Raw genomic sequence first — 144,179 nt, 5'->3', positions numbered from 1 at the left:
GCTCGGGTGGTGGTGAGGCGGCAGAATGGTTATTGCAGGCTGTAAGCATTCCTGAAGAGATGGGTTTTCAGGTCCTGTCTGAAGGATCTGAGGGTGATGGATAATCGGACGTGTTGAGTCACAGAATTTCAGTTAGAACAGAGGAAGAGGAGTACATGGGATTCCGGAGTGCAGTGGGTAATCTGGATTAAGAGCAAGCTCAGACGTACCTGTGGATCAGGACATGACAGCGTGAAGGAGAATATACCATGGGTTACCATTCTAGTATATTTCTGATGTTATACTTTAACCCCTTCACCCCCAAGGATGGTTTGCACGTTCATGACCGGGCCAATTTTTACAATTCTGACCACTGTACCTTTATGAGGTCATAACTCTGGAACGCTTCCATGGATCCCGGTGATTCTGACATTGTTTTCTTATGACATATTGTACTTCATGTTAGTGGTAAAATTTCATTCAAATAACTTGCGTTTATTTGTGAGAAAAATGGAAATTTGGCAAATTTTGAAAATTTCGCAATTTTCCAACTTTGAATTTTTATGCCCTTAAATCACAGAGATACGGCACACAAAAAACTTGATAACTAACATTTCCCACATGTTTACTTTACATCAGCACAATTTTGGAACCAAAATTTTTTTTCGTTAGGAAGTTATAAGGGTTAAAAGTTGACCAGCGATTTCTCATTTTTACAACACCATTTTATTTTTAGGACCACATCACATTTGAAACCACTTTGAGGGGTCTATATGATAGAAAATACCCAAAAGTGACACCATTCTAAAAACTGCACCCCTTAAGGTGCTCAAAACCACATTCAAGAAGTTTATTAACCATTTAGGTGCGTCACAGGAATTTTTTTGAATATTTAAAAAAAAAAAATGAACTAACTTTTTTCACAAAAAAAATACTTCAGGTACAATTTTTTTTATTTTACCAAGGGTAACAGGAGAAATTGGACTGCAAAAGTTATTGTGCAATTTGTCCTGAGTACGCTGATATGTGATATGCAGGGAGGAACGACTGTTTCGGCGCATGGCAGAGCTCAGAATGGAAGGAGCGCTGTTTGACTTTTTCAATGCAAAATTGTCTGGAATTCAGATCGGACGCCATGTCACATTTGGAGAGGTCCTGATGTACCTAAACAGTGGAAACCCCCTACAAGTGACCCCATTTTGGAAACTAGACCCCCCCAAGGAACTTATCTAGATGTGTGGTGAGAACTTTGAACCCCCAAGGGCTTCAGAGAAGTTTATAACATAAAGCCGTACAATTAAAAAATCATATTTTTTCCAAAAAAATGATCTTTTCACCCTCAATTCTTATTTTTCCAAGGGTAACCGGACCCTAAAAGTTATTGTGCAATTTGTCCTGAGTACGCTGATACCCCACATGTGGGGGTAAACCACTATTTGGGCGCATGGCAGAGCTCGGAAGGGAAGCAGCGCCATTTGATGTTTTTGGCTGGAATTGAGATCGGACACCATGTCGCGATTGGGAAAACCCCTGATGTACCAAAACAGTGGAAACCCCCCTCAAATGACACCATTTTGTAAACTAGACCCCCCAAGGAACTTATCTAGATGTGTGGTGAGCACTTTGAACCCCCCAGTGCTTCACAGAAGTTTATAACGCCCGGGCGTGAAAATAAAAAATTCGTATTTTTTCCACAAACATGATCAATTAGTCCCCAATTTTTTTTATTTTCCCAAAGGTAACAGGAGAAATTGGACCCCAAAAGTTGTTGACCAATTTGTCCTGAGTACGCTGACACCCCATATGTGGGAGAAAACTACTGTATGGACACACGTCGGGGCTCGGAAGGGAAGTAGTGACGTTTTGGAATGCAGACTTTGATGGAATGGTCTGCGGGTGTCATGTGCGTTTGGAGAGCCCCTGATGTACCTAAACTATTGAAACTCCCCACAAGTGACCCCATTTTGGACACTAGACCCCCCACGGAACTTATCTAGATGTGTGGTGAGCACTTTGAACCCCCAAGTGCTTCACAGAAGTTTATAACGCTTGGACGTGAAAATAAAAAAATCATTTTTTTCCACAAAAATGATATTTTTGCCCCCAATTTTTTATTTTCCTAAGGGTAACAGGAGAAATTGGACCCCAAAAATTGTTTTGCAATTTGTCCTGAGTAGGCTGTTACCCTACATGTGGGGGTAAAACACTGTTTGGGCGCATGGTAGAGCTTGGAAGGGAAGGAGCACCATTTGACTTTTTCAACTCAGAATTGGATGGAATTGAGATCAGACACCATGTTGCCCAAACAGTGGAAACCCCCAATTCTAACTCCAACCTGAACCCCGACACACCCCTAACCCTAACCCTAATGGAAAAATGGAAATAAATACATTTTTTTTTTTTTTTATTTTATTATTTTTCCCTAACTAAGGGGGTGCTAACGGGGGGTTTGATTTACTATTTATGGCGGTTTTTATGTTTGGCGGCTGTCGCACGCTAAAAGACGCTTTTTATTGTAAAAATAGTTTTTTGCATCACCACATATTGAGAGCTATAATTTTTCCGTATTTTGACCCACCGAGTCATGTGAGGTCTTATTTTTTGTGGGACGAGTTGACGTTTTTATTGGTACCGTTTTCGGGCATGTGACATTTTTTGATCGCTTTTTATTCTGATTTTTTGGGACGCAGAATGAACAAAAACCAGTGTTTCATGAATTTCTTTTGGGGGGTGCGTTTACACCGTTCCGCGTGAGGTAAAATTGATAAAGCGGTTTTATTCTTCGGGTCAGAATGGTTACAGCGATATCTCATTTAGGTCGTTTTTTTATGTTTTGTCGGTTTTATGCAATGAAAACTATTTTATATAAAAAATAATAATTTTTGCATCGCTTTATTCTGCGAGCTATAACTTTTTTATTTTTTCGCTGATGCTGTATGGCGGCTCGTTTTTTGCGGGACAAGATGACGTTTTCAGCGGTACCATGGATATTTATATGCGTCTTTTTGATCGCGCGTTATTACACTTTTTGTTTGGCGGTATGATAATAAATCATTATTTTTTGCTTCGTTTTTTATTTTTTAAGGGGTTCACTAAAGGGGTTAACTAATGGGACAGTTTTATAGGGCGGGTCGTTACGGATGCGGCGATACCTAATATGTGTACTTTTATTATTTTGGGGTTTTTTATTTCCAAAAAATGGATTTATTTGGGGGAATTTTTTTTTTTATTTTCTTTTTTAAATTATTTTAACACTTTTTTTTATTTTTTTATTTAACTTTATTAAATAGTCCCAGGTGGGACATCACTGTCCTGTGACAGATCGCTGATCTGTCACATCACAGATCACTGTGACAGATCAGCGATCTGTCACAGGCACTACTGCAGACTTCCTCATGCCTGCGCTCTGCGGGCAGTGAGGAAGCCAGCTCCCAGCAGGCCCCCCGAAGGCCCCCGTCGCCATCTTGGATCCGGGGGCCTGCAGGAAAGGAGCCCCCCGCAGCAGCGCTGCACGTTGCGCTGCCGTGGGGGGCTCAGGGAGGCACGGAGGGAGCCCCCTCCTTGCCGATGCTTCCCTTTAACCCCTGGTACACCGCGATCATGTTTGATCGCTGTGTGCAAGGGGTTAACGTGTCGGCCCCTGACTTTGTGCCGGGTGTCAGCTGTGATAATCAGCTGACACCCGGCCGCAATCAGCGGCGCTCACCATGTGGGCGCCGCTGATCGCGGTAGACGTACTATCCCGTCCATGGGCATAGGGGCCCGGGGCCCATGGACGGGATAGTACGTCGGATGTCAGGAAGGGGTTAAAGATGTCACACTTCAAATGATGTCACATCTGACCAGCTCCATTCAACTTATACCATTCAAGATTGTGAACCCCAATGGGGACAGTGATGATGTCCGTATAGTGCTGTGTAATTAATGGTGCTACATAATTGCTTTGTATATAATTATTGAAAAACAAAATATGTATTTTTCACCTTTTAATATTGGAGTAAATTTTATATGGATTTATGACTATGCGCCATCCAGAAAAGCTGCGTAAGTGACTCTAATCCTCGTGTGGCTTGGCTCCGTCTGCCTTGGTTTTCAGCTGGAAATCCCATTGTAAATTGCACAAGAGGAACAAGGTTGGTCATACCTGAAGCTTTACCTACAGTGGGCTTTAAATAGTTTTTGGCCCAAACAAAATCCATTTTAATTAACTGATCCTAGATTAACAGGCAGGTTCCACATTGTGATGAGATCTTATAAACATGCCGCTGCTGTGTACTGTGTAATGGCTGTGTCTGACCGTACAGGAACATGGTCTGATCATACCACAGCTCCTGGGCAGGGGAGAAAGCAAAAGAGTATACAGACAGCAAAAGCTTTACCTAACAGAAAGAATCAGCTGTGATCCCATACTGTAAGTCTGTATACTTTGTTTCCTCCCCTGCCAAGAGATGTGGTATGTTCAGACCATGTTCTTCCATCATCCAAGAGGTAACGTCTCTCCTCATGGAGAGTGACATGCCAGTGTAAGGAGGCTTATAAGCCATGGAATGGTTCTCTGGGAAATTAAATATGCAACTACCTCTTCAAAGCGTAAGAGGACCAGAACTCTTAACGCCACATATTGGAAGAAGCAATCCTGAGCCCAAACCAGACCTCTGACTGACATCTAAGGGGTAATGGCACTGATGTTGGTGATGTCTGGGCTCACAATATCTGCTCTAGTTCATCCCAAAGGTGTTGGATGGGGTGAGGTCCGGGCTCTGTGCAGCCGCTCATGTTCTTCCTCCATATCTGTATGGACCTGGTGCACTGGGCACAGTCATGGGGAACAGAAAAGGGCGAACCCCCCCAAACCGGAAGCTACAATTGTCCACAATGTCTTGAGCGTAAAGCATTAAGGTTTCCCTTCACTGGAGCTAAGAGCCCGAGGCCACCCCCTGGTAACGGCTCATAGTGTTATCATCCTCCACCATCTGTGCAGCGGGCACAATGGGATCAGGGGGTAACGTTCTCCTGGAATCACCAAACCCAAGCTCTTCCGTTAGATGACCGATAGAGAAGTGCGATGCATCACTGCACAAAACATAATAATTTTATTTCTATAGCGCCAACATATTCTGCAGCACTTTACATTTTAGAAGGGCCTTGTACAGACAATAAAAGACATTACAGCATAATAATAACCACAAAAATCAACAGATACCAAGCAAGCTTACAATCCAGGTCTCCTCCAGAGTCCAGTGGTGGTGGCTTTACACCACTCCATCCAACACTCAGCATTGTGCTTGGTGATGTAATCTCTTCCTCAATCCTCCCCATCCATCTCACCACCTCCTCAGAGCTGCTCCTCAGCATACAATCCTCTGCTTCCAAACACAGACAGCCCTCTCCTGCTCCCACCCGCTAACACTTTCTCTGCTCCTCCTCACTGCTGGTGATATTGCTCCAAATCCTGGTCCTCTTCACCACATCCCCACAGTCATTTCTACCTCCCATCCATGCTCTATCACACTTTCCGTAACCTCTCTAACTTTATACCCATTCACCCGGCCCCCACTTCCCCAGTCCCACCAACAGGAGCTCTATGCAACGCTCAATCTGTCTGCAACAAACTTTCCTACATCCATGATCTTTTCATTACTAACTTTCCATTCTCGCCATCAACAAAATCTGGCTCACCCCCTCTGACACAGCCTCTCCTGCTGCACTTTCATATGATGGATTCCAGCTTTCCCACACCCCCCGCCCCAGCAGCAAGCATGGCGGAGGTGTTGGTTTTCTCCTGACAGATAACTGCTCCTTCACCAAAATCCCAATGCCACCCTCTGTTTCCCTCCCTTCCTTTGAGGTACATTCTGTGCGCATCTACTCCCCCACCAACTAGCTGTCATTTACCGTCCCCCAGGGCCAGCCACCACCTGGCTACTTCATTTCCTCTTCGCTGACATCCCCACTATCATCTTAGGCGACTTCAACATCCCCATTGACACTTCCCTCTCAGCTGCCACTAAGCTTCTATCTCACTTCCTCCTTCGGCCTCACTCAATGGTCTTCTGCAGCCACTCACAAAGATGGCCACACACTGGACCTCCTCTTCACCTGCTTCTGCTCTCTAACTCATCGCTCCCTCTTTCTGACCACAACCTACTAACATTCTCTTCCCTCTCTTCTCCAGGTCCACACTCCCCACCCCACAAACTTGCCCACCCTTGCAGATATCTTAAACACCTCGATCTACACTCACTGTCTGAATACCTTCTCCCTCTTACAGACATAAGTTCCCTACACAATGCGGATGCCGCTCTATATAACACCGCAATAGTTGCAGCTTTGGAATCGGTTGCCCCTCTCAAACATACTAAAGCTCGCAAAATCAACAGACATCCCTGGCACACCAGCCTGACCAAAGAACTGAGACGGGCTTCCAAAGTTGCTGAGCGGAGATGGAAAAGATCCCACTACAACGAGGACTTCATCGCATTCAAACAGTCCCTCACTACTTTCAAAACCACGCTCGCCACAGCTAAACAAACTTACTTCTCATCTCATATCCTCCCTGTCTCACAACCCTAAACAGCTATTCAACACCTTCAATTCTCTCCTCTGTCCCCCAGCACCTACTCATTCTCCACTTATCTCAGCTCAAGACTTTGCCTCATTCTTCAAACAGAAGATTGATAACATCAGGGACAGTTTTGGTCGACAACACCCAGAGCCCTTCCTCTTAACCGCCCAGCCCTCATCCTCAAACCAACTTCTCTATCATTAAAGAATATCAACTCTCCACTCTACTCTCAAGATCACATCTCACCACCTGTGCACTTGACCCGATCCCATCCCACTTCATCCCAAACCTCACCACAGTCTTCATCCTAACCCATCTCTTCAAGCTATCACTAACAATTGGTGTTTTCCCCTCAAGCTTCAAACATGCCTCAATCACACCTATTCCCAAAAAGCCCTCTCTTGTCCCATCCCCTGTATCTGGCTATCGCCCTATATCCCTTCTCCCCTGTACCTCAAAACTACTGGAACAACACGTCCATCATGAACTGTCCGCCCACCTCTCTTCCTGCTCCCTCTTCGACCGCTTACAATCTGGTTTCCGGGCGCACCACTCCACTGAAACTGCACTAAGATCACCAATGACCTATTAACTGCCAAGACCAAGCGACACTACTCTGTCCTCCTCCTCCTGGACCTGTCCTCTGCCTTTGACACAGTGGACCATTCCCTATTGCTACAAACTCTCCTATCTCTTGGCATCACAGACTTGGCCCTATCTTGGATCTCATCATATCTAACAGACCGGACATTCAGCGTCTCCCACTCGCACACCACTTCCTCACCTCACCCCCAATCTGTCGGAGTCCCACAAGGTTCAGTCCTAGGACCCCTGCTCTTCTCCATTTACACCTTTGGCCTCTGACAGCTCATAGAATCTCACGGCTTTCAGTGTCACCTCTATGCTGATGACACACAGATCTACATCTCTGGACGAGATATCACCTCCCTACTAACCAGAATCCCTCAATGTCTGATGTTTCATCCTTCTTCTCCGCTAGATTTCTAAAACTTAATATGGACAAAACAGAATTAATCATCTTTCCCACATCTCACTCGACTCACCCAACGGATCTATCCATTAAAGTAAATGGCTGCCCACTCTCCCCAATCTGCTAACATAGAAAAAATTCAAAAAAACTCACACAACAAGATATGGCTTTACCAAAACCCTGTCCGATGACAGATGCACATAAAGCAGGATGCAGCGGGCCTCCACTAATAGAGGCAAGGGGGCAGCTCAGGTGCAAACTACTGATAAAAACAACCACCCCACATCTAACAAACCATGGTGGGGGTTGGCTGCCTAGTAGGATAAATGCACATAGATAAGGCTTGCATAGGACGCCAGTCACACATATGTAAGTGTGATGCAAAGTGTCTGGTTTGCAACCTATTAATGACGCCCATAGTATTTTCAGGCGGGCTGCTACAGCACTATAATATGCAACACTCAGTGGCAGACACCCCATTAGACCAAGCCAACAAAAAGAGGCCCAACTGCATCCCGCAAAAAATGATATAAGTGCACAAAATTAATGCATATGATGAATACATTAAATGAGGTATTGGTTAATATTTTGCCCAAAATAGATAAAGCCTGCAAGCCAACGTCAAGGCTTCTCATGATATTGCAAGTCCCTACTATGGGCGTCATTAATAGGTTGCAAACCAGACACTTTGCATCACACTTACATATGTGTGACTGGCGTCCGATGCAAGCCTTATCAATGTGCATTTATCCTACTAGGCAGCCAACCCCACCATGGTTTGTTAGATGTGGGGTGGTTGTTTTTATCAGTAGTTTGCACCTGAGTTGCCCCTTGCCTCTATTAGTGGAGGCCAGCTGCATCCTGCTATATGTGCATCTGTCATCGGACAGGGTTTTGGTAAAGCCATATCTTGTTGTGTGAGTTTTTTTTTCACTCTCCCCAGTCCCACAAGCTCTCTGCTGCCTCGGGGTGATCCTTGACACTGATTTTCTCTCTCTCTCTCTCTCTCTCTCTCTCTCTCTCTCTCTCTCTCTCTCTCTCTCTCTCTCTCTCTCTCTCTCTCTCATCACATATCCAAGCTCTTCCTACTGACTTCAACTCAAAAATATTTCATGGATCCATACATTCCTCAACCAAGAATCTGCAAAAACCCTAGTCCATGCCCTCATCATCTGCCACCTTGACTACTGCAACCTCCTGCTCTGTGGCCTCCTTTCTAACACTCGCACCTCTCCAATCTATTTTAAACTCTGCTGCCCAACTAATCCACCTGTCCCCCCGCTATTCCCCGGGCTCTCCCCTCTGTCAGTCCCTACACTGGCTCCCCATTACCCAAAGACTCCAGTTCAAAACCCTAACCATGACATACAAAGCCATCCACAACCTGTGTCCTCCATTCATCTCGTCTCCCAGTACTTACCTGCACGCAACCTCCGATCCTCACAAGATCTCCTTCTTTACTCCCCTCTTATCTCCTCTTCCCACAATCGTATACAAGATTTCTCCTGCACACCCCCTCCTACTCTGGAACTCTCTACCACAACATATCACTCTCGCCTACCATGGAAACCTTCAAAAAGAGCCTGAAGACCCACCTCTTCCGACAAGCCTATAACCTGCAGTAACCACCGATCCACCAAACCGCTGCACGACCAGCTCTACCCTCGCCTACTGTATTCTCACCCATCCCTTGTAGATTGTGAGCCCTCGCGGGCAGGGTCCTCTCTCCTCCTGTACCCATCGTGACTTGTACTGTATTGCTTAAGATTACTGTACTTGTTTTTATTATGTACACCCCTCCTCAGATGTAAAGCGCAATGGAATAAATGGCGCTATAATAATAAATAATTGTCAGCAGTGTTACGCTGCCCCCTAGTGCTGATTAATAAGAGTACCATCCTTAAATGGCTTTAGATCTTATGATCATATCAATTATGTAAACCATTTGTTAAACGTCTTTAAAAGGGGTTGTCCTTTTTTAAAAAAAAAGTTTTTTTAAAAAAGTCTGTCTCTGCTCCCAATGTCTGTCTGCAGCATTACCAGTATGTTAAGAGCTGCAAACAATAAGTGAGTTCAGCACATCTTCCAATGTAGTCGGCTTGGAGCCTCTGAGCTCGCTTATTGGCTATCGGATCTGTTAACATGTCAGCGCTCCAGTGGCAGAGACTCTGCACTGGACCTGGGGAGGGTAACTAAAGTCCAATTTGACATGACTTTCTCTGAAATACCCCTAAAACTGTCTATTGATTATCATCAGGCATGTTATGATTCATGTAAATTAAAAACTTAGAATAACTAAAACAAATTCATAATATGCTGTTGTAAAGTTATGAATCTTTGTAAAATACTCCATTACTTATTTTGCTTACTTTCCTCTTCAACATTATATAAAAAAATGATATTTTAACTGCCTAGTTAATGCCCTTTTTAGAAGCTGTTTTGACCTGCTGCTCTAGCAAGAATTCATTCTCTGACACTATACACACCCTGTGCGAGTATAGGGGCAGAGAAGGTTCACACAGGGAAGGGTAAGTGTTCAGAACTAGTGTCTGACTACGGATTCTTGCTGGAGCGGCAGTTCAAAGCGGCTTTTATAAGAGCAGAAAATTGGTAGTTATAGCAATAGCTGAAGAGCCCGGCGCTGCCAGATATACCCCGCCCACTCTCCATAGCCACATTCATTATAATATCCCACATCATCCTTTCAGCCAGAGCCACCGGACTACTACCCCTAATATCCCACATCATCCCGTCAGCCAGAGCTACCGGACTACTACCCCTAATATCCCACATCATCCCGTCAGCCAGAGCCACCGGACTAGTACCCCTAATATCCCACATCATCCCGTCGGCCAGAGCCACCGGACTAGTACCCCTAATATCCCACATCATCCCGTCAGCCAGAGCCACCGGACTACTACCCCTAATATCCCACATCATCCCGTCAGCCAGAGCCACCGGACTACTACCCCTAATATCCCACATCATCCCGTCAGCCAGAGCCACCGGACTACTACCCCTAATATCCCACATCATCCCGTCAGCCAGAGCCACCGGACTACTACCCCTAATATCCCACATCATCCCGTCAGCCAGAGCCACCGGACTACTCCCCCTAATATCCCACATCATCCCGTCAGCCAGAGCCACCGGACTACTCCCCCTAATATCCCACATCATCCCGTCAGCCAGAGCCACCGGACTACTCCCCCTAATATCCCACATCATCCCGTCAGCCAGAGCCACCGGACTACTACCCCTAATATCCCACATTAGCCAGAGCCACCGGACTACTACCCCTAATATCCCAACTACTACCCCTAATATCCCACATCATCCCGTCAGCCAGAGCCACCGGACTACTACCCCTAATATCCCACATCATCCCGTCAGCCAGAGCCACCGGACTACTCCCCCTAATATCCCACATCATCCCGTCAGCCAGAGCCACCGGACTACTCCCCCTAATATCCCACATCATCCCGTCAGCCAGAGCCACCGGACTACTACCCCTAATATCCCACATCAGCCAGAGCCACCGGACTACTACCCCTAATATCCCAACTACTACCCCTAATATCCCACATCATCCCGTCAGCCAGAGCCACCGGACTACTACCCCTAATATCCCACATCATCCCGTCAGCCAGAGCCACCGGACTAGTACCCCTAATATCCCACATCATCCCGTCGGCCAGAGCCACCGGACTACTACCCCTAATATCCCACATCATCCCGTCAGCCAGAGCCACCGGACTACTACCCCTAATATCCCACATCATCCCGTCAGCCAGAGCCACCGGACTACTACCCCTAATATCCCACATCATCCCGTCAGCCAGAGCCACCGGACTACTCCCCCTAATATCCCACATCATCCCGTCAGCCAGAGCCACCGGACTACTCCCCCTAATATCCCACATCATCCCGTCAGCCAGAGCCACCGGACTACTCCCCCTAATATCCCACATCATCCCGTCAGCCAGAGCCACCGGACTACTACCCCTAATATCCCACATCAGCCAGAGCCACCGGACTACTACCCCTAATATCCCAACTACTACCCCTAATATCCCACATCATCCCGTCAGCCAGAGCCACCGGACTACTACCCCTAATATCCCACATCATCCCGTCAGCCAGAGCCACCGGACTACTACCCTTAATCCCCAAGGGTGGTTTGCACGTTAATGACCAGGCCAATTTTTACAATTCTGACCACTGTCCCTTTATGAGGTAATAACTCTGGAATGCTTCCATGGATCCTGGTGATTCTGACACTGTTTTCTCGTGACATATTGTACTTCATGTTAGTGGTAAAATTTCATTCAAATAACTTGCGTTTGTGAAAAAAACGGAAATTTGGCGAAAATTTTGAAAATTTCGCAATTTTCCAACTTTGAATTTTTATGCCCTTAAATCACAGAGATATAGCACACAAAAAACTGAATAAGTAACATTTCCCACATGTTTACTTTACATCAGCACAATTTTGAAACCAAAATTTTTTTTTGTTAGGAAGTTATAAGGGTTAAAAGTTGACCAGCGATTTCTCATTTTTGCAACACCATTTTATTTTTACGGACCACATCACATTTGAAGCCACTTTGAGGGGTCTATATGATAGAAAATACCCAAAAGTGACACCATTCTAAAAACTGCACCCCTTAAGGTGCTCAAAACCACATTCAAGAAGTTTATTAACCCTTTAGGTGCGTCACAGGAATTTTTTGAATATTTAAAAAAAAAATGAACATTTCACTTTTTTTTTTCACTAAAAAAATACTTCAGGTTCAATTTTTTTTAATTTACCAAGGGTAACAGGAGAAATTGGACTGCAAAAGTTATTGTGCAATTTGTCCTGAGTACGCCGATACCTGATATGTGGGGGGGAACCACTGTTTCGGCGCATGGCAGACCTCAGCAGGGAAAGAGCGCCATTTGACTTTTTCAATGCAAAATTGGCTGGAATTCAGATCGGACGCCATGTCGTGTTTGGAGAGCCCCTGATGTACCTAAACAGTGGAAACCCCCCCCAAGTGACCACATTTTGGAAACTAGACCCCCCAAGGAACTTATCTAGATATGTGGTGAGAACTTTGAACCCACAAGGGCTTCACAGAAGTTTATAACGTACAGCAGTACAATTAAAAAATATTTTTTCCACAAAAATGATCTTTTCACCCTCAATTCTTATTTTTCCAAGGGTAACAGGACCCTAAAAGATATTGTGCAATTTGTCCTGAGTGCGCTGATACCCCACATGTGGGGGTAAACCACTATTTGGGCGCATGGCAGAGCTCGGAAGGGAAGCAGCGCCATTTGACGTTTTTGGCTGGAATTGAGATCGGACACCATGTCGCGTTTGGAAAGCCCCTGATGTACCAAAACAGTAGAAACCGCCCATAAATGACACCATTTAGGAAACTAGACCCCCCAAGGAACTTATCTTGATGTGTGGTGAGCACTTTGAACCTCCCAGTGCTTCACAGAACTTTATAACGCCAGTGCATGAAAATACAAAAATCGTATTTTTTTCCACAAACATGGTGACTAAAAGATCAATTTTTTTCATTTTCCCAAGGGTACAAGGAGAAATTGGACCCCAAAAGTTGTTGTCCAATTTGTCCTGAGTACGCTGATACCTCATATGTGGGAGAAAACTACTGTATGGGCACACGTCGGGGATCGGAAGGGAAGTAGTGACGTTTTGGAATGCAGACTTTGATGGATTGGTCTGCGGGTGTCATGTGCGTTTGGAGAGCCCCTGATGTACCTAAACTATTGAAACTCCCCACAAGTGACCCCATTTTGGAAACTAGACCCCCAACCTAACTTATCTAGATGTGTGGTGAGCACTTTGAACCCCCAAGTGCTTCACAGAAGTTTATAACGCCTGGGCGTGAAAATAAAAAAATCATTTTTTTCCACAAAAATGATATTTTTGCCCCCAATTTTTTATTTTCCTAAGGGTAACAGGAGAAATTGGACCCCAAAAGTTGTTTTGCAATTTGTCCTGAGTATGCTGATACCCTATATGTGGGGGTAAAACACTGTTTGGGCGCATGGCAGAGCTTGGAAGGGAAGGAGCACCATTTGACTTTTTCAACGCAGAATTGGTTGGAATTGAGATCAGACACCATGTTGCATTTGGAGAGCACCTGATGTGCCCAAACAGTGGAAACCCCCCAATTATAACTCCAACCCTAACCCCAACACACCCCTAACCCTAATCTGAACCCTAGCCCTAACCCTAACGGGAAAATGGAAATAAATACTTTTTTTTAATTTTATTATTTTTCTCTAACTAAGGGGGTGATAACGGGGGGTTTGATTTACTATTTATGGCGGTTTTTATGTTTGGCGGCTGTCGCATGCTAAAAGACGCTTTTTATTGTAAAAATAGTTTTTGCATCACCACATATTGAGAGCTATAATTTTTCCGTATTTTGACCCACCGAGTCATGTGAGGTCTTATTTTTGCGGGACGAGTTGACGTTTTTATTGGTACCATTTTCGGGCACGTGACATTTTTTGATCGCTTTTTATTCCGATTTTTGGGACGCAGAGTGAACAAAAACCAGCGTTTCATGAATTTCTTTTGGGGGGGTGCGTTTACACCGTTCCGCGTGCGGTAAAATTGATAAAGCGCTTTTATTCTTTTCGGCGGTACGGTTACAGCGATAGCTCATTTAGGTCTCTTTTTATGTTTTGTCGGTTTTTTGCAATGAAAACAATTTTATATAAAAAATTATTTTTGCATCGCTTTATTCTGCGAGCTATAACTTTTTTATTTTTTTGCGGATGATGCTGTATGGCGGCTCGTTTTTTGCGGGACAAGATGACGTTTTCAGCGGTACCATGGATATTTATATGTGTCTTTTTGATCGCGCGTTATTGCACTTTTTGTTCGGTGGTATGATAATAAATCATTATTTTTTGCTTCGTTTTTTATTTTTATTTTTTAAGGGGTTCGCTAAAGGGGTTAACTAATGGGACAGTTTTATAGGGCGGGTCGCTACGGACGCGACGATACCAAATATGTGTACTTTTATTTTTTATTTTCAAAAAATGAATTTATTGGGGAATATTTTTTTTTTTTTTTTTTTTTTTTTTTTTACTAATTTAGCGATTTTATTTATTTATTTTTTTTACACTTTTTTTTAGTTTTTTTTTTTTTTTTTTTTTTAACTTTATTACATAGTCCCAGGTGGGACATCACTGTCCTGTGACAGATTGCTGATCTGTCACAGTGATCTGTGATGTGACAGATCAGCGATCTGTCACAGGCAGTTCTGCAGACTTCCTCATGCCTGCGCTTTGCAGGCAGTGAGGAAGTCAGCTCCCTACAGGCCCCCGAAGGCCCCCGTCGCCATCTTGGATCCGGGGGCCTGTAGGGAAAGAGTCCCCCGCAGCAGCGCTGCACATTGCGCTGCCGTGGGGGGCTCAGGGAAGCACGGAGGGAGCCCCCTCCCTGCCGAAGCTTCCCTTTAACTCCCGGTACACCGCGATCGTGTTTGATCGCGGTGTACAAGGGGTTAACGTGTCGGGGGCGGTCCGTGACCGCCCCTGACACATTGTGCCGGGTGTCAGCTGTGATAATCAGCTGACACCCGGCCGCGATCAGCGGCGCTCACCACGTGGGCGCCGCTGATCGCATTAGACATACTATCCCGTCCTTGGGAATTAAGTCCCAGGGCACATGGACGGGATAGTACGTCTAATGGCAGAAAGGGGTTAATATCCCACATCATCCCGTCAGCCAGAGCCACCGGACTACTACCTCTAATATCCCATATCATGCCGTCAGAGCCAACATTGTCAGGTTGGCGCTGTTACACTGATTAAAATGATACCTGGGTTGGAGAAATCCATCTTGTGTTTCTTTTTTTAATCTGTGTTTCAATTTTTAAGTTAATGAGGATGCTTCGTGCCAGACAAAGAGAAGTTCCTGATTCTGGGCTCCCACTGTGACCAGTCTGTGTCAGAGGGTGGTCTGTGTCGGCACAGTAATAAATTGTGTTATTTCCAGCTTTACAGAAGGACGATAACACCATAGAAATGATAAGAATAATAGGCCTCGGTTTGACCACAACAGGTAGACATATACAGCTCTGGCAAAAAATTAAGAAACCACTTTCATATGTTCAGATTGTCTGATTTTTCTCTTTATAGGTATATTTTTGAGTAAAATATAAATTGTTCTTTTAGTCTATAAACTTCTGACATGTCGCCAAATTTCCATGCAATACATTTTATTTTTTTTTTTCTGACAAAGTAGAATGGTCAAAATAATTTAAAAAAAAACAGTGCTTTCAGACCTCAAATAATGCAAATAAAACAAGTTCATAATCATTTAGTAACAACAATAGTAATGTTTTAACTCAGGAAGAGTTCAGAAATCAATATTTTGTGGAGTAACCGTGATTTTTAATCACAGGTTTCATGCGTCTTGGTATGCTTGCCCCCAGTCTTTCACACTGCTTCTGGCGCAAAAATTTAAGCAGTTCTTCTTTGTTTGATGGCTTGTGACTATCCATCATCCTCTTAATTACATTCCAGAGGTTTTCAATGGGGTTCATGTCTGGAGATTGGGCTGGCCATGACAGGGTTTTGATGTGATATGGGGCTCTGTGTGTGGAGTGGGCGTGGCTTGATAGAGACACACACACATACATACTACATACACTGATTTTCAACATGGTGTCTTGCAAGAGAAGGAAGCAAAATAACGTAATGGAATATGTTTCACAGATTCTTAACTTTTCAAAGGCTGATCAATAATATCATTGGTCAGATTTAAGTTTATAATTGGCGGCATGACCTCCAAAAGTGGAAATAAATACATTAGGCTGGTCTACAGAAAGGCTACATTTTACCAGCTAAATGGGGTTTTCAGTACTTTTATACAGTGGGTACGGAAAGTATTCAGACCCCTTTACATTTTTCACTCTTTGTTTCATTGCAGCCATTTGGTAAATTCAAAAAATTCTTTTTTTTTTTCTCATTAATCTACACTCTGCACCCCATGTTGATTGAAAAAAAAAAAACAGAAATGTAGAAATTTTTGAAAATTTATTAAAAAACAAATACTGAAATATCGCCTGGTCATAAGTATTCAGACCCTTTGCTCAGTATCGAGTAGAAGAACCCTTTTGAGCTAGTACAGCCATGAGTCTTCTTGGGAATGATGAAGTTTTTCACACCTCGATTGGGAATCCTCTTCCATTCTTCCTTGCAGATCCTCTCCATTTCCCTCAGGTTGGATGGTGAACTTTGGTGGACAGCCATTTTCAGGTCTCTACAGAAATGCTCAATTGGGTTTAGGTCAGGGCTCTGGCTGTGCCAGTCACGAATGGTCACAGAGTTCTGAAGCCACTCCTTTGTTATTTTAGCTGTGTACTTAGGGTCGTTGTCTTGTTGGAAGGTGAACCCTTGGCCAAGTCTGAGGTCCAGAGCACTCTGGAAGAGGTTTTCATCCTGGATATCACTGTACTTGGCCACATTCATGTTTCCTTCAATTGCAACCAGTCGTCCTGTCCCTGCAGCTGAAAAACACCCCCATAGCATGATGCTGCCACCACCATGTCTCACTGTTGGGATTGTATTGGGCAGGTGATGAGCAGTGACTGGTTTTCTCCACACATACCGCTTAGAATTATCACCAAAGAGCTCTATCTTCATCTCATCAGACCAGAGAATCTTATTTCTCATATTCTGGGAATCCTTCATGTGTTTTCTTTATAGCAAACTCTATGCGGGCTTTCACATGTCTTGCACTGAGGAGAGGCTTCCGTCAGGCTACTCTGCCATAAATACCTCACTAGTGGACGGCTGCAGTGATATTTTACTTTGTGGAACTTTCTCCCATCTCCCTACTGCATCTCTGGAGCTCAGCCAGTGTAATCTTCGGGTTGGTTCTCCTTTACCTCTCTCACCAATGCACTTCTCCCACGATTGCTCAGTTTGGCTGGACAGCCAGGTCTAGGAAGACTTCTGGTGGTCCCAAACTTCTTCCATTTAAGGGTTATGGAGGCCACTGTGCTCTTAGGATCTTGAGTACAGTAGAAATTCTTTTGTAACCTTGGCCAGATCTGTGCCTTGCCACAATTTTGTCTCTGAGCACCTTAGCCAGTTCCTTTGACCTCATGATTCTCATTTGGTCTGACATGCACTGTGAGCTGTGAGGTCTTATATAGACAGCTGTGCACCTTTACAAATCAAGTCCTATCAGTTTAATTAAACACAACTGGACTCCAAAGAAGATGTAGAACATCTCAAGGAGGATCACAAGGAAATGGACAGCATGTGACTTAAATATGAGTGTCTGAGCAAAGGGTCTGAATACTTATGACCATGTGATATTTCAGTTTTTCTTTTTTAATAAATTTGGAAAAATTTCTACATTTGTTTTTTTTCAGTAAAGATGGGGTACAGTGTTAATTAATGACTTTTTTCACCATCTATCCCCTATATAGAGTAGAATTACTCAATGTGATTTACTGACTTGTCTGCCTTACTCTGAGAAGCCTTTTCAGTGCCCCTCTCCTGGCTTCACATGCTATACAGCACTTATTAACTCTCTAGATTATTCCTTATTTTTTTGTACATTGATTTGCAAGCAATAGGTCAGGGTTTATTATAACCATACCCATTGACTGTTTTGTGCATTTATTGCAGTTCTAACTGATTTTTATATTCTTTTGTCACTGATCAATTGCAAAATTCGTTTTTAAATCTCAGTAGTATTTCACTTTGTGTAAGCATTTCTCGCTAATCATTTTACTTCTTACAAGCAGCCTGCTTACTTAACCCATGACATTGGAAAGCGTGGTGGGTTCCCTATCACTTAGTGATTCAATGGACATCATCTTTGACATAGCTAAGATGGACGAAGACCAATACAGGATCAACCAGTCATTGGTGACATTCCTTTCAGGATATGGGCTAATTTCTGCTCTACTGAGCATGTATCTGTTGTCAGTGCTGAAGTATGCTCAGTATGTGCTTCCTTGTGACTTTGCAATATCCTTTTCAATGCACTGTGACAGTGCGCTCCCTTGCCAGCTTGTTAAAATGTACAAATGTGTACGCAATCATACTATTCCTTTAATTTTGTACTTTGAAATAAAATTGTGTTATATCGCATGTATTGGCCTTCTTTATAGCCGTATATGAACCTTAGTGTTAAAAACTTGGCAATACAGCTTGTCACTTCTCATCAGAGTTTTCAAGGGAGCGCACTGCCACTATGCATTGAAAAGGATATTGCAAAATCACAAGGAAGCTGAGCGTACGTTGGAATTGACAATCAATGCATACTCAGTATAGCAGGGACTAGCCCAGCCCCCAGAACGGACGTCACTAGTGACGCTTCGCTTCAGGGTCCGGACAGAGGCTGCTTCAGTGACCACAACCTCACCCCTCAAACCGTCCACAATCCCACCGCCTTCTCTTGGAAAAACTTCACTTCTGCACTACATCCTCACCAATTACACATTAACAGTTGCCATTGAATACATAGCCATCAGCTTTTGTTTTGGCCAAAAAAAAATGTAAGTTGCCACTATGACAAGGTAGACTCTTTTGGCAGGGCCCAGCTCTAACCTATTAAACATTTCTTAAAATATCCAATACTCATTTTAGGTTTATTTTGATTTATTTTTCCTTGAGAGTCACATACATTTTTTTATTTAAATGAACAATAAGACCACATACAAGGGACAAATACTGTCACACCATGGGCCAACCACATATTACCACCCCATAGTGACCAAATAATAACACATACAGGGGACAAATACCATCACACCATGACCAGATCACATATCTCCACCACATAATGACTGAATACTACAATACTGATCATTAATAAAAAAAAATATTATTACCATAAGTGCTATTATACACAGGAGCTCTACATAATATACAGTGTACATGTGACAGGGACCACCAGTGACCTTATACACAGGAGCTTTATATACAACTCTGGCAACAAATTAAGAGACCACCACATCAAAACGCTGTCAAGGGGAACCCATTCTCCAGACCTGAACCCCATTGAAACCTCTGGAATGTAATCAAGAGGATGATGGATAGTCACAAGCCATCAAACAAAGAAGAACTGCTTAAATGTTTGTGCCAGAAGCAGTGAGAAAGACTGGTGGAAAGCATGCCAAGACGCAAGAAAGCTGTTTTTAAATATCATGGTTATTCCACAAAATTTTGATTTCAGAACTCTTCCTGAGTTAAAACATTAGTATTGTTGTTTCTAAATGATTATGAACTTGTTTTCTTTGTATTATTTCAGGTCTGAAAGCACTTTTTTTTTATTTTGACCATTTTTCTTTGTCAGAAAAAAAATACAAAATTTATGTTGTCAGAAGTTTATAGACTAAAAGAACGATTTACATTTTACTGAAAAATATACCTATAAAAAGAAAAATCAGAAACTGAAAATTCGAAAATGGTCTCTTAATTTTTGCCAGAGCTGTATAGTGTCAGTGTACAGGTAATACAGTAATCACCTTATACACATGAGCTCTGTATGTAGTGTCAGTGAAAAGGTAACAGTGATCATCAATGATATTATACACAGGAGCTCTGTACATAGTATATATTGTACAGATAATACAGTGATTTCCAGTGAAATTGCATACAGGAGGTCTGTATATAATATATTGTGTATAGGTAACACCTTGACTCACCGGTGAAGTCTGTAGTTGAAGTCCTTCATATTTGCTTATCTTCATCCAGCGCACACCACCATCACTTCTTCCAGCCACGACTCGTCTCAGCAAAAGATGTTATCTAGAGCACATTCCACAATTTTTCCCCAACTTCTACACTTCGCCAGATGAAGAAAAGCAACAATAACAGGACCCCCCACCCCACTGAAAACAGTATCCTCAAAAATAAAATGCATCACAGCAGCAATAACATCCCTTAATTAGTCCCTATACTAGTAATGTCACACATCCCGTTCCCATATGTACTCCATTCTGGACCCCGCATATCTCATTCCTGGCCCCTTGTGTTTTCCCATTCCTTCCCCCATGTCGTCTCCATTCTTCGCCCATGTTGTCTCCTTCCTTTCTCCCTGTCTCTCCATTCAGCCCCCTTGTGCAGCTTTACAACAAAAGTAAGAAAAAAGTTTCTCCTTGGTCGTGTTCCAGGGTCGTTCTCTTTCTGCATCCATCTTGGGCGCGGCACGCCAGCATATGACAGTGACTTAATACACCGGCGACATGCGTGGTGAGGTCAGCTGCCTCCCACATGGTGATTAGATTTTAACTGAACATGCGTCCAAGAACACCCATTTAGTCACTGAACCGGCAGGGGCCCGGTGAGCAGAAGAGGAGTGGCCTGGTACGGGCCCCTCTCTGCTCATCGGGCCCCATACGCCAGTAAGGGCAGTAATGCCCTGACTGACAGAGCAGAGTCAGTGTTCAGATCACAGCAGAGTGATTACACTGCTGTGCTCTGAACATTGCAGTGACAGCGGCAGACAGTGGTGATGAGCAGCCTGACATTGCACTACTAGTCAGGGGCTGCTGAACACCACTCACTCGCTATCGATACTCTCCTCATCCCAGACCTCTGCTCAGCCTAAGGGCCCCGTCACACATAGCGACTCACCAGCGATCCCGACAACAATATGAACTTGTCAGGATCGCTGGTGAGTCGCTACATGATCACTGGTCAGCTGCCAAACAGGCAGCTTCACCAGCGATCAGCACAAGCAATGACGAGCGCGCGCGTCGCTGTGTACCTTAGATACCAGCGCGCTGGTGCAGGGAGCTGGTAACCAATGTGAACAGCGGATTTCTAAGCGCCGCACGGCGCTTAGAAACACGCTAGTTACCTTGGTTACCAGCTCCCTGCATCAACGCGCTGGTAACTAAGGTACACAGAGGGTTTCTAAGCGCGGCGCTTAGCATCTCGCTGTTTACCTTGGTTACCAGCTCCCTGCATCAGCGCGCTGGTAACTAAGGTACACAGAGGGTTTCTAAGCGCCGTGCGGCGCTTAGTAACCCGCTGTTTACCTTGGTTACCAGCTCGCTGATCGCTGGTCTCCCGCCTATCACACACAGCGATGCGTGCTGGCCAGCGGGAGACCAGCGATCAAAAAAATGTCCAGGACTTTCCACAACGATCAGTGAAACCCGGCAGGGGAGCCGGTCGCTGATAGGTGTCACACACAGCGATCTCGCTGGTGAGATCGCTGTTGCGTCACAAAACTTGTGACGCAGCAGCGATCTCGCTAGCGAGATCGCTGTGTGTGACGGGGGCTTTAGCCGCGTTCCTGTGTTAAAAAAAAGTCATGATCGAGCTTCTGTCCAGTTACGCTCTGGCACTTTACAGGAAAACGGTGTCCCAATCTCCAGTCCATTACTCTCACTTGTAGACCACAAGACACCACTGTTTCCTGGCCTCATCCTCAGGAGCCGCCGCACACCATCCAGGGAACACAAAGTTCATTGCAACAGGCAAATGTTTACTGGTCTGTTCACGTTGATCAGGTTGTAACATGTGGGATTGGACACAATAAATCATATGTATAACTTCATTAGTACAATGCATCTTCAGCCCTACCAACTATTCATCCTGGACTATTCATGATTCCATCATCCTCAGGAATTTCCTGTCCAATTCATCAGTGCACCTGTGTTCCATTACCATCCATCTTCCCCTGTAAGCCAGAGGAGATGATGTGCCCGGTTGGACTTCAGAAAGGCAGATTTTAATGGATTCCAAAAGAGGGTAGGAAATGGGCAATGGCAGGATGTTCCAAAGGACTGAAGTGTCCAAGAAGGATGGCAGATTTTGCAAAATAAAAATTCTCAATGCACAATCAGAAACAATCCCGAAAAGGAAGAACTGGAAGCATTTAAAGAGAACAGGATGGATGAATACAGAACTTAATCACTTGTTAAAAAGGAAATAAGAAACGTTTCTAAAGAAAAATATAATGCTGTTTGCAGTAAATGCAGGGCAAGCGTTAGAAGAGCTAAAGCCAGTAATGAAGTGAAGCTTGCAAGGGAGACCAAAAGCAGTAAAAAAGGATTTTGAGGATATGTCAAAAGCAAAAGAAAAGTCAAAGATGCTTTAGGATTTGATCAGGATGAAAAGGGTGAAGTGGTCAAAAATGATGTTGAAGAAATGTTTAAATTCCTATTTTGCATCAGTGTTCTCTAAGAAAGCAAATGCAACATCAACTGATCTTCACTGTGCCAATTGAAGGAATAAAAGAATCCACCCAAACTATAAAAGGAGATGGCGAGGGAACACTTAGCTAATTTAAATGAATTTTAATCTTCTGGTCCAGATTAATTACATCCTATGGTACTGAAAGAGCAAAGAAAATTGCAGAACCACTAGCCAGAATCTTTGAAAAATCCTGGAGAACAAGAGATGTCCCAGAAGATTGGAGAAGGGCAAATGTTGTTCCCATCTTCAAAAAAGGAAAGAAGACAAAGCCAGGAAATTACAGGCCAGTGAGTGTTACTTCTACACAGGAAAGATCTTTGAACAAGTTATTAAACAGCATGTATGTAAGTACCTGGATAAGAATACAGTAATTAACCAGTGCCAGCATAGTTTTGTTGCATACAAATCATGACAGACAAATCCAGTTTCCTTCTATGATGGAATCACTGACTAGGTGGATCAGGGAAATATGGTAGATATAGTAGATCTCGACTTCATCAAAGCATTTGATAAAGTATCTCACACTATTCTTATTGAAAAAATGATCAAGTATGGGATTCACAAGGCTACGGTAAGGTGGATTCATAACTGGCTTAGTGATCGTACTCAGAGTGGTAATAAATGGTTGCACATCCAATTGGAAGAGTGTTTCAAGTTGGGTACCACAATGCTCTGCTCTGGCCCCAGTGTTGTCGCAACATTTTTGTAATCTAGATAAGGGAACTGAAGGTAAACTGATCAAATTTGCAGACGATGCAAAGCTAGGAGGGATAGCTAACAGAAGAAGACAGGATTCAGAAGGGTCAAGATAAGCTTGAATAATGGGCAGTGACTAATAGAATGGTATTTAACAGGGAGAAAAGCAAGATTCTACATCTGGGCAAGAAACAGAAAAATTACATCTATAGAATGGGAGGAATAGAACTAAGCAACAGCACGAATGAAAAAGACTTGGGTATATGAATAGATCACAGACTGCACAGGAGTCAACAGTGTGATGCAGCAGCAAAAAAGGCAAGGAAGTTCTAGGATGTATTGTGAGAAGCATAGAGTCTAGATCACATGAAGTAATTCTCCTCTACTCCTCCTTGTTCAGGCCTCATCTGGAACACTGTGTCCAGTTCTGGGCACCACATTTTAAAAAATACATTGAAAAACTGGAGAAAGATCAGAAAAGAGCTACCACAATCGTAAGCGGACTGCAAAGTATGTCCTACGAGGAACGGTTAAAGGATGTGGGAATGTTTAGCATGTAAAAAAGAAAGCTAAGAGGATACTTTATAGCTCTCTACAAATATCTGAAGGGATGTCACTGTGTAGAGGGATGATCTTTATTCTCATTTGCACATGGAAACATGAGAAGCAATGGAATGAAACTAAGGGAGAAGATACAGATTAGTTATTAGAAAACACTTTATGACAGTGAAGAGTGAAACAGGCTGCCACGAGAGGTGGTGAGTTCTCATTCAATGGAAGTCTTCAAACAGACTGGACAGACATACAGTATGAGATTGATTAGTGAATCCTACATAGATCCTACACTATGACCTTTTGAGGTCCCTTCCAACGCTAACATTCTATATGTAAAGCCGCATGGCGAGATTGTTGTCTTCAAGGGCAGGAACGCAGCAGAACACTCCACAACTCTAAAACCTGCACCTCGTGTCACCGCTTGCACTGTGGGTGATGGAATGGGAAAAGTGAAGTTCGGAACATAAAACTGACATGTAAAATTTTGGGTACCCCTGGTCAAAATGAGTGTTAATCTGAACAGCTAAACAAGTTGAAGATTAAATGATCTGTTAAAAGCCTAAAGTTAAAGAGAAAACCTTTCCTTTTTTGTATTTTTAAAATTTTCAGAATGGAAAATAGGCTGATGCAAAAGTTTGAGTACCCTTGAAGATTTGTCTTCTCAGATAAATTTGACCAAGACTCAGGACCTTAATTAGCCTGTTAGGGTTATGGCTTGTTAACTATCATCGTTATTAAAGGCCAGGTGATGCAAATTTCCCAGCTTTATAAAAACCAAGCCTCTTCTAACCTTGCACCAAAAAACAGCAGTCATGGGTTCTTGTAAGCAGCTGCCTAGTACTCTAAAAATGAAAATGGTGGAGGCCCACAAAGCAGGAGAAGCCTATAAGAAAATGGCATATAATTTTCAAGTTGACATTTCCTCAGTTCAAAATGTAATTAAGAAATGGCAGTTAACAGGAACAGTTGAGGTCAAGATAAGGTCTGGAAGACCAAGCAAAATTTCAGTGAGATCTGCTCGTAGGATTGCTAGTGTTTGTGTGTATTATTATTTTTTTTACCTAAAATAATCATGGGAAACCTATGCATCTTTAACTTTAGGCCTTTTATCTTCAACTTGCTTAACTATTAACAATAACAGTAATTTTGACCAGAGGCGCTCAAACTTTTACAAGGCACAGTAGCTGCAGATTAAAAAAAATATATATATATTTTTCTCCTGCGGGTGTGACCTCGACAGCATCGGGGGTGTACCTGGGTCACAGCTGGAGGCAGTCACAATGCAGGAGATTCGATGGGCCACTGACTAGTCACCTTTTGTACAGGGGCTTCCCTATTTGAGGTGTTGTGTTGTGCTCAGACACTTACACACCAGTAAACGAAAATAGCAACCCTCAGAAAAAAAATAATAAATCCAAAAATATTAAACTAGTAAATTTAATTTTATATTAAAAATTGATTATATAGTCAATAATTATTAATACAAAAATTAAAAATCACTGCAATTTCACTTTAAGAAATCTAATGAATTCCTGTCTTGGCTAAATACCTAAAAATCTATTCCAGACAGACCAACACTTCTCTTCCTTTACCCCTTAATTTTTTTTCCCACTTTTTTATTTCCTTCACTCACTCACTCACTCACTCTCTCTCTTTGGCCTTTTTGTTTCTTCTTTCTTGTTTTATAAATAACAGTTGTATTTTTAGATATTTCTGCCTGACTTGTTAGTTTTCTCACTGCAGAATATGTTTTGTTGATTCATTGTCATGTCTCACAATTCGGTTCATTCAAATAATCGCTAATGTTTCCTCCTATGTATAAGAGTAAAACTACCTATGTACGTGTACAGCTTTTTTTAAGTTTGATTTTCTTTACTTGTGAAAGAGACATTTATACTGCCTCCTTTTATGTACGAATATATCTTATATAATTCTTATACACATAGGCGATGAAATGAACTTGGACAGGTAAGGGAACTTTGACACCTGACTTGAATGGAATGCAGATTGTGCAGAAAGACAGTCTAGTCTATCCTGAATTTCAAGAGTGAGGAAGCATGCAAATATATTCTGAAGGCATGTGTCAAAACATTGGAATGAAGGAACTTAACTACCATAAGGCTATGTGCACATGTAGCAGAAAATTGCTGCTTAAAAACCGGACTCCCTTCTCAGAAACCACGCGTTTTTTTTCTGCGCGGTTTTTGCGCAAAAAACGCGCGTCTTTTTCCACACGGTTCCAGACCCATAGAAATGGCCAGAAATGCGGAAAAATCCGCGAAATTAATGAGCATGCTGCGTTTTTTACCGCCAAGCGTTTTTTTCGCGGTAAAAAACGCATCAATATGCACAAAAAGTGCAAAATGCATAGAAATGAATGGGAAGCTTATTTTTAGCGTTTTTATAGCGGATTTATTGGCAAATCCGCTAGAAAAAAATGTTAAAGCGCTGTGTGCACACAGCCTTAGAGTGCTATATCCCTGCTCCCAATGATAAAGAATATAACTACTATAATACTGCTCCTATGTACTAGAATATAACTACTATAATACTACCTCCTATGTACAAGAATATTACTATAATACTGCCTCCTATATACAAGAATATAACTACTATAATACTGCTCCTATGTACTAGAATATAACTACTATAATACTACCTCCTATGTACAAGAATATTACTATAATACTGCCTCCTATATACAAGAATATAACTACTATAATACTGCTCCTATGTATAAGAATATAACTACTATAATACTGCTCCTATGTATAAGAATATAACTACTCTAATACTGCTCCCTATGTACAAGAATATAACTACTATAATACTGCCCCCTATGTACAAGAATATAACTACTATAATACTGCCCCTATGTACAAGAATATAACTACTATAATACTGCCCCCATGTACAAGAATATAACTACTATAATACTGCCTCCTATGTACAAGAATATAATTACTATAATACTGCCTCCTATATACAAGAATATAACTACTATAATACTGCTCCTATGTATAAGAATATAGCTACTATAATACTGCTCCCTATGTACAAGAATATAACTTCTATAATACTGCTCCTATGTACAAGAATATAACTACTATAATACTGCTTCTATGTATAAGAATATAACTACTATAATACTGCCCCTATGTACAAGAATATAAAAACTATAATACTGCCTCCTATATACAAGAATATAACTACTATAATACTGCTCCCTATGTACAAGAATATAACTACTATAATACTGCACCTATGTACAAGAATATAACTACTATAATACTGCCGCCTATGTACAAGAATATAACTACTATAATACTGCCCTCTATGTACAAGAATATAACTACCATAATACTGCCTCCTATGTACAAGAATATAACTACTATAGTGCTGCTCCTATGTCCAAGAATATAACTACTATAATACTGCTCCTATGTACAAGAATATAACTACCATAATACTGCCTCCTAAGTACAAGAATATAACTACTATAATACTGCCCTCTATGTACAAGAATATAACTACCATAATACTGCCGCCTATGTACAAGAATATAACTACCATAATACTGCCTCCTATGTACAAGAATATAACTACTATAATACTGCCCTCTATGTACAAGAATATAACTACCATAATACTGCCGCCTATGTACAAGAATATAACTACCATAATACTGCCTCCTATGTACAAGAATATAACTACTATAATACTGCCCTCTATGTACCAGAATATAACTACTATAATACTGTTGCCATGTACAAGAATATAACTACTATAATACTGCCTCCTATGTACAAGGATATAACTATTATAATACTGCCCCATTGTACAAGACTATAACTACTATAATACTGCACCTATGTACAAGAATATAACTTCTATAATACTGCTCCTATGTACAAGAATATAACTACTATAATACTGCTTCTATGTATAAGAATATAACTACTATAATACTGCCCCTATGTACAAGAATATAAAAACTATAATACTGCCTCCTATATACAAGAATATAACTACTATAATACTGCTCCCTATGTACAAGAATATAACTACTATAATACTGCCCCTATGTACACGAATATAACTACTAAAATACTGCCCCCTATGTACAAGAATATAACTGCTATAATACTGCCCCCTATGTACAAGAATATAACTACTATAATACTGCTCCTATGTACAAGAATATAACTACTATAATACTGCCTCCTATGTACAAGAATATAACTACTATAATACTGCCCCTATGTACAAGAATATAACTACTAAAATACTGCCCCTATGTACACGAATATAACTACTATAATACTGCCCCCTATGTACAAGAATATAACTACTATAATACTGCCCCTATGTACAAGAATATAAAAACTATAATACTGCCTCCTATATACAAGAATATAACTACTATAATACTGCCGCCTATGTACAAGAATATAACTACTATAATACTGCCCCTATGTACACGAATATAACTACTATAATACTGCCCCCTATGTACAAGAATATAACTACTATAATACTGCTCCTATGTACAAGAATATAACTACTATAATACTGCCTCCTATGTACAAGAATATAACTACTATAATACTGCCCCTATGTACAAGAATATAACTACTAAAATACTGCCCCTATGTACACGAATATAACTACTATAATACTGCTCCTATGTACAAGAATATAACTACTATAATACTGCTCCTATGTACAAGAATATAACTACTATAATACTGCCCCCTATGTACAAGAATATAACTACTATAATACTGCCCCCTATGTACAAGAATATAACTACTATAATACTGCTCCCTATGTACAAGAATATAACTACTATAATACTGCCCCCTATGTACAAGAATATAACTACTATAATACTGCTCCTATGTACAAGAATATAACTACTATAATACTGCCCCCTCATATGCAAGGTTACTGTGGGTTTGGAGAATTATTTGGCTTCAGTTTCTCTTATTTGTTTGCTTTTCCAGGTGTAGCAGTTTCTTATGTATTTGGGGGTAAGCGTCTTATAATTCTCATTGCACTCCATGTATAACCTAGTAACACTTTTATTTATCAGCGGCCCGCGATTTCGGTTACAGACAGACACGATAAGGCGTTTATATATATATATATATATATATATATATATATATATATATATATATATAGATAGATAGATTTCCATCTATTATCCTGCAGATCAAGCAATTAAAATCATTACAGATGTATTTTCTGTAACTCTAGATGGGAGCTTTTTATGTACACGAGCCGGGAGCAAGGATTCAGTGCATGTACTGTATAACATTACTAACCCTAACCAGACAACAGTTGGCTCACAATAACCTCTAGACAGTTTTCTCTGGCAAGAGCTCGAATCCTGTGCACACATGGAGCCGGGCTGCACATAGTAACTGAGAACCAACCAGCTCTACTTTGCAGTGACTCGATTACCACTAGGGGGGCAATTCAATTTGAAAAAAAAAACAAAACATCACTGCATTAGTAACAGACCGATCAATTGATTGTTTTAACCATAAATTTAAATAGCAAAAAAAGTAGAAAAGTGAGAATAGTAACTTTTTTTTTTTCTTGTGACGCTGCACTAGATGCAAAGTCATATGTACGTCCAAATGGTCTTTAAAGAAAAAAAAAAGCCTGACACAACTCCATTAACGGAAAAGCAAAAAAAATGTCCGGACCCCCACACACCAGGACAGGGGGCGCTCACAGCGTAGGAGATGAGGCTGGTGTCCGTCCGCAGTCTCGTATCTCCCGTGGCTGCCATATTTGTGTGTGTAAATGTCAGCCCCCACTTAAGAATAATCGTTGTTTTTAATTTTTATTTCATAAAGCAATAATACACATGAAAATAAGACGCTTTCTAATATATCTTATCAGAAAGATGGGAATAAAAATTAAAACATCGGTTACTCTTTTTATTGATGGATTTAACTTAAAAAAAATCACTAATTTAATATGCAGTGTTACCAATATTTGATTATATAATAATCAGTTAAAAAAAGATCATGCATTACCTTTTTAAATAATTTTAGCTGTCCGCAGCCGCCATTTCACTCTAGTGAAACTCGCTGCTTAAAAACTGTAAATTTTAAAGATGTTTTCTGATTTTGGTGATGACGGCCTTGCAGGCAATAACGATATCGGGAGCAGCAGCAGAGGCTTAGCTCTGAGTCTGGAGAGGTTGAATAAAGCAGGGTGGTTTTGTTTTTTTTCGCTGTATGTGGTAGGTTTCCCCGAATATTAAATCAGCCAGGGTGGACAGCATTAAGACCATCCTATTTGGATTTCAGCACACCTGGTATACCCAGTATCAGATCAGATATACATAGTGGACAGCAGTGTGAGCAGTCTCTACTTACCGCATCACCCCTGGTATCTCCAGTATAAAATCAGATAGACAGGGTGGACAGCAGTGTGAGCAGCCTCTTCTTACCCCAGCACGTCTGCCTCCACATTTAGGGGCCAGAACTTCCTACTGCTCATGGACCCAGGCATCTCATCTGTTAATATTCCAGGGTATATAGTTCATTCAACTGCGGCATATATGCTACATGTCTCCTGTCATTTCAATTCCATTTCAGCAAGCATATGTAATGTTACAGTGGGGAAAAATAGTATTTAGACAGCCACCAATTGTGCAAGTTCTCCCACTTAAAAAGATGAGAGAGGCCTGTAATTGACATCATAGGTAGACCACAACTATGAGAGTCACAATGAGAAAACAAATCCATAAAATCACCTTGTCCGATTTGGCAAAATTTGTTTTGCAAATTATGGTGGAAAATAAGTATTTGGTCACCTAAAAACATGCAAGATTTCTGGCTCTCACAGACCTGTAACTTCTTCTTTAAGAGGCTCCTCTGTCCTCCGCTCATTACCTGTAGTAATGGCAGCTGTCTGAACTTGTTATCAGTGTAAAAGACACCTGTCCACAACCTCAAACAGTCACACTCCAAACTCCACTATGGTGAAGACCACAGAGCTGTATATACTTCATTCACTTACTGTGCTTGTCCAATAAGTTGTGACGTCACGTCACTTGCTTAAAGACATTTATGATCCATGTTAGCCTGCAAACTTGTTTATTTGTTTCTACATTTATTGTCTCCTGCTGTCTTAACTTAGTGGATTGCTAACGAGTCCAATTAGTGATACATCTAAGAGCAAACCTCATATATATTCAGACATAGCTTTAGGGATGCATTTATGTAGGGGGGGCATTTATGTACATTTTATTCTAAGTAAATGTATTCGAAGTACTGTACCTTGCAGTTAGACAGGGCAGGAGACAGGTAAAACATTTAAAGAAACCTACTCCCAGTACATTAGGATTGCAACAAATATTCACCATATACATTTGTATTTGTATCCTGGCTGCTGCATTCACACACATCCACGTCCTTGTACTAACACTTTACACCCCATCTTTATCAGTCCCGCTATCCTTTCTTCTCCTATGTACAGAACTCACGCTAGAACTCACATTACCAGATTTCACAGATCCATTCAGTCGCATCATTCGACACAAGAGACGCTCTCACTGTAAAAAAATGCGTATTCTTGTAAAATACTCAGGACTTGTTACCAGATAAAAACGTAGTGGTTTATTTGGATTCTTCCATCAAAGAAAATATTATTACAGAAAAACATAAAAATAGGTGCATGATTATAAAGAGATTGTCCATTTGTTCATAGTAAAACTTATATCCTTCTTTCTCTGGATCCCACATGGCAAATGGCGTCTGTCTCTCTGTTAAGAGCTTTTCTTGAAGTTACATACCAGCTGGGTCCGAGCAAGGATGACTCCTCAAGTGTGTCTCATGGTGGTGAAGGAAGGAGAGAGCAACCCCTAGAGTAAGCCCCCACCATATATATCCGTCTGTTAGAGCACGTGCTCTATATATATGGAGTTGACCTTTACCATAAGCTAATCCTACATATGTAGTGGAGTTGACATTTAACATGAGCTAAACATGCTAAAATAACACATGCAGTGTCAGCGGAAGGCACGGTTCAGTACAGAACTGAGTGTAATAAGAATACAACTCCATAACTAATATAAATCCATAACTAATAATATTTAACAATTCCCCCTTTTGAGGGAGACAGACATTAATTGGAACCCTCAAAATGAAATCTTCTTTTTTTTCTTCTTTGACAAAATAATTTAATCTCAATAATAATATCAGATTATTGTTATACGTACTCAATGATGTGAATTCATGTTATTATTATTATTATTTATTTATATAGCACCATTGGTTCCATGGTGCTGTACATGAGAAGGGGTTACTGTCATGTCATGTTATGGTAAGCCGTGAACAATATTCATATAAAATATGTATAATTAACTTCCCTAAGTCTAAATTGAAGCATCTCAGGTCCAGTCATCATCATCTGATGTCCTCTGGTCTTCATTTTGATGTCTTCTGTCTTCTTCTTGGTTCTTTTAAAAACACAGTTTTTCTATAGCATATAGATGTTGTAGGAATCGTGTGTCATGTGTCAAATCAAAGTCCATAAATTCAAATGTTGATAAGAAAACAAAGTCTATAGATGAAATGTAGCTTTAATATCTGTGCAGTGACACCTTTAAAAACCTGGACTTACATTGGCTCTCCTTGGATATTCTGGAATCCTCCATAGGTACTGGTCTTTAAACAGGTGTGATGTCTTTGGTCAGCAAAGCAAGGGTTAAAATGACTCTTCCTGGCTAAACATAGCACCATAACCAGTCCTTAGTCCTAATGCACAGGACACATGTTAGGGTTGAGGTTTTCCTGACAATTACCTTCATTGTTCACCAGCTTTTCATTGAAGCTTTTCAGGTGATAGGAAACCACTGGAACTTGATAAGAGCGTGATAACACAGTTCATCTCAGCATCACAGGATCATCGTCCTCTGGTTGTCAGGTTAGACACTTAATTGTGACTGTCAGTGGTGGACACTGCACTTGTGACTGTCAGTGGTGGACACTGCACTTGTGACTGTCAGTGGTGGATACTGCACTTGTGACTGTCAGTGGTGGATACTGCACTTGTGACTGTCAGTGGTGGATACTGCACTTGTGACTGTCAGTGGTGGATACTGCACTTGTGACTGTCAGTGGTGGATACTGCACTTGTGACTGTCAGTGGTGGATACTGCACTTGTGACTGTCAGTGGTGGATACTGCACTTGTGACTGTCAGTGGAGGATACTGCACTTGTGACTGTCAGTGGAGGATACTGCACTTGTGACTGTCAGTGGAGGATACTGCGCTTGTGACTGTCAGTGGTGGATACTGCGCTTGTGACTGTCAGTGGAGGATACTGCGCTTGTGACTGTCAGTGGAGGATACTGCGCTTGTGACTGTCAGTGGAGGATACTGCGCTTGTGACTGTCAGTGGTGGATACTGCGCTTGTGACTGTCAGTGGTGGATACTGCGCTTGTGACTGTCAGTGGTGGATACTGCGCTTGTGACTGTCAGTGGTGGATACTGCGCTTGTGACTGTCAGTGGTGGATACTGCGCTTGTGACTGTCAGTGGTGGATACTGCACTTGTGACTGTCAGTGGTGGATACTGCACTTGTGACTGTCAGTGGTGGATACTGCACTTGTGACTGTCAGTGGAGGATACTGCACTTGTGACTGTCAGTGGAGGATACTGCACTTGTGACTGTCAGTGGAGGATACTGCACTTGTGACTGTCAGTGGAGGATACTGCACTTGTGACTGTCAGTGGTGGATACTGCACTTGTAATTAACACAGTCTATTACTCAGAAATCATAGCTTTGTTACCTTCCGGGACTTCTGGATCGCGGCATTCTTCTTCTTGCAACTGGTAAGAATCAATTTAGAAATATGAAAAGTCTTTATTAACGTAATTTCAGTATCTTGCTTGAAGTCTTCATTCCCTATTCTATACCAAATCTGGCAATTTTCCTATCCTATAATATCACAGCGTACCATAGCAATCAGTAATATCCATATAATTATTATCAGAATTTGTACCATCTATAAATTTCAATGTTTGAAATAATAAAACAATAATAAGTGATAATGCATTATTAACCATATTCTTCATGTGATAGAACTTTTTTTATGCCATAGGTGTAATTACCTTTTTCAACCCATAGGTGTCACTGTGTTTTATGTAACAAGTGTTTTCATCTTTATTATTCAACTTTATTAGTAGAATATATTCATTATACCAATAATATGTAAGAATGTATAGCCATGAATCAAAATAAGAATATATGAGTGAGTGAATGAATGAAAGAATTGTTGCATATAACTCAGAATTGAAACATTTTCTTTTGTAATAGAACCATATCATCACTATATTTAATGAAGCAATATTCTTATAGTAGATATTACTTTATTAAATATTGATGGAAGAATTAAAAATAATGAAAAATAAGAATAAAATAAGAAATAAAAATAAGGCCTTTATGTAGATACCAAATGCAGAGTAGTTATGTCCTCAGTAACATATACCCTTAATATTTCCATGATCTGGATTATTTCAGAATTGTCATAAACTTGTGTTACTAAAATATTCAAATTATGCAACTTTGCATGTAATACTCTTCTTAGTGTAAAGAAATGACTCTTTATAATACTCAATGTTATTATACCCAATACTTATACCATTGTACCTTAATATTTTTCCTTTATTAAAATGTGTGAAGAGGTATTAATCAAATGTGATGATGTAGTCAGGATCAAAAACATATTTCCCCCTTAATACCGAAAAATATTGTTTCATGAAATAATTCATTTATCAAAACCAAAATTAAAAATAATTTATAAATTGTGTGAATTTATACTTTCTTTATACCATACTTGTCTGTAGATGTGTAACCATTAAAAATAAAATTGAATATCATAAAATTATCCTTTGGAAAAATTAATTTAAATGTAGATTTCCTTAAACCATTTTGATGTGCGATTGCACTTATCCACAATTAACTAAATCAAGAAATAATTACTAAAGAAATATAGAAATATATGTTGTGTAGATAATATTTCATTATATATCTTAATATTGTAATAATTTAACTAATCTGTATATTTCTCCTAAAGACAAAGTTTTGTTTGTTTTTTTTTCTTGCATACAGAATTCTCATACATCAAACGTATCACATCACTCGCTTAGCAGCTGCTCATACACTCACCTGTCATGTCACTTAGACTGTGTCACATATAAGTTTAAAACAAATTCCACATACGAAGGTGTGATGAATACATGTATTTTAACCCAAATTATTATCCTAATTATCAATGCGCATTTTTTCAACTATTAAATTTAGTATCTTAATATTTCTTTGAATATTCCCCAAATACACATAACATAAAAATATATGTTGAATTAGCTATACTCTTGAAACTTTAGGTCTGAAAAAAAATTCCTTTGATTTGCAAAAGATGAAACCCCTTAAAAATTCTTTTCACTAAGTCTACAGGGACATGGTATACTTATTATTAGAGCAAGGTTCAGATATCACCTGCTGTAGTTTGTCATGTCAAGCCATGCGGCACACAGAAATGTTGTGAGTTCATTTTCCCCTTCACCGTTGAGGTCTGATGAACTCCCTCTTCTGGTGAAGGAGGGTAGTGAGGCTGATTGCCATGCACCTGGGCAGGATGATGATGACTGGGTGACGAGAGTTACTGACTGGATATAAGGCAGTCGACGCCCTTCTGCCTTGCTGGTGAACTCTCTGAGGGATTCTAGGAGTCCAGTCTGATTCCTGCTCCTCAAAAGCTAAGTTTTCTGCTCTACTTTTTGCATTTGTATTTTGGTTTTGTTTTGTATTGTTTTCCTTGATTTCTGCCATTCCCTGCTGGGGTGAGCTGAATTCCTTTTTGCTCTGTCTTCAGAAAATACCTGAGTGCTGATATAGTCTTTTTGAGGCCTAGCGTCTTCAGGGCTTTTTTCCCTATCAGCTGTTGGCTCTTGTTTTGATAGGGTTTTGGCGGATTACAGACAGCAGCTTTTCTATCCTGTCCTATCTAGTTAGCTTGGGCCCCATCATTTGCTCAGCCTATCTTTCTATCTGTGTGAGTGTTTTTTGGGGATCAGTCTAAATTTTTGAATTTCAAAAATAATTGTAAATTATTTTTTGCCTTGAAGCCTAACTCGTCAGGGAGCTCCGCGCAGCAGGTTAAAATTGTCATCTCTCTGCTGCGTGGCAAGCCCCAGGATTGGGCGTTTTCTTTGAAACCAGATGATCCTATTCTGACTAATGTGAACGCATTTGAAGCAAGATGAAAAAACACTCACACAGATAGAAAGATAAAAGTCCCCCTCTTGCAAGTTGAAGGAAATCCGCAAAAGTACAAAAATTCAGATCTGGCTGGCTCTCCAATGTAAAAACAATGCGTATTCTTGTAAAATACTCAGGACTTGTTACCAGATAAAAATGTAGTGGTTTATTTGGATTCTTCCATCAAAGAAAAGATTATTACAGAAAAACATAAAAATAGGTGCAGGGGAAGAGTCTTGAGGAGATCATTTGCATATTCCCAGTTCCTTCTGGGATAAGTGAAGAGTCTCTGCGAGCTCAACGATCACTGGGTTTCGGGCGTTGCAGCTGAAAAGAGGAAATCGGAAAACCAGGGGAAGAGTCTTGAGGAGATCATTTGCATATTCCCAGTTCCTTCTGGGATAAGTGAAGAGTCTCTGCGAGCTCAACGATCACTGGGTTTTGGCCTTTTGGCCGTTGCAGCTGAAAAGAGGAAATCGGAAAACCAGGGGAAGAGAATTTTGGCTCATCGTTTTTAAGAAATCTCAATATGGAAGCCATTTGGTGAGCTGCATTTCTTGCTACATGTTCACAGACTTACCAGTGGAAAAGCCAAACTTCACATGCCACAAATGCAAGCTTGTGTCCCTGTTGGAGGAAAAGTTGCAAAATCTCGAAGAGAGGTTAGCTACGTTGAAGATCATTAAAGAAGGTGAAGAGTTCTTAGACAGAGCAGAATTATCTCTTCATGTTACAGAAAGAGAAGAAATTTGAAGAGCACCTGAAGAAACAGAGGAATGGAAATATGTGACCCAGAGAAGCAGGAGGATCAGGAGGCAGTCAGCACCCATACTGCTCAGGAACCAGTACCAGGCTCTCGCGCAGGAAAACGATGAAGAAATACATCAGGATAAGACTTTGCCAACAAATAGCAACCTTGTACGCCTTCAGAGTCCTCCTGGATGGAGAAAGAAAAATGTTGTGAAGAAGAAACGGAGAGTGGTGGTCATGGGGGATTCCCTGTTGAGAGGAACAGAGGCCACTATCTGCAGACCGGATATAACTTCAAGAGAAATGTGCTATCTTCCAGGTGCAAAAATTAAAGATGTCTGACAGGATATCAGGACTCTTCAGATCTACAGATGACTACCCGTTCCTGCTACTACATGTGGGGACAAATGACACAGCAAGAAATGACCTGGAAACCATCTGCAGAGACTTTGTAGACTTAGGCAAGAAAGTGAAAGAACTGGGAGCGCAGGTGGTCTTCTCTTCCATCCTCCCAGTGGATGGCCATGGAACAAGGAGGAGGAATAAGATGAAGATGCAGGTGAACAACTGGCTACGTCCATGGTGCCGTCAGCAACGATTTGGATTTATGGATCACGGAGTGAATTACCTTTACGATGGACTACTTGCTAGAGATGGGGTGCACCTTACGAAGACTGGAAAACATGTATTTGGAAGTCACCTTGCTACACTTGTAAGGAGAGCTTTAAACTAGAACAACATGGGAAGGGAAGCAAAAGACCAGAAAAAGCCATACACCTGACAAATGCTATTGAGAACTCTGCTATTAGAAGTGGAAAGGAAGAACAAAGACAAAAGAATCTAATTAATAAAAATATTGGAGAAAGAGAAACCAATCACAAACTAAAATGTTTCTATACTAATGCACAAAGCATGGGCAACAATCAAGGAGAATTGGAACTACTAACGCAGAAAAAGAAATATGATGTCATTGGAATCACTGAAACTTGGTGGGACAATACACATGATTGGAATACAAGACTAGAAGGATACAACTTATTTGCAAGAAACAGACTTGATAAACGAGGAGGAGGTGTTGCATTGTATGTTAGAAACGCGTATATCTGCACAGAGATTGAAGCTTCAGAGACTGGGAGTTCTGTGGAAACTGTTTGGGTAAGAATACAAGGACAGAACAATAGAAAGGACACCATTTTAGGCATTTACTACAGGCTGCCTGTGCAAGCTGAAGATATGGATGAACTCTTTATGCATCAAATGGCCAAGTTCTCCAAAAAAAATGACATAGTTGTCATGGGAGATTTCAACTATCCAGACATTTGTTGGGAATCTCTCTCAGGCAAAACTAACAGGTCAAGGAAATTCTTATCCTCTCTTGATGACAACTTTATCTTCCAAAAGGTAGGGGAGAAAACAAGGCGAACTGCTACCTTGGATCTAATCTTTATAAACAGGGAGGAAATGGTTGAGGAGGTAAAAGTGGCTGGGACCCTAGGAGGTAGCGACCATGCTATTTTAGAATTTTGGATAACTAGAGGAGGAAGACCTGTGAAGACTCAGACGTCAAGGTTAGATTTCAGAAAGGCAGATTTTAAGGGATTCAGAAAGAGAATTGGAGGGATCCAATGGCTGGATATCCTTAAAGACAAAAATGTCCAGGAAGGATGGGAAATCTTGAAAAATGAAATTCTCAAAGCACAATTGTTAACAATTCCGAAAAGAGGGAAGAATAGGAAGCATTTAAGGAAGCCAGGATGGATGAACACAGAACTTAAGCACATGCTAAAAAGGAAGAAAAAAATGTTTATAAAATGGAAAGAGGGAGGCATATCTAAAGAAGAATATAATGCTGTCTGCAGAACCTGCAGGGCACAAATCAGATTATCTAAAGCTGAAAATGAATTGAGGCTTGCAAGAGATGTCAAAAGCAATAATAAAGGATTTGGGGGATATGTCAAAAGTAAAAGAAAAGTCAAAGATGCTATAGGATTTTTACTGGATGAAAATGATGAAATGGTAAGACAGGATGTTGAGAAGGCCGAACTTTTAAATTCCTATTTTGCATCTGTTTTCTCTCAGAAAGGAAATGTAACATCAACTGTTATTCACTGTCCTATTAAGGGAATAGAAGAATCCAGGATATCTATAAACAGAAAGATAGTGAGGAAACACTTAACTAACCTAAATGAATTCAAGTCTCCAGGTCCAGATGAATTACACCCCAGAGTACTGAAGGAGATAGCAGAAGAAATTTTTGAACCCCTCTCCCCCTCTCCATAATCTTTGAAAATTCTTGGAGAACAGGAGAAGTCCTAGAAGACTGGAGAAGAGCAAATGTTGTTCCTATCTTCAAAAAGGGTAAGAAGGTGGACCCAGGCAACTATAGGCCGATGAGTCTGACTTCTATACCAGGAAAGATCTTTGAACAAATTATTAAACAACATGTATGTCAGTTCCTGGATAAGAATGAAGTGATTAAACAGAGTCAGCATGGGTTTGTAACTAATAAGTCATGTCAGACTAACTTAATTTCCTTCTATGACGGAATCACTGATTGGGTGGATCAAGGAAATGCTGTAGATATAGTATATCTTGACTTCAGCAAAGCATTTGACAAAGTATCTCATACAATCCTTATTGAAAAAATGACTAAGTATGGAATGGACAAGGCAACTGTTAGGTGGATTCATAACTGGCTTAGTGATCGGACCCAAAGAGTGGTCGTAAATGGCTGCACATCCAGTTGGAAGAATGTCTCAAGTGGGGTACCACAGGGCTCTGTCCTGGGCCCTGTATTGTTCAACATCTTTATCAATGATTTAGATGAAGGAATTGAGGGTAAACTGATTAAATTTGCTGATGACACAAAGCTAGGAGGGATAGCTAATACTAGAGAAGAGAGAGAGAGGATTCAAAAAGATATAAATAAACTGGAGAAGTGGGCAGCAACTAACAGAATGGTTTTTAATAGGGAAAAATGCAAAGTACTACATCTGGGCAATAAAAATGAAAAAAAGCATATACAGAATGGGAGGAATAGGGCTAAGCAACAGCACATGTGAAAAAGACTTGGGTATACTAATAGATCACAGACTGAATATGAGTCAACAGTGTGTTGCAGCAGCAAAAAAGACAAATGCAATTCTAGGATGTATTAACAGAAGCATACAGTCTAGATCACGTGAAGTCATTATTTCCCTCTACTCCTCTTTGGTCATACCTCATCTGGAATATTGTGTCCAGTTTTGGGCACCACATTTTAAAAAAGACATCAACAAACTGGAGCAAGTTCAGAAAAGAGCGACCAGAATGGTGACCGGAAAGGTTGCAGGATTTGGGAATGTTTAGTTTGCAAAAGAGAAGACTGAGAGGAGACTTAATAGCTGTCTACAAATATCTAAAGGGCTGTCACATTGTAGAAGGATCAACTTTATTCTCATTTGCACAAGGAAAGACTAGAAGCAATGGGATGAAACTGAATGGGAGGAGACACAGATTAGATATTAGAAAAAACTTTTTGACAGTTAGAGTGATCAATGAGTGGAACAAGCTGCCACAAGAAGTGGTGAGTTCTCCTTCAATGGAAGTCTTCAAACAGAGGCTGGACAGACATCTGACTGGGTTGATTTAGTGAATCCTGCTTTGAGCAGGGGGTTGGACCAGATGGCCCAGGAGGTCCCTTCCAACTCTACGATTCTATGATTATAAAGAGATTGTCCATTTGTTCATAGTAAAACTTATATCCTTCTTTCTCTGGATCCCACATGGCAAATGGCGTCTGTCTCTCTGTTAAGAGCTTTTCTTGAAGTTACATACCAGCTGTGTCCGAGCAAGTATGACTCCTCAAGTGTGTCTCATGGTGGTGAAGGAAGGAGAGAGCAACCCCTAGAGTAAGCCCCCACCATATACACTCACTGGCCACTTTATTAGGTACACCATGCTAGTAAGGGGTTGGACCCCCTTTTGCCTTCAGAACTGCCTCAATTCTTCGTGGCAGAGATTCAACAAGGTGCTGGAAGCATTCCTCAGAGATTTTGGACCATATTGACATGATGGCATCACACAGTTGGCGCAGATTTGTCGGCTGCACATCCCTGATGCGAATCTCCCGTTCCACCACATCCCAAAGATGCTCTATTGGATTGAGATCTGGTGACTGAGGAGGCCATTTGAGTACAGTAAACTCATTGTCATGTTCAAGAAACCAATCTGAGATGATTTGAGCTTTATGACATGGCGCATTATCCTGCTGAAAGTAGCCATCAGATGTTGGGTACATTGTGGTCATAAAGGGATGGACATGGTCAGCAACAATACTCAGGTAGGCTGTGGCGTTGCAACGATGCTCAATTGGTACCAAGGGGCCCAAAGAGTGCCCAGAAAAAATTCCCCACACCATGACACCACCACCACCAGCCTGAACCGTTGATACAAGGCAGGATGGATCCATGCTTTCATGTTGTTTACGCCAAATTCTGACCCTACCATCCGAATGTCGCAGCAGAAATCGAGACTCATCAGACCAGGCAACGTTTTTCCAATCTTCTACTGTCCAATTTCGATGAGCTTGTGCAAATTGTAGCCTCAGTTTCCTGTTCTTAGCTGAGAGGAGTGGTACCCAGTGTGGTCTTCTGATGCTGTAGCCCATCTGCCTCAAAGTTCGACGCACTGTGCGTTCAGAGATGCTCTTCTGCCTACCTTGGTTGTAACGGGTGGCAATTTGAGTCACTGTTGCCTTTCTATCAGCTCGAACCAGTCTGCCCATTCTCCTCTGACCTCTGGCATCAACATGGCATTTCCGGCCACAGAACTGCCGCTCACTGGATTTTTTTTCTTTTTCGGACCATTCTCTGTAAACCCTAGAGATGGTTGTGCGTGAAAATCCCAGTAGATCAGCAGTTTCTGAAATTCTCAGACCAGCCCTTCTGGCACCAACAATCATGCCACGTTCAAAGGCACTCAAATCACCTTTCTTCCCCATACTGATGCTCGGTTTGAACTGCAGGAGATTGTCTTGACCATGTCTACATGCCTAAATGCACTGAGTTGCCGCCATGTGATTGGCTGATTAGAAATTAAGTCTTAACACACAGTTGGACAGGTGTACCTAATAAAGTGGCCAGTGAGTGTATATCCATCTGTTAGAGCACGTGCTCTATATATATGGAGTTGACCTTTACCATAAGCTAATCCTACATACAGTATGTAGTGGAGTTGACATTTAACATGAGCTAAACATGCTAAAATAACACATGCAGTGTCAGCAGAAGGCACGGTTCAGTACAGAACTGAGTGTAATAAGAATACAACTCCATAACTAATATAAATCCATAACTAATAATATTTAACACTCATAAATCACTTAACCATCTGCTCACTCTTTCTATCCTCCTTCTCCTAGTCGCAGGAAATATCTCTCCCAACCCTGACCCCTCATGTTATAGTAAGTCGAACCCCTCAACTGCTACTCTCAGAAACCCCTCAAATCTCATTAATGTTCCCTGCATGCCTTAAGTCTCTTTTAATTGTGCCCTTTGGAATTCTCGCTCAGTGTGTAATAAACTCTTCTTCATCCATTACTTTTTCCTTTCTGATTCTCTTAACCTTCTGGCTCTTACTAAAACCTGGATCCAGCAGTCAGACACCACCGCTGCTGCTGCTCTTTCAGCACGGTGGCTCAGTGGTTATTGGGTCCTGGGTTCAAATCCGACCAAGGACAACATCTGCAAGGAGTTTGTATGTTCTCCCCGTGTTTGCGTGTGTTTTCTCCTGGCACTCTGGTTTCCTCCCACATTCCAAAGACATACTGATAGGGAATTTAGATTGTGAGGCTCATTGGGGACAGCGATGATCATGTGTGCAAACTGTAAAGCGCTGTGGAATATGTTAGCGCTATATAAAAATAAAGATTATAAAAATAAAGATTATTACCCCAAGATCGGACAACAGAGCAGGTGGAGGCGTTCTGCTCCTATCACCCAAATGTAAAACTGTTACACCAATGCCTCCACCTTGTGTCAGTCATTGCACTGGTTACCCATCCACTCCAGAATTGAATACAAACTTATTACTCTCACCCACAAAGAGCTCCACAGTTCAGCACCACCCTACATCTCCTCCCTCGTCTCAGCCTACCACCCTACCGGTACCCTCCGTTCTGCTAATGACCTGAGGTTAACATACTCAATAATCAGAACCTCCCACTCTTCAAGACTTCTCACGTGCTGCGTCTGTTTTTTGGAATTCACTACCCAGGATAATCGTGCCCTAGAAAACACATTTCTTCAGACTGGCCTACCGCCTCAACACATTAATCTAACTGTCCCTGTGTTGCCCATTCAATATTTTTACCATAACCAGGTTCCTCGTATCATGTTCTCACATGCTTTATGCATTTAATAGCCCTCTGTGTCTGTACTGTTACATATTCTGGCTGATAACCGGTTCAGGCAGCATTACATGAACACCCGATTCTTACATTATGGCAGGTCCATACAATCAGGGCAGTTGTTACCATCCACCTTTCGTGTCTCCCTTTTTTCCTCATAGACTGTAAGCTTGCGAGCAGGGCCCTCATTCCTTTTGGTCTCTGTTATAATCTATGTGATTATTGTTATGCTGTAATGTCTATTGTCTGTACAAATCCCCTCTGAAATGTAAAGTGCTGCGGAATATGTTGGTGCTATAGAAATAAAATTGTTATTACTATTATTATAGGGCCGGCCTATGTAGAACAATATAGCGGCTACAGTATCTTCATGTGTTATAGTTATTACCATCGTAGAAAAAACAAGTGCATTTACTTAAAGGCAGTTAGAAATTTATTTATAATGACCTTTTTTTTAATCTTTTTATCTATTCCCAGAATACCCCATCAATGGGGCTCTCCTTCTTATCCGTAGGATAGGCAACAGTATATAATCAGTGTGGGTTCGGTTCCAGACACCCACATCAATCAACTGATACAAAGAGCAGAAGTAGAAGAGCCGCCATCACAGAACTATACAGTAAGTTCGGTGATCACGGAAAGTTTTGCTTAAGTCTATTAAAGGCACAGAGTCCCTTTTGACAAAGAGGTCCTTCATACTTGGCGGTCGTCCATAAACCACTTCCTGGACAATCGAAGCCAGAAGATTGATGTGTCCACCAGCTTTATATTGGAAGTCCTACATCCTCAATATAAATAACTATCTAAAATGGAAACTGAAACTGCGGGGTCCTCATGTGCTACCAGGTATCAAAGCATCCAAAAGTGTAACCTAGAAGAAAGAAAAAGTAGACGGGGTCATACACTCATGCCAAAACATCAAGTGGACAGGTATATCCATCTTCTGAAATAACGAGATTGACTCCTATATCTGTGAAGATCTGATCTTTCTAGTCGTCCAAATCCCCTATATGGGGTATAATGATGAAATGTATAATGAATAGTTTTGTCTTCATGACCCACCAGTAGAGGGAGCTCTCTGCATGCTGTTCTATTTAGTTTAACCCCTCTCGACAATTTGTATATTTTTTTTTTTATATTTTTGGGAATTGTTTTTATAGCATACATAGTGTGGTTAAAATGACCTGGCAATGTGATTCTCCTCATCAGTACAATTACGGCAATACCAAACTTGTCGATTTTCAACATTTTTTTTTATTTTAGTGATGAAACTTTATTTAAAAAAAAAAAATTAAATTGTATTTTTTTTCCTGTAATGTTTTCAGTCAATGAGGCTGTGTGAAACCTCGTGTGTTTTGTTTTTTTTTTTTTCATATGGATGAGCTGACGTTTTTATTAATACCATCTTGGGATAGATATGACCTTTTGATCACGTTTCATTGTGTTTTTTTGCAACTGTAGCTAATAAAAAATAAAAATAATATACATGAATGATAGCCTTCGGCTGCACAGGAACTCTTCCCTGACTTCTCAGATGCCCCGGTATGCATGCTTATGGTCAGGAATAAGCAGCTGCTCATCTCCCGGTGGTCACCTCTATAATTTATACGGACTGGCTTATACCCTGACTTCTCTATTTGTAAAATATAGCGCACGAGATACTCACATCCACTGCTATTGATACAGATTAAAATCGCCCACCGTCGCATAGGCAGGATCATCTGCAGATAAGGAAGGAACACGGAAAATAATCTCTGCATTGTGGTCAGAGGCTGTTATATCCTATACACAGACTGAAATCGGGGGACAATCAATATGGCTGCCATTACATCACCAGGCTCATCACCCAGCTTTTCCACAACTCTGAACAACACATCCGCCTAGCTATGAGGGAATATGAGACTAAATAACTGGGTAGAGTCCCTTTAGCACCCTGGTATGTATGACCATGTGGCCGCAGTGCTCAGTTAGGCTAGTTTCACATTAGAGTTTTTTTGCGCAGCGCATCGGGCGCATAAAAAACGCAAAGAAAAACGCAAAACAAACGCGCGTTTTTTTAACGTCAAGCGCACGCTGATGTGTCAAAAAAACGCAGCGTTGTTTGAGTTTTACATGCGTTTTTGCATGCGTTTGTGTTTTTTATGCACATGCGTTTTTCGGTGTGACATTTTTTCCATTGTCTAGAGAACATTCTAGACTTGTTTAACTCAAAAACGCATGCGCAAAAAAACGCAAGCTTGCGCAAGACCATGCGCACGCATGCGTTCCCATAGACTTCAATGTGTTCTTTTTGCGCATTCTGTGCGCAAGCGTTTTTTTTGCCGAGACAGGGCGCACCAAAAAATGCAACATGTTGCGCCTGGCGCGCCTGGCGCGAAAGACAAAAAAACGCATGCGCACGAAAACGCAAGTGTGCGCAAGACCATGCGCACATCATGTCAAACATAGGTGCGCAGTGCGCATGCGCACGGGTGCGCACGATGCGCTGCGCACAAAAGCGCTAATGTGAAACCAGCCTTACTGAGGCTCACACCATTAATCCATATGATCACAGCCTAGAAGAATGGGGATACTTTGACACACAATGCAAATATATGATCTTTCGAGGTCTTACCTGGCGCTGTGCTGGGCGTCTGCAATGGACCTCGCCTGCAAAATATACCATCGAAAATGAGAACGTGTATAAGGAAGAGACGGTTATTGTAACAGATACATAGAACAGATACCCAATCATGTCTGTATCATAGCTGTGTGCCCGATGGAATGATGACAGATCGTTTATCTAGGTATTACAAGAAGGGGTACAGGGCAATGACACTGCGACTTGGGGTACAGGATAATGAAACTGACACTTGGGGTACAGAACAATGGCGCTGACACTTGGGGTAAAGGACAATGACACTGGGAGCACAGGACAATGACACTGGGAGCACAGGACAATGACACTGGGAGCACAGGACAATGACACTGACACTGGTAACACAGGACAATGACACTGACACTGGGAGCACAGGACAAAGACACTGACACTGGGAGCCCAGGACAATGAAATGCTGACACTTGGGGTACAGGACAATGACACTGACACTGGGAGCACAGGACAATGACACTGGGAGCACAGGACAATGACACTGGGAGCACAGGACAATGACACTGACACTGGTAACACAGGACAATGACACTGACACTGGGAGCACAGGACAAAGACACTGACACTGGGAGCCCAGGACAATGAAATGCTGACACTTGGGGTACAGGACAATGACACTGGGAGCACAGGACAATGACACTGACACTGGTAACACAGGACAATGACACTGACACTGGGAGCACAGGACAAAGACACTGACACTGGGAGCACAGGACAATGACACTGGGAGCACAGGACAAAGACACTGATACTGGGAACACAGGACAATGACACTGGGAGCACAGGACAATGACACTGGGAGCACAGGACAAAGACACTGACACTGGGAGCACAGGACAATGACACTGGGAGCACAGGACAATGACACTGACACTGGGAACACAGGACAATGACACTGGGAGCACAGGACAATGACACTGACACTGGGAGCACAGGACAATGACACTGGGAGCACAGGACAAAGACACTGACACTGGGAGCACAGGACACTGACACTGGGAGCACAGGACAATGACACTGGGAGCACAGGACAATGATACTGGGAGCACAGGACAAAGACACTGATACTGGGAACACAGGACAATGACACTGGGAGCACAGGACAATGACACTGACACTGGGAGCACAGGACAAAGACACTGATACTGGGAACACAGGACAATGACACTGGGAGCACAGGACAATGACACTGACACTGGGAGCACAGGACACTGACACTGGGAGCCCAGGACAATGAAATGCTGACACTTGGGGTACAGGACAATGACACTGACACTGGGAGCACAGGACAATGACACTGGGAGCACAGGACAAAGACACTGACACTGGGAGCCCAGGACAATGAAATGCTGACACTTGGGGTACAGGACAATGACACTGACACTGGGAGCACAGGACAATGACACTGGGAGCACAGGACAAAGACACTGATACTGGGAACACAGGACAATGACACTGGGAGCACAGGACACTGACACTGGGAGCACAGGACAAAGACACTGACACTGGGAGCCCAGGACAATGAAATGCTGACACTTGGGGTACAGGACAATGACACTGACACTGGGAGCACAGGACAATGACACTGACACTGGGAGCACAGGACAAAGACACTGATACTGGGAACACAGGACAATGACACTGGGAGCACAGGACAATGACACTGACACTGGGAACACAGGACAATGACACTGACACTGGGAACACAGGACAATGACACTGACACTGGGAGCACAGGACAAAGACACTGACACTGGGAGCCCAGGACAATGAAATGCTGACACTTGGGGTACAGGACAATGACACTGACACTGGGAGCACAGGACAATGACACTGGGAGCACAGGACATTGACACTGACACTGGGAGCACAGGACAATGACTCTGACACTGGGAGCACAGGACAATGACACTGACACTGGGAGCACAGGACAAAGACACTGACACTGGGAGCCCAGGACAATGAAATGCTGACACTTGGGGTACAGGACAATGACACTGACACTGGGAGCACAGGACAATGACACTGACACTGGGAGCACAGGACAAAGACACTGATACTGGGAACACAGGACAATGACACTGGGAGCACAGGACAATGACACTGGGAGCACAGGACACTGACACTGGGAGCACAGGACAATGAAATGCTGACACTTGGGGTACAGGACAATGACACTGACACTGGGAGCACAGGACAATGACACTAACACTGGGAGCACAGGACACTGACACTGGGAGCACAGGACAATGAAATGCTGACACTTGGGGTACAGGACAATGACACTGACACTGGGAGCACAGGACAATGACACTGATACTGGGAGCACAGGACAATGAAATGCTGACACTTGGGGTACAGGACAATGACACTGACACTGGGAGCACAGGACAATGACACTGACACTGGGAGCACAGGACAAAGACACTGATACTGGGAACACAGGACAATGACACTGGGAGCACAGGACACTGACACTGGGAGCACAGGACAATGACACTGGGAGCACAGGACACTGACACTGGGAGCACAGGACAATGAAATGCTGACACTTGGGGTACAGGACAATGACACTGACACTGGGAGCACAGGACAATGACACTAACACTGGGAGCACAGGACACTGACACTGGGAGCACAGGACAATGAAATGCTGACACTTGGGGTACAGGACAATGACACTGACACTGGGAGCACAGGACAATGACACTGATACTGGGAACCCAGGACAATGACACTGACAGTTGGGGTACAGGACAATGAAATGCTGACACTTGGGGTACAGGACAATGAAATGCTGACACTTGGGTACAGGACAATGAAATGCTGACATCTGGGATACAGGACACTTCACATTCAGTAACACACAAGATAATATCACACAGGGTGCAGCGTGGGGCTCACCTTATCACCGGTGTTGTGCTCCTGGGGCCATTATAGAAGTTCTCATACTGAATGGAAGCTAAAAAAAAAACAAAAGCATTTAAAGCTGTGCTGCTGGCTTGTACTTGTGGTTCGCTACTAATTCTGTGATAAATATAACCCAATTTAGGTCACCGTGACGTGGTGGGATGGTTTTTGCATTTTTTTTAATCAAAATTACGTTAACCAAGTAGCCTATATTATTTTCATGCACGATCTAGGGTTTTTTTTCCACGTGGCAACCCCTATAACGGCTCTTTAGAGACGCACCTGGAGGTTTATCTCCTGTTTTGTGGCCTTCTGTAAAGTGTTCTATATCTTTCTCAATGTTGCAGCCTTCCAGTGCTCTCCGGACTTCTTCACACATCTAGATGGAAAAGATCCGCATGTGAGGAGGTGAAGAAGAATTCGCATATCACCACAGTTACTTTCCTTCCCTCAGCCAATGCATTTGCTGTTTCGTGCATCTATAGAAGTTAATGTCTCTCTAGAGAAATCACGAGAGAGTAGCCTTGTAAATCGCATATCCACATTATAGACTTACCCCATCGGTGGTGACACACTCCTGAGACAGCTGATTGACGTGTGTCCACACTGCGTTCCTGTAATAGTTTATTCTTTCCCACTCCTGATTCTCAAAGAACTAGAAACCAAGATGGATAAATCACCATCACCATATGCAGAACACAACCATCAATACAAATCGAATATCTATCTAATGCCTTGTAAGAAAAATGGATCCTCCGACTGATAACGTTCACTAATGAGATCCCTATGCTGTGTTGTAAGCTGCTTACTAGTGATGGGCGAACGTGCTGGGATAAGGTGTTTTCTGAGCATACTTGTGTGATAACCGAGTGTGTTCTGCGTGCTCGAATAATATGTTCCAGTCCCCATGGCTGCATGTCTCGTGGCTGTTCGATACATGTAGGGATTTCCTGTTTGTTAGGAAATCCCTGCATGTGTTGCTGCTGATGAACAGCCATGAAGACATGCAGCTCTGGGGACTGGAACATATTATTTGAGCACACCGAAGACACTCTAATAGCACCCGAGCATGCTCAGATAACACCTTATCCCAGCATGTTCGCTCATTCCTCATTTAGTTCATTTTTATTTCCTCCCTCAACATGATTTCAGTTTATATTTTTTATGAATCTGTACAGATTATGGGTAACATAAAAGGTAGAAAAAGTTCTGAAATGATTCTTCTTGGTATGATTTTTTTTACATGAAAAAATGGCATCTTTATTAGGGTATGTATCTATCTAATCTACACTGCTCAAAAAAATAAAGGGAACACTTAAACAACAGACTATAACTCCAAGTAATTCAATCTTCTGTGAAATCAAACTGTCCACTTAGGAAGCAACACTGATTGACAATCAATTTCACACGCTGTTGTGCAAGTGGAATAGGCAACAGATGGAAATTATTGACAATTATCAAGACACCCTCAATAACGGAGTGGTTCTGCAGGTGAGGACCACAGACTACATCTCACTACCAATGCTTTCTGGCTGATGTTTTGGTCACTTTTGAATGTTGATTGTGCTTTCACACTCGTGGTAGCATGAGATGGACTCTACAACCCACACAAGTGGCTCAGGTAGTTCAGCTCATCCAGGATGGCACATCAATGCGAGCTGTGGCAAGAAGGTTTGCTGTGTCTGTCAGAGTAGTGTCCAGAGGCTGGAGGCGCTAACAGGAGATAGGCCAGTATACCAGGAGCTGTGGTGGGGGCTGTAGGAGACCAAAAACCCAGCAGCAGGACAGCTACCTCCGCCTTTGTGCAAGGAGCACTGATAGAGCCCTGCAAAATGACCTCCAGCAGGCCACAAATGTGCATGTGTCTGCACAAATGGTTAGAAACCGACTCCATGAGGATGGTCTGAGGGCCCGACGTCCACAGATGGGGGTTGTGCTCACAGCCCAACACCGTGAAGGACCCTTGGCTTTTTCCACAGAACACCAGGATTGGCAAACTCACCACTGACGCCATGTGCGCTTCACGGCAGGTTCACACTGAGCACATGTGATAGACGTGATAGAGTCTGGAGACGCCGTGGAGAGCGATCTGCTGCCTGCAACATCGTTCAGCATGTCCGGTTTGGCAGTGGGTCAGTAATGGTGTGGGGTGGCATTTCTTTGGAGGGCCGCACAGCCCTCCCATGTGCTCGCCAGAGGTAGCCTGACTGCCATAAGGTGCCGAGAAGAGATCCTCAGACCCCTTGTGAGACCATAATCTGGGGCGGTTGGCCCTGGGTTCCTCCTAATGCAGGACAATGCCAGACCTGATGTGGCTGGAGTATGTCAGCAGTTTCTGCAAGATGAAGGCATTGAAGCTATGAACTGGCCCGCCCGTTCCCCAGACCTGAATTCTATTGAGCACATCTGGGACATCATGTCTCGCTCCATCCACCGTCACGTTGTACCACAGACTGTCCAGGTATTGGCGGATGCTTTAGTCCAGGTCTGGGAGGAGATCCCTCAGGAGACCATCCACGGCCTCATCAGGAGCATGCCCAGACATTGTACAGTAGGGAGGTCATACAGACACGTGGAGGCCACACACACTACTGAGCATATTTTCCTTGTCATGAGGCATTTCTACTGAAGTTGGATCAGCCTGTAATTTGATTTTCCACTTTGATTTTGAGTATCATTCCAAATCCAGACCTCCATGGGATATTCATTTTGATTTACATTGATAATTGTTATGTTTTATTATTCTGAACACATTCCACTATGCAATGAATAAAAATTTGCAACTGGAATATTTCATTCAGAGATATCTAGGATGTGGTATTTTAGTGTTCCCTTTATTTTTTTGAGTAGTGTATTTTCACACAGTGACATAACATAAAAAATTTAGTGGCGATCAAAATTTTTTTTTTTACATTGTTTGGGGAGAATTTTTTTGTAATTGTGGTACGGTAACGGGACTTTTTTATCATTTGGAAGTTGGAATAAATTATTTTTTATTATTTATATATTTTTTTAATGCAAAGTCTTTTGAAAAAAGTGTACAAACGTTTTCTAGGAGTGCTAACAAATTGTCTGGTAGGTGTGGGTCCCAGCTCTGGGACAAGTATCTCTTGAAAAAGGGGTCTCCAGGAATGGAGCGGTGGTCACGCACGTGCAGTTTTCGCCATTCAATCTTATGGGAATACAAAAACCCAAACATTTGACAAGCACACTCCTATATAAGTGAATGAAGCAAGCTACGCATGCATAGCCACCTCTGAACAAGTCGTTCAGGGCAAGATACAACCTTTTTCTAAAGACAGGAGAAGGTCCCTATACCATAAATGTCTGAGATTGGACAAATGTTCCAAGGTTGTCATACACATTAGAGCCACATTTTCTTTGTCAATTTTGTCAAATCTCCTGTTACACCGTGGTACATTCACCTCCACACGTGGCGCACGCTGGATCCACCCGCAGCCCCACAGTTCATAGGAAGTAAGTACTTGTTCATGACTCATTCAGGTGTCACCACGGGATATAGTCAGCCAGCGCAGGTGTAATATAATTTGTTATAGATTTAAATATGCCCCATCCTTTGTACCTATGAAATATAAGCCTATGAGTCCATGGGTAAATTGGCTGCAAGTTCTCAAATTTGCACTGAGATTTGTTTCTGCAGAATATGCAACAAATTTCATAAGACCCCCATGTCATGCTCCTGGATTTGATCCCTTGAACTTGTGTTTTGTGGTCAGCTTCTTTCTGCCGAGACACACCTTTTCTCTGGGTGTTTGAGCTCTGTTTTCTAGCTGCAGTCTGTCTAGCTTATCACACGTGTTTTTATTTGTCCACCTATCACCTTTTGGGTGCAGCTTTATATTTTGTCCCCCAGAGGACATTTCCTGCTGGTGATAGATTGATTTAGATATTCTGACTGTCATGATCTGACAGTTTTAAATTGCACTGGGTGAACTTTTTTTACTTTGGAAAGTTCCAAGGTGTCTTGACTGTCCCCGGTGGTGGTTAGTGGTATTGCACTTTAGGTTTTTGTGCACGTAATTATGTATCAGGTGTGACACCCTATAAAGGTGTGGTAGGGGTGTGCAATCACTGCCTGTGATATTGTGAGATTGGTTTCACTCTGAGTTTGAGAGCCTGGTGGAAGGATGGAGCTGGAGAGGAGTCCTGTGCAGCTTAGCCAGGGGGGAAGAGTGTCAGCTATGGTGTCTGGACGAAGGGCTGGCATGGCGTGGTGGGGTCGCAGTGATGGTGTCAGCGGGAAGTGTCTGCATGGACTGGTGGAGTGGCGACTATGGAGAGTGGCACTCACCATGTGGGACTTGGCTGCTGAGCTGGACTCAAGCATGCTTGACTTCGTGTCAGAAGCTGAACTCATCCTTGGGACTCTGTTACTAAGCAGCTGTAACTGGTGGTGGACTCTGCTCCAAGGCTGCACTAAGGTGAAGGATCCTGTTATGGTGATGGATCCGGGTGGAGGAGAAGACGCACGCAGGTGGTGGGCTCTGTTGCTAGGAGCGCACGCAACAGAGCAAAGCTAAGTGGTGTTTCCCCTGTATTGTCTCTTTCCTCATGTGTGTTATTAGTGCAGTGGTGGGATTAGTCTCCGCACCGACCCATTCCCTAGTGAGGGTTTAGGGTCAGGGTGAGCAAGGGCGTTAAGGTACGCGTGCGGCGACAGGTGCGGAGCCTGTATAGGGAATGTAAGGAGTGCAGGGACACTGGCTCAGGGGAGCTTAGGAGGTCTCCACGTCCCCCATTCCCTATCGCAGGGCCCACCATTGTTAAAGTATCCCAGGTTCCCCCTTTATTATTTAAATTCGCCTTACTGGAGGCGGGGTTTCCAGAATTATTGTATAACTTGTAATACCTAAATTCGCCAGGTGGAGGCGGCGTATCTACCGGCACGTTTTATTATTTAAATGCGCCCCACTGGAGGCGGTGTATCCAGGGTCACGTGTGTCACATGGGTTCGCCTTGCGGAAACATCTGCGTCCAGACACACGTGACCATGACACTGACATTGTTTTGATGTTTAGAGCCAGTCTGTGAGCTTTGAGCTAAGGATTTTCACCTTGCTGTTTCTTTCCTATACTTTGCACCTCACTTTTGTTTATCTTTAGTAAGTAGGCAGTATATTTAGCAGTACTTGCTTTATTCTTTGTTTGGTATTTCATTATTTCCTTTACTCACTCTGGAATCTTTCCTTTGTTCAGCACACTTCTCCTCTTGTAGGTAATTCACACTCTGCTCTGCCCTCCGGTTCTTTAGGAGGTACATGAAGCAATTCAACAGCCTTTTTAGGTAGTTATGTCAGAGTTACCATCTCCTGTGACGAAGTCAGCTTACGCTGAGTCGTTTTCTTTAGAGTGGACCCTCTGGGTCGTGGCACCCACCCATCTAGGGCGAGCTAACCTTGTGAGGAACCACCCCCTATACAGGGAGTGTCAGGGGCAAGGCCAAGGGGGTGAGCCACCATGACTGCTGGAACCAGACGGCCGGCTCAGGTAGACACTAAGTACGAGTGTCTGACGACAAAGGACATGCAGGAAACAAGACATGACAAGACATGAATTCAAGGTATCTTCATTAAGGCAAACTCAGGGTTACATCAGGTGCAAGACGTGATAACAGGAAAGCACAGCAAGGTGCGTGCGAGGGCACGCCAAGGTCCATGGCATGGTACATGCCTGGTGGCATGCCTGGGTACAGGCAAGGGCTCAATGGCATCGGACTCCGGACAGCTGGCAACAATCGACAGGATCAGGGCATCAGGCTGCAGACATCAGCTCCGGACATCAGGCCGCAGTCATCAGGCTTACAATCTCTGGCAGCGATCGGCAGGTTCCGGGTATCCGGCAGGCAAACCAGGGTTCAGGCAAGGAGGCACGACAGATCTCCAGACATGGTGCGTATTAGGGAACACACCAAGGTCCAAGGCAAGGTTCCAGGCAGGGTGCGTGCTAGGGGCACACCAGGGTCCAGGGCAAGGTGCAAGGCAAGGTGCGTGTGTAGGGGACACGCCAGGTTCAAAGTACAAAACACGGTGCGTGTGTAGGGGACACGCCAGGGTTCAAAGTTCAAAGTACAAGACATGGTGCCTGTGTAGGGACACGCCAGGGTTCAAGATCCAAGGCAAGGTCCTGCGCGTGCCGAGGGACACGCCAGGGTCAGGGTTCAAGGCAAGGTCCTGCGCGTGCCGAGGGACTCGCCAGGGTTAGGGTTCGAGGCAAGGTCCTGCGCGTACCGAGGGACACGCCAGGGTCAGGTTCAAGTCAGGGTGTGTGCTAAGAGACACGCAAGGGTTCAGGCTAAGGCAAGGGCCTGCGCATGCTCGGAGGCACGCCAGGGTACAGGCTGGGGCCTGTGGTGCAAGAGAGCACGACAGGGTACAAGCTAGGGCCTGTGTGTGCAAGAGGGCATGACAGGGTATAGGCTAGGGCCTGTGCGTGCAAGAGGGCATGACAGGGTACATGGCAAGACCTGCGCGTACTTTTACAGAAGCATGGGGAGGTATGCCAAGGGGCAGGCTAGGGCCTGCGCGTGCTATTAGAGAAGCACGCAAAGCACAGTGCAGAGACAGCGTGTGTGCAAGGAAGCACAGAGAGCACAGCTGGGGCACTCGCTAGCTGGTCGGGCTGAGGCACAGACAGACGGGCAAGACTGAGGCGAACCCAGCTGAGGCATAACAGGTGACACAGCTGTCACTGGCCGACGAGCACGGCTGAGGCACAAGCAGGCGGGCACGGCTAGGGCGGGCACGGCTGAGGCACAGACAGGAGGCTAGGAAGGCCAAGCGCATGCAAAGGGCACACGAAGAAACAAGGCAAGGCAAGAAACAAGGCAAAGCTAGACAAGGTACGGAACAAGGAGCGGAACGTAGGCAGAAGCACAGAGCGGGGTCAGAGAGAGTAAAGGACTAGCAGCGGAGCGTAGGCCGAAGCCCAGAGCCGGGTCAAGGGAGAACCTTGAGACTAGCCATGAAATGTGTTAGAGAGCACGATAGGACAGAGTCTAGCAGCGGAGCGTAGGCCGAAGCCCAGAGCCGGGTAAAGGCAGAACCTGGAGACTAGACATGGAATGTGCAAGAGAGCACCATAAGACAGAGTACGGAAAACCAGGCAGAGACAGAGAACGTGGAAGTACTACAAGGCTCAGAATAGCAAAGGCCAGACATGGCGAAACAGGCAAGGCAGAGAACAAAGGAAGTACTACAAGGCAAAGCATAGCAAGGACAAGACATGGCGAAAACAGGCAAAGGCAGAAAACATAGGAAGTACTTCAAGTCAAAGCATGGCAAGGACAAGACATGGCGAAAACAGGCAAAGGCAGAGAACATAGAAAGTACAACAAGTCAAAGCATAACAAGGACAAAACACGGCACGAGAGACAACACAAGACATGGCATGGGACAAGAGGCAGAGTACAAGCACAGAGTGTGTGCAGAGACGCACTACAGGGCAGAGTGCAGGGGCACAGAATACAGAGAGCGACCAAGCAGACCAAGCAGCCATGCAGGGAAGCAACACGATACTCAGGCCCCGACCATAGGAAGGGGCGGTCTGATATAGGGCATTAGCACCTGCACTTCCGGGTCAGGACCCGGAGAGGACTTCCGGTTCAGATCCTCCAGGATCATAGAGAGCATTGCTAGATCAGACTGGGCTGGACCATAGAGAAGGTCACATGATAAGGGGCACCAGGAACACAGAGAGGATTGCTGCAGGCAGAGCAGAGACGGTTGGTCACACAGCAACGGCGTATAGCCATGAGGTAAAACACACATGCGCAGTGGCAGGCAGCCATGAGATGAGGCACGTGTGCACACTGCTCCAGGCATCTTGCAGCACAGAAGTCACTAAGTGCGTGTGCACACTGCTTCCAGGGATCTTGCAGCATAAGACATAACGGGCATGATAGTTCAGTGCACGTGCACACTGCTCCAGGAGTCATGTGGCATACCAGACATGGCGGGCATGATAGTTCGGTGCGCGTGCACACTGCTCCAGGGGTCATGCGGCATAACAGACATGGCGGGCATGACGTCTCCTAGTCAGTGGTTAGTGCTATCTCTGTACCCACAGGCACGCACAGCGGAGTCAGGATATCTAGTCTGTATAAGAACCGGCAGGGTCATTTGCATTTTTTTTTACGTGTATAACCTTTTATTCCTGAGTGACTTACTACACAGGCATAACACCCCATGTGTGAACATGTTCTTGCGGTGTGTACGTCAGAACTATCAATGAAAGTACATTACCATACAAGCCATAATGTGCTCCTTCTGCCAGTCTTCCCGTACTCTGTCCAGCTGAATAACATTTTGCTGGTATGTTTTATCTATAATAAATTAAGGTAAAGAGTCTTTATGATCAATCCCATGATTGGCTAAAAGGCCAGACAGACTTGCATACATGTAGAAAGTATAAGAATGAAAGCCTGGCTCTGCTGGGGTCAGGGTCATTATTATAGAGTGCAGCGGTATCACTGGCGCTGAGGCCTATGGAGGCTCAAAAGACCTTCTGCGCCAATAGAAACCAGTTCCATAAATGGCAGGTAGGGACCTAGGTACAGAATGTGCATTGGGCTCGAGAGAAGCGATCTCAATGTAACACCTAAAGGGCCCCTAAAGATCACTGTCTTCAATAGCATTAATCTTCTCATACGGGGCAAAGCCACCTTTGTGCCCCCTTTTGCTTCAGGACCTGTGTGCGACTGCAACCCCTGCACCCACTTGTAGCTCCCAAGCATCATATTTTGCATTGCAAACTGCAAACATTATTAAATATACTTTGGGCCTGATGAGACTGGTGTACTTAATTTCGAAATCCCTATCTGTATGTCTCCTTAATCCTGATATTAAGATGATAATTTTATAAGTCAAATTAAAGAGCAAAAGAGCTGACTGGTAGCTAATCAATTTCCACCCACTGAGCCTGACTGACCACTGCAGCTTGTTTTGTGCATTGTGAGATTTCTACAGCAGGGAGGAGGGACATTGAGAAGCTGTCAATAAGGCTAACTGGGTGGAGATTCGTCAGTAGGGAGGAGCTATTAATCAGACTAGATGGGCGTAGATTCAACAGCAGTAGGGAGGAGGGACACTGAGGAGTTGTAAATCAGACGATGTGGGTGAAGACTCGGCAGCAGGGAGGAGCAACACTGAGGAGCTGCCAATCAAGTCAGGTGGGAGGATATTAAGCAGCATGAAAGAGGAACATTAAGAAGATGTCAATAAGGCTACCTGGGTGGAGATTCATCAGTAGGGAGGAGCTATTAATCAGACTAGATGGGCGTAGATTCAACAGCAGTAGGGAGGAGGGACACTGAGGAGTTGTAAATCAGACGATGTGGGTGAAGACTCGGCAGCAGGGAGGAGCAACACTGTGGAGCTGCCAATCAAGTAAGGTGGGACGACATTAAGCAGCATGAAAGAGGAACATTAAGAAGCTGTCAATAAGGCTACCTGGGTGGAGATTCATCAGTAGGGAGGAGCTATAATTCAGACTAGGAGGAGAATCAGCAGCAGTAGGAAGGAGGGACACTGAAGCATTATTAATAGGACTAGGTGGGTGGAGATTTTGCGATAAGAAGGCAGACCACTGAGGAGCTGCCAAACAGGCTAGGTGCAATGAGAGATGTCAATCAAACCAGGTGGGAGGATATTAAGCAGCATGAAAAAAGAACACTGAGGAGCTGTCAATCAGGCTAGGTGAGAGAAGATTCAGCAGCATGGAGGAAGGACACTGAGCAGCCTATGGTTTTTCACAGTTAGTATACCAGCTACATCAGGTCTAAGAGAAAAATGTAATAATGTCTGCAGTTTGCAATGTCAAATCTGATGACTGTTCTGTTGTGAGGCCTACAGAACACTACAACTCCTCAGCGCGGCACATCTAGGTAAGGAGAGACTCCAAACACAACTATCGTATGCGTATAATAATGGCTTACCGGCATCTTCTGCTGTCACCTTTGAATGAGCCAGTTTTGCATAAATCTATATAAGATAACAAGAAACAAGTTTATAACACAGGTCTACAGGCAAATCCTAGAAATAAGAAGGGTCCTACTTTTTTTTCTTTTGCCACTGCAGATTTTAGTCTCTAAAAGCTGGATGACATTAACCCCTTGCTGCTCCAGGCTGGCTTCAGATGACACTACGATTTACACGATATATTGCAATACTGAAGCATTGACGTGTATGGTATAAGCTATCAATCCTGGGTTCATGTTCCCTTTGAAGACTAAAAAAATAGTGTAAAAAAAAATAAAAATAAAAAAAAATAATAGCAGGGGTATATCTACCAATAGCGAGATGTGTATTTTATAGCAGATTGGTACGGACCAGTTTAACTAAAACTTAACTTTTAATCAACCTTTAAAAACATATATCAACAAAAAGTGCCATACAAAGTGCTCGTGCTGAAGTGATTAAAAATTGTTCAATGCCGCCTGAAATCACCCATGTAGGACAATGGGGCACTCGTTATATCATTTTATACCTTATTTACAACAGCCTCTAAGTGTTGCGTACGTATCGGGCCTCAGTCCCTAAACCCAGATATAATGAAGAATAGCCTATAGCCCCACATATGAATTGTCCTTTTATGGTTATTGCTGTTTTCTAGGCTCTAATACAGTCCGTATAGGACATTAGTATACAAAAAAGTGAGCCACTGTACATATATCGAACACCCTCAGAAAGAAAATGTATAGAGTCTCCTTTAGATTACTGACCACAAATCTCCTTTCTAGTGTATGAATAGATCATGTACTTATCTCAGATATCGTTGCTTTCCATGGTGATACCCGAATACTGCTCACAGCTAGGGGGCTCCACATGTCAGCGAATCGCTGGGTAGCTCGATTCCCTCTGTATATCTTCCAACGCGTTTCATCTACCACAAATTCATCAGGGGAGTAGTGGCATTTAGTCCGGTGGCATTGCGCGCCATATCGCGCTCTCATTATCTTTTATATACATTCAGAAGTCCCGCGGTCTATCCCTATTTCCGGACGCCGGGGCTGGCACTTCCGGTTTTCATCTTACTCAGGCCCCTAGATTCCTCTCCTGCCCCACTTCCTGGGCATGTCTAAGGGACGAAAACGTCACATCCGGTGACGCGTATTGACCAGATCATGTGCCCCACTTCCTGGGTTCGTCTGAGTATCGGTAGCGTCACATCCGGTATAGACAGCGATGTAAACACATCGCGTTCATGTGACTCGCCCGTGCCCATAGCAACCAGACGCTGTTGTGCATATCTATATAGCGTTAGGCATCTCGTTCTATAGAGTGGGGCTCGGGCTGGAAAAATTATACATCTATTCCCATTTAGATATAACCAATATCGGTGGCTTAGAGACGTGTATAATTACAAAAAATCAGCAAAACCATTTTCTATTTTTTACTGATAAACCCAAACAAGGGACATTTTCAGTGCATTCCTGAATCCAAAAATTTTTTTACACCATATTCAAAATACAAAACGTATGATTAAACTTTCCAGAGGAAAAAATATCTACCAGATTATAATAGTAAATAGTCAATTGGTTAATAGGTGTTGCATGGTATATACTGGGCACCACGGACCTTTTTGGGAAGGATAGAGAAGGGTGCTCACTAGAACTTACCCTATTATACCCTCTCTATATGTCACCTACCTAACGCGGAGGTTGGCACCCTAATTCCTGCGCAAGTGGCGCCCCCACTCAACGGCGGCTCTCCCTATACTTTGATGGCCCTATTAAAGTACTCCCTACAAGAAGGAAGAATAGGTGAGAAGTTCATTAAGTCCCTTGGGATGTACTGTTCGTAGTGAGAAGATCCAGAAAGTTTCTCTCTGAAGGATTCGCTTATCCCAGTCTCCTCCCCTTTGATTTTTTGGGTCTTTTTCAATGCCTATGAAACTGACAGCCTTAACATCCCCGTTGTGGGCCTGGTTGATGTGATTCGCCACTGGTGTGTCTCGTTTGTTTATGATGTCCCTGTGGTGCTCTCCCACTCTCACTCTGAGCTCTCTCACTCTCACTCTGAGCTCTCTCTTGGTTTTACCAACATATTCTAAACTGCATCTACAGGTAATCTTATACACAACTCCAACCGATCTGCAATTGATAAACTGTTGTATAGGAAAAGTTCTTCTTGTGACACTACTACGAAAAATAGTGTCCTGTGTAATTGATGCACAATATTTGCAGTTGCCACACTTATAACACCCTTTGGGTTGGGTACCCAGCCAGGTAGGCCTAGTATTAGTGTTTAAGGAAAAATGGCTACGGACTAGTCTATCCTTGATGGAACGACCTTTTCTGAACGTAATTTGTGGGGTACCAGGTAAAATCCCTAGAAGGTCTTGATCCATGAGGAGAATTGGCCAATGCCGTTTCATAATTTCCCTCAAGTCATTGGATCCATTAGAGTATTTTGTTATAAATCTGATCGTTCCTTCGTCTGTGTTTTTCTGTTTTGGGATTAATAGCTCTTTTCTATCTCTGACTGCAGTGGTCTTAAATGCCTCCTTGAGGATATCATCCGGATATCCACGCTCCAAAAACCGAGATCTCAAATCATCGGCTTGTTCCCTGAAATCTCTGTGATTAGAGCAGTTCCTTTTCATTCGTAGGTACTGCCCCTTTGGGATGCCTCTTCTGAGTGGGGCTGGGTGACTAGAATCCCATCTCAGCAGAGAATTTGAGGAGGTGGGTTTTCTAAAGGTTTTAGTTATTAACCGGCCATTCTCTCCTCTTTCAATGCTGATGTCTAGAAATGATAATTTATGTCTATCAGCCTCAAAGGTGAATTGAAGGCCCAGATCATTCTTATTCAATCCTCTTACAAAATTACCAAACCCCTCCTTGTCTCCTTTCCAAATTATGAACACATCATCGATGTAGCGGAGCCAGAGCACAATACTGTCCTCCGCCACATCCATGTGCTCTCCAAATACGATGTTTTCCTCCCACCAACCCAGGAGCAAGTTTGCATACGATGGCGCACATGGGCTACCCATCGCAGTGCCCCTGAGCTGGTGGAAGTACTCTCCATTGAATAGGAAAAAGTTCCTGGTGAGACAAAATTCAAGGGCCTTGATGACAAACTGATTATGTTCAGAATACTGGATACCCCTAGTTTTTAGATAGTAGTCCGTAGCCATTAGACCTTTTGTGTGAGGGATGGATGAATATAAAGCCTCTACATCGATTGAACCCAGTATCATATTGGTGTCCAAGTCAATGTTGTCAAGTTTCACTAAAAGGTCCGTGGTGTCCCGGATGTATGAACTTAGGGAAATGACAAATGGTCTTAGGATTTGGTCTACGTATAATCCTAGATTTTGTGTTAGACTCCCGTATTGCATTGATAAAAATGAGAGAGAATTTTTGACACCAATGCATCCAGTTGTCGCAACCTTTTATGCTTTACCAAAAGTGCATAAGGGTCTGGTCCCTCTAAAGGGAAGACTCATCGTCTCTGGGATCGGGAGTCTAACACAAAATCTAGGATTATACGTAGACCAAATCCTAAGACCATTTGTCATTTCCCTAAGTTCATACATACGGGACACCACGGACCTTTTAGTGAAACTTGACAACATTGACTTGGACACCAATATGATACTGGGTTCAATCGATGTAGAGGCTTTATATTCATCCATCCCTCACACAAAAGGTCTAATGGCTGCGGACTACTATCTAAAAACTAGGGGTATCCAGTATTCTGAACATAATCAGTTTGTCATCAAGGCCCTTGAATCTTGTCTCACCAGGAACTTTTTCTTATTCAATGGAGAGTACTTCCACCAGCTCAGGGGCACTGCGATGGGTAGCCCATGTGCGCCATCGTATGCAAACTTGCTCCTGGGTTGGTGGGAGGAAAACATCGTATTTGGAGAGCACATGGATGTGGCGGAGGACAGTATTGTGCTCTGGCTCCGCTACATCGACAATGTGTTCATAATTTGGAAAGGAGACAAGGAGGGGTTTGGTAATTTTGTAAGAGGATTGAATAAGAATGATCTGGGCCTTCAATTCACCTTTGAGGCTGATAGACATAAATTATCATTTCTAGACATCAGCATTGAAAGAGGAGAGAATGGCCGGTTAATAACTAAAACCTTTAGAAAACCCACCTCCTCAAATTCTCTGCTGAGATGGGATTCTAGTCACCCAGCCCCACTCAGAAGAGGCATCCCAAAGGGGCAGTACCTACGAATGAAAAGGAACTGCTCTAATCACAGAGATTTCAGGGAACAAGCCGATGATTTGAGATCTCGGTTTTTGGAGCGTGGATATCCGGATGATATCCTCAAGGAGGCATTTAAGACCACTGCAGTCAGAGATAGAAAAGAGCTATTAATCCCAAAACAGAAAAACACAGACGAAGGAACGATCAGATTTATAACAAAATACTCTAATGGATCCAATGACTTGAGGGAAATTATGAAACGGCATTGGCCAATTCTCCTCATGGATCAAGACCTTCTAGGGATTTTACCTGGTACCCCACAAATTACGTTCAGAAAAGGTCGTTCCATCAAGGATAGACTAGTCCGTAGCCATTTTTCCTTAAACACTAATACTAGGCCTACCTGGCTGGGTACCCAACCCAAAGGGTGTTATAAGTGTGGCAACTGCAAATATTGTGCATCAATTACACAGGACACTATTTTTCGTAGTAGTGTCACAAGAAGAACTTTTCCTATACAACAGTTTATCAATTGCAGATCGGTTGGAGTTGTGTATAAGATTACCTGTAGATGCAGTTTAGAATATGTTGGTAAAACCAAGAGAGAGCTCAGAGTGAGAGTGAGAGAGCTCAGAGTGAGAGTGGGAGAGCACCACAGGGACATCATAAACAAACGAGACACACCAGTGGCGAATCACATCAACCAGGCCCACAACAGGGATGTTAAGGCTGTCAGTTTCATAGGCATTGAAAAAGACCCAAAAAATCAAAGAGGAGGAGACTGGGATAAGCGAATCCTTCAGAGAGAAACTTTCTGGATCTTCTCACTACGAACAGTACATCCCAAGGGACTTAATGAACTTCTCACCTATTCTTCCTTCTTGTAGGGAGTACTTTAATAGGGCCATCAAAGTATAGGGAGAGCCGCCGTTGAGTGGGGGCGCCACTTGCGCAGGAATTAGGGTGCCAACCTCCGCGTTAGGTAGGTGACATATAGAGAGGGTATAATAGGGTAAGTTCTAGTGAGCACCCTTCTCTATCCTTCCCAAAAAGGTCCGTGGTGCCCAGTATATACCATGCAACACCTATTAACCAATTGACTATTTACTATTATAATCTGGTAGATATTTTTTCCTCTGGAAAGTTTAATCATACGTTTTGTATTTTGAATATGGTGTAAAAAATTTTTTGGATTCAGGAATGCACTGAAAATGTCCCTTGTTTGGGTTTATCAGCAAAAAATAGAAAATGGTTTTGCTGATTTTTTGTAATTATACACGTCTCTAAGCCACCGATATTGGTTATATCTAAATGGGAATAGATGTATAATTTTTCCAGCCCGAGCCCCACTCTATAGAACGAGATGCCTAACGCTATATAGATATGCACAACAGCGTCTGGTTGCTATGGGCACGGGCGAGTCACATGAACGCGATGTGTTTACATCGCTGTCTATACCGGATGTGACGCTACCGATACTCAGACGAACCCAGGAAGTGGGGCACATGATCTGGTCAATACGCGTCACCGGATGTGACGTTTTCGTCCCTTAGACATGCCCAGGAAGTGGGGCAGGAGAGGAGTCTAGGGGCCTGAGTAAGATGAAAACCGGAAGTGCCAGCCCCGGCGTCCGGAAATAGGGATAGACCGCGGGACTTCTGAATGTATATAAAAGATAATGAGAGCGCGATATGGCGCGCAATGCCACCGGACTAAATGCCACTACTCCCCTGATGAATTTGTGGTAGATGAAACGCGTTGGAAGATATACAGAGGGAATCGAGCTACCCAGCGATTCGCTGACATGTGGAGCCCCCTAGCTGTGAGCAGTATTCGGGTATCGCCATGGAAAGCAACGATATCTGAGATAAGTACATGATCTATTCATACACTAGAAAGGAGATTTGTGGTCAGTAATCTAAAGGAGACTCTATACATTTTCTTTCTGAGGGTGTTCGATATATGTACAGTGGCTCACTTTTTTGTATACTAATGTCCTATACGGACTGTATTAGAGCCTAGAAAACAGCAATAACCATAAAAGGACAATTCATATGTGGGGCTATAGGCTATTCTTCATTATATCTGGGTTTAGGGACTGAGGCCCGATACGTACGCAACACTTAGAGGCTGTTGTAAATAAGGTATAAAATGATATAACGAGTGCCCCATTGTCCTACATGGGTGATTTCAGGCGGCATTGAACAATTTTTAATCACTTCAGCACGAGCACTTTGTATGGCACTTTTTGTTGATATATGTTTTTAAAGGTTGATTAAAAGTTAAGTTTTAGTTAAACTGGTCCGTACCAATCTGCTATAAAATACACATCTCGCTATTGGTAGATATACCCCTGCTATTATTTTTTTTTATTTTTTTTTTTTTTTACACTATTTTAAAATAAAAAAATAGTGTACAGTCAAGATAAAAAAGTTTCATTCGAAATATTTATTAAAAAAAACCCATAAAGATCCCAATTGCCTCCTTTTTGATATTTAAAAAATAAGAAACTAAAAAGGTAAACTTGGTATTTTCCTCGTCTATAAAAATCCAATCTATGAAAAACATGAAATTGCCATAGTTAAAATATAAGTTAACCCTTTACAGAAAAAAAATCGAAACCCCCACTGCCACAAAAAATGCAATAAAAAGCAAACAAAACTTCGTAAGTACCCCTAAATGGAACCGCTAAAAATTACAGCTCGGCACACGAAAAATAAGAATTTGCAAAGTTTCATCGACAAAAATTGAATGGGTCAAAAAATTAAGACCTAGACCAATTAGTTTTTTGCACTAAAATAATATTATTAATAATAATAATAATAATAATAAAAGAGCACTGTTCGGTATCTCCGTGATCATACTGACCCAGAGTGGAGAATCCTATTACCAGCTCGTTATTACCATTCAATGAATGATGTAAACAACATTTTTTTAAAAAAGCAGCCGCATTCCCACCACCTCCTTAAATAAAAGTGTGGGGCTTTTCCACCGCACCACCCTTTTTTTTTCTCTTTTTCAGTACGTTGTATGGCAAAATGAATGATGTCAGCATACAGCAAAAAAACAAGCCCTTGTACGGCCGCGCTGTCATTTATGGCCCTTCAAAGGCTTGGACAAAAATACTACAGTGCGTAAACGACAAAAATGCTCAACGATTCACGCACTATGGTTCCAACATTCGCCCGCGCCTCGGTGCGCCTTACAATACCTTGTCTTGTTGCTTTTGATTCATGTTGTTCTTGTTGCAGCGAGAGACGCTCATCTCCGCCTCGTCCTTCTCACGACACCTCTGCTCATAGGCCTTCTTACTCTGATGGGAAAAACACCGAAAGGGAGAGATCACTTTACATCTTCCACTGACACCGCTGGGGGGTGGGGATGAGGGGCTGAGGTTGATGGAACCTGGTGTAGAGGAAAAAGGTGGCACTGACCATAACGTACTCGTGCTCTAGACTGCTGCAAGGAGGAATATAGAATTTAAAGGGTAGGTTCATTGCATAAATATTCATACACTAATAATCGGTTCCTTGGGTAAATACTCTTATTCTAGGGTGCAAATTAGTATACAACAAGCATAATATTAGAGTACGAAAAAAAACAAAAAACAAATATCATATGAGCATGTGTGCAACAAATGAATATGGGGTTCATTGTGTACATACTCATGCCGTATTGTTAAGTACATTGTGCACATACTCGTACCCTAATGTTAGGTACATTGTGTATATACTGATACCCAGGGGTATAATTTGGTCTGACATGCACTGTGGGCTGTGAGGTCTTATATAGACAGGTGTGTGCCTTCCACAATTCTGTCTCTGAGCACCTTGGCCAGTTCCTTTGACCTCATGATTCTCATTTGGTCTGACATGCACTGTGGGCTGTGAGGTCTTATATAGACAGGTGTGTGCCTTCCACAATTCTGTCTCTGAGCACCTTGGCCAGTTCCTTTGACCTCATGATTCCCTTTTGGTCTGACATGCACTGTGAGCTGTGAGGTCTTATATAGACAGGTGTGCGCCTTTACAAATCAAGTCCTATCAGTTTAATTAAACACAACTGGACTCCAATGAAGAAGTAGAACCATCTCAAGGAGGATCACAAGGAAATGGACAGCATGTGCTTTAAATATGAGTGTCTGAGCAAAGGGTCAGAATACTTATGACCATGTGATAGAATCATAGAATCATAGAATCATAGAATCGTAGAGTTGGAAGGGACCTCCTGGGCCATCTGGTCCAACCCCCTGCTCAAAGCAGGATTCGCTAAATCATCCCAGTTAGATGTCTGTCCAGCCTCTGTTTGAAGACTTCCATTGAAGGAGAACTCACCACTTCTCGTGGCAGCCTGTTCCACTCATTGATCACTCTAACTGTCAAAAAGTTTTTTCTAATATCTAATCTGTGTCTCCTCCCATTCAGCTTCATCCCATTGCTTCTAGTCTTTCCTTGTGCAAATGAGAATAAAGTTGATCCTTCTACAATGTGACAGCCCTTTAGATATTTGTAGACAGCTATTAAGTCTCCTCTCAGTCTTCTCTTTTGCAAACTAAACATTCCCAAATCCTGCAACCTTTCCTCATAAGACAGGGTTTGCAGACCGGTCACCATTCTGGTCGCTCTTTTCTGAACTTGCTCCAGTTTGTTGATGTCTTTTTTAAAATGTGGTGCCCAAAATTGGACACAATATTCCAGATGAGGTCTGACCAAAGAGGAGTAGAGGGAAATAATTACTTCACGTGATCTAGACTGTATGCTTCTGTTAATACATCCTAGAATTGCATTTGCCTTTTTTGCTGCTGCATCACACTGTTGACTCATATTCAGTCTGTGATCTATTAGTATACCCAAGTCTTTTTCACATGTGCTGTCACTTAGCCCTATTCCTCCCATTCTATATATGCTTTTTTCATTTTTATTGCCCAGATGTAGTACTTTGCATTTCTCCCTGTTAAAAACCATTCTGTTAGTTGCTGCCCACTTCTCCAGTTTATTTATATCTTTTTGAATCCTCTCTCTCTTCTCTAGTATTAGCTATCCCTCCTAGCTTTGTGTCATCAGCAAATTTATTCAGTTTACCCTCAATTCCTTCATCTAAATCGTTGATAAAGATGTTGAACAATACAGGGCCCAGGACAGAGCCCTGTGGTACCCCACTTGAGACATTCTTCCAACTGGATGTGCAGCCATTTACGACCACTCTTTGGGTCCGATCACTAAGCCAGTTATGAATCCACCTAACAGTTGCCTTGTCCATTCCATACTTAGTCATTTTTTCAATAAGGATTGTATGAGAGACTTTGTCAAATGCTTTGCTGAAGTCAAGATATACTATATCTACAGCATTTCCTTGATCCACCCAATCAGTGATTCCGTCATAGAAGGAAATTAAATTAGTCTGACATGACTTATTAGTTACAAACCCATGCTGACTCTGTTTAATCACTTCATTCTTATCCAGGTATTGACATACATGTTGTTTAATAATTTGTTCAAAGATCTTTCCTGGTATAGAAGTCAGACTCACAGGCCTATAGTTGCCTGGGTCCACCTTCTTCCCCTTTTTGAAGATAGGAACAACATTTGCTCTTCTCCAGTCTTCTGGCACTTCTCCTGTTCTCCAAGAATTTTCAAAGATTATGGAGAGGGGTTCAAAAATTTCTTCTGCTATCTCCTTCGGTACTCTGGGGTGTAATTCATCTGGACCTGGAGACTTGAATTCATTTAGGTTAGCTAAGTGTTTCCTCACTATCTGTTTATAGATATCCTGGATTCTTCTATTCCCTTAATAGGACAGTGAATAACAGTTGATGTTACATTTCCTTTCTGAGAGAAAACAGATGCAAAATAGGAATTTAAAAGTTCAGCCTTCTCAACATCCTGTCTTACCATTTCATCATTTTCATCCTGTAAAAATCCTATAGCATCTTTGACTTTTCTTTTACTTTTGACATATCCCCAAAATCCTTTATTATTGCTTTTGACATCTCTTGCAAGCCTCAATTCATTTTCACCTTTAGATAATCTGATTTGTGCCCTGCAGGTTCTGCAGACAGCATTATATTCTTCTTTAGATATGCCTCCCTCTTTCCATTTTATAAACATTTTTTTCTTCCTTTTTAGCATGTGCTTAAGTTCTGTGTTCATCCATCCTGGTTTCCTTAAATGCTTCCTATTCTTCCCTCTTTTCAGAATTGTTAACAACTGTGCTTTGAGAATTTTATTTTTCAAGATTTCCCATCCTTCCTGGACATTTTTGTCTTTAAGGATATTTCAATTTTTCTTTTTTAATAAATGTGCAAAAATTTCTACATTTCTGTTTTTTTTCCTTCAAGATGGGGTGCAGAGTGTACATTAATGAGAAAAAAAACGGAACTTTTTTGAATTTACCAAATGGCTGCACTGAAACAAAGAGTGAAAAATTTAAAGGAGTCTGAATACTTTCTGTACCCACGGTATTAGAAGACCAATACTGTTAAAGACCCATGATAGTTAGGAGCACTGTTAGAAATTTTGCATTGCGGACTACGAGCCACAAACCACTGCTCCTACCCTAATATTTGGTACATGGCATACATACTGATACCTAATATTTGTGGTTCATTGCGTACATGCTTATTCCCTGCCTGCAGATCACACCTGCTAAACTGTCAGTAATATCAAACTCTCAGAAAAAGAGGAGACCCTCCTGGATTAGTAGTAACTTCTCCCACATTACTGGTGACATTACTGGTGACGTCATTGCCTCGTCGATGATGGCAGCAGGAACTGAAGTCTTTGTTGCCAATTGCAACCAATCATGGCACTGCCTTACTTTGAAAGAAATTAAAGCTGCAATTGCTTACTGTGGGCTATAAAATACATTTAGGCCAGAGGTGGGGAACCTCCAGCCCATGGGCCCCGTGATGATCTCTTCTCCAGTCCCTGGGAAGATTCCCAGAGACCGCAGTGCTCATGTTGGTGGCTGTATTATGACAGCTACCAGATCATCAATTTCTTCTTACTCTGCGAGCACGCAGCGTTCACTACTGAATGCAGCCCCAGCGTCTCCTGTGATATCTATTCCACAGCCCCATGTCTCCTGTGATGTGTAGGTCCCAGCTCCATATGTCCTGTGCCAATGTAAGGGGAGGCCAGGACTGTAGTCATGGCCAGAGACCCTGAATCATCTGTGTTCCGACCTTACCTCAAAGAAAAATGTATTTCACTTCTCAGCGTACCTGCATCTTCAGGTTCAGGTCCCCCTGGGCGCTTCCCAGGCGGCAACGGCCCTTCTTCTAGGCGACCCCCAGCAATAGAGACACAGTCCAGGATAACTTGAACATTCTCTTTACTTAGAACTTCACACGTTACATCCACAATTGGCTTCTTCATCTTTCCTTACTTTGCCGACGCTTCTGTGCAGCACACGTCCGGACCAGACAGTCTTAGACTGCTCCCCAGATCCTTCCTGGCCTAACCTCACCATGATGACAATTCCTTCTGCCTGTTTCGCCCCAGACACGAAATCATCAGCCACACGGTTTGGTTGCCTCTGGAAAAGCATCCGACCCGTCTGTACGGTTCCCTTCGAAGCTCCAACTTCCTTCAGCTCCTCATTCCAACCGACTCCCGCCGTAAAGGCGTCCACACAGACTATGAGTCCGCACATCTTCCTTCTCCTGTACTGGCCCACTGCGATGATGCCCAGTGGCCGTGGATAACGTGGGCTGCAGCTACCTAACATTGCGTGGCTGCCTAGCCGTCCGGGGCCTATAGCCCATGTGGACACTTCGGGCACACTGGCCCCGTCTGACTTAACTTCCTAAAACTCCTGACTTACCACCCGGAAGCCCCTCCTATTTTAACCCCCTACAAATTAGCTATAACCTATTCTAACCGTGCACACTAGAATGCCCCCATCTAGTGGCCCCCAAAGGAACTACACTTACCCTTAGCTATGAGAACTAGAACACTAAGGTGCCCCCTTCCAATGTCCGAAGGGTGCACTTTACTTTGCCCATCTTACACAGTATTACATTAAAGGAACATAATGCATATACAACATTATACATAAAATGGTACCACGGAAAAGAGTGTGGCAGTACCATTCACTTTGCGGGGTAATACATATTTTACATGTAGCAGTACTACCGAGTATTAACAACGACATTACTGTAACTAACATATGCAAACAGATACACATTAAGAACAAATAGGGGAGCAGAGCAAGGCGGTAATCCAATGTCACCTCCTTACACCATCTATTCCCCAGCCATATGTCTCCTGTGCTGTCTATGCCCCAGCCTCCTGTCTCCTGGGCGGTCTAGTCCCCAGCCTCATGTCTCCTGTGCCGCTTAAACACCAGCCCCATGTCTCCTGTGACATCTAGGCCCCAGCCCCATGTCTCCTGTGACATCTAGGCCCCAGCCCCATGTCTCCTGTGACATCTAGGCCCCATGTCTCCTGTGACATCTAGGCCCCAGCCCCATGTCTCCTGTGACATCTAGGCCCCAGCCCCATGTCTCCTGTGACATCTAGGCCCCAGCCCCATGTCTCCTGTGACATCTAGGCCTCAGCACCATGTCTCCTGTGATGTCTAAGCCCCATGTCTCCTTTGATGTTTAGGCCCCAGCCTCATGTCTCCTGTGATGTTTAGGCCCCAGCCTCATGTCTCCTGTGATGTCTAGGTCTCAGCCTTGTGTCTCCTATGATGTCTAGGCCCCAGCCTCATGTCTCCTGTGATGTCTAAACCCCAGCCTCTTGTCTCTTGTGATGTCTAGGCCCTAGCCCAGTGATGGCGAACATATGGCACGCGTACCAGAGAGGGCACACAGAGCCCTCTCAGCTGGCATGCGGCCTCGCCTCACTGATCCGGAGCTGCAGCTTCCTGCCTCTCACACATTGAACGGCGCAGCCACGGAGCTGAGTGATGATGTCATCTAGCCACGGCCGCGCCTCTCAATGTGTGAGAGGAAGTGAGAGCCGAGGAAGCTGCCGGCACGCGGAGAGGTGAGTATGGCCACTGGTGTGTTTGTGTGTGTGGTGAGTGTGGCCGCTGTGGTGTGTGTTTGTCAATGATGTGGAGAGGGCCAATGATGGGAGTGATGGGAAGATGGCCAGTGATGGGGAGAGGGCCAATGATGGGGAGAGGGCCAATGATGGCGGTGATGGGGAGAGGGCCAATGATAGGGGTGATGGGGAGAGGGCCGATGATGGGAGTGATGGGGAGAGGGCTGATGATGGGAGTGATGGGGAGAGGGACAATGATGGGGTGATGGGGAGGAGGAAATGATGGAGGTGGTGGAATGGGCAATTTCTACATGATGGCGATCATGATGGGGCATATTTCTGTATGAAGGGGATGATGGGGCATACGTGGCAAATTTTAGGCCACGCCCCTGACCACACCCATTTCACAGCCATGTCCACGCCCAACCGCACCCATTTAGCACTGCTGATCACACTGACTGGTACTGAGGGCACAGTGGCTGGCATTATGGGCACAGTGGCTGGTACTGTGGGCATACTGACTGGTACTGAGGAAAAGAAAGAAAGAAAACCAAGAGAGAAAAAAGAAAATAGAGAGAAAGAAAGGGGAGCAAGAGAGAAAGTAAGAACAGAGAGAGAAAGAAAGAACAGAGAGAGAAAGAAGAAAGAACACAGAGAGAGAAAAAAAGAGGGGAAAGAAAGAATGGAGAGAGAGAACAGAGAGAAAGAACAGAGAGAGAAAGAAAGAGGGGAAAGAAAAGAACAGAGAGAAAGAAAGAGGAGACAGAAAAAAAGAACAGAGAGAAAGAAAGAGAACAGAGAGAGAGAAAGAAGAAAGAACAGAGATATAAAGAAAGAGGGGAAAGAAAGAATAGAGAGAGTGAACAGATAGAAAGAACAGAGAGAGAGAAAGAAAGGGGAAAGAACAGAGGGAAAGAAAGAGGGGAAAGACAGAAAGAACAGAGAAAGAGAAAGAACAGATAGAGAGAAAGAAAGAACAGAGAGAGAAAGAAAGAGGGGAAGAAAGAACAGAGAGAGTAGATAGAAAGAACAGAGAAAGAAAGGGGAAAGAAATAACAGAGAGAAAGAAAAAAAAGAGAACAGAGAGAGAGAGAAAGAAAGAACAGAGAGAGAAAGAAAGAGGGGATAGAAAGAACATAGAGAGAGAAATAAAGAGGGGAAAGAAAAGAGAGAGAGAAAGAACCGAGAGAAAGAAAGAAAGAAAGAGGGGAAAGAAAAAAGAGAACAGAGAGAGAAATAAAGAACAGAGAGAGAAAGAAAGAGGGGAAAGAAAGAAGAGAGAGAAAGAAAGAACACAGAGAGAAAGAGAAAGAACAGAGAAAGAAAGAAGGGAAAGAAAGAGAGAAAGAAAGAAGGGAAAGAAAGAAAGGAAAGAGAAAGAACAGAGAGAGAGAGAAAAAAAGAAAGAACAGAGAGAGAGCAAGGAAGAACAGAGAGAAAGAAAGAGGGAAAGGAAAGAAAGAAAGAACAGAGAGAGAAAAAAGAGGGGACAGAAAAAAAGAACAAAGAGAGAAAGAAAGAACAGAGAGAACAGAGAGAAAGAAGAAAGAACAGAGAGAGAAAGTAAGAGGGGAAAGAAAGAACAGAGAGAGAGAACAGATAGAAAGAACAGAGAGAGAAAGAAAGAGGGGAAAGAAAGAACAGAGAGCGAAAGAAAGATCAAAGAGAGAAAAAACAGAGAGAGAAAAAGAAAGAACAGAGAGAAAGAAAGAGGGGAAAGAAATAACAGAGAGAGAAGGAAAGTAAGAACAGAGAGAGAAAGAAAGAGGGAAAGAAAGAAAGATTCTATAAAGATACTATAGCAGCCCGGCTCCCATTGTAGTGCCCAATTGAGCCTCCCGGTGCAGGACATATCATGATCCGCTCACATGGCCGGCATCCCCAATTCCAAGGCGATCCTACTGTCCGCATAGTCGGAGGAGGACATGGTGATGGATCTGAAGCATTCCCTGAAGTGCCTCCATGGATCCGTCACAATCTCCTCATGAAATTACCTCATATCCAGTCAGCTTCCAGCACATCACTTCCGGTGGACCGTCATATGCGAGTTTTAAAGTGCTCCTCTGGGCTCCGCCATGTACTCCTGTGTCCACGGGAAAAGTAAGCTCCCGACCGGGACATCAGGGAAGACTCTCAAAATCGGGACTGTCTCACTGGACGGTTAGGAGGTATGAATGCTCCCCACCATACACCTTGTACATGAACGGCTCCGCACACCTCATACACACACGGTTCCGCTTTGTATGCCTCGTACACACTTGGCTCCGCACATCCTGTACACACATGGCTCCGCTCCGCATACCCCGTACACACTTGGCTCCGCTCTGTACAAACCGTACACACGCGCACACATGCGCGGCTCCGCTCCGTACACCTCGTACACATGCGCGGCTCCGCTCCACACACCTCATACACACAAGGTTCGGCTTTGTATGCCTCGTACACACTTGGCTCCGCTCCGCATACCCCGTACACATGTGGCTCCGCTCTGTAAAAACCAAACACACGCGCGGCTCCGCTCCATACACCTCGTACACACGCGTGGCTCCACTCCGTACACCTCGTACACACGCGCGGCTCCGCTCCATACACCTCGTACACACGCGCAGCTCCGCTCCGTACACCTCGTACACACGCGTGGCTCCGCTCCGTACACCTCGTACACGCGCGCGGCTCCACCCTGTACACCCTGTAAACTCCTCCTGACCCCACACAGAAACTTCACCTCATCCAGCACCATGAGTCCTGCAGACACCGAGGCCCCTGATCATGAGACCCCTGACTCCTCCCCTCCTGTGACCTTATCACAGGTCCTGTGTGCACAGAACACACAGCCCAGCCACATCATTGCAGGCTGTGAGGGGCTGTGGTGGCTTTCTGAGAGGGTAAGGATGGGGTCGGTGCATGGGGGTGCGAGGATGGGGTCGGTGCAGTCCGGGCGGGACGCTGGTTGGGGGAGTCAAAAATGGGACAGTCTCACGAGAATCGGGATGGTTGGGAGGTATGCATCTGGGTTCGGTACGACTTATTGCTGCGAGTTCTTTAGAAAACTTCTCATCGCAAAGAGTTGCCAACGCAAAACTGTAAAAGCTGTTATGAATTGCAACATACTCCATACCTCCTAACATCACAGCTGCACCACAGAGAAGCAGTTCCAGACATCACATTAGGGCTGAGTTAATTAACTTTGTGACTAAATATAGATGGGTAATTTTATACGGCCCCCAATGGATGGTATAAATATCTAAATGACCCATGGCAGAAAAGAGGTTCTCCACCCCTGGTTTAGACAGTTTCATAACTTAGCACCTAAAGTGAGAGGACAAATAAGCACCCAGTCCTGCCCGCCCTGCCATACTTACGTCTACAGTCCTCTTGTATTGAAGCTGTCGCTGCTTGTGCATGTTGTCCATGGCAGCTTCTATCTGCAAAGAAAAGACTTAATAGAAGTATCCATGTCTGACAGTTAAGGTTCTCCTTTCATCATCTTTGTAGATTTTTGGTTAATTTACATTGTTTATTATCTATCATGTGCCATTGTTTGATTATGTCCTTGACTCTGAACTTTACACCAAGCAGCTCTCACTGCCTGGCGGTATCTGAGGGCTAATTTATGGAGGCACTGAGACCTTTTACCTACTGGGCCTCTGCTGAGATTCTACCTTCCCCTGTATGAGGTGTATACATTCGCATGTAAAAGTTTGTGAACAGTTAACCAATGTGAAGATAAAATTATCTCTAAAAGTGCTGAAGTTAAAGATGACACCTTTCCTTTGTATATTAGGCAAAAAAAAAAAAATTTTCTTATTTTGCATTTTAAAATTTACAAAAAGCAAAATGGGCCGATGCAAACGCTTGGGCACCATTGGGGATTTGCGTGCTCAGATAACTTTGACCAAGGTTTCAGACCTTAATTATCCTATATGATCACACAGCATTTAATCTTAATTATCCAGACGTCTTTTTTCAATAAACAAAAAAAAGTTGCGCTCTGTAATGCTAAAGCATGTCAATATGAAATATATTAAATAAGAATAGCAATATTGCTTCTGGATAACAGGAAAAAAACTGAGACGCTTAGCACATAATATGGCCAAGTCGTGCATGCCCATCAACCAACGACAAGGTGGTCTCAGAACTGTACTAAGCGTCTCAGTTTTTTCCTATTATCCAGAAGGAGTATTGATATTCATATTTCATATTGACATGCTTTAGCACTGTAGAGTGCAACGTTTTTTTGTTTATTGCACATGGAGATGGCTGCTCCTAGTATGCACCTGTTCACACTAGGTTGAAAGTGCCAGTCAGTCTTTTGCCATTTTGTTTATTGGCTCTCTGACCAAGCACTCCACCCTCCAGTATGTGGTGGTTTTTAATTGCAACCGGATCCTACCTACCCATAAACTCAGGCTTTAAAGAGAGGTATTCACATCAACCCAGAAATTTAGACTTCAGTCTTGGAGAGGTATTCACACTAGACATGTAGGTTCCCAGGAGTTCTATCAATAATAAAAAAAGAATTAACCCGATCACTAAATGGCGTAAGGAGAAAAAAATCAAAATGTCAGAATTATTTTTTTTTTTTTGTCGCAGGTGCATTGCAATAACGGGCGATCAAAAGATCGTATCTACACCAAAATGGTATCCATAAAAAACGTCAGCTCAGCAAAAAATAAGCCCTCACCGAGCCCAAGATCACGAAAAATGGAGACGCTTCAGTCTCAGAAAATGGCGCCTTTTTTTTTTTTTTTTTACCAGTTTGGAATTTTTTTCACCACTTAAATAAAAAAGAACCTAGACAAGTTTGGGGTCTATGAACTCGTAATGACCTGTAGAATCATAATGGCAGGTCAGTTTTAGCATTTAGTGAACCTAGCAAAAAAAGCCAATCAAAAAACAAGTGTGGGATTGCATTTTTTTTGCAATTTCGCCGCGCTTGGAATTTTTTTCCCATTTTCCAGTACACAAAATGTTAAAAACAACTTGTTCCACAAAAGAACAAGCCTTCACATGGCCGTATTGACAGAAAAATAAAAAAGTTATGGCTCTGGGAAGAAGGAGAGCAAAAAAAAATGAAAACGCAACAATTAAAATATCTCCGGTCATGAAGGGGTTAAGCATGGGGGTGAATCAATCAGGGGGCAGGGTGTCGGTCAATGGCGTGGGAAACAGTTCACGGGTAGAGGGAAGAATGGATTCAATGAAATTTCAACAATTTTTTGATGCAAGCATAACTCCATCTGTATAAAATGAAGTTGAAAAGAGGCTGGCTTCTACAAATGGATAATGTAATGATGACCCTAAACACAGGTCAAAATCCACAATAGACTATCTCAAAAGGTGCGAGCTGAAGGTTTTACAATGACCCTCACAGTCCGCTAATCAGAACATCATTGAAAATCTGTGGCTAGACCTCAAAATAGCAGAGGATGGAAGACGACCCAGGAATCTCACAGAACTGGAAGAATTTTCAAAGCAAGAATGGATGAAAATCCTCAAACAAGAACAGAAAGACTCTTGGTTGGCTACAAAAGGCAGTTACAAGCTGTGATACTTGCAAAAGGGAGTGCTACTAGGTATATACAGTGTATGTGTGTATATATATATATATATATATATATATATATATACACTGTATATATATAATATATAATGTATTATTTGTGGGGGGCTCTGCCTCAAATACAAAGGAAATGTGTTCTCTTTAACTTTAGGCCTTTTATGGATCATTTAATCTTCAACCTGTGTAACTGTTCACAATAACAGCAGTTTTGACTAGGGGTACCCAAACTTTTACATGCCACTGTAACACCCAGGCGGCTCTTAATCCATCTGTAGGCCTCTTTATTAGGGATACTATGAAGTGGATTTTCCTGCTCAGGACCAGGCTCTGGTGTCCAAAGTAGTGAGCTGCCACCAAGATCTGCTCGCCCTCTGAAAGACCTGACTCATCTGTCCGCTGTGCATAAAGTCAGATTATGCGTTAAATGAATATTCCTATCATTAGAAGGAAAATTAATTATACATACTGTACATTTCAAAATACGGTACCTTTTAAATAAGAAACAAAACTGCCTTTTTCTAGTGACGTAATCACTATAGAATTAAAATGGCAATCGTCTTGTTATACTGACGGAATCCTGTTAGGATTGATGCCTGTGAACATGTGCAGGAAGAAGAACTGCCTCTGCCTTTATGAGTAGGAAGTGTCAGGAGCCCCGCACTGCACTTGCTCACTGAGCCAGTGCGCGTGTCCTGAGTACAAAAACTATGCAAAAAGATACCTGTGGAGCGGGGTAGCAGTGGTGACGATGCATGCTCCAGGCTCACAGGACCTGAAGCATGTGACTGCTGAGGGCATGGTCTAAACTCCAGAGAGGTAGGAGCTGAAGAAAACTCCTAAAAGGGTAACTACAGGACAATGTTACCAAGGGGCATAGACAGAGACAGAAACCAGATCAAGCCAGGGTCAAAGCACGAGATCGCACAACAGTACCAAAGGGTTTGACAGAATGGATAGTCAGGACGTAGCAATAGATCAGAAAACCAGAACGTGCAATAGACGGTACAATACGGACAAACTGTAACGGAGTAACAATAGCCAAGCCAGGAGGTCAGAACCAGAGAAGACAATAGTACCAAAACGAGAGACGGAGTACAGAGAGAGAGGGGACAGACCGGGTCATAAACGGGAAGCAAACAAGCAACGCAGAATACACGCACACCAGGGGTCAGACACACCAGAACAACAGTATAGCTGACAGAGAACCTTGGTAAAGAGTGAGTATTAATACCCCTCCCAGATCCAGAAAGAGGCCACGTACACTTAACCCTGTGAGTGCAGGGCAAGAGCCCTGTTCAAACCATGACAGTACCCCCCTCTTAACGGGGGGCCACTGGACCCCCAGGCTTGTCTGGGTATCTGGCGTGGAAAGCCCGCACCAGACGATCGGCGTGCACCGAACTGGCCGGAACCCATGACCGATCCTCCAGCGAATACCCCTTCCAGTGTATCAGATACTGGAGTCTCCGGCGCACCCACCAGGAGTCAACAATGCGCCCTACTTCATACTCCAGCTGCCCCTCTACCAGCACTGGCGGAGCATTTGATGAGGGATCCTCTCTCACCGTCCCCACAGGCTTTAACAGGGACCTGTGGAAGACATCAGAAATTTTAACCCCTTCCTGACATCCGACGTACTATCCCGTCCACGGTACCCGGGCCCGTATGACCGTGGACGGGATAGTACGTCTACCGCGATCAGCGGCGCCCACGTGGTGAGCGCCGCTGATCGCGGCCGGGTGTCAGCTGATTATCACAGCTGACACCCGGCACTATGTGTCAGGGGCGGTCACGGACCGCCCCCGACACGTTAACCCCTTGCACACCGCGATCAAACATGATCGCGGTGTACCGGGAGTTAAAGGGAAGCATCGGCAGGGAGGGGGCTCCCTCCGTGCTTCCCTGAGCCCCCCACGGCAGCGCAATGTGCAGCGCTGCTGCGGGGGGGCTCCTATCCTCCAAGCCCCCGAATCCAAGATGGCGACGGGGGCCTTCGGGGACCTGAGGAAGCTGGCTTCCTCAGTGCCTGCAAAGCGCAGGCAAGAGGAAGTCTTCTTCAATGCCTGTGACAGATTGCTGATCTGTCACAGTGATCTGTGATGTGACAGATCAGCGATCTGTCACAGGACAGTGATGTCCCACCTGGGACTATGTAATAAAGTAAAAAAAAAATTTAAAAAAAATGTAAAAATAAATTTAAAAAAATCGCCAAATAAATTAGAAAAAAAAAAAATATTCCCTCAATAAATCCATTTTTTGGAAATAATAAAAAAAAAAAACAATAAAAGTACACATATTAGGTATCGCCGCGTCCGTAATGACCCGCCCTATAAAACTGTCCCATTAGTTAACCCTTTTAGCGAACCCCTTAAAAAATAAAAATAAAAAACGAAGCAAAAAATAATGATTTATACCGCCAAACAAAAAGTGTAATAACGCGCGATCAAAAAGACGCATATAAATATCCATGGTACCGCTGAAAACATCATCTTGTCCAGCAAAAAACGAGCCACCACACAGCATCATCAGTGAAAAAATAAAAAAGTTATAGCTCACAGAATAAAGCGATGCAAAAATAATTATTTTTTATATAAAATAGTTTTCATTGCATAAAACCGACAAAAACATAAAAAAACGACCTAAATGAGGTATCGCTGTAACCGTACTGACCCGAAGAATAAAACCGCTTTATCAATTTTACCGCACGTGGAACGGTGTAAACGCACCCCCCCAAAAGAAATTCATGAAACGCTGGTTTTTGTTCATTCTGCGTCCCAAAAATAGGAATAAAAAGCGATCAAAAAATGTCACGTGCCCGAAAATGGTACCAATAAAAACGTCAACTCGTCCCGCAAAAAATAAGACCTCACATGACTCAGTGGGTCAAAATACGGAAAAATTATAGCTCTCAAAATGTGGTGATGCAAAAACTATTTTACAATAAAAAGCGTCTTTTAGCGTGTGACAGCCGCCAAACATAAAAACCGCCATAAATAGTAAGTCAAACCCCCCGTTATCACCCCCTTAGTTAGGGAAAAATAATAAAACTAAAAAAAAAGTATTTATCTCCATTTTCCCGTTAGGGTAAGGCTGTGTGCACACGCTGCGGATTAGGTGCGGATTCATCCGCGCGGATTTTGTAAAATCCGCAGGTGAAACCGCAGGTCAAAAGACCTGCGGTTTTACCTGCGGATTGCTCTGCGGTTTTGTCCTGCGGTTTTTCATCTCCTCAATAGAGGAGATGGCAAACCGCAGGAGAATCCGCAGAAAGAATTGACATGTCAATTCTTTCTGCGGATTGAAAACCGCAGATAATCCGCGCGGAAAATTCCGCACCGTCTGCACTGCGGTTTTTGATTCCCATAGGGAATCATGGTACTGTACACCGCAGCAGAAACTGCTGCGAGTCCGCAGCAGCCAAAACCGCTGCGGAACCGCAGCAAAATCCGCAGCGTGTGCACACAGCCTTAGGGTTAGGGCTAGGGTTAGGACTAGGGTTAGGGCTAGGGTTAGGGCTAGGGTTAGGGTTAGGGCTAGGGTTAGGGCTAGGGTTAGGGCTAGGGTTAGGGCTCAGATTAGGGTTAGGGGTGTGTTGGGGTTAGGGTTGGAGTTATAATTGGGGGTTTCCACTGTTTGGGCACATCAGGGGCTCTCCAAATGCAACATGGCGTCTGATCTCAATTCCAGCCAATTCTGAGTTGAAAAAGTCAAATGTTGCTCCTTCCCTTCCAAGCTCTGCCATGCGCCCAAACAGTGTTTTACCCCCACATGTAGGGTATCAGCCTACTCAGGACAAATTGCAAAACAATTTTTGGGGTCCAATTTCTCCTGTTACCCTTAGGAAAATAAAAAATTGGGGGCAAAAATATCATTTTTGTGGAAAAAAGTGATTTTATTTTCACGTCCGAGTGTTATAAACTTCTGTGAAGCACTTGGGGGTTCAAAGTGCTCACCACACATCTAGATAAGTTCCGTGGGGGGTCTAGTGTCCAAAATGGGGTCACTTGTGGGGAGTTTCAATAGTTTAGGTACATCAGGGGCTCTCCAAACGCACATGACACCCGCAGACCATTCCATCAAAGTCTGCATTCCAAAACGTCACTGCTTCCCTTCCGAGCCCCGACGTGTGTCCATACAGTAGTTTTCTCCCACATATGGGGTGTCAGCGTACTCAGGCCAAATTGGACAACAACTTTTGGGGTCCAATTTCTCCTGTTACCCTTGGGAAAATGAAAAAATTGGGGACTAATTGATCATGTTTCTGGAAAAAATACGATTTTTTTATTTTCATGCCCTGGCATTATGAACTTCAGTGAAGCCCTTGGGGGTTCAAAGTGCTCACCTCACATCTAGATAAGTTCCTTAGTGGGTCTAGTTTTCAAAATGGGGTCATTTGTGGGGGGTTTCCACTGTTTAGGTACATTAGGGGCTCTCCAAAGGCAACATGACACCCGCAGACCATTCCATCAAAGTCTGCATTCCAAAACGTCACTACTTCCCTTTCGAGCCCCAACGTGTGCCCATACAGTAGTTTTCTCCCACATATGGGGTATCAGCATACTCAGGACAAATTGGACAACAACTTTTGGGGTCCAATTTCTCCTGGTACCCTTGGGAAAATAAAAAAATGGTGACTAAAAGATCATGTTTGTGGAAAAAATATGAATTATTTATTTTCACGCCCGGGCATTATAAACTTCTGTGAAGCACTGGGGGGGTCAAAGTGCTCACCACACATCTAGATAAGTTCCTTGGGGGTCTAGTTTCCAAAATGGTGTCATTTGTGGGGGGTTTCCACAGTTTTGGTACATCAGGAGTTTTCCAAACGCGACATGGTGTTCGATCTCAATTCCAGCCAAAAACGTCAAATGGCGCTGCTTCCCTTCCGAGCTCTGCCATGCGCCCAAATAGTGGTTTACCCCCACATGTGGGGTATCAGCGTACTCAGAACAAATTGCACAATAACTTTTACGGTCCTGTTACCCTTGGAAAAATAAGAATTGAGGTTGAAAAGATCATTTTTGTGGAAAAAATATGATTTTTTAATTGTATGGCTTTATGTTATAAACTTCTGTGAAGTCCATGGGGGTTCAAAGTTCTCACCACACATCTAGATAAGTTCCTTAGGGGGTCTAGTTTCCAAAATGGTGTCATTTGTGGGGGGTTTCCACTGTTTTGGTACATCAGGGGTTTTCCAAACGCGACATGGTGTCCGATCTCAAATCCAGCCAAAAACGTCAAATGGCACTGCTTCCCTTCCGAGCTCTGCCATGCGCCCAAATAGTGGTTTACCCCCACATGTGGGGTATCAGCGTACTCAGGACAAATTGCACAATAACTTTTAGGGTCCTGTTACCCTTGGGAAAATAAAAATTGGGGTGAAAAGATCATTTTTGTGGAAAAAATATGATTTTTTAATTGTACCGCTGTACGTTATAAACTTCTGTAAAGCCCTTGTGGGTTCAAAGTTCTCACCACATATCTAGATAAGTTCCTTGGGGGGTCTAGTTTCCAAAATGGGGTCACTTGTAGGGGGTTTCCACTGTTTAGGTACATCAGGGACTCTCCAAACGTGACATGGCGTCCGATCTGAATTCCAGCCAATTTTGCATTGAAAAAGTCAAACGGCGCTCCTTCCATTCTGAGCTCTGCCATGCGCCGAAACAGTCGTTCCCCCCCACAAATCAGGTATCAGCGTACTCAGGACAAATTGCACAATAACTTTTGCAGTCCAATTTCTCCTGTTACCCTTGGTAAAATAAAAAAAATTGAACCTGAAGTATTTTTTTTGTGAAAAAAAGTTAGATGTTCATTTCTTTTTAAATATTCAAAAAAATTCCTGTGACGCACCTAATGGGTTAATAAACTTCTTGAATGTGGTTTTGAGCACCTTAAGGGGTTCAATTTTTAGAATGGTGTCAATTTTGGGTATTTTCTATCATATAGACCCCTCAAAGTGGCTTCAAATGTGATGTGGTCCTAAAAATAAAATGGTGTTGTAAAAATGAGAAATCGCTGGTCAACTTTTAACCCTTATAACTGCCTAACAAAAAAAAATTTTGGTTCCAAAATTGTGCTGATGTAAAGTAAACATGTGGGAAATGTTACTTATCAAGTTTTTTGTGTGCCGTATCTCTGTGATTTAAGGGCATAAAAATTCAAAGTTGGAAAATTGCGAAATTTTCAAAATTTTTGCCAAATTTCCATTTTTTTCACAAATAAACGCAAGTTATTTGAATGAAATTTTACCACTAACATGAAGTACAATATGTCACGAGAAAACAATGTCAGAATCACCGGGATCAATGGAAGCGTTCCAGAGTTATGACCTCATAAAGGTACAGTGGTCAGAATTGTAAAAATTGGCCCGGTCATGAACGTGCAAACCACCCTTGGGGGTGAAGGGGTTAAAGGAGGTGGGCAGCTGCAGTCGGTAGGCTACTGGGTTAACAACCTCCACAACTTTGTATGGGCTAATAAACTTGGGGCCCAGCTTTATAGATGGTATCTTAAGCTTGATATTGCGGGTGGATAGCCACACCTTCTCCCCTACTGCAAATGCTGGACCTGGCCACCTCCTTCTGTCAGCAAACCGCTTATAGTTTTCCTGGGCCTTGGAAATATTCCTCTGAACCACCCTCCAAAGAATTCTAAGACGTTGTGTCACACCCTCAGCTCCACGACAACCTGAATCCATGCGGGAAAACTCTCCAAAATGTGGGTTAATCCCATAGTTGATCTGAAAGGGAGACTTCCCAGTAGATTGACTTACACGACCGTTGAACGCAAACTCTGCCATGGGCAATACCTCACACCAGTCCTCCTGCCTGGAAGAGGCCAAGCATCTCAAAATCTGCTCCAACGATTGGTTCGTGTGCTCTGTCTGTCCATTAGACTCTGGGTGGTAGGCAGAGGAGAAGGACAACGAAATCCCCAGCTTTTTGCAAAAAGCCCTCCAGAACCTGGCTACAAACTGTACCCCTCTGTCTGACACCACATTCATAGGCACTCCCTGCAACCAAATTATATGCTGAATAAATAAACGGGCCAGAGTTTCAGCAGATGGTAATGCGGGGAGAGGTACAAAGTGGGCTTGTTTTGAAAACCATGGACAAATGTGTTCATGGTCTATCCAGAATTGGCAAAGGCACCAACTCCCCGGCCGGCCGGACCTGAGAACTTTTAGAACGAGCGCACACCCCACATGCAGTAACAAACTTTTTAATATCTGTTACCATAGAGGGCCACCAGAAACCCCTCGCAATTGCCCCCCGGGTAGCTGCAATCCCAGGGTGAGCACTCAACATAGAATCGTGAAATTCCTGCATAAGTCCGAGACGGAAACGTTCCGGTGCAAACAATTTACCCGGGGGTTTACCACCCGGAGCCTGAGCCTGGGCCTCCAAAATCCCTCTCTGTAACTCTGATGAGATTTCGGCCACTACTACTCCTGGCTGAAGAATGGAGGAGGGAGGTTCTGGAGGGGACACTGAATCAAAGCTTCGGGATAAGGCATCAGCCTTGATGCTTTTAGATCCCGGGCGGAATGTGATGGTAAACTGAAATTGAGAAAAAAAAAGCGCCCACCGAGACTGTCTGGGGGTCAATCTCTTGGCAGACTCGATATAGGCCAAATTTTTGTGATCAGTGATGACTATAATGGGATGAATGGCCCCCTCCAGGAAATGCCTCCATTCTTGAAAAGCCAACTTTACCGCCAACAACTCTCTATTGCCGACATCGTAATTTCTCTCGGCAGAGGAAAATTTTTTAGAGAAGAAGGCGCAAGGCCTCAGATTAGTAAGGGTAGGAGGGCCCTGAGACAAAACTGCCCCCACCCCTACTTCCGAGGCGTCAACCTCTACGACAAAAGGTCTTGACGGGTCGGGTTGTACCAATACAGGGGCTGAAGAAAAGCACTTTTTTAATGTCATGAAATAATTTTTTGCAGCTACAGACCAATTTTTTACATCAGCTCCCTTGAGAGTGAGGTCCGTTAGAGGCTTTACCACCTGCAAGAAGCCCTTAATAAATTTCCTATAAAAGTTAGCAAAGCCCAAAAATCGCTGCAACCCTTTCAAGTCATGAGGCTGCACCCAATCTGTAACAGCCTGGACCTACTTAAGATCCATGCGGAACCCCTCCCCTGACACAATCAAACCCAGAAAGGATACTTCTTGCATGAAGTTTTTCCAACTTGGCATACAAATGATTCTCCCTCAGTCTCATGAGAACCATCCGCAAATGGTGCAAGTGAGATTGACTGTCACCGAGTACACCAAAATGTCATCCAAATAGATAACCACAAAACGACCAATTAAATCAGAGAAAATTGCATTAATAAAATTCTGAAAAACAGCAGGAGCGTTGGTGAGACCAAAGGGCATAACCAAGTTTTCGAAGAGCCCTTCAGTTGTCAGGAATGCTGTTTTCCATTCGTCCCCTTCCCGGACTCTTAAAAGGTTATATGCCCCACATAAATCCAATTTAAAGAACCACTTGGCCCCGGTGAGTTGGTTACATAGATCAGGAATTAGGGGGAGAGGGTATGTATTTTTCACAGTAATTTTGTTTAATTCTCGAAAGTCTAGGCACAGCCGCAAACCACCATCTTTTTTCTTAACAAAAAAAGAAGCCCGCCGCCACAGGTGAAACAGAAGGCCTAATATGCCCCTTGCGGATACTCTCGGTAATGTACTCCTTCATGGCTAGACGTTCGGGCCCGGACAAATTGAACAGGCGAGACTTGGGTAACTTGGCTCCAGGGACTAGATTAATGGCACAATCAAAGGGTCTATGTGGTGGTAGCGCCTCAGCCTCACTTTCGGAAAATATGTCTTCAAAATCTTTCAGGTACTCCGGAATACCTTCCAGATCGACAGACGACACTGACACAGATTTTACTAGGTTGACAAGAGTTGTCAAGTTACAACATAGACCGTTAGCCATACAACCCCACTGAATGATCTCCCCCGTGACCCAGTCAATAGTAGGATGGTGGCGTTGAAGCCAAGGCATGCCCAGTACCAGTCCAGCCGGCAGATTATTTAGAACAAAACACCTTAATTTTTCCACGTGAGTGGAACCCACTTTCAGAGAAAAGGTATCAGTCATGAAACAAATTCCCTCCCGGGTGATAGGAGAAAAATCAATTGCCACAATTTTAACAGGATCTTTTAACCTGACTGACCCTATCTTATGAAAAGTCACAACTTTGGCATTGATCAGATTAATAGAAGAACCACAGTCAACAATGGCGGTAGCCACAACCGGACTGCCTGCAAGTTCTAGTTCCACTGGAAGCAGAATTTTAGTAAGCGAGGAAAAAGGTACCTGGGAGTCTGGGCAACCTCCTTGATTGTTACCCAGACTCAGTCGTTTTCCTGACGGAAAAGAAGGCAGTTCCTTCTCCAATGTCCCCGCGGATCCACAGTAAAAGCACAATTGGTTATTTCTACGGCGTCTCCTCTCTTTTTCCTTCAATGACGTGGCACCAACCTCCATGGGCTCGGGACTAGATGCAGAGTCTCTCAGATTGGAGAATAAAGGGGTCTCCTGCAGCATGACCCCTCTCTCCCGCAGCCTACAGTCCATGCGGACAGCCTGGATCATAGCGTCCTCCAAAGAATCCGGTGGAGGGTGAGGGGCTAGGGCATCTTTCAAACGTTCAGACAGGCCTCTACCGAACAAACACCAGAGGGCAGCATCTTCCCAGGAGACCTCCGCTGCCCAGCGTCTGAACTCAGAGCAGAACCACTCAGCCGAGTGTTTCCCCTGGCACACACTCATCACCGTATCCTCGGCTAGACTCACACGATCGGGTTCATCGTAGATGTGCCCGAGGGCCTCGAAGAATGCATTCACTGACATTCCCTCAGGGGAGGTAGGGGGAAGGGAAAAAACCCAAGCCTGCGGGGAGCCCCTTAACAAAGACATAATGACCCCAACCCTCTGACTCTCATCCTCAGAGGAGCACGGCCTTAACGAAAAGAAGAGTTTGCACCCCTCCTTAAAAACCTTAAATGTTTTTTTATCTCCAGAGAAAAAGTCAGGCAATTTAACAGGTGATTCAGGAGAGATTAAGGAAACATCTGGGGTACCCTCACCCTGAGCCCCAGAAGGAAAAGAACCCTGCATGGCATCAGCAACCTCCCTCTGAACCTGTTGCTGCGACTGAGCCAGGGTTTGCTGCTCCACAGACAGGTTTTGCATCATTTGAGTGAGGCTATTCACTTGCTCAGAGAGAGCATACAGCAGATTCATGACTCACGAAAAAAAAAAAGTGCAAACCTCGTTTAAATGTTTTGGTCAGCTATAATGTCAGGAACACCGCACTGCACCTGCTCACTGAACCAGTGCGCGTGTCCTGAGTACAAAAACTATGCACAAAGATACCTGTGGAGCGGGGCAGCAGTGGTGACGATGCATGCTCCAGGCTCACAGGACCTGAAGCATGTGACTGCTGAGGGCGTGGTCTAAACTCCAGAGAGGTAGGAGCTGAAGAAAACTCCAAAAAGGGTAACTACAGGACAATGTTACCAAGGGGCATAGACAGAGACAGAAACCAGATCAAGCCAGGGTCAACGCACGAGATCGCACGACAGTACCAAAGGGTTAGACAGAATGGATAGTCAGGACGTAGCAATAGATCAGAAAACCAGAACGAGCAATAGACGGTACAATACGGACAAACTGTAATGGAGTAACGATAGCCAAGCCAGGAGGTCAGAACCAGAGAAGACAATAGTACCAAAACGAGAGACAGAGTACAGAGTGAGGGGACAGACTGGGTCATATACAGGAAGTAAACAAGCAACGCAGAATACACGCACACCAGGGGTCAGACACACCAGAGCAACAGTATAGCTGACAGAGAACCCTGGTAAAGAGTAAGTATAAATACCCCTCGAAGATCCAAAAAGAGGCCACGTACACTTAACCCTGTGAGTGCATTGCAAGAACCCTGTCAAACCATGACAGGAAGATGTTCTCCCATGGGGTATGCTGATGTAATACTCAGATACCAGGAGTGTTGTGATAAGAAGCTGTTCACTCTACTATCCACCCTGACTATCTATCTGATGTATTACTGGAGATATCAGGAGTGCTGAGGTAAGAAGAGAATGCTCACACTGCTGTCCACCTTGTCTATCTGATATAATACTGCAAATACCAGGAGTGCTGAGGTAAGAAGAGGCTGCTCACACAACTGTAAACCCTGTATATCTGGTCTAATACTGCAGATACCAGGAGTGCTGAGGTAAGAAGAGACTGCACACACTGCTGTCCACCCTGTCTAACTGATCAAATACTGCAGATACCAGGAGTGCTGTGATAAAAAGAGGCTGCTCACACTGCTGTCCACCCTGTCTATCTGATCTAATACTGCAGATACCAGGAGTGCTGAGGTAAGAAGAGACTACTCACACTGCTGTCAACCTTGTCTATCTGATCTAATACTGCAGATACCAGGAGTGGTAAGGTAAGAAGAGACTGCTCACACTGCTATCCACCCTGTCTATCTGATCTAATACTGCAGATACCAGGAGTGCTGAGGTAAGAAGAGACTGCTCACACTGCTATCCACCCTGTCAATCTGATCTAATACTGCAGATACCAGTGGTGCTGAGGTAAGAGACTGCTCACACTGCTTCCCTCCATATCTATCTGATACTATGCTCTCAAAACCTACAGAGGCAACTGTGAAAGGTCCTTAGCGTTTGATATCTGATTAGGTCATGTTGGGAGGTGTAGGCCGGATTTGAGAGAGTTAGCTGTGTGGTGGACTAGGTGTGTAGGGGGACAGGTGAGAGCTGGAGCAAAATGAACATATTTTAACCACTTCCTGGTCTTAAAAGGAATCTCCTGATCGTGAGAACAGGGAACCGAATGGTCCTTCATTCTCTAGACGTCTGCCATAGAGAGGAGCGCTGCACTCTGCTTTATATCCTGCAATCTCATACGGAATTAATGTAGTGGTGGTGGTTTGTCGAGACTGAGAGTTGGCTGCAGATACGCAATTTCAGACCCCTGGTCTTGTGATCGGTGTGAGTCTCCGCAGTAAAACCCCACCAATCTGCTGGTTTTCCCCTAATCTTTGGATTGGTATCCATTAGTATTTATGGAACTTACCCTTTAATCAACATTACATGAAACTAGGAAAACATTAGGAAACTTTTCTTGCAACTCATTGCGGACATGTTCATTATCTGTATCTAGAATAGAAGCAGCAGAAGCGTATAGTTCCCCATCGTCAACTGATCATCTGATTGTTGGCAACTTATGTATGGTGAAAGAGGAAACTTCGCCTCACAATTTCCTTGTAACTAAAAAGAGTTCAAAGTGTTGGTCTCGCCCCTATAGCCCATTCCTGTCAGTTACATGTCAATGTTAATATGTAAACCCTAAGTCTATTACTGTAATGGACGTGACCCCTCACAGGCTGCAGAGGATGATTAAGGCTGTCGGCATTAGACGCCTTCAGCGTTTTGCACCTGACGAGGCTCAATGGGACACTACGCATGACACTACAGCTCCCAGCATGACCCGGCCACTGGACTTCATACTCTATATGCAGGATACTACAGCTCCCAGCATGACCCGACCGCTGGAAATCATACTGTATACGCAGGATACTACACCTCCCAGCGTGACCCGACCACTGGATATCATACTGTACTGTATATGCAGGACACTACAGGTCCCAGCATGACCCAGCCACTGAATATCATACTGTATACGCAGGACACTACACCTCCCAGCTTGGTCCAACCACTGGATATCATACTGTATACGCAGGACACCACAGATCCCAGCATGACCCGTCCAATGGACATCATACTCTATACGCAGGACACTACAGGTCCCAGCATGACCTGACAACTAGACATCATACTGTATGCGCAGGACACCACAGATCACAGCTTGGTCCAACCACTGGATATCATACTGTATACGCAGGATACTACACCTCCCAGCATGGTCTGACCACTGGATATCATACTGTATATGCAGGACACTACAGGTCCCAGCATGACCCGTCCACTGGACATCATACTCTATACGCAGGACACTACACCTCCCAGCATGGTCCGACCACTGGATGTCATACTATATACGTAGGATACTACAGCTCCCAGTGTGACCCAACCGCTAGAAATCATATTGTATACGCAGGATACTACACCTCCCAGCATAGTCCGACCCATTGATATCATACTGTATACGCAGGACACTACAGGTCCCAGCATGACCCGACCACTGGACATCATACTGTATACGCAGGACACTACACCTCCCAGCATGGTCCGACCACTGGACATCATACTGTATATGCAAGACACTACACCTCCCAGCGTGGTCCGACCACTGGACATCATACTGTATACGCAGGACACTACACCTCCCTGCATGGTCCGACCACTGAACATCATACTGTATACGCAGGACATTATACCTCCCAGCATGGTCCGACCACTGGACATCATACTGTATACGCAGGACACTACACCTCTCAGCATCACCCGACCACTGGACGCTACACTGTTCCATTACAATCTACATCATTCGGTACATAACATCCAGGAGGACAGTGACATGTACGGGTCACTGATGTGGTTGGCGACTTTCTCACCTTCTTCCGCTCGGATTTCTGCCGCTCCCTGAACTCTTCCATTCTCTTGGCTTCTTCTCGCAGAGTCTGAGCCAACTGAATGTGACACTGACCGATATTGTCGATTTCTGGCAAAAATAAACGTCTAATTAAAGGAAACAAAACAGTGATTGCCACATTTCCCTTGCGCTAGTGGGTCGCCCTCCCAGGGCCGTGGGGTACTCGGTACCGGGCCGGTGTCAGCGGGATGTGTCACAGCAGCGGTGACCCAGACCGTGGCCCCGGGCGCCCAAGCAAATGGCGGGGGACGCAAATGGTGTAATGTAGTTAATGGAATAGTTTGTGACGCCACCTGTGGTGTTCGGCAAGGGAGGTGTTAAGCCGACGCTGCAGACAGATCCTCCGGGACAGATGGTGTGGTGCAGCAATGATGTTATAGCCCTCCACAGGCAGGGCGGTTGTCCCAGGGCAAGATAGGTGAAGAGACACTTAGATGGTGTAGTGTTTGGCGCAGGGGATGTAGCAGTGCTAGGTGGACGGACGCAGGAAGGAATGGAGGACACCAGGGCATGCAGTTCCAAAGCTTTACTCACAGTCTGTAGTGCCCGCTTCTGTGCCGTGTCCTCCGGGTCAGGGACTCAGTCAACCTCCAGGCAAGATGGAATGCTCCCTTCCACACTCCGCCAACTTATGTGCCTTTCCTGAACGTCTCCTCTATAGCGCCTTTAAATGTGAAGATCTCCTAGTACTGAGTTACATTGGAGTTCCTCCTGACAGATGTTCCCAAGAACTCTACTTGTACGGCAGACAGCTGTAGCCTGCTTCGGGGACTCTCTACTCCTGAGTCCCGGCTCTCTATCTGTGTTGCTGTTGTGCCCTCAAGTCTTAGATGGGAGTAGTGCATTTACAGCCCACTACTCCATCGGTGTCTGCTGCAGAACCATTAGTGTCCATACAACCTCGGGGACCGGGCCTCGGCCTTGCGCTTAGAACTTCTAGGCAGGGTTCTTCCTCTAACCCACGTCCTCTGTGTTCCCTTTCACTCCTACGTTCCGTACTTGTCTATCCCTCCTATGGAAGCTCAGGCTTCGGTTCAATGTCCTTCTCTTTCTTTCCTTTCCCGTGCCAGCTGGCTCAGATCACTGAGGCAGCTGCAGCACTCCTTCCTCCATCCCTCTTCCAGGGATCCCCACTCCTCCCCGAGTGGCTTCCTCTCCCAGACTCTCCATCTGACTGACTGACCGACCTCAATCCTAAAACCTTCCCACTCTTTTATGTGTATTCTCAACTCCACCCACCTCCCAGCACGTCTAGTGTTCCAAGCAGGGAACCACCAAAGGTGCTCTGCTTCTCTCTAAGCAAGGAGCCGCAATGTGGTTTTGCTGAACTACTCTATTGTGTGGGGTGCGAGTGTTGGAGCGTGGTCAGGAGCCTCCAACTTACCTGGATGGTGGGGCACCACACCTTAGGAGAAGGTGCAGTACCTCTGTGGCGACTGAGCCTCAGGGGCGCCACAAACCCCCCCTTTAAACACAGCACGTCCGCGGGCTGCAAGGTAAACAAAGTTGACAATACAGGATCTTACAAATTTTTGTAATGCTGAATAAACATTTCTTATACTAAACTTCCCAATGTGAGAGGCACTCATTCTTGAACGTTGCACAACAATTCTTAATTAACTATCTAAAATCCTAAGTCAAAAGTGCAATTTTCTATACAATACTTAATTCAAAGTGCTATTGTCTGTTACTCACTACCACTTCAGTATTCTTCATCAACACATTTCTTTTCTCTTAACTCTGAGTGACAACCGAGGTGCCTGGTTCATCATCTACATTTTAAATTCTTTATTATTCTCTATCAAAATCTCTTATCTCTTTATTTAAACATTCTATATATAAAAGCCATTTACTCTCATAAGACACATCATTATCAAATACTTCACATTAAACTTTTCAATAATTCTTGTAAGTGCTGGACACCGCTCCCAGCCGGGATCTCTTGCAGTGTCCTTTGATTGGAGTCATACTCCAGATGAGGCAGACCTTATGTTCGCAAAGTGTCTATGTAAAACCAAGAGAGGGCACCTAAAGAGGTGCAACTATTTACAATTGCAGTTCTGGACCATTCAGCGCTCATGATCTCTATAGTACAAATGGAAAGGCTGCCAACAAAACAGAGCAACACTGGAAAAACAAAAACTAAAACATATTAGAAAAACAAAGCACAACTGTGCAAATACTCTCCTGGGTAGCGAGAGTTATATTACTGCAGGTACTTCCTTTAATGTTGGTGGGTCCCTCCTGGGATTCTGGAAGCTGATGATTGGGAACTGCTACCAGATGTGATACTTTGGGTGTCTTCATCCTGTTGCTGGTTGCTTGCTAAGCGCATGTACTCTGCCTCCCACAGGGAGAGATAGGGACTGGTTGTGGTAATTGAAAGAGCCATGGAAACGTCTACTGCCTGCGTGGACGGCATATCCGCTGCTACCGATGGCACTTCTGCTGCTGTTGGTGACTCAGCTGGCGCTGTCGCTGGTTCCTCGGAATCTGATTCTTCAGTGTCCATCGGGACCTCGGCTGGCAGCACTGCAGCCTGGGGCCGCCGGCGGAGGTCAATTGGGCCATTTCTATTTGTGGGTTCCGTTCCCAAGACTAGGATCAGGTCGGGGGCAGTGGTCGTACCTTGTGCCTCCAGGCGAGGTTCCAGTCCCGGCATCTGGTAGTGGACAGCGGCAGCCGCAACTCCCGGAGTTGGTGATGGGGTGGACCGCAGTTGGATTCGGTCAGGGGCAAGGCTGGTTTCGGCCGGGGTCATCGGTGGAGGCCGGTGCAACCGCGCCCGGTCCAGACGGGGACGCGGTCCTGGCCCTCCGTTCTGCTCCAGAGCCCTCATATATCTCCTCCGGACGGGACTCATCCAATGGCAATATCGGTTGTGAGGTGGTGGTGACCGCTGCAAATGGTGTATCAGCGGTCGTAGCCTCCGCAGAGGCGGCCTGGGGGCAAGGGGCTTCTCCTCCCCCCCATTCTTCTGTCTTCTTTTCTCTATCCATCATGGCGTTCTGGCGTTCTTCTCCCTCCTCTCTCGGCCCCTTTCCCGCCACTGGCTTCTGCCCCTCCTTCTTGGGGCGGCGTCTTCTTCCAGCGCCTCCATACCAAGCCAGTATACAAACCCCTTGGGGGGTGGGCCATGTTGCTGTTACATAGTAATTCAGGCAGGGGAGGCCCAAGACTGTTCGCGGTCTTTTCCTAGGACCTCCCATCTCGTCACGCCCTTCTTCTCCACGCCAACGGCCATTTTTAATGTTCATTTTACAGTCTATTAAATTGGGTCTTCTGCACATTCTCAAAAGTTTTAAGTCCAACAAATCTTAGGCACACAGAACCCGATGGCATTGGGTCTCGTCATCCTGTTCGTGACGCCAAGTTGGGTCGCCCTCTCGGTACCGTGGGGCACTCGGTACCGGGCCAGTGTCAGCGGGATGTGTCACAGCAGCGGTGACCCGGACCGTGGCCCCGGGCGCCCAAGCAAATGGCGGGGGACGCAAATGGTGTAATGTTGTTAATGGAATAGTTCGTGACGCCACCTGTGGTGTTCGGCAAGGGAGGTGTTAAGCCGATTCTGCAGACAGATCCTCCGGGACAGATGGTGTGGTGCAGCAATGATGTTATAGCCCTCCACAGGCAGGGCGGTTGTCCCAGGGCAGGATAGATGAAGAGACACTTAGATGGTGTAGTGTTTGGCGCAGGGGATGTAGCAGTGCCAGGCGGACGGACGCAGGAAGGAATGGAGGACACCAGGGCATGCAGTTCCAAAGCTTTACTCACAGTCTGTAGTGCCCGCTTCTGTGCCGTGTCCTCCGGGTCAGGGACTCAGTCAACCTCCAGGCAAGATGGAATACTCCTTTCCACATTCCGCCAACTTATGTGCCTTTCCTGAACGTCTCCTCTATAGCACCTTTAAGTGTGAAGATGTCCTAGTACTGAGTTACACTGGAGTTCCTCCTGACAGATGTTCCCAAGAACTCTACTTGTACGGCAGACAGCTGTAGCCTGCGTTGGGGACTCTCTACTCCTGAGTCCCGGCTCTCTATCCGTGTTGCTGTTGTGCCCTCAAGTCTTAGATGGGAGTAGTGCATTTACAGCCCACTACTCCACCGGTGTCTGCTGCAGAACCATTAGTGTCCATACAACCTCGGGGACCGGGCCCCGGCCTTGCGCTTAGAACTTCTAGGCAGGGTTCTTCCTCTAACCCACGTCCTCTGTGTTCCCTTTCACTCCTACGTTCCGTACTTGTCTTTCCCTCCTATGGAAGCTCAGGCTTCGGTTCAATGTCCTTCTCTTTCTTTCCTTTCCCGTGCCAGCTGGCTCAGATCACTGAGGCAGCTGCAGCACTCCTTCCTCCATCCCTCTTCCAGGGATCCCCACTCCTCTCCGAGTGGCTTCCTCTCCCAGACTCTCCATCTGACTGACTGACTGACCTCAATCCTAAAACCTTCCCGCTCTTTTATGTGTATTCTCAACTCCACCCACCTCCCAGCACATCTAGTGTTCCAAGCAGGGAACCACCAAAGGTGCTCTGTTTCTCTCTAAGCAAGGAGCCGCAATATGGTTTTGCTGAACTACTCTATTGTGTGGGGTGCGAGTGTTGGAGAGTGGTCAGGAGCCTCCAACTTACCTGGATGGTGGGGCACCACACCTTAGGAGAAGGTGCAGTACCTCTGTGGCGACTGAGCCTCAGGGGCGCCACACTAGATCTTCTTGGTAACTATCCAAAAATAACAACCCTATATCAAATCATTCTGGACGATGTGGAAATTACGGTTATTGTGTTAGTTGTAACTTGAATGCGATAGAAGATGAACTCCAGACCCAATAGTGCTAGGGCCATGTACAGTACATTGTTATTAAACAGGACAAAAAGGTCCATTTAATGTGTATGGTGTATACTGAGTTTTCCCTGACAGCAGCTATTAGCCAGGGCATCATTAGCAATATACAATGATGTCCGGGTGTCACCATTGAATAACCTCACTGTGCAACACCTATGTTAACCTCATTGGCGCTAAACAAATACCTCCGTGAGCCATAGATTACACACCCTAGGAGCACAAAAAATCCCAAGCAGCGCTAATAAAACATCACAGTGCAGCACAACATACAGTCATGATCAAAAGTGTTGGCACCCTTGAATTTCTCCCAGAAAATTATTGCAATTACACATGTTTTGTTATACACATGTTTATTTCCTTTGTGTGTATTGGAGTAACAAAAAAAACAGAGAAAAAAAGGCAAATTAGATACCATTTTACACAAAACCCCAAACATAGGTCAGCCAAAATTGTTGCCACCTTTCCAAAATTGTGGGTAAACAACTTTGTTTCAAGCATGTGATGCTCGTTCAAACCCACCTGTGGCAAGTAAAAGGTGTGGGCAATATGAAAATCACACCTGAAACCAGATAAAAAGGGGAGACTTTGACTCAATCTTTGCATTGTGTCTCTGCATGTGAACAGAAAAAGGAGAAGAGAACTGTCTGAGGACTTGAGAACCAAAATTGTTGCAAAATATCAACAATCTCAAGGTTACAAGTCCATCTCCAGAGATCTTGATGTTCCTTTGTCCACAGTGTGCAACATAATCAAGAAATTTACAACCCATGACACTGTAGCTAATCTCCCTAGCAATGGACGGCTTAGAGAAATTGATGAAAGGTTGTAACACAACATAGTCCGGATGGTGGATAAGCAGCTGCAATCAAGTTTCAAAGAAATTCTAGCTGTCCTGCTGTCTTGGGGTGCATTAGTGTCAAACTATCCTTCGACATTTCAGTGAAATGAAACACTAAGGCAGGAGACCCAGAAGTAACCCACTGCTAGACTGCAGTTTGCCAAAATGTACGTGAGTCAGCCAAAATCACTCTGGGAAAGTGTCTTGTGGACAGATGAGACCGAGACAGAGCTTTTTGTATGGCACATTATTCTACTGTTTACCAAAAACAGAATAAGGACCAGAAAGAAAAGAACACAGTACCTAAAGGCAAATATGGTGGAGGCTCAAAGATATTTTGGGGTTGTTTTGCTGCCTCTAGCACTGGGTGCCTTGACTGTGTGCTAGGCATCAAGAAATCTGAAGATTAACAAAAAAAATTTTGGTGACAATGTAGTACACAGTGTCAGGAATCTGTGTTTGCGTCCTACGTCATGGATCTTCTAGCAGGACAATGACCCCAAATATACTTCAAGAAGCACAAATAAATGGATGAAAACAAAGTGCTGGAGAGTTCTGAAATGGCAGACGCCTTCAAATAAGAGAGACCTGGAGCAGTTTGTAAAAGAAGAGTGGTCCAAACTTCCAGCTGAGAGATGTAAGAAGCTTGTTGATTGTTATAGGAGGCGATTGATTGCAGTTATTTATTCCAAAGGGTGTGCAACAAAATATTAAGTTGAGGGTGCCAACAATTTTGTCCTGCCCATTTTTGGGGTTTTAATTTCTGGAACAATTTCAAGGGTGCCAACACTTTTGGCCATGACTGTACCTCCCCAGCAGCACTAATAAAATATTACAGTGCTGCACAACATACTTCCCCATCAGCGCTAATGAGGCATGCATCACAGTTTGAGAAGCGCTGATGTAAACGATATGGCCTCTCTGCCGAGGGATCAAGAGGTCACAAAGAGAATTCTAGTATAAAGCAATCTCCTCTGTGTGTCCCAGCAGATCAGCCATATGCCACCTTCTGGCTATGTGACAACTAGCTGCAGCAGGATCCTCCCCCCCTCTGATCTGTCTGCGGTCAGGTGCAAGGTTAGTGAATACAGAAAAATCACCAGGCTTAAATGAAAGAGATCAACAGGTAATGACACTGTTCCACCTGCAGGATTTAATCTCTGGGTTTAGTCTCCCTTTATAAGAGAGCAGCTGTCACTCTGGACCCATGTGTGTAAATAGGAAGTTAATGGCTCCTAGTGATCACTTCCCTTTTCTCATAATTTGCCTGATAATAAAATGCCTTTCTTTTGTCATATAGAATGATGCAGCTGATCCCAAATAGGATAAGGACACAGGCAAATGTATCAACTGTAATAACCTTATTTAAAGCTATTATACCAGCCACAGCCAGAAATCCCATTATTTCTCATGTTCACATAAGACAGCTTATTCCGAAAAGTTTCTTTCTTTATCATAATGAAATAATCCTAATTCACTTTTCCACTTCCCAACCATTTCTGCACTGCCGGTCCGGTGCTCCTCATCGGTCCAGCAGCTATTCTCATGCAGTAGAGCATTTACATCAGGGTTCCCCAATCCAGTCCTCAAGGCCCACCAACAGGTCATGTTTTCAGGATTTCCTTAGTACTGCCCAGGTGATAATTGCATCACCTGTACAATACAAGGGAAATCCTGAAAACATGACCTGTTGGTGGGCCTTGAGGACTGGATTGGGGAACCCTGATTTACATAACCGCTGCAGCCAATCACTGGCCTCAGTAGTTATGTGCTGTACATGCCAACGTTGAAGAATGGGTGTGACCATAGAATGTCAGTGCTGGAACAGTGGGTGATTTGATAGGTGAATGACTTTATTATGTTAATGCATTGCCTATTGTTAAACAAATTTCATGAAATCCTGGTAAATACTTTTATCCCCCCCCCCCCAAAAAAGACAAAAGTATTCTAGGAGTGATCCCTAGAAAACACCTTTAAAGGGAGTATGTCATCTACATTTTTTTCTTTCAATTATTGAAATAAATATATTTTAAGTATTAATCTTTTTATTAAGAACAGCAATTTTTAAAATTGTATAAAATATGAAAAATAGTTGTAAAAGTTTTGATATTTTCCACTTTTAAACAGTAGGGGGAGCAGCTGCTGAAATGTGCCATGAAAATCTAGTGTACAGCTAGCTCATATTATGACTGCGGCAAAAAGTGGGCGGGATATGATCACGTGTGTAATGTCACTTCTCTCTGCGACTTCGGGGTGTTTGTAAAAGGGTAAAGGATCATGAAGTTTAGGATCTCAGTGTAGAGACATTTTGTTGGTGACTACAAAATAATACTGTGATGTGGACAGTGTCACTGAGGACGGCTGACCGTACTGATTCTGTTAGTTGGTTAGTTGGTGCTGCATGCCATATCATGCTCTGGGATTAGATAAGCAGACTGTATCACACCCTGGGCTTAAACACATGGAATGTCCAATTTTTATGCCAATAAGCCTCGGTTTGGCCCTGAACTTACAGCTCTCCAGTCATTCTACCGTTTTCCCCATCAGCCTCACATCACTGACAGGCAGGTCACTCTCAGTTACCCGCTCCCTCGCTCAAGATCTCATGCAAGAACAGTCATTCGTTGAGGTGGCGCATTTGCACATCAATTGTCCAACTCTCACAATATCCTCAGGATTTTGATGCACATGCGCCGCTCAGGGAATGACGCCACTTGTGTGAAATCTTAGCTGGGGAAGCAGGTGACTGAGAAGAGCGAACTGTCAGTGATGGAAAGACAGCAGCAGGCAGCGAAACAGGGAGAGATGTTAGCGAGCTGTAAGTGCAAGGCCAAAATCCATGCTATTTTGGTTCATTAGTATGAAAATTGGACAGGGGATTTCTCTGAAAAGGAAACATGGACTGTTATAATTAATTTAGCTTTACAGCTTTTCATTCTAATGTTACGATCTATTTTCTGCAGTGTCACATATGCGAATAAGGCAGGACTAACCCAGCATGCTAATAAGGCAGTACTAGCCCAGCAGCATCTTCTTACCATGCTTCTTTGGGAGTGATTGACAGCCTGCATAATGGTCCTACCATAACAGGTATTGTATGTAGACTGTCAGTCATACCCAGGGAGGCGTGATTAGGAGATCCGAGGCATGACTAGACAGGGGAAGAGTCGCTCCATAGGACTAGTCCTGCTTCATTAGGAGGTGTGATGTTGGGGAGTAAAACTATATACATATAAAAACATATGAAGCAAGTTATCTCTGATCCCTATGTAATTAGTACTTACGTTGCTTAAAGGTATCTAAAGCCCTCTTGAGTGTGCTGTGGAAGAAAAATAAGAGACCAATTACTTAAAAAAAATCTAATTATCTTTCTTAAAATTAATTTTTTTCATTAGTTATCTTCTATCAGTTAGATCTTAGATCATGATTATACAACAGTCTAGAAAGAGTCCATTGAGAAAGGAAGGTCTCAGATCGTAGACCCCGCCCAACATAGTTATTTTCTAACATCAGAAGATCACAAAATAGAAGCTAAATGTTGTTTTATAGCCGGATCAGTAGTCTCCAGATCATAGAAAAAATGCCCCCCCCAATGCTTTCATTAATAATTCCCTACAGTAACGTCCTTTTTTTTTTTTTTTTTTTTACTTCCGATGACATTTTGTTTGACAGTTTGGATTCTAAAATGAGTCCTTGTCAGGGGGAAGATCCTGCGGCCACTGCCCCAGCTGTTGGCCCACCCTGACACAAAGCATCGTCAGTGGTGTCCATTTCAGAAGTTGGGCTAGTCAACGGTTTGCTGAGCATTCGCTGACTGTCAATTCTGACACATGTTCAGTATGTGCTCTATATTCTGTTGGATGCACATTGACGTTGCGCTTCCTCACTGGCTCTAAAAGAGTGCACAGTCAATGCGCATTGAAAAGGATACAACGCAGCAAGCAAGGAGGGCATGGAGCACCTCAGCCCCAGATATGGATGCCACCATGCTGAAAAGTGACATCAGTGACAAATGTTTCAGATGCTGGGCTGGTTCTCCCAGCTTACGGCGTACTCTCTATTTCAATGTGCACTCGTGGTGTGCGAGGGAGTGCACTGGCAGTGTGCAAAGGAGTGCACTGGTAGTGTGCATTCAAAAGGAATATAGCACTGGGAGCGTATAATGAGCATGCATTGGAATTGATAAAATGCACATGCTCAGTAAAGCAGGGACTAGCCCAGACGTTGCTGATGACTCTTTGGTTCAGGGTGGGAACAGCAGCTGGAGCAGTGACCGCAGCGCCAGTTCCTGATAACCCGTTTGGGAATCTCCAGTGCGTGCTGGGTGACTAAAATAAAACATAATTAATCTGAAGTTAAAAAAAAACATAGACAGCAACTTAGAGCAGAGAGGATAGGGTAATTTTAAAATTTAGTACTTTAAAAAAAGTAGTTAGATTATTGAATTAAATAGACATTATAGTATAAAATTCACATTTAGTTTTGGACTACCTCTTTAAAATAAACTAATCACAGATTTTCCCACTTCTGGAACTCCCAGGGATCAACTGTTATCTATAAGTGAACCAAGCACCAAGTGTTCAGTTTCTCTGCAGCGCCTCCGCAGGGAACTTCATGCATTACATGGTTCCCATTTAAATCAATGAGCTGTAATATACAGATATGTTGAATTCTACAAAGAAAAAGACTAGATCAAAGACACATGAGACATGCACAAAAGTGAACAGGTCGGTAGGACAGTGTTCACACCACCCAAAGACTGAAACACAAAGAAAAAACACAGTATGACAAACGTGCAAAAATAATCTGTTGTAAAAAATATATATAACATTAGACAGCAAGTGCTAGTAAACAGAAAAAAAAGACTATTAGCAGCTTCTCTTTATCTAATTGATCACATCCGGTAACTCAGAATGCCATTAGGGGAATTAAACAATTTCTTCAAAATCAACCCATTCATACAGACAGAGTAGTCTTAGATTCTTATACAGTATGATCAGGAAACTGCTCACTCACTTCAGTTCTGTTTGACCACAAGGTTTTTTCTTGGTTAAAGTAAGCAGATCTTTCCCGTACCTCTCTTCTATTACTGCCCTGTAGGAAAGAAAACGGCACATTATTTTATGTCTAAAACCAATCAATTTGAACAAACAAGCATGTAGGTATTACATTTATATTAACTTTTTTGTTATGTTTGTTTATTTTTTTTTCATCCTTTAATCTCACCATTTTTATGCCATTTACCAATTACCATAAATCTGTTTACTGTATTATGTTTTTGTTTTTTTTTCAAGCACAGGGAAACCAAATATGCTCATATTATTCACTGGCTTGTGATGGTTATTTTTAAAATTGTATAAATAATGTGATTCTTGTAATTGTTCTTCATATTTTTTCCCCAGTAATTTTAGAGGTAAAATTTTTTTTACACTTTTTAGTTTACTTCTAATATACCTGTGTATAGAATTGTACTGTTAGAAAGAAATGTATCTTTATGTACCAGTACATTATGCCTGTAAAGAAGAAGAAAGCTATCTCTAGGCAGAAAAAATTCTCCTATCTTTAACACAGCCTATGGCTCACTGTCAAAGTTTCTGCCTGCCCCACCAGAGATTCTGAGTCCCAGTACAGACTAAGCTTCAAGAAACATACACTTATAATTAACTATATAAAAGAAGGCTTCTATTGAGCACAAATGACGGGAGGATATGTGCAGTTGAATCAGATTGCACATGTGGTATGCTATCTACTTTATTTATATCTAGCTATTGTTTTTATTCCAGCTATCATCTTTATGGATATAGTATTGATAGTAACAAAGTTTAAAGTTTGAGTTTAAGTCCCAGAATCATTATAACATTGTTTGCGTATTAGCCAATGTGCAGCTGACGTCCATTGGGTGATGGTAAAACTAAGAGAGGATACATTCAATAATAGCACAATGCCAGTCTGCTGCTTCTAATGAAAGTATAATTTTGTTTTTTAGATCCTTCAAAAGGGGAAAGCTTTATTTTCAGACTTTTAACATATATCAGGAATTTTTCTGTACATATTTGTATCAATGTGTTACATACCTTTCCTTTAGGAAATCTTCAAACTCCTTGCAGTTCTTTCTCCCATCGTTCATGTGCTGTAATAGGGTGTCATAGCCTAGGGTACTGGTAATGTCTGTACTCTGCAGAAATAGGAGACAGCACTGTATAATAGTGACTGTGTAAAAGTATACAGTAAAAACGCATTAAATTTAACCAAATTAATTTAATTCTTCCTTTCACCTGGGTGCATCGTTAGACTGGCCCACCTGAGGACCGGAAAATCCTCCATTCAGCCCTGGCCTCTAATTCAGGGGTGGAAAACCTTATGGCCACTATAGGACCCCTGTGTTGGGGGAAACCTAGTATAATAATTGCAAAGAAGTGAAATTATTCTTTGAATTCAGTAATGGGTCCAATTTCATACATTTTTTTTCTTACACAACTCGCTCTGCAGGACTGATCCCTAAGGTAATGGCCATATTTTGGGGTTCAACAAGCTTCAAGATACGCCACTGGATGGTATGTGAGGGGAGGTCAGGACTGTTGTCGTGACCAGAGACACTGAAGCATCTGTGTCCCGACCATCCCTCATAAAAAAAACTGCACTTCTCTTCTCAGCATACCTACGTCTCCAAGTTCAGGTCCCCCCGGGCACTTCTCAGGCGGCGACGGTCCCTCTTCCAGGTGACCCCCAATAATGGAGACACAGTCCAGGATAACTTGAACATTCTCTTTACTGAATACTTCACACATTACATCCACAATTGGCACATCATGGAATTCACTTGTATCCTCAGCTTCTGTGCAGCACATGCCCGGACTGGACCATCCTAAACTGCTCCCCAGTTCCTTCCTGGCCTAGCCTAGCCATGACAATTCTGCCTGTTTTGCCCCAGACTCAAAATCATCAGTCACCAGGTTTTGGTTGCCTCTGGTAAAGCATCCGACCCCTCTGTACCGTCCTCGTCAAAGCTCCAACTTCCTTCATCTCCTCATTCCAACTGATTCCTGTCCTAAAGGCATCTGCCCAGGCGAGGAGTCGCCACATCTTTCCTTCCCTGTTCTGGCCCACTGCTATGATGCACAATGGCCATGGATAATGTGGGCTGCAGCGATTTAATGTTACGTGGCTGCCAAGCTGTCCGGGCCTATAGCCCATGTGGACAGTTTGAGCACCCTGGCCCCGTCTGACCTAACTTCCTAGAAACTCCTGTCTTACCACCCGGCAGACCCTCCTACACTTAACCCTCTATAACCATACTATACACTATACCTACAATGCACACTAGTATACCCCTATCTAGTGGCCCACACAGGAACTACACCTACCCTTATCTATAAGAACTATAGTACTAACGTGCCCTCCTCTAATGCCCCAAAAGGATGCACTTTACTTCCCTAAACTGTACATGAGCATTGGTACACATCACATTACATTATATAATATAGTTCTACAAAGAATGGTAACACATGTATGAATGTGGCAGTACCATAATTGTGAGTGATAATACATATTACTATGTAGCAGTACCGCAAATATTAATCATAGACATTACCAACATTAGCATATGTACACATCAAGACATGGAAAACAATTAGGGAGAAGGGAAGCAAGGAGGTAGTCCGAACTCACCCCCTTACAGGCATGTGAATAGATAGTGGGGGAAGTTATGGCAATTATTTAATATTTTCTGGTATTCCTATGCATTTCTGTTGCATTTTTATGATAATTTTTGATCCTCTTAATTTTATTATCATATTGTGGAGTATTAACTTTTTCTTTTCTTTATATTGAAAATCACGTAAAATATATATATATATATATATATATATATATATCAGAAAGTAAATCCAATAGTTTCTGAATTTAGTTTCCTTTATTTTATTTATTTTTTTTATTTTGAATTGAGGGAAAAATAGAATGCATTAATTATGGCTTTACACCCTTCTAGCTGACATAGAGAGCTAGGGACCGTTCAGTCATTAAAATTCAATTTATGAAGCTCCTGATTAGCAGCTTTTGGGTTGACCTTGCTTCCTTGGTAGTGAGTGCCGCTACTCATTTCCAAACTTTAGTAAATGATTTATTTACCGAACCAAAGTTTGGCCAACAGCCGTACGCAGCCCCCAGTGAAAATTACAGGAATTAAACATCAAGATTAGAGAAGAAAAGAAGCGGATAAATCGATAAATGACCTTGACTGAGTGGATGTGGGACCTGAGAAATGCATTTTTAGCTATTGACAAATTAGCATAATCAGCTAAAAAGGATGAAGTGGAGGGAAGAAAATACAGGTGAAGAGCAAGGAGAGGAGGAAGAAGAAAGGGGAAATTATCCTGGACCTGTGCGCAGCGAAAAGAATAACGTGGTAACTAACAAGGTGTGAGAATTATGAAAGATTCCATCAGTATACTACAGTACCTTGGAAGCCCAAACAAATGATACTAGGTCTTGGTAAAGAAGTAGGCTTTGCTATTTGATGACAAGATCAAGTCTACCATCCTCATAAAGTCATTGCCCTTGGAGAACCAGAGACCAAGAGAGGGTGGATCTGAACTCCTTCGCAAGAAAGAATTGCAAGAATGAGATGCATTAATTGGGTGCAAAAGGAGACAGGGCTTGTATCTTCAGACAAGGATAACATTGTAATGCAATAAAAGTTGTCCGGGTGGTATACTATCCCAAAAAGGCACCAGGACACAGTAATGCTTGAAGGTGTGGAATGGGGTATCCTCTCCCTCTAAACACTTCCAACACATGGAAGTAATGTATGGTTGTAGACTGTGTGGAAAGGAGGCACTTGGTGAAGGCAAAGGTTTTTTTGCTTTCCCAAAAGTCTTCTAAGAGGAGGAAATCTAGGTTTTATTCTCCGTTCAGCAAAATCTCAATTGTTGGAAAGTTGGGAGATTCGAGACAAAAATCATTTAAATCACATGTTTTTTCGAATGACCTGACCCTAAGCAAAAGTTATGAAAAGTTTTATTCTTAGTAAACTGTGAGGCTTGGGTAGACTAATCAGACAATGGTGGGGTTGGATAGAGCCCCAGAATCCCAGTGAGCAGGCTTCCTGATCAGATCCTAGAAAATCTAATATAGGCCATGACATGCCTTGGGAAAAATATGAGGTAGCCCATTTGCCCTAATCTCTAGATTACGTAACACAGTATCTTAGATGTTTTTGATCCTGGCAGGTTTTCCATTCCATGTGAACCTATGTAATGTAGCATTTACTGTAGGTAGCTGAAGAAGTGTTAAGGAACCTTAATTGGGAGGTATAATAAGCTACAGATATAGAGGGGTTGGGGGAACCTTGATGGCTACCATTGGTAGTACACGCATTGTGGATAAGGTTGATTCCTTTTGAGATGTTGGCCTGAGCCTCTTGGGCTGGCTTTCAACACTTAATAGTAATCTCATTATGTTCGACACTCCCATAGCACTATAGCCGTGCTTTCAAGGTGACTGTGACATAACTGATGAAGATATCTGAGGGGCAGATGGGTTCTTCATGGAACTCCAATATGATCCATTGCTTTTCATGGAAATTATATTGCTGCATGTAGGATTTTATGCACCTGTTAGCCAAGAATGTGATCAAAATAGTCAAATTCAGTAGGTATACACATACTGTTGGCCAAACAGGTTAGATTTGTCATACTTGTGTCACTTACAACTTATATCTGAGAAGCAAAAGTTACTTTAAACTGGGTGTCAACAGCTCGAGAGACTTCCAAGGAAACGGATGATTTCTGCTAAATCATTAATTTCTCAATCTTTGTGATGTGTAATTGTAAAGGTGTCACCAGTGGTGACATGACAGAGGAATTCCTCCGAAGGCAAGGCCTTGGCCATAAGGTAGTTGTGTTGAACTGATAACCAATACTCAAGCACAGTGTTGTGGTGGAAAAGTCACGTAAACACTTACAAAAATTCAGTCTGAGTCTGGTTTGGGAATCTGTGTCAGGCATAATTATGGTGCATCTGGTTGACTCTATCATGAGAGCTACTAGATTTAAAGGCATTGACCAGGCATAGGTACTGATGATTTATCTACAAGATTGGCGAGGGTCCGACACCCAGTACCCCCAAAAAAGATTAGATACTATGAACAGAGCTTCTGTGCGCAGCTTCAGTCAAAATGTAGCAGCTAGTGCCAGTCGTTGCCAATTACCACAGCACAGCTTCAATGCAAAACAATAGGAGCTGTGCTTCTGGACCCGGCAGCAACTGCTACTCTTTGAAGAGAGTTCCGCTCAAAGTATTTAAATTGGGTCGGCGCTAGAGCAAATAACAGCTGATCTATGGTGGTGCCAGGTATCTGACCCCCTCATCTGTTATTGACTACCTATATCCGGACAACCCCGTTAATCTATTGTATTACATTGTATCTGGTCTACTTTTAAGAGTTCTTAGAGTATTTTTTATGGGTACTCCCGCCACCTATAAAACTTCCTTATCCTTTTTTTTTCTCCAAAAGTTGGCAAAAAGGATGAAAAAATGAAATTAAAATGGCTTGACCAAAAATGGCCACCCCTTTCTATAACGAAAACAGGAGTTCAGTTAGACTACTAGAGTGTAAACCAAAAGCAGAAGATATTCTGTCAAAGATTAGAGTCAGGTTGACAAATGCAAATATGACTCATATGAAAACATTGCAGGTACCACAAAAGCATGAGTGGGAAATTGCCCTGTAGCCAATGGACAGGTCCACCCAGTGACTGGAAGACTACAGTAGCAAGTTTGTGTAGTTTGTGACAAGTCATCTCCAGGGCTGTGCTCAGCTTTTTTTTTTACATATATTTTGCCATGATGGTCAACCCCCCCAAAAAGGGGAACCCAAGTGGAAGCACTTCTCTTTATGAAGGCTATGTGTAGTTAAGAGGGTTTCTCATCAGTAGACAAGACCCATGCTTATTGTGTTCTCCACCTGCATGATAGTGACCTTCATAATAGTTGGAGTCGTTCCTAGATATACAACAGCAAGGTATTCTTGTGCAGCTTCCTCATCCATTACATGACACACTTCCCCCTGAACACTTCATCCCAGATGGTGGAGAGGAATGTATAGATCTGGTGTGCAGTATACCATGGGTGAACTCGGGGGGAATCTTTCTTACACTATATCAGAAAGCTGAGGGGTTCTCTGGGATATTCCAGACTTATTCTGCCTGGAGCTGAAAGTGAAACATGAGGTTGTGACTGTTGTTGTGAGCTGCAGTACTGACTACAGCCACAACCAAGTGTGTGGCATTGTTCCTGATAAATAATGATTGCTCTTCAGTGCTTGCTAGAGGGCCGCAGCTCCTTCATTGATCTGACCAACTGGGGTGCCAATAACCAGACCCTCCCAATCAGATATTGATAGCATATTTTCGTCATCTACTTTATAGTCTGGGAACATATTTTATCTTAATCTCAGACACCCCCTTTAATATCCAATAAACAAGAGCATAACTGTAGGGGTGCAGGGTTTGCCAATGCACATGGGCCATGGTTGGGGCCTAAACGGTGATATTGACCCATATGAGAAGACCAGTACTATTAAAGACCCATGATATTTGGGTCCCACAAGATTTTTAGTTACACTCCAGCCACTAAACATGAACTGATGGGAAGTGCAGAGGCTCCAGGCTCAGTCAGAAACCTGTGCACAACAGGACCGTCTTCCAAAGTGGTGCCATGACTAACACATACATGATAAAGGGTTAATATTATGGAAAACCAGGCCCTATCCAACAACTAAGTAGCCCCACTCCCCTCGGCATTTTAGTAATCTTCTCACCTAGTATGTGCAATTATATACCACCGTATCACACCTTCATAGCACTATCATGCATTGCTAACTGCAATACTGTGAATGCTGAAATCAAACTGCTATTTGGTGTCCAAATAATACCACCCAAGAATGTTTAAAAACGCATACAGCATCCATATTGTTAGCCATATATGCTGTACTACTGATATTAAACTCCTTTGAGACAATATAATACTGCCATATAATACACAAATATTATACCATATTTTATAAAGCCCACATGATTCTTCCATCAGAATTAGAGATAACGTGTTTTTTTCTCTCTTTAAGTACATACATACACGTGTATAGGCTGTACATATACACATATACAATGTGCAAAATGACGTGGAATACATTGGTGCTGTAGAGAAAAAAAAAGTTATTCTATACTGTATTTATACACTGGAGATAATCCTATCAATATGCAGGACTCTGATCCATCAGTCACATTAGTAGCCCAGACAAGAACCCTGCAAACTGCCTCTCATATGCACGCCCCCTGAAGAAGCAGGACAAAACGCGCGTCGGGGAGAGAGACCCAATACCATATTCTAGCAGCTACATTCCAGTTACACTTTCACTCAATAACCAAGTTCTGGTTTACTGCTAGTTCTTCAATGAGACTATACTTATACTTGTTTATGATGTGTACAGGTCATAGCTGCACTATACAAATAAATGGGACAATTCAGGGATCAAAATTTTTAAGATCAGAAACTGAAGACCTGACATTGTGACTAATAGCAGATAATAATATTATAACAATAAAAAATTCAAGGTGATGACATGTCTAAAGATTCCTGTGATTTTAACCTAATCAATCATCTATGGGGTGTGCTGGAAAATCAAGTTTAATATCTGAAGGCCGCTCCTCATGACCTAGCACCTGTTACTTGTCAAAAATAAATACTTTTTGTAGTAACAATGCTGCTGTTATTCTGACAATGATGTTGTTTCTTTTTCATTCCTGTGCCTCTTCATTCTTCAGATATGGCAACTTCTTCCCTATATATAAATCTGGTCTTTTAGCTAAATGGGTGTAGTTCTCAATATGACACCTAAAGAGAAGAGTTGAGGACCACGCCCACTTGGCTAAAATAGACTAGATTTCTATACAGGGAAGAAGGGGCCATATCTCAGGAACGGAAAGAAGCAAGAACAAAAGAAACACAATGCCGGATTCAGGAGAACAGCGGCATTTAAACAAAAAAGCAAGGGAAGTCAGCTCACCTGGGAAAAAGATCTACAGAGACCTGCAGCATGGCAAGTCCAAATAGTGAAAAAGAAGCAAAAAAATCTAGCAAGATGGATCCTTGAAAAAAAAATATCTATCAAATGTACAAAGCCAGAAAAAGTTCAATCCAACACAATTAAAAAAACCAGACGCATTTTCATGAGAATGGACTGCGTCTGAAAAGCGTCAGCTTTTTTAACAGTGGCATTTACACCAGGTAAAAAAAAAAAACATTTATGGCAAGTGACAGTGCTTCTTCACACGATCTGCTGCTAACATCTTGATGCCAGATAATTTGTTCTTGTGAGGTCTATAGCAGAAAATGCCCAGGTTGTACCAGCATGGTCAATGTCATTATATACGAGAAGATTGATTACTTATAGGAGCTTTTATATCAGGACTCCGTTGTCACATTCACAATAAATTATGGATCCTTCATCAGAAACCCATGGCTGGAGGGGGAAAACCCATCATGACCTAAAATCAAACATCCTCAGACAGATAACAGAGTAATAACTAACAAATGATCATTTACCTAGTTTTTAAGATACTGGCGCCAGCCCAAGAGGAAGTAGCAGGATCCGAATGCCATCATTTGCATGGGACGTCAACATTTTTGAATGCTAAATATTGGACCCCTCGTTATAGAAAGTTTTTATGAATAATTTTTAATTTCCTATATAGGATATTTACAGAAATTGTCATCTACAGAATATACCTAAGAGGGTTTTACTGTTTGATCCTCTTATCTCAGGAAGATCGGTACAAATTTCTATGTGTTAATTTAAAGAGAACTTGCTTCCTAAAGATTTTGCCATCAGAACGTTGGTCTATTTAGGAAGGGCTTGCAAAGTTTTAGTCGGACTGACGCAGTTAATTTCCTCCTTTGATGCTGCTTTGTTTCACATAACATTAAAATTTATTTTTGTCTGAAAAGGTCAGCCATGTCCCCCTCCTCTCACTCCTTCTCACTGTCTTTTGTCTGGCTGTGAGACAACTGTCTGCAGCAGGAGCCTCCCCCCTATCTGCCATAGGATGACAGATTGCTAAACCCTGCCCCCATTTGCTAAAGGGTCAAGATTTCAAATGGCTACCAGCCAAAGACGGAACTGATCGTCAGGAGATTAACCTCTTTAGATTTCTGCAAGACTTCTACGGATTTCTACAAGACTGAGTATTTCATAGTCAGACAAACTAACAAATAGTGAGGACAACTATATGTAAATTATTAACCCATTCATTTTTAGGTTTAGTGTTTCAAGAGATTCCTATGAGACAGGACGACCATTGGAGGGGGAATGCGGTGTAAGGATCAGGCATTCTGAATATCAATGCCCAATCCTTTTGTTCCAGGGGACATAAGCCATGACCAGAGGCCTACTCCTCTCTCCCCATTCAGAACACATGCCTGCTTGGCTGAGCGTGCATGTATATGGTTAGCGGGGGAGGGGCACATAGCAATTGGCCTACATCTGTCTGATGGATATGGCCAGCTTTAATCTTAAAGGGGCTAATCAGTAATTTTTTTATATTAAAAATGGGTCCATGGAGGTATAAAAGCAAAATAATCATATACTCACATACTGAATCTCCACCACACTACTGACTGTGTCTCCCGACAGTTTCTTATTCCAGAAGATAGTATCATGTGACCGCTCCACACTGTCACGCTCGCGCCTTGGCTGAATGGCGCGAGCCGGGGGGGTTGCAGCCCCACTGTGCCACAAACCAGGCTACCCTGGAAGGGGCGTGACTACGACAGCTACCTCGGTCTTCACTGGAGCCTCTAATGGTGAGGTCAGGCTTGTGCGGCAGGTAGCTGTCGGGTGCCACTCCAGGGTGGTGTCTGGCTGTGGCTGCTGATCCCACTCGGGGACAAGTCACTTGGACAGGTGTGACTAACAGGCAGGCTGAGACACTGGGCAAGCAGGCACGGCTTAGTACACTGGCAGGCAGGCACGGCTTGGAGACACGGCTTGGAGACACTGGGCAAGCGGGCATGGCTTGGTGACACTGGTCAAGCGGGCACAGCTTGGAGACACTGGACAAGCGGGCACGGCTTGGAGACACTGGGCAAGCGGGCATGGCTTGGAGACACTGGGCAAGCGGGCACGGCTTGGAGACACTGGGCAAGTAGGTGACGGCTTGAGACACAGGGCAAGCAGGAGTGGTATATGAGAGAACAGGTTTGGACCTGTTCACACAGGAGGTGCAGGTAGGCAGAGCCGCAGGAGTGTGGAGTAGACAGAGCCGCAGGAGTGCGGAGTAGGCTGGGCTCCAAGGGGGCCGGGCTGGCAGAGCGGCTAGGGAGCCGAGCAGGCAGAGCGGCTAAGGAGCCGAGCAGGCAGAGTGGCTAGGGAGCCAAGCACAGATAGAGCTGCAAGGGTGCAGATGAACAGATAGAGCTGCAAGGGTGCAGATTCACAGACAGAGCTGCAAGGGTGCAGATGAACAGATAGAGCTGCAAGGGTGCAGATGAACAGGTAGAGCTGCAAGGGTGCAGATTCACAGACAGAGCTGCAAGGGTGCAGATGAACAGATAGAGCTGCAAGGGTGCAGATGAACAGATAGAGCTGCAAGGGTGCAGATTCACAGACAGAGCTGCAAGGGTGCAGATGAACAGATAGAGCTGCAAGGGTGAAGATGAACAGATAGAGCTGCAAGGGTGCAGATTCACAGACAGAGCTGCAAGGGTGCAGATGAACAGATAGAGCTGCAAGGGTGCAGATTCACAGACAGAGCTGCAAGGGTGCATATGAACAGATAGAGCTGCAAGGGTGCAGATGAACAGATAGAGCTGCAAGGGTGCAGATTCACAGACAGAGCTGCAAGGGTGCAGATGAACAGATAGAGCTGCAAGGGTGCAGATGAACAGATAGAGCTGCAAGGGTGCAGATGAACAGACAGAGCTGCAAGGGTGCAGATGAACAGATAGAGCTGCAAGGGTGCAGATGAACAGATAGAGCTGCAAGGGTGCAGATTCACAGACAGAGCTGCAAGGGTGCAGATGAACAGATAGAGCTGCAAGGGTGCAGATTCACAGACAGAGCTGCAAGGGTGCATATGAACAGATAGAGCTGCAAGGGTGCAGATGAACAGATAGAGCTGCAAGGGTGCAGATTCACAGACAGAGCTGCAAGGGTGCAGATGAACAGATAGAGCTGCAAGGGTGCAGATGAACAGATAGAGCTGCAAGGGTGCAGATGAACAGACAGAGCTGCAAGGGTGCAGATGAACAGATAGAGCTGCAAGGGTGCAGATGAACAGATAGAGCTGCAAGGGTGCAGATTCACAGACAGAGCTGCAAGGGTGCAGATTCACAGACAGAGCTGCAAGGGTGCAGATTCACAGACAGAGCTGCAAGGGTGCAGATGAACAGAGCTGCAAGGGTGCAGATTCACAGACAGAGCTGCAAGGGTGCAGATGCACAGACAGGGAGGACACAAGGAAAGACACAGCAGGGAAGGAAGCCACGGACAAGGAGAAAGGGAGATTAAGGTAGGACAGAGTACAGACAGGGTACTGGAACCAAGAATCAAGGGCCAGGAAATTCAGCCTCCTGGCAGGCAGACAAGGTACAAGGCAAGACAAGAAGTATTCCTCCAGAGAAGGAGAAAATACACAGAACAGGGCCTGGCTTCCTCAGCAGCAAGATACTAACTGAGATTAGACATTGCACAGGCAATGTTTCAGTGGCTGTGGCGGAACTAAATAGTCAAGGGCTCTAGGTGATTGGTAAGGGACATATTACACAGGTGCATCCTGACTGCATAAGAACCAGAGCGTTCTGGCGCCGCCCCCCTATACACACATAGCTTGGAAGCATAGAGCAGAGGCACAGAGCACAGGACTGGCAACAGACAGAATTCACAGCATGACCCGGAGCAGTGAGTAAGTTGATGTGCGGGGGATGGGAGGCCATGCAGTGACGCCAGCAGGGTTGTTACACACTCACTTAGCTTACACTAATGAAATATGAAGGCTACAACTTCAGTGGCCACTAGGTGGCTTTAGTGATCACAGGACATTCTCTGTCTAAAGGAGAAGCCAGTAGACTAACAGGGGACACAGGCAGCAGACCAGTGGGTCAATATATGGATTTTGATATTTTTTATACTCCCTTAGATCTTTTCTTAATATAAAAAGTACCAGAAAATCTTTTGAAGGACTTTTTTGTTCTAAAGGAGTCAAGACTACAGTGTAACAGGTTTACCGCGACAGAGAGGGGCCGGAAGACAACAGTGTCTGATTTCTCATACTCCAGCACTGATTAGAAGCACTTCACCTTCATATTAAACAGTGCATATTTTGCTAGCGGTGCAGAGGTTTATTTGCTCACTTGAGAGCTCCTTAAAGTGTTACTGCTTTGATGGTCTCAGCTGTTCAGTGTTGGCCACTCACCTCTGCTATATACACTGGCCTCTGGCAAGCAGAGATTGCTAATGTTAGTTTTATACTGCCTGGTTTTGGAGTCGGAGGTGTTGGTTGTTAGGAGGCATTTGGAATGTTGTTATACGCACAGACAAGTGACCAAGCAACAATCTTTATATCCTCATCCTCTCCTATTTAGGTTTTCCTCTCTTTACTTACTTGTGTTCCACCTTGTTGTTTATGAGTGCATATTTGTGTGATTGGTACAATTGTGCTCAAAAGTTTACATACCCCAGCAGAATTTTTGCTTTCTTGGCCCTTTTTCAGAGAATATGAATGAAAACATCAAAACTTTTCCTCCACTCATGGTTAGAGGTTGGGTGAAGCCATTTATTGTCAAACTACTGTGTTTTCTCTTTTTAAATCATAATGACAACCCAAAACATCCAAATGACCCTGATGAAACGTTTACATGCCCCATTTCTTAATACCGTGTATTGCCCCCTCTAACATCAATGATAGCTTGAAGTCTTTTGTGGTAGTTGTGGATGAGGTTCTTTATTTTCTCAGATGGTAAAGCTGCCCACTCTTCTTGGCAAAAAGCCTCCAGTTCCTGTAAATTCCTGGCCTGTCTATCATGAACTGCGTGCTTGAGATCTCCCCAGAGTGGCTCAATGATACAAATGGGCATGCAGTAACTGGCATGGTAACTTCCAGCCAACTGATTGGCAATTTGGAGGGTAGGCATGTCCATGAGATCAGTTCTTATGAATAGTCAGTGAGGATATTACCTGCAGACACCTCAGAATACAGAGACACCTCAGAGGTTATGTCCACAATTCTGACCACGGCTCTTGTTTTTGTAAATGTGACAAAAGTCACTTGCAAAAAAAAGTATTTTAGGTATTTGGGAGAAAGGTTGTATTTTATCTAACCTCTGTTAGTGGCATGGTTAATCCTGGTTTCTAGTGAGCCATTCTTACAGAGATTGTTATCCTAATACTGTCCAGAATATAGACTATTATCAGGACCTGAAGGGCTGCCCATATGTTAATGGCACAATCCCATTAAAGTGGTTGTCCAAATCTAGAACAATATAAAAAAGTCTGTTATCTGCCAAAATGGCGCCACCCCTGTGCAACTGTAGTATTGCAGCTCAGCCCAACTGCAATACAAAGACACCGCCAAAAAACAAATGTGGTGCTGTTTGTGAATGAAAGCAGCCATGTTTTTCTAATACTGTACAATCTCTGAATTCAATTTGGAAGCTGCTAATGAAGCAACTGCCTGATTATTAAGAGAAGTTCAGACTTTACTTATCCCGTCACACCACCCACAGGCTCTCATCCTTCCCCCTTTTATTTGTATAGTAGATGTGTGCCCGATGCTATCGCATCGGGAGGGCAGTAACATCACGATGTGGGCAGCTTTGTGGCGCTGGGGGTGACCTCCGTGCAGTCACAACCTACAGGAAAGACGGTGTTTTGCAGCCTGTGCTAGAGATGGTGTGCGGCGCCACCAGAGGGTGGCCGCACGCATTCTCCAGCACAGGCCCCAAGCCGCAGTCTTTCCTGCCGACTGTGACTGCACGGAAGTGGGTGGGTGGGCAGGCAGCGGCGGGATCCGGCGCATGAAGTCAGGCAGTGGGTCCTGGCCAGGGGTCATCCCTCTCATTACTCCCCCTCATTACACCCTCTCATTATACCCCCTTCATTACACCCCTCTCTTTATACCCCGTCGTTACACCCCTTTCACAACCTCATGATCGTAGCGGTGGCCTGGATCTGAGCGGCGGCTGGGATCTAAGCAGCTGCCGGGATCCCAGCGGCAGTCGGGATCACAGCGGTGTTCGGGATCGCAGCTGCGTCCTGATCCAAGTGGCATCACTCGGGTGTACCAAATTGGCGGTCGGCATACTTCCGGTGCGGCGCAGTGGATTGTGGGATTCGGGGACATCCAGACGGAAGTAGATGACAGACAATTTAAGGCAATTATGTATATAGATTCTTAAAATATACTTAGATCCTTTTAGTGATTAAAAGATTGGTATTGGAGGTTTGCAGGTTGAATAAAGAACTGTGGAACCGACTTATTCATAATAATCCATCACTAGTCCCAGAAACAATGAGTTCTCTGTGTTCAGCATCAGACATTATCAGCCCCACAAACAAATTTTAACATTTAATTTGTCATTAAGCATGAGATGCCAATATAAACAAAGCAACCCATGATGGCATAGCTATAAAAATAAATGTATCATCCTGCACAAAACTATTAGTTATTTCTTATGCATAGGGAGCAGTATTATAGTAGCTATCTTCTTATACATAGAGGACAGTATTATAGTAGTTATATTCTTGTACATAGCTGGCAGTATTATAGTAGTTATATTCTTGTACATAGGGGGCAGTATTATAGTAGTTATATTCTTGTACATAGGAGGCAGTATGATAGTAGTTATATTCTTGTATATAGGGGCAGTATTATAGTAGTTATATTCTTGTACATAGGTGCATTATTATAGTAGTTATATTCTTGTACATAGGGGCAGTATTATAGTAGTTATATTCTTGTACATAGGGGCAGTATTATAGTAGTTATATTCTTGTACATAGGAGGCAGTATGATAGTAGTTATATTCTTGTATATAGGGGCAGTATTATAGTAGTTATATTCTTGTACATAGGTGCAGTATTATAGTAGTTATATTCTTGTACATAGGGGCAGTATTATAGTAGTTATATTCATGTACATAGGGGCAGTATTATAGTAGTTATATTCTTGTACATAGGAGGCAGTATGATAGTAGTTATATTCTTGTATATAGGGGCAGTATTATAGTAGTTATATTCTTGTACATAGGTGCAGTATTATAGTAGTTATATTCTTGTACATAGGGGCAGTATTATAGTAGTTATATTCTTGTACATAGGAGGCAGTATGATAGTAGTTATATTCTTGTATATAGGGGCAGTATTATAGTAGTTATATTCTTGTACATAGGTGCAGTATTATAGTAGTTATATTCTTGTACATAGGGGCAGTATTATAGTAGTTATATTCTTGTACATAGGAGGCAGTATGATAGTAGTTATATTCTTGTACATAGGTGCAGTATTATAGTAGTTATATTCATGTACATAGGGGCAGTATTATAGTAGTTATATTCTTGTACATAGGAGGCAGTATGATAGTAGTTATATTCTTGTATATAGGGGCAGTATTATAGTAGTTATATTCTTGTACATAGGAGCAGTATTATAGTAGTTATATTCTTGTACATAGGGGGCAGTATTATAGTAGTTATATTCTTGTACATAGGAGGCAGTATGATAGTAGTTATATTCTTGTATATAGGGGCAGTATTATAGTAGTTATATTCTTGTACATAGGTGCAGTATTATAGTAGTTATATTCTTGTACATAGGGGCAGTATTATAGTAGTTATATTCATGTACATAGGGGCAGTATTATAGTAGTTATATTCTTGTACATAGGAGCAGTAGTATAGTAGTTATATTCTTGTACATAGGGGGCAGTATTATAGTAGTTATATTCTTGTACATAGGAGCAGTATTATAGTAGTTATATTCTTGTACATAGGTGCAGTATTATAGTAGTTATATTCTTGTACATAGGGGGCAGTGTTATAGTAGTTATATTCTTGTACATAGGAGCAGTATTATAGTAGTTATATTCTTGTACATAGGGAGCAGTATTATAGTAGTTATATTCTTGTACATAGGGGCAGTATTATAGTATTTATATTCTTGTACATAGGAGCAGTAGTATAGTAGTTATATTCTTGTACATAGGGGGCAGTATTATAGTAGTTATATTCTTGTACATAGGGGCAGTATTATAGTAGTTATATTCTTGTACATAGAGGCAGTATTATAGTAGTTATATTCTTGTACATAGGGGGCAGTATTATAGTAGTTATATTCTTGTACATAGGGGGCAGTATTATAGTAGTTATATTCTTGTACATAGGAGCAGTATTATAGTAGTTATATTCTTGTACATAGGTGCAGTATTATAGTAGTTATATTCTTGTACATAGGGGGCAGTGTTATAGTAGTTATATTCTTGTACATAGGAGCAGTATTATAGTAGTTATATTCTTGTACATAGGTGCAGTATTATAGTAGTTATATTCTTGTACATAGGGACAGTATTATAGTAGTTATATTCTTGTACATAGGGGCAGTATTATAGTAGTTATATTCTTGTACATAGGGAGCAGTATTATAGTAGTTATATTCTTGTACATAGGGAGCAGTATTATAGTAGTTATATTCTTGTACATAGAGGCAGTATTATAGTAGTTATATTCTTGTACATAGGGACAGTATTATAGTAGTTATATTCTTGTACATAGGGAGCAGTATTATAGTAGTTATATTCTTGTACATAGGGGGCAGTATTATAGTAGTATTATAGTAGTTATATTCTTGTACATAGGAGCAGTATTATAGTAGTTATATTCTTGTACATAGGGGGCAGTATTATAGTAGTTATATTCATGTACATAGGGGGCAGTATTATAGTAGTTATATTCTTGTACATAGGGGCAGTATTATAGTAGTTATATTCTTGCACATAGGAGGAAATATCATTGTAGCAGTATATAGTTTAAAACATTTTAACCAGTTTGCAGATTCTGATACTTGCCTAGAACAGTTTTCCATGCTCCACTTCTTGGCTGCTCAAGTAGTCATGACATCAACTAAGGTGTAAAATCTGGTCTAGACTAAGACATCCCACAGATGACCTTATTTAGCCAGAAATGTCTAAAGATGCACCATATCTATTGATATGACACATCCAGTCTAGTTCTAAGCTGCCTAACGTCCCAATATTTTATAGATTTGATCCTTTTTTATCACATGTGCACATATTTGGTTTGTTCCCTTATAACCGTAACATGCCATGCTAGAAATCATTATACAATGATATATAGATCACTGATAATGGTCGGCTGATTGGATCGAGGTAAGTCGCAGATCGCCCGGCATAAACAATATGTGCTTCCGAGAATATCCAGACAGTATAGTAGCAGAATGATTTGCTTGCAGTCATATGAGCAGGAAATGGAGAGAAAGCTGAAATTATCCCGGTCACAGAATCAGCAGTAATTTCTAAGTTACAAGATGTTAGTGCCCCGGCACATGCGGCCCAACGACGTCGCCGGACTGCACCTCTAGTGCTGGCCAGTTATGCAGGAAGGGAAGAAGAGGACTCGTTTGGTTGGACAAGATGCACTTAAGGGGATTTTTTTTGTTTTAAGGGGTCAATCAGGGAGCATTATTACTGGTTTAGGGGCAACAATTCTTGCCTTGGCCCCATGAGCTGGCAGCTACTGCACCACTTTCTGGGACAAACCATGGGGTGTCTGCGCATGAGAAGAAGGTTGGCCATGCACCAAAAAATAAAAAAGCATTAATAAAATTGTTGGCACCAATGATCCCAAATATGATTGATTGGTTGCCTTCTGGCTGATCCTAATCTTATGTGAAGATTGTGAGTAGAATTATTAGGTATTTTGACCATATCATCATTTTTATGCAGATCTTCCAGCTCCGAGCTGTATAAACTTGAATGTTTATTGGATGAAGCAGATCAGGTGATGTGTATTTGTACAATGAGAGGGATACGGCCTAAGGATACAAAACCCTTTATCAAGGTGTGCAAAATTATTTGGCAGCTTGTGTTCATCACGCATGTCAAAGATTGTTACAAATCTTATAGAGAGTGCAGCACTCCTGAAATTGCTAAGATGTTGGGGTGCAATCACAGAACCATTAAAAGTATTGTTGCAAATATTCAAAAGAGTCGCAAAAAGTATGTTGAGAAAAAAAGAAGCACAATAACTGCCAAAAATTTGAGAAGAATTAAACATGAAGCGAACAGGAAGCCATTGTCCTCCAGTGCCGTCATACTCCTGGGATGCAACCTCCCTGGAGGGCACAGAAGTACAAGGTGTTCATGCTCAGAGACTTGGCCAAGATGAGGAGGTTGAGCTCTACCACCATTGAGCAATTACAGAAGTATGAGGTGACCAGTGCTCAGAGACATGACGAGGAAAGCTAGGGTGAAACTGATAACGACAGAAGAAGATACAGAAGGGGAAATGGGACGCCCTCACACCCAGGGCTGTGGGGTACTCGGTACCGGGCCCAGTGGATCTCCATGGGAGTTGCCACGGTAGAGGTGACCCGGCCCGTGGCCCTGGGCGCCCATTGTAAATGTTCAGTGTCAATGAATAAGTTGTGACGCCACCTGTGGTGTTCGGCAATGTAGATGTTAAGCCGACGCTGCAGACAGATCCTCTGGGACAGATGATGTTGTGCAGCAGTGATGGTATAGCCCTCCACAGGCAGGGCTGTTGTCCCAGGGCAGAGTGGATGTAGTGACAGTTAGATGGTGTAGTGTCAGGCGCAGGGGATGTAGACGTGCTGGACAGGTTGGCGCAGGAATAAGTGGAGGACACCAGGGCATGTAGTTCCCAAGCTTTACTCACAGTCTGTTGTGCATACAGGTGCCCGCCTCGGTGTCGTGTCCTCCAGGTCAGGGGCTCAGCCAACCTCCAGGCAAGATGAAGTACTCCGTTCCAACACTCCGGAAAACCTATGTGCCTTTTCTGAACGTCTCCTCTTATAGCTCCTTTAGATGAAGTACTCCTGGTACTGAGTTACACTAGAGTTCCTCTCGTCTGATGTTCCTATGAACTCTACTTGTACGGCAGACAGCTGTAGCCTGCTTCGGGGACTCCTTGCTACTAAGTCCCGACTCACTATCCAGTTGCTGTTGTGCCCCCAAGTCTTGTGTGGGAATAAAGTGGTCACTACTTCTATTCCTCCGGTGTCTGCTGCAGGACCATTAGTATCCATACAACCTCGGGGACTGGGCCCCGGCCTTGCGCTTAGAACTTCTAGGAAGGGTTCTCATCTAACCCACGTCCTCTGTTCTCTTTTACTCCTCACGTTCCGTACTAATCCTTTCTTTCTATAGAGAGTCTGGCTTTCAGTCTATGTTGCTCTCTCTCCCGTTCCGGTGCCAGTAGACCCAGGTCACTGAGATCTGCTGCAGCACTTCCATCCATCTATCCCTCTCTCTAGGGATCTTCTTCTCTCTCCAACCAACTACCGACTGACTAACTTAAACTCTTCCTGCTTCTAAAAATGTAATCTAACTCCACCCACCTCCCAGCACGTTTCGTGTTCCAAGCAGGGAGCCACCAATGGGTGCTTTGCTACAATCCAAGCAGGGGGCCGCCGAAGGTGCTTTGCTACACTACTTTGTGGTGTGGGCTGCAGGTGTTGGAGCATGGTCAGGAGTCTCCACCTTACCTGGATGGTGGGATACCACACCTCAGGAGGAGGTGCAGTACCTCTGTGGCGACTGAGCCTCAGGGGCGCCACAGAAATGTCAAGACTGGGCCAAGAAATATCTGAAGATGGATTGTTTGTTTAGGTTTATGTACTGAGGAGATGAGAGCGACTCTTGATGGAGCAGATGGATGGGCCCATAGCCGAATCAGTAACGGGCACAGACCTCCACTTCCACTCAGACGCTAGCAAGGTGGAGGTGGTGTTCGGCTATGGGCTGCGATTATTAAAGATGAGCTTGTTGGATGTTTTCAGGTTGAAGGTAGACTCCCAAACCAACTGTCAGTTTTTAGAAAACACGTTCTTCAAGCAGTGGGACAGGAAAAAGTCTGCATCTTCAAGAAAACCATGATTTTTCAGCAGGACAAGGCTCAATCGCAGCATCAAAGTCTCCACTTCTCGAAGCCAGTAAAGGCCATAAAGATGAAAAAATAATGACCCAACCCCTTCTTCACCCGACCTTAACCCTACTGAGAACTTGTGGCCTTTCTTATACAGGAAATTTACGGTGAAGGAGAAGAGTCACCTCTCTGATTATTGGTGGTGTGGTTGGTGCTGTCCAAAAAGTTGATCATGAACAGATTAGGAAACTGACATAATCCATGGATGGAATTTATGACTATTACTGGAAGAAATGGTGGGGACTATATTACTATATTGGTCACTGGTATAAATTTTTTAAATGTCAGAAATGTATTTTTGTACATTTTGAATTGTTTGGTTCTTATTCTCATTCTAACAGATGAAACAATTGAGATGGCAACATTTACTTTTTTCGTTTAGTTGCATAATAATTCTGCACACTAAATATTCAGGTTTTAGGTTTATTAACCCTTTGGTTTGACAGACATCACTGTAGTTGTTCAATAATTAAATTACCATAATCATCAGAAATACAAATTTTCTAATAATTCTGCACACAGGCACAGATTCATCAAAACAGTTTCCTCAGAGTTCTGGCGTCAATTGCTTTTAAAAGTTGTACAATTTTGGCGCAACTTAGTTTTGCGCAAAAATGTTGTGACTTTTGGCGTTTTCACACCCTTTTCTCCCAGTTATGCCAAAATGGGCAGAGCTGGGGCGCGCCGAGGGCGGGACGTAACTGTTCATCTAATTCATGACGAATGCACGCCAATAATGAGGTGCTCCTGATTCATAAAGAGGCGTCCTGAATCGGGAGCTTCTGACTCCTCCACGCGCCCTCATCAAGAATAACAAGAAAATTGCCGGTTTTGTTGAATCGAGGTCACAGTGTTTAGCCATTTTCAGAGAGACAATTGGTGAAATCAGAATTCCACATTTATCGGAGTCATGTCATAAATATTGATTATCGCAAGAATCCAAAGTGAAGAAGAGGCACTGTGAAGCCATGAGAAATGCTTTAACATGTATAAATTGAGTAGACGATAGATTTTTTTTTTGTTAATGTGAATAGCGGTACTTTTCCAGTTTACATGGCCGTCCAATTATTCTTAATACTGTCCTTGCCCGATGTAATAGACACTGAGAAGGGTATCTAAGTATTAAATATTGACTTTACTAAATGCCTTCTGGATTCCCAGATTATCTTCATCTTTAAGTGCCTCCACTAAGTAGGAAGGGTGTTCCCCAGATCCTGTGACCCTCTTAAGCAAAGGCATGAGATATCAGAGTAGATACGATGCAACCTTGATGAAGCCTATTCAACTCCTTTAGGCAAGATTTCATAAGGCTCATCTGCCAACTTCCTTGGGTTATTATTTTGCAGCACTCATGCCACTTTGCAAGGAACAGCAGCAGTGCTCCGATATCAGTATCACAACTGAGGAAAGAGCAGAGCTTAAACGGGTTGTCCACCACTTTACCTTAGTACCATCATGGCCCAATTATAAACTAGCAAAAAAATTGACGTTTCCCTCTACCAGACACCCGCTGCTCCTTTTTACTGCTTCCAATGTCTTCTGCCACTTCTTGAAGAGCTGGATGTCAGGTGATTGCTGCAACCATCATCAGCCACTGACTAGGTGTAGCGACTACACTGCCTGAGAAGGAAGAAACAGTCTCTTCTTTCTTTCTTTCAACTCCGATGAAACGTGACAAAATGCATCGTGCCATGTGACGCCTCTAGCTGGAAGCAGAAGCCAAGAGACCGGCGGGGAACACTAACACAAGTAGCATGGAGGAGTAGTGATGGTCTGGTAGGCGAGTATGTGCTTTAAGTATTGCTATGAGGTCTAAGAGGCAACATTTCTCCTTGTGTAGAGTGACATGCCGGCCCTGACATGCCAGTGTAAGGAGACTTATTCGTTGTGCAATGCTTCTCTGAGAAATTACATATGCAGATTGACTTAAATGCGAACCGTGTAATGATTTATGTCTCCTGCGGAGGTGCTGTAGTAAATGTGAACACTTACTGTCAGGTTCCCTGACAGTTTCCTAACTGGTGGTCCTAGCAGTCAAACACCCTGTGATCATCTTACGGTTATGGAGTGCTGATAGTAAAAAGTGGTGTTCTCAATTGGATAAAAAAATAATAGTACTCTTCCATTATCCGAACACTACTCACGAGTGTTAGCTAAAAGATATTTAGATATCTTGTGTAGAAGAAAGAAAGGTGGCACTCACCGATCTCAGAAGTCCAAACTTTATTGGCGGCAATAAAGTATGGACTTCTGAGACCGGTGAGTGTCAACTTTCTTTCTTCTACACAAGATATCAATGCATGACTACATTGGTTGAGCACCCGTGAGTCCAGTTGTGAATGCCTGCTTATCCACTCAGATGGCTGTGATATTACCGCATGATTGCACATCACACTACTATTGGAGCGGAAAAGGTTTGTGTGGTGCGGATAATTTCTGTTTTCTAAAAGATATTTAGGCTTTAGGAAAGCATGAATTTTTTTTGGCAGGTATCAGGTCCAAAAGTGAGTCTTGACCAATGTAGGGACTGATCTTCCAGTTAGACCCTTCTATCTCGTTCACTGACTAACAAAGGTCTAGTAAAAGTCACATGTCTAGGAAACTCGGAATCAGGTCTAGAGCTCAGGGGAGTCAGTTTACTGGGCTCATGGATTAATATCCTAGCCTTGTTTCAGGTGAAGACCCTCTATCTGGTTCTCCAACTTGGGAACTTTTGATTCCCATGGCAATCCTAGAAGATTTATCCATCATGGAACTATATGGGAAGCCCATAGAGGAGCAGCATCTGGATATTAGAAAAGTAAAACTATTTCAGCACTGAGGATTTTTTCTAAGACAGAATAATCCAAAGAGTCTTTCAAGCAGAAAGTCCTGAGTTTTTGTAGTAGTTTTTCTTTTCCTGAAGAGGTTTTGGAAGTTTTTTTGACTACAATGTGTATTTTTTTTTTATAGTCTTTTGATTTGACACCGACAACTGTAGTTTAGAAAATCTTCCCAAAAAAAGTATACTTTTTTTGTCCACCACGCATTATCCAAAACCTCTCCAGGTAAAATAAAAATCCTCTGACCTTCTAATATGAACAATAAAGTGCATTTCCCATAAAAATGAATATTTTGAGTTTTCCAAGCATGTTGACGTGTTTCTTTTTTCATGAGAAATTAGGAACAAATCTGCTCCAAAAAAATCTTCTTAAAAAAAAAAAAACGCCTGTGTGTAAAAACAGCCTGTCTTTAATAATTTGTTTACACAGTTTTTTGAGGATTATTTTTTCGCAGACCTTCCTCAAAGAAAACCCACCTGAAGTTTCCTTCATTTTACAAAATTTGGTCAGTACTTTATTTCAGTATTTGGAAGCCAAAACCAGGAGTGGGTGGAAAATACGTGGTGAGGTGACGTGTTTCTATTACACTTTTCCTCTGATTTGTTCCACTTCTGATTTTGGCTTATAAATACTGATGTAAAATACTGACCAAAAACTGAACGTGAGAACATAGACAGAGGCTTAAAATTTGTCGCGATTAGGTCCCACTCACAGAGGTGCGGGTCGCCCTCCCTGGGCAGTAGGGTACTCGGTACCGGGCCGGTGTCAGGGAGATGTGTCACAGCGGCGGTGACCCGGTCCGTTGCCCTGGGCGCCCAAACAACGGGGGGGGGGGGGGAATTTAAATGGTGGAATGTGGTTGCTTAAATGAATAGTTCGTGACGCCACCTGTGGTATTCGGCAAGTGAGATGTTGAGCCTACACTGCGTGCAGATCCTCTGGGGCTGGTGGTGTGTTGCAGTCAAGATGGTGAAGCTCCCCACAGGTGGAGCTGTAGCCCCAGGGCAGTGTAGATGTAGGGGTAGAGGAGAGGCACCAGCGGTGCAGACACTGGTACCCAGATGTAGCGGTGCTGGGTGTGTTGGCGCAAGAATCAATGGAGGACACCAGGGCTTGTAGTTCCAAAGCTTTACTCACAGTCTGTAGTACACACAGGTGCCTGCCTCTGTGCTGTGTCCTCCGGGCCAGGGACTCAATCAACCTCCAGGTCAGATGGAATGCTCCCTTCCAACGCTCCGCCAACATGTGCCTTTCTGAACGTCTCCTCTTATAGTGCCTATAGTGGTGTGAAGTACTCCTAGTACTGAGTTACACTGGAGTGCCTCCTGACAGATGTTCCCAAGAACTCTACTTGTACGGCAGACAGCTGTAGCCTGCTTCGGGGACTCCTTACTCCTGAGTCCCGGCTCACTATCCAAGTTGCTGTTGTGCCCCCAAGTCTTAGATGGGAGTAGTGCATTTACAGCCCACTACTCCACCGGTGTCTGCTGCAGGACCATTAGTATCCATACAACCTCGGGGACCGGGTCCCGGCCTTGCGTTTAGAACTTCTAGCCAGGGTTCTCTCCTAACCCACATCCTCTGTTCCCTTTAACTCCTTCGTTCTGTACTAATCTTTCCTTCTTATGGAAGATCAGGTTTCTGTTCAATGTCTTTCTCCTTCTTTCCTTTCCCGTGCCAGCAGACCCAGGTCACTGAGGTCTGCTGCAGCACCTCCTTCCTCCATCCCTCTTCCAGGGACCTTCTCTCCTCACTCACTCCTACTGACTGACCGACTGACCACTAATCCTAAACCTTCCCGCTCTTTTATATATTCTAACTCCACCCGCCTCCCAGCACGTTTCGTGTTCCAAGCAGGGAGCCACCAAAGGTGCTCTGCTACACTCCAAGCAGGGAGCCGCAATGTGACTTTGCTGAACTACCGTGTTGTGTGGGATGCAGGTGTTGGAGCGTGGTCAGGAGCCTCCAACTTACCTGGATGGTGGGGCACCACACCTCAGGAGGAGGTGCAGTACCTCTGTGGCGACTGAGCCTCAGGGGCGCCACAGGTGCATGGCTCCTGGCGGACACACAGAAAAGAGTCCCTGTGCAAGAACAAAATATGGGCCCTATGCAGCCCAAGAGCTCCTAAAAATGCAAAATTGCACCTGCTTTTGAGATATAAATGGGCTCATTTACCTCTTCGGCCCCTGTGGTAACACTAATGATATGTCCGCCCCTGGCTCAGAGCCATACAGTGAACACATTGCTAAAATCCACAAGATGAAAATCTATCAGGTGTCTGTGACAACAAGCGCTCAGCTTGGAAATGGTAAATTTATTATAAAGTTGCCAAACTTTTTCCAATTCAATAATAACCCTTTACGTTGAAATGACTGAATGTCGCCTGCATGGCCGGAAATGAATCAAATGTCATTGTCAACCAGATGTCCTCATAGCCCATAAAACTGCCTGTAGCGCCGGCTCCACAAACATTGCCCATAAAAAAAAGACAGCGTATTTCTTACAATCAGCCATACAAGAATGAAACACCCGGCTTCTGTTCCTTCAGCTTTGCCCCAATTTCATAAAACAAGAATCACCGGTTTTGTGGAGTTTTTTTTTTACTATGGCGCCGTGGAGAGAGGAAGCTGAGCAGAAAGTCACATACGTGGTTTCATCATTTTCATTTTCTGCTTTGGCCAGCACAATTGTGGCTTCATTAAAAATCATGGGTGGGTGGCAACGACCCCTAGCGAAAAATTAGAAGGGATTTGCCCTTTATGGTCCTGAATCATGAAACTCCCCAGGTAAGGGCATAGCTCTAATGGGTGCAGAGGTAACAGATGTAACTGGACCCTGGTACATGGGGACTAGTAGCGCACATTCGCCATTCACATAGATATATGGTGTCTGGGGTGCCCTATCGCCTAATACCCTGTGGGTAGGTGAGGAATGTTTGTCAGGAATCAGCCCCTATGGGATGTATTTCTAGTTTATGTAAATCTCAATAAACATTAACAAAAAAAAAATGGAGATTTAATCGTGAGAAGAATGGCCTATAGCAACCAATCACAGAGCAGCTTTCATTTTACCAGAGCTGTTTGAAAACTCAAAGCTGAGCCCTGATTGGTTGCTAGGGGTGACAAGGACAGGTTTGATGAATGAGGCCTAGTATATGGCATCTCTGTGGTCTAGATCGTGTGGCGACAGAGTATTAGAAGATGGCTGTTATGTTTCTAAAGAATGCTGCCATAAACTGAATGGAAATCATCAAATTTTACTCATTATGTCATTTTTTTTTTTACTAGAACCACAAAGGTGAAGATGATCCTATATTTAAAGGGATCCTCCTAAAATTAAAAAAAAAAAAAAAACAAAAAAACAACAAAGAAAAAGTGATTACGAATAAATTATCAAATCCTTTTAATTACGCATTGTATTATCATTCTATGATGAGTTTCTATCAGTGTAAGAAGGCGGCAGCCATTTTACCATTTTAATGTATTATGGCGATTACCTTTATATACAAAACAAATTTGCTAATTAAAGGGAATTTATTCCCAATAATTATTACATTTTCTTTCTTTTTTTTTTTTATTTCCTGGAGAACCCCTTTAAGGCTCTGTGCACACGCTGCGGATTGGTCTGCAGATTTTTTATCTGCGGAACCGCAGGTAAAACCGCAGGTAAAATGGCCTGTGGTTTTACCTGCGGATTGGCCTGCGGTTTTCCCTGCGGTTTATCACCTCTACAATGGAGGAGATGGTAAACCGCATGTCATTTCTTTCTGCGGATTCAAACCCGCAGCTTTTCCGCAGTTAAAAGTCCACAGTGTGTGCACAGGAGATTGTAAATCCCATAGGATAACATGCTACTGTACACTGTCTGCAGAACTGCTGCAGATCCGCAGCGGCCAAAACCGCAGCGGAACCGCAGCAAAAACCGCAGCGTGTGCACATAGCCTAAGGGTAAGTTCACACGGGACTTTTTTGCTGCTTTTTTTTCTGCAGCAAAACCTGATCTTCTTGGCAGGAAAGAAGCTGCAGCAAAAACGCAGGTATAGGTGCATTTTTTTATGCATTTTTGGTGCTTTTTTTGGGGTGCATTTTTTTTTGTCTTTTTTTCCATGCTAATGTCCATGACTTTTCTGCAGTAAAAACACTGCAAATAATGACACCTGCGTTTTTGGTGCGTTTTTGCAGCGTTTCTTTCAACACCCATTCAAGTCAATGTGAAAAACGCTGAAAAAAACGGAGCAAAAACGCTGAAAGTGACATGCTCTATGTCCAAAAAATGCAGCAAAGCACAAAATCCTGATGACACAAAAAACCAATGTGTGTGCATGAGACCTCTGAAGTCTCATAGGCTTTGCTGGTAATGGAAAAAGTAGCTGAAAATTAGCATTAAAAAAATGAAAAAAAAATGCAGCAAAAAAGTCCTGTGTGAACTTACCCTAATAGAATTTAAAGAACTTCTTGGCAGAAAAGATGCAACATGTCGCTCGTCTTTCCCCTTCTATCCCACGTATGCCTGTTATGATGAGTCACCGAAGGAGGAAAAAACAAAATACCAGCTAAGTCCAGAAAAACCAGAGAGGTTGGCAGCTATCGGATTGCAGACCCCTGAACCTATCCACAACAACTAGCAGTAGCCGTGGGGGGTTCCTACGGTGCCCTAGACCCCTCGATCACAGCCGGAGAACTATATAGCCTAAAGACAGAAAGGGGAAAAACTAAACTGCCCCAGAGCAGACCCCAAAGCAATAGGCAGCCCCCAACATATAATGACGGTGAAGCAAGATGAAAACAATAACACAGATAGAAAGATAGGTTGAGCAAATGATGGGGCCCAAGCTAACTACATAGGACAGGATAGGAAAGCTGCTGGCTGCCATCCGCAAAAACCCTATCAAAATGAGCCAACCGACTGATAGGAAAAACAGGCCCTGAAGTCGCTAGGCTTCAAAAGACTACATCAGCACTCAGGCATATTCTGAAGAAAGAGCAAAATATCAACAGATCAGAGACAAAAATGGAATTCAGCTCACCCCCGGCCGTTGATGGCAGAACTCCCAAAAAACAAGGCAAAACAAAAACAAAACTGAAGAGTACAAAGCAGAGCAGAAAAACTTAGCTTTGAGATGCAGGAATCAGACTGGTCTCCAAGAATCCAGCGGGAAAATCACCAGCCAGGAAGAAGGGCGTCGGCAGCCTTATATCCAGTCCTCAATTCCAGCCACCCAGTCATCATCTAGCTGCCCAGGTGTTTGGTAATCAGTCTCACTACCTTCCTTCACTAGAGGAGGGAGTTCATCAGACCTCAATGGTGAAGGGAAAAATGAACTCACAACATATGCCTCTTTATAGGCCGTTGTTCTTCCTATGGTGACAAGCTGCTCCATAGTGGGGCCAGCAGTGTTATTGCTTGGAGGCCGCCTGTAAATCTATGTAGGGGCCATCTACAAAGCCACAACCGTAAGCTTGTGGGCACACTGCAAAATCTCCATCAGGGCCTCCATCACAGGTCTTTCATAGTAATAATCCTTTCATCTGGGCCCACAGGAACTTTTGCCTCCCTCTAAGCTCCTTGTCCCAAGAGCGATCAGCCAAGTTACAGCAATTGCCATGTATACAGTGTACTGACTGCTTGCGGCCTGCACAGGAGGTGGTGATGGCCAACTCAGTCGAGGGGTTCAAGAGAGGCCTGGATGTCTTCCTGGAGCGTAACAATATTGTATCTTACAGTTATTAGGTTCTTTAGAAGGACGTAGATCTGGGGATTTATTCTGACATAATATAGGTTGAACTCGATGGACAAATGTCTTTTTTCGGCCTTACTAACTATGTTACTATGTTAGGATCGGACATTGTCTTGTAAATGGAGGCAGGTCAGTCATCGTACCAGGAATTCAGGGAAATCGAATAAGAGTTTTCCAAGTTTTGCAATTTCTGTTCAATGCTGCAACCGAAAGAGGAAGTTGAGGGCATCAGCCATGCTGCCTTTTCTATGCGAGATGTGATAATGATATAGAGGGAATCGTGCTTTGATCTAAGCTTAAGAAGAGTAGCATGGTGTCGGCTGCATAAAGCCTGGAGAGCAATAGGTTGTCAGCTCCATAATATCTGAAAAGCGACAAGTTGTCAGCTCCAAAACATCTAGCGACCAACAGGTTGTAAGTTCTGGAGAGAAACAGGTTGTCAGCTTCCTAACATTTGGAGAGCAACAGGTTGTCAACCCCATAACATCTAGAGAGCAACAGGTTGTCAGCTCCATAACATCTGATGAGCAGCAGGTCGTCAGCTCCATAATATCTGGAAAGCGACAACTTGTCAGCTCCATAACATCTAGTGACCAACAGGTTTTCAGCTTCATAACATCTGGAGAGAAACAGGCTCTCGGCTCCATAATATCCGGACAAGTAGCATGTTGTCAGTGTACGCCCCAGCACCCACTATCCTGTCTGTGAGAGGACAAGGTATGACCCTCAGAGCTTATTTTCAGGACAAATGTCACTCACCCAGAAGTTTTCCTTAAAGAAGACGCCTCTCATTGTGAATTCGGCCAAGTTTGAAAAACTGCGAACTTCACTGTCAAAAAGGAACTGTCACTTCAATCCAAGTTTACTGCAGACTAGAAACAGCCAAGAATAAAGTAATAATTAGTTCCTCAAATTGTCCTTCCCTCTCAGCGTTGCCCTGCCCCTGCAAGTTCCTAAAAACCTGTTCAAAGTGCTCCAACTACAACCAATGCAAAAGTTATAGGCGGCTCCACAGCATCCTCTGCTGGTCACAATTCACATGGCAGCATGCGTATCAACGCGGAAAGACTGGCGCAAATGTACTGGACTGCCAGGGCCAGCCCCAAATTTCTGCAGTCACTTAGGCCTCTTTCACACATGAGTTTTTTGCCATCAGTCATAAGCCATCATTTTGTGAAAAAAACGGATCCAGCAAATGATTCTGCTGGATCCGTTTTTTTCTCATAGACTTGTATTAGCGACGGATTGTGAAGGATGGCCTCACGTTTCATCCGTCTTTTGATGGATCCATCGGATATTCAGTGTCCATCGGGCGGAGACAACGGACATAGTAAAGTTTTCTGTCTACATCGAAAAGTCGGACAGCGACGGATCCAGCGCCATCCATCATTGGCTATAATGGAAGCCTATGGGCGTGGGATCCGTCTCTGTCCGTAAAAAGACGGATCCGTCACTGGATTCCTTTAATTTAACCCCAAAAGCCATTCTGGTACATAAAAACTCTCTCATTCTATTCCTTTAAAATTCCTACGGCTGCTGCGACGGATCCGTCAAAAAAATGGATCCGGTGCATCAGTTTTTTGCAATCTACACAGGATCCGTTTTTTTCACAAAACGACGGATTGTGACTGATGGCAAAAAACTGATATGTGAAAGAGGCCTTAGGGTAACAGAGTCCCAGTGGCCCCTCTTTCCATTTTTTCTCCTCCCTTTCTAACTACGACTTTTTCCCCCCTTTTATTTTGTACTATTTTTATGGCCTTTTATTTCATTTTTTTTAGGAAGCAAAGTGACCCAAAACACTGATTCTGTCCTATTTTTATTTTGGCATTTACCGTTTGGGATAAATAATATATTTTATTTGTTCGGACAGTTATGCATGCGGCAATACCGAATGTATTTTTTTAATGTTTTATTTAAGCTTTGATGTGAACTTTTATTTTTATTTAATTATTATTTTTATTTAATTAATATTTCTTAGCTATTTATTTTTTTATATTTTTATTGGTCCACCTAGGAAACTCAAACCAGGGATCACTTGTACAATAATCTGCAGTACTATAATATTATAAAATTACCTATTTGGATCAGGATTTGTAAAATTTGCCAATGTAATATTACGTCAATACTTGTAAACCCAATAATCAATTTATTTATGAATTTTCAGGAGGAATAACAGAGGAACAACACAATACAGCATTGAACGAAAAGAAAAAAAAACATAACACAAGTCAGCAGCAGCAATGTACAGACCATACTGACACAAGGCAGAGCTCTACAATGATCTTTTTATATGATACTAGTTGAAGAGCCCGGCGCTGCTCGGGCATAGTAACTAACTATGGTTACGGTTATAGTTAGTTAGTGTGCAAAGCTGAGAGTGTAGCCCCGCCCACGTCGCATAGCCACATTCACTATTATTTCCCACATCATCCCGTCAGCCAGAGCTACTGGAGTACTACCCCTAATATCCCACATCATCCCTGTGATGTTGTCACATCTCCTGTTGTTTGTGGGCTGTTGCCCTTGTTTGCATTCTTTGCCTAGTAACAGTGATGTAGGGGAGAGGAGGAGTCGGGGGCAGGGACGTGGAGAGGAAGGAGGAAGTAAGGGATAAAGAAAAGCACGGCCTAGCAGCCAAGCACCAGCACATCAGTGTACGTCTCTGAATTCTTTATCGCCGACATCACGACACTACAACTGGGGACGAGGAAGCGTTCATTTATCAGCCACAGGTATTTCAGTCCCACGAACAGTCTACAAGGCTATCAACACTCACTATGGCTTGTCTACCCGCATTTCCCGCTTTTGATGTGCATCAGTCCCAAGCAAACCTGGCAGTATCTTGGGATAAATGGCTAAAGCGATTCGAGATATTTCTGCAAGCCATGAATGTCTCTGATGATACCCGGAAAAAAGCCATGCTATTACACTACGCAGGGGAGCAGGTTTACGATATATTCACTACTCTGCCGAATACAGGGGAGGACAAGGACTATGAGCTCAGCAAAGCTGCGTTAAGCAAGCACTTCTCCCCTCACAGAAATCCGGCATTTGAAATTTTTAAGTTCAGGCAGTCAAAGCAGTCGCCAACAGAAAGCATGGCTGAGTATCATATCCGGCTACGACACCTTGCAGCGCACTGCGAATTTGCGGAGGTAGACAAAGAAATCCAAATGCAGATCGTACAAGGATGTATTTCCTCCAAGTTAAGGAGACAAGCACTCAGAGACCCCACCATGACGTTAGCGAAGTTGCTAGATACAGCGCGTATAAATGATGCTGCAGACAAACAAGCTAAACTGATAGAGAACATCAAGCATGAGCCAGACGCGACATCTTCTACAGCAAAGCTTACACAGAAACCAAATGTGCCTCGCACGCAGGCAGCCGCATGTTACAACTGCGGTGGATCGTATCCTCACCAGAATGTCTGCCCAGCAAAGGGAGGAACTTGTCATAATTGCGGAAAGCAAAATCATTTTGCAAAGGTGTGTAGATCCAAGCCACAATCTCCTCATACCACCGCACAACCTAGGTCACCGAAGATCCAAACACTGCAGATTAATGACGAGTCCCACAGCACCTATTTATTCTCCGTGACGGAAGAGGGATCTAATACTGTGCACGCAGTTACTAATCCAAAACGAGTAATCCTAGTAAATGGCAATCCAATAGAAGCCCTGGTGGACACGGGGGCATCAGTCAACGTCATCAGTCATACAGTCTACAACCAGCTCCTAAACAAACCTACTCTACAAAGTACTAATATAAAGATTTTTCCTTATGGCTCAGCAGCTGCACTGCCCCTGTGCGGAAAATTTCAGTCAGAAGTAGCAGCTGAAGGAAAGTCCATCACTGACACCTTCTATGTGGTAGAATGCTCTGCGGACACACTTCTCAGCTGTACCAGTGCAATATCTCTGGGCCTTGTGAACCTTGTCAACAGCATTACAGGTCCTTCGGCCCACCACATTATGCAGAAGTACCCAAATCTCTTTAAAGGCCTAGGTAAGCTAAAGGATGTTCAAATAAAATTGCATATAGATCCGTCAGTACAGCCCTCTATTCAGCCCCACAGGCGCATTCCATTTCATGTCCGCAAGCTTGTGGAGCAAGAACTGCAAGACCTGGAGGCGTCCGATGTCGTTGAACGTGTTGAAGGCCCGACCCCTGGGTTTCACCAATCGTTGTTGCACCTAAACCGAAGCAGCCAGGTAAAATCCGACTATGTGTGGATATGCGCCACGCCAATCGGGCGATCCAAAGAGAAAGGCACATCACGTCCACTATTGATGACATTCTCGCAGACCTGAATGGTGCGAAGGTATTTTCAAAAATTGACCTAAACTCAGGCTATCATCAACTTGAATTGCATCCAGACTCCAGGTACATTACAACTTTTAGCACGCATGTGGGCCTGCGCAGATTTAAGAGATTGAACTTTGGCATCTCATCGGCCGCAGAAATTTTTCAGAATATCGTCAGCCAGGTTCTGTCTGGCATTGCAGGAGTCCTCAACGTCAGTGATGACATTCTCATTTATGGCACAACCCAAGAGGAACATGACAATCGCCTAGAACAAGTATTTCAAAGACTCCAAGCCTGCAATCTCACTGTCAATCCGTCAAAATGTGAATTTAACCAAAAATCATTAACTTTTTTTGGATACATATTTTCTGAACAAGGAGTTTCAGCTCACCCACAGAAAGTGGCTGCCATAAAATCGGCTAGCCCACCACAAAATGTGTCAGATGTTCGCAGCTTCCTAGGACTGGTCACATACTGTGGGCGATTTATACCTGACCTAGCCACTGTTTCTGAACCTCTGCGAAAGGTCACAAAGAAAGACTCTCCATGGACATGGGGCACTGAGCAGCAAGCAGCTTTTGACGCATTGAAAACCAACCTAACCAGCGACACTGTCATGGCCTATTTTGACCCGTCAAAACCCACACAGCTACTGGTGGATGCTAGTCCAGTAGGCCTAGGGGCAATTCTCACACAAGTGTCTAGCACAGGCGACATATCCACAATCTCATATGCCAGCAAGACACTAACGGATACAGAGCAGCGATATTCACAAACTGAGAGAGAAGCCCTGGCAGTTGTGTGGGGGTGCCTTCATTTCCATTTATACCTTTTTGGACATCAATTCACAGTGATAACTGACCACAAGCCACTCGTTCCAATTTTCAATAAGCCCTCTTCAAAGCCTCCCCCGCGTCTTGAACGCTGGTTGCTCCGCTTACAGAACTATCATCTCCAGTTGAGATACGAGGCGGGAGCTGGAAATCCCGCAGACTATTTCTCGAGACACCCAGCACCACAGCCCACCACAGACGACATCCCCGCGACGATTCTGGCGGAGGAGCATGTCAACTTTGTCGTCGCCCATTCGGTACCGAAAGCTATGACCATACAGGAAATTAAGCAAGCGCTGGATGCCGATCACCAACTTCAATTTGTGATAGAGACGGTTCGGTCTAAGAACTGGAGCAGTTTTCTCGCTGAGGCCCGCCTTCACCCTACTGATCAAGCTGGGTACCTGGAGGTTTTCTTTAACGCGAGACATTCACTATCAGTATCAGACTCAAATATGCTCTTAAGAGATAATCGCCTGGTGATACCTCAGAAACTTCAGAGCAGGGTACTGGATCTGGCGCATGAAGCTCATCAAGGGGTCGTGAAAACGAAGCAGCTACTGCGGGAGAAAGTGTGGTTTCCCGGACTTGACAAAAAGGTGGAGGCACTCGTTGAAACATGCATACCGTGCCCAGCCACTACAGTTGCCCATAGACGTGCACCATTACAAATGACACCCCTGCCAGCCGGCCCATGGATAGCTGTTAGCATCGATTTCTGCAGTCTACCAGATAGCTCCTACCTGCTGGTGATCATGGATGACTTTTCAAGGTTTCCAGTCATCGAACATGTTTCTACAACCTCGGCCAAGGCTGTTTTACCAAAATTAGACAAGATCTTCTCGGCATATGGCATACCTGAGATCGTGAAATCTGACAATGGACCGCCTTTTAATAGCACAGACTTTCAGTCCTTCGCAGCCTACCTGGGTTTCACTCACCGGAAAATAACTCCTTGCTGGCCTCAGGCCAACGGTGAAGTCGAACGATTCATGCAATCGCTCAACAAGACCCTAAGGATTGCTACCATGGAGCACAAGGACTTACAGCAAGAGTTGAACGCATTCCTCAGACAGTACAGGGCTACACCCCACTCTACAACGGGAATACCACCTGCAACGGCACTGTTCAACAGGCCCTTACGGGTCAAACTTCCAAGCATTCCAGCAATCTCCGTCCAGACCCCGATTTCTATTAATGACTCCATATCAAAGGAAAAGATGAAACGGTATGCAGATAAGCGCAACCATCGAGGCAGGCAGCCGGCCATACAGGTGGGCGATTGGGTCCTGGCACAAAGGTTAAAAGCGACTAGCAAGTTTGCGTCACCGTACCATCCGGAACCCTTTCAAGTTATAGGCGTTAAGGGCACCATGGTTACTGCCCGGAATCAAAGTCGTCAGGTCACACGAAATGTGTCCCACTTTAAAATCTCCGGGGCCACGTCCCAAAAACCACGCCTATTGAGGAAGCGGAGAGCGACGACTTCCTGCCAGAGACTGGAGATGCCGTAAGCCTAACAGGGGATGTCTCCGGGGATACTCAGGGCTTATCTGGTGATGGGCTGTCTCACCGCTATCCGACTAGGACCTATCGCAGACCACCTGCCCACCTTACAGACTATGTTCTGCAGTGAGACTTAATGTTTGAACGACAATATTCTTCAAATGTTTCAGTTTTTTTTGTCGTGAGAAAAGAAGAGGTGTGATGTTGTCACATCTGTTGTTTGTGGGCTGTTGCCCTTGTTTGCATTCTTTGCCTAGTAACAGTGATGTAGGGGAGAGGAGGAGTCGGGGGCAGGGACGTGGAGAAGAAGGAGGAAGTAAGGGATAAAGAAAAGCACGGCCTAGCAGCCAAGCACCAGCACATCAGTGTACGTCTCTGAATTCTTTATCGCCGACATCATGACACTACAATCCCGTCAGCCAGAGCTACCGGACTACTACCCCTAATATCCCATACCGTCCCGTCAGCCAGAGCCACCGGACTACTACCCCTAATATCCCACATCATCCCGTCAGCCAGAGCCACCGTACAACTACCACTAATATCCCACATCATCCCGTCACAGCCGCTGGACTACTACCCCTAATATTCCACATCATCCCGTCAGCCAGAGCCACCAGAAAAGTACCCCTAATATCCCACATCATCCCATCACAGGCGCTGGACTGCTACCCCTAAAATCCCACATCATCCCGTCAGCCAGAGCCACCGGACTACTACCCCTAATATCCCACATCATCCCGTCAGCCAGAGCCACCGTACAACTACCACTAATATCCCACATCATCCCGTCACAGCCGCTGGACTACTACCCCTAATATCCCACATCATCCCGTCAGCCAGAGCCACCAGAAAAGTACCCCTAATATCCCACATCATCCCATCACAGGCGCTGGACTGCTACCCCCTAAAGTCCCACATCATCCCGTCAGCCAGAGCCACCGGACTACTACCCCACATCATCCCATCAGCCAGAGCCACCGGACTACTACCCCTAATATCCCACATCATCCCATCAGCCAGAGCCACCGGACTACTACCCCTAATATCCCACATCATCCCATCAGCCAGAGCCACCGGATTACTACCCCTAATATCCCACATCATCCCGTCACAGCCATTAAAAGTAGAATAGTGAAATTGCACAGAAATATGGTTCACTAAGATCCCAGGTCAACTGGTAATTTGTCCGGCTGAATTGCTCATGGATGTACAGCATCTGTAATAATAAATTTTATTTCTATAGCGCCGACATATTCCGCAGCACTTTACATTTCAGAGGGGATTTGTACAGACAATAGACATTACAGCATAACAATAATCACAAAGATCATAACAGATACCAAGAGGAATGAGGGCCCTGCTCGCAAGCTTACAATCTATGAGGATAGAGGTAGACACGAAAGGTGGGTGGTAACAGTTGCCCTGATTGTATGGACCAGCCATAATGTTAAGTGTGTAACAGTACAGACACAGAGGGCTAATGGATGCATAAAGCATGTGGGAACATGATGCGGGGAACCTGGTTATGGTAAAACTTTTGACTGTGCCACACAGGGATAGATTAGGTTAATATGTTGAGGCGGTAGGCCAGTCTGAAAAAATGAGTTTTCAGGGCACGCTTAAAATTGTAGGGATTGGGGACTAATCGTATTGACCTGGGATGCGGTATGCGGTATAGTATCACAGTATAGTATGAGGAATAGTATCATATTTAATGGGCTGTTATGGGAAAAGCATTACGTGTTATATGGGTATATTCTGGTGAATTATGGGGAAAGTAGCACTTTAAAAAAACTGACAGCATGAGAGCACAGTAACACATCAATAATGCATAAAAGTGTCTGTGAGAAAATATTAAAACCACATGACATTTAATATGTGCACTTTTCTACATTCATGTGTGTCACTTAACGATATCACATGGGAGGGGGGGCTTCATTTCTGTCATGTACTCACTGCTCCTTTCTAGGGGACAGACGATGGCTGGAGCTTATGTTCCTGGGGATGCTAGATTTCTTCCATCATGTCAGTGTCTGCTGAGGTGTTGTCAAATGGGAAAACTTGCGCATAGCAACCAATCACAGCTCAGCTACTTTTAACCAGCTTTGGTGAAATGAGAGATGTTTAGTGATTGACTGCAAGGAAAACTGTTGGTCATAGCAACCAATCACAGCTTAGCTTCTTTTGAACAGCTCTGGTGAAATGAAAGATGCTTTGTGATTGGTTGGTGATACACACACACACACACACACACATTGATTTTTATATATAGATCCTAGCTGAAGAGCCTGGCGCTACCTGGGCATGGTAACTAACTACGGTTAAAATTATAATGATTATATATATAAAGCTGAGTGTAGAGCCCTGCCCACTCCGCATAGCCACATTCACTATAATATCCCACATCATCCCTTCAGCCAGAGCTACCGGACAACTACCCCTAATATCCCACATCATCCCATCAGCCAGAGCCACCGGATTACTACCCCTAATATCCCACATCATCCCATCAGCCAGAGCCACCAGACTACTACCCCTAATATCCCACATCATCCCATCAGCCAGAGCCACCGGACTACTACCCCTAATATCCCACATCATCCCGTCACCCAGAGCCACCGGACTACTACCCCTAATATCCCACATTATATCGTCAAAGACACCTGACTACTACCCCTAATATCCCACATCTTCCCATCAGCCAGAGCCACCAGACTACTACCCCTAATATCCCACAACATCCCGTCAGCCAGAGCCACCGGACTACTACCCCTAATATCCCACATCATCCCATCAGCCAGAGCTACCGGACTACTACCCCTAATATCCCACAACATCCCGTCACCCAGAGCCACCAGACTACTACCCCTAATATCCCACATTATATCGTCAAAGACACCTGACTACTACCCCTAATATCCCACATCATCCCGTCAGCCAGAGCCACCGGACTACTCTAACTATTATCCCACATCATCCGTCAGCCAGAGCCACCGGACTACTACCCCTAATATCCCACATCATCCCGTCAGCCTGGGGTCAGAACCATAGCGCTGAGTGGAACGGTCCTAACTTCCATACCGGGGATCCCTTTAAGAGAGGCCTGGCGTCAGAACCAGAGCGCTGAGTGGATTTGCCCTGACTTCCATACCAATGATCCCTTTTATAGAAGCCTGGGGTGAGAATCAGAGCGCTGAGGGATTTACCCTAACTTCCATACCGGAGATCCCTTTAAGAAAGCCTGGGATCAGAACCAGAGCGCTGAGTGGATTTGCCTTGACTTGCATACCAATGATCCCTTTAATAGAACCCTGGGGTCAGAATCAGAGTGCTGAGGGATTTGCCCTAACTTCCGTACAGGAGATCCCTTTAATAGAGCCTGGGGTCAGTACCAGAGCATTTGAATGCAATTGCCCTGACTTCCATACCGGGGATCCCTTTAAGAGAGGCATGAGGTCAGTACCAAAGTGCAGAGTGAATTTGCCCTCGCTTCCATACCGGGGATTCCTTTAAGATGGGCCTTGGGTCAGAACCAGAGCACTGAGTGGATTTGCCCTAACTTCTATACCGGGGATCCCTTTAAGAAAGCCTGGGATCAGAACCAGAGCGCTGGATGGATTTGCCCTGACTTGCATACCAATGATCCCTTTAATAGAACCCTGGGGTCAGAATCAGCGCTGAGGGATTTGCCCTAACTTCCGAACAGGAGATCCCTTTAAGAGAGCCTGGGGTCAGTGCCAGAGCTTTTGAAGGCAATTGCCCTGACTTCCATACTGGGGATCCCTTTAAGAGAGGCATGGGGTCAGAACCAAAGCACTGGATGGATTTGCCCTGCCCTCCATACCGGAGATCCCTTTAAGAAAGGCCTGGGGTCAGTACCAAAACGCTGAGTGGATTTGCCCTAACTTGCATAACAATGATCCCTTTAAAAGACCCCGGGGTCAGAACCACAGAGCTGAGTGGAACGGTCCTAACTTCCATACAGGGATCCCTTTAAGAGAGGTCTGGGGTCAAAACCAAAGCGCTGGAAGGATTTGCCCTGACTTCCATACCGGAGATCCCTTTAAGAGGGAAGATGTGGCTATGGGATGGAAGACATGTGATTTGTATATGGGCACGGGTGGGTTTTTTTTCATTTCTGTCATGTGCTCTGTGCTCCTGTCTTGGGGGCAGGCAATGGCAGGGAGCGTATGTTCCCGGGGATGCTAGATTTCTCCCACCATGTCAGTGTCTGCTGAGGTGTTGTCAAGTGGGAAAACTTGCTCATAGCAACCAATCACAGCTCATCTTTTTTTAACAAGCTTTGGTGAAATGAGAGATGCCTAGTGATTGGTTGCAAGGAAAACTGTTGCTCATAGCAACCAATCACAGCTTAGCTTCTTTTGAACAGCTCTGGTGAAATGAAAGATGCGCTTCGTGATTGGTTGGTGATATACGCACACACATACATACATACATTCAGTTTTATATAGAGAGATGAGCAGTTGCGTTGCTGTTTTTCTTTGTGTACCTTGTTATTTTTGGCATTTCATTGTGTTTGCAGATGTGGTCAGTGCATGGCACAGAAAAGAGGAAACCAGTGGTTTGTAAGGAACTAACAATTCACAAGCGCTCGAACAAGCCTGTCCATTATAGCTGAGGATTTCACCAGAGAGAAACTGTGGATTTGCCGCAATGAATGAAATTGGAGCAGTGATAACACTGAAATATGAGTCTCAGGTTTGGATTTCTGCACAGATTCTATGGTAAATACGTCAAGGAGTTGTAAGGGTCGCACGGGCCAACGTGACCCCAAACTCCAGGGAGATGGGTTGTTGTGAATTCTCTTACTTCTGGGTCAGGTCTCCCTCTGGTGGTTACTGGAGGTAGTGGAGCTGGCCAGATTGACAGAGGTCTGCCACCTGATAATGATGATGACGATTGGAGATCTGGGGTTACTGATTGGAGTATTTAAGTCAGCAGGCTTCCTTCAATCCCTGCTGGTAATTGCTTTCCTGTGGATTCTGAGGTCTGATGTCTCCTGCCCTGATCCTGCATTTTTCAGCTAAGTTGTTCATTTGCTAAACCTTTGCTTCTGATCTGGTTTTGCCTCTTTCTGCTTTGCTGTGCGGGTTCAGCGTGCTCCCTGCTGGGGCAGTGCTGGACCCTGCTCCATATGTTGCAGCTTGTGTCAGTTTGCTCAGTCCCCTGTTATATAGTCTCTTTTGTTTTGCTGCCAGTTCAAACCAAATGCTGATATAGTGGGGGCGAGGTCGTGAGACCTCAGTGTTTTCTTGTACATCAGATGTGTTGGATTTTTCAGGGTTTTTGCGTGATTGCAGACAGTGTCTTTCCTTTCCAAACTGTCATGGTCACGTGTCTCTGGGCACACAGCGGTTACCGCAAGGTGAACCCATAACACACGTGACCCTGGATACACCGCCTCCAGTGGGGTGCATTTAAATAATAAAACGTGCAGGTGGATACGCCGCCTCCACCTGGCGAATTTAGGAGTTACATGTTATATATACAATCTGGAAACCCCGCCTCCAGTAAGGCGAATTTAAATAATAAGGGGGAACCTGGGAAACTTTAACAATGGTGGGCCCTGCAATAGGGAATGGGGGACGTGGAGACCTCCTAAGCTCCCCTGAGCCAGTGTCCCTGCACTCCTTACGTTCCCTATACAGGCTCCACACCTGTCGCCGCACGCGAACCTTAACCCCTTGCTCGCCCTGAACCTAAACCCTCACTAGGGAATAGGTCGGTGCGGAGACTAATCCCACCACTGCACTAATAACACACATGAGGAAAGAGACAATACAGGGGAAACACCACTTAGCTTTGCTCTGTTGCGTACACTCCTAGCAACAGAGCCCACCACCTGCGTGCATCTTCTCCTCCACCTGGATCCATCACCATAACAGGATTCTTCACCTTAGTGCAGCCTTGGAGCAGAGTCCACCACCAGTTGCTGCTGCTTAGTAACAGAGTCCCCAAGATGAGTCCAGCTTCTGCCACGAAGTCAAGCATGCTTGAGTTCAGCTCAGCAGCCATGTCCCACATGGTGAGTGCCACTCTCCATAGTCGCCACTCCACCAGTCCATGCAGACACTTCCCGCCGACACCATCACTGCGACCCCACCACGCCATGCCAGCCCTTCGTCCAGACACCATAGCTGAAACACGTCCCCCCTGGCTAAGCTGCGCAGGACTCCTCTCCAGCTCCATCCTTCCACCAGGCTCTCAAAACTCAGAGTGAACACAATCTCACAATATCACAGGCAGTGATTGCACACCCCTAGCACACCTTTATAGGGTGTCACACCTGATACATAATTACGTGCACAAAAAACCTAAAGTGCAATACCACTAACCACCACCGGGGACAGTCAAGTCACTTGGCACTTGCCAAAGTAAAAAAAGTTCACCCAGTGCAATTTAAAACTGTCAGATCATGACACAAACTAGTCAGTTTGGGCCCCATCATTTGCTCAGTCTATTTTCTGCCTGCGTTTAAGTTTCATCTTGTTTCGCCGACAATATATGTTTGGGGGCTACTTATTCCTTTGGGGTCTACTCCGGGACAGTTTAGTTTTCACCTTTCTTGCTTTAGGCTTAGTTAGCTCTCCTGCTGTGCCGAGGCGTCTAGGGCATCGTAGGTACGCTCCACGGCT

General features: G+C 43.8%; 1 protein-coding gene and 1 long non-coding RNA gene across 2 annotated transcripts in view; both read right to left on the bottom strand.

Annotated features, from left to right (window-relative positions):
- The window catches only part of LOC141100994 (uncharacterized), a 9,442-nt gene extending 184 nt beyond the window's left edge, over positions 1 to 9,258 (bottom strand). Inside the window, exons 1-2 of the long non-coding RNA XR_012234838.1 lie at positions 8,956 to 9,258; positions 1 to 5,052 (exon numbers count right to left, since the gene is read on the bottom strand). The exon at positions 1 to 5,052 is cut by the window's left edge and continues 184 nt beyond it. This is a non-coding gene — a long non-coding RNA (uncharacterized lncRNA). The remainder of the gene's footprint in view (positions 5,053 to 8,955) is intronic.
- Positions 9,259 to 43,837: 34,579 nt separating this feature from the next.
- On the bottom strand, positions 43,838 to 131,782 carry PSTPIP2 (proline-serine-threonine phosphatase interacting protein 2). The gene is made up of 15 exons (XM_073589778.1): positions 131,630 to 131,782; positions 103,153 to 103,253; positions 102,095 to 102,172; positions 100,363 to 100,397; positions 91,365 to 91,471; positions 75,531 to 75,593; positions 66,387 to 66,488; positions 58,939 to 58,984; positions 57,248 to 57,327; positions 49,544 to 49,642; positions 49,270 to 49,366; positions 48,982 to 49,039; positions 46,042 to 46,076; positions 45,094 to 45,148; positions 43,838 to 44,298 (listed from the first exon to the last, which is right to left on the bottom strand). Exons 1-14 carry the CDS (start codon positions 131,660 to 131,662, stop codon positions 45,102 to 45,104), a joined length of 981 nt encoding a protein of 326 aa, XP_073445879.1. The 5' UTR covers positions 131,663 to 131,782; the 3' UTR covers positions 43,838 to 44,298; positions 45,094 to 45,101.
- Positions 131,783 to 144,179: the final 12,397 nt, after the last annotated feature.

The sequence above is a fragment of the Dendrobates tinctorius genome, unplaced genomic scaffold (genome assembly GCF_039654945.1).
Source record: "Dendrobates tinctorius isolate UK_male_01 unplaced genomic scaffold, ASM3965494v1 ptg000113l, whole genome shotgun sequence".
Classification (NCBI taxonomy): domain Eukaryota; kingdom Metazoa; phylum Chordata; class Amphibia; order Anura; family Dendrobatidae; genus Dendrobates; species Dendrobates tinctorius.
This window is presented reverse-complemented; position numbering and strand designations above follow the sequence as displayed.

What these genes read in the sequence shown, in the direction of transcription:
- PSTPIP2 (XM_073589778.1), bottom strand. Translation starts at nt 131,662, where the DNA reads ATGAGAGGCGTCTTCTTTAAGGAAAACTTCTGG. An exon ending in AATACAAGAGGACTGTAGAC is followed by an intron (nt 66,489 to 75,530) that starts GTAAGTATGGCA and finishes TTTTCCCATCAG; the next exon opens with AGTAAGAAGGCCTATGAGCA. An exon ending in ATCAAAAGCAACAAGACAAG is followed by an intron (nt 58,985 to 66,386) that starts GTATTGTAAGGC and finishes TATCTTATATAG; the next exon opens with ATTTATGCAAAACTGGCTCA.